This window comes from Vipera ursinii (assembly GCF_947247035.1).
Source record: "Vipera ursinii genome assembly, chromosome: 2".
Taxonomy (NCBI): domain Eukaryota; kingdom Metazoa; phylum Chordata; class Lepidosauria; order Squamata; family Viperidae; genus Vipera; species Vipera ursinii.
Window position 1 is genome coordinate 211,678,615 of NC_139513.1, and position 144,179 is coordinate 211,822,793.

General features: G+C 41.5%; 1 protein-coding gene across 1 annotated transcript; it reads left to right on the forward strand.

Moving 5' to 3' along the window:
- Nucleotides 1–13,079: 13,079 nt before the first annotated feature.
- LINGO2 (leucine rich repeat and Ig domain containing 2) lies at nt 13,080–14,933 on the forward strand (the record flags this gene model as incomplete). Its single annotated transcript, XM_083353156.1, has 1 exon — nt 13,080–14,933. Exon 1 carries the CDS (start codon nt 13,113–13,115, stop codon nt 14,931–14,933), a length of 1,821 nt encoding a protein of 606 aa, XP_083209282.1. The 5' UTR covers nt 13,080–13,112.
- Nucleotides 14,934–144,179: the final 129,246 nt, after the last annotated feature.

Sequence of the window (144,179 nt, forward strand, 5' to 3'; positions counted from 1 at the left end):
CACTTTTATCCTTTTTTTTTAGTCATCAAGTTTTTGACACCTTGCTAGGTGACTGGTGGTACTCAGATGTTGCCATATCCTAAAAGTGGTACAATGGGTGAAAAGGTGGAAAAGCCCTGCTCTAAGTAATGTTCTAGCAGATACAACTTACTGTATGTTATTTACAGAAAGTTTCAAAACACTGTTGAAAGTTGGGGTTGGTTCACAACATATGTTTTCTGTACAAAAGCTGCATTGTTTAGAAACATGAAAAAAAATCATAATTAGATATAAATAGCAACACGCCCCTAGGGGAAAATGTCAATTACCATAAATTATAATCATCCATGCTCAATATATTAAAATATATTGAGCCTAGAAGAAGTGCCGATCAGCTGGAATGTTGCAGCATCTCCAGGGTCTTGTGATTTACATTCAGATGCTTGGTAACTGATTCATATTTATGACGGTCAGTGTCCCAGGGTCATGTGAAGTGACCAAAACCTGCTGCAACCACCCAGCAGAAGGGGGGGGGAATAAAAACCAAACACCCCCCACCCCATCCCCACTGTCCATCCTCCACAGAAATGCTCACAACAATGAAAACCTCAGACAGGAGGAAAAGCGCCTCTGGGTGAGCAGGCAGGCGTCTTGCTCAGCTGTGGCTTGGGGGCCACTTTTTTCAGTCCTATTGTAACTTTGAATAGTCACTAAGCTAACTGTTGTAAGTCGAGGACTACTTGTGCTTCATCACTTTTTTCCCTTTTTTTTGGTCATCAAGTTTTTGACACCTTGCTAGGCAACTGGTGGTACTCGGATGTTGCCATATCCTAAAAGTGGTACAATGGGTGAAAAGGTTGAAAAGCCCTGATGTACACAGTATAAAATGGTAGTCTGGATGAACAAATGATGGGATTCCTCCATTTTTATAATCAACTTGGTCCTTATTGATGATTTCACACAAGACTTTATCAGCCAAAGACATTCTTGAATTGGAATAAGCTGAATCCATATACATCATACAGGGAGTCCTCAACTGAGCCCAAAATTTCTGTTGCTAAGCAAAGCAGTTGCGTGAGTTTTGCCCCATTTACAATCTTTCTTGCCATAGTTGTTAAGTGAACCACTGCAGAATCTGGCTTCCCCATTTACTTTGCTTGTAAGAAGGTGGCAAAAGGTGACCACGTGATCCCGGGACACTGCAACCATCTTAAATATGAGTCAGTTGCCAAGTGTCTGGATTTTGATCACTTGACCATGGGGATGCTTCAACGGTTGTAAGTGTGAAAAATGGTCATCAGTCACTTTTTTCTGGGCCACTGTAACTTTTAATGGTCACTAAATGAAATGTTGTAAGTAGAGGACTACCTGTAGATTATACTGTAAGAATATGAATAGGAGACATATTTACCTTTTGTCTATTTATTGAATAAACTATAATGAGCAAACTCGGGTAAGCAGGATTTCATAGACACTCATTGCTATATACTGCCCAGAGTCGTTGGATATAAGATGGGCAGGAAATAAATTTTCTTAATAAATATACTAGAGAGAGGGTTTTTTTGTCTCTATAACGTATGAGCTTTGCTGTTTTCACTCTTTTTCCACACTGCCAAGATCAGTCAGGGGAACATTACAAGTGACCCAATTCATCTTTCGATGAAGAAGTAGCTACTTTACTGATAATTATTCCAATTGTGACTTTGCTTTATTCTAGTTGCCACGCTCATGAGAAAAATGTCACTAGGATTCTGTGGCTGTTACATGAGGACTTTTGAAGTGCCAAATCATGCCATACTATAAGAAACAGTGTGATAAACTGATTAACAGAAGAGAGCTGGAGATTCCTTGCTAGTGTGAAATGTTCCAGTATACTCAGCTGATAATTAAGTAATCCTTGTAGACGATGCGTAGATTGGATATGAGACGAGAGAGGTCGTAGATGATTGATGATATGCGTGTCCGAAAGAAGTACATTGCTGTTCTTTAAAATGTGTACTCAGCAATAACTCTACCCCAGAGATATTTAGCAATTATTATGTCAGGTAATTTAGGTTAGTCATAAAGCAAACAGAAAGTACATTATTGAGCATTTCAGAAGGAAAAAAAATGAAAGGGGGGGTTTGGTTTTTGTTTTGTTTTTTCCTGTATAAGGGGCACACTTTCCAATGTAAAAAGAGATCAGGATTGACTGACTTAATTTGTGTATACCAAATGAGGTCAGATAAGCTCCCTCTGTTGCTTTGCTTAGTAAAAATAATAATTTAGGCAGTCCTTTGAGGCATAAGTGAAGTATTGGCTGCTAAACTGCCAGAGATTGGTACAGCTTGTTCTTGCGGCTTTCTTTGTTCTGCTCTTCGTGGTGATTTATATATTATTTTTAATTGAGGTTCTAATCCAATTATTGCTGTCCATGTGTGTTGTTAGCCTCCTGAAGAGCTGTTGGTGCAAAGGGATAATATAATTCCAAGAAATGATGACAGCATAAGAAACATGTCATAACTGCATCTAGGTGTGTTGAGGGTTAGCAAGCCAATTCGTTGCTTCCTCAGCTTTCAAGTGTCAACAGAGAATTCACAAATACCTTTATGTGTGTCAGTTAAGTTATTTGTGCAATTTCTGAAGGACGTTAGCAGCAGTACCCATGAGAAACTGACTCCATAACTTCATGCCTTTTTTCTATTACTGCCTTCCCTTGTCTGTTACCTGCCCCCTCTTGCTTGGAAGAGTCCTCATATGAGAGTGATGTAACTGCAATCCAAATGGCCATTCTGGCCAGTTTCTCATGATGCCTTATTCTAAAGACCCTTAGAGCAGGGCTTTTCAACCAGTGGTAAGGGTACCACCTGTGGTACATTGGCGCCTGGCAGGTGGTACGTGACCATCCTAGGAAAGTGGTAGCGGGGAAGGGGAATGAGCTGAACCGGTGGCAGCACCGCACAAGCCTGAGCGAGAGACGGCTGGAGCTGCAGGGCTGTCAGGGCTCAGCGGAAGCACCAGTATCAGCGCCAGGCTCCAGCTGCAGCTCAGCGCTGATCCTGGCGCTTCTGAGCCCAGAAGAAGCACCGATCAGCTGGAATGTTGCAGCCTCTCCAGGGTCTTGTGATTTACATTCAGATGCTTGGCAACTGATTCATATTTATGACGGTCACAGTGTCCCAGGGTCATGTGAAGTGACCAAAACCTGCTGCAACCACCCAGCAGATGGGGGGGGAATAAAACCAAACACCCCACCCTACTCCACCCCACCCCTGCTGCCAATCCTCAAAAGAAATGCTCACAACAATGAAAACCTCGGACAGGAGGAAGAGCGCCACTGGGTGGGCAGGCAGGTGTCTTGCTCGGCTGTGGCTTGGGGGGCATTTTTTCCAGTGCCATTGTAACTTCGAATAGTCACTAAGTGAACTGTTGTAAGTCGAGGACTCCCTGTACTTCATCACTTTTTTTCTTTCTTTCTTTCTTTTTGGTCATCAAGTTTTTGACACCTTGCTAGGCAACTGGTGGTACTCGGACGTTGCCATATCCTAAAAGTGGTACAATGGGTGAAAAGGTTGAAAAGCCCTGCCTTAGAGGACCACCCGTACTCCCTAAAGTTGCATCTGTTAATGCTTTGTTCTCTAAACTTGTCTCTGCAGTTTTCCAGAATTGCTTCACGCCATTGAGGATCCTCAAAGCAAAGCTTCAACAGGCAACTGTGCCAGACAGCCAAGTTGGCTTTCGGGCTTCTCAGTTTTCGAAACAGACATTTTCCCACCCAAAGCTTTTGTACTGTATGCAGATTCTCCAAAAATGAAGCATCGGAGCAGCTGGCTGCCCTCTTGTATCTGTTTCAGATGAGGATTTTGAGCCATTCTTCTGGTTTTCCAAACTACCACTTTCAATCCAGGCTTGTAGCATTTGTTTATCTTCAACACGGTCACAAGATCCACTAACTGGAGCTGGGCATGCAAAATAGCTTATTCTCCCCCCATAGTTCAATCTGAGCATCTCACAGGTAGCAAAGCTGCGGGCTGAGAAGTTGTAGGGTAGAGTCTGACTAGTACTTGGATAGGAATGGGCCAGGGAACACCAAAGTTGTAGGGTAAATGAGAAGCGGATGAGAATCAAAAATTGTTGCCAAGAAAACAACATGGAGGCGTGCCTGAAGTCATCAGGAATCAGCTTTCCAATTACAAAATTTTATGGCTGAGCCACCACCTGTATTGAAGAAGCAAAAGAGTACACATATAACCATTGTCTTCAGTTCCTTAAAGAATATTGTATTTTCCTATGCTCGCTTAAGGATTTGGCAAATGGTACCACCTGCGTGCCAACACATGGTCTACATCACCATTTCTTCTTCAAATCTAGAAGAATGCCCATCCCTATCAGATTTCTTTCTTACATTTAAAAGATGCACGATGGTTTTAAAAACATCTGTGGAGAGTAGCTTTCAATCAGGATAGCCAGTGTGGTATTGTGTTGAAGGTGCTGGACTAGGGGCAGGAAGACACAGGTTGTAGACCCTCCCCCCCTTAGGCATTGAAACCAACTGGATAATCTTAGGCTAGTTGTCCCTTCTGAGCTCTACTCAGCATCAGCCATTGTGAAAGACTGAATGAACAAAACTCTCGCCAGATCACGCACTATAAGAACTAGGTATGCACAGTTCAACAAGAAGTGGATCTTGTATTCCTGTGGGAGAAACAATAGGAATAGTAGCATCTATCAGAATACTAGACCAAGGCTTTTCAACCTTTTCACCCATTGTACCGCTTTTAGGATATGGCAACATCCGAGTACCACCAGTTGCCTAGCAAGGGGTCAAAAACTTGATGACCAAAAAAAAAAAAAAGGAAAAAAGTGATAAAGTACAGGTAGTCCTCGACTTACAACAGTTTGCTTAGTGACTGTTCAAAGTTACAATGGCACTGAAAAAGTGCCCCCCAAGCCACAGCCGAGCAAGACACCTGCCTGCCCGCCCGGCGGCGCTCTTCCTCCTGTCCGAGGTTTTCATTGTTGTGAGCATTTCTGTTGAGGATTGGCAGTGGAAGTGTGGTGGGGGGTGTTTGGTTTTTATTCCCCCCCCCTCTGCAGGGTGGTTGCAGCAGGTTTTTGTCACTTCACCTGACCCTGGGACACTGTGACCATCATAAATATAAATCAATTGCCAAGCTTCTGAATGTAAATCACAAGACCCTGGAGATGCTGCAACATTCCAGCTGATTGGCGCTTCGTCTGGGCTCAGAAGCACCAGGATCAGTGCTGAGCTCCAGCTGGAGCCTGGTGCTGATCCTGGCGCTTCCGCTGATCCCTGACAGCCCTGCAGCTCCAGCCGTCTCTCGCTCAGGCTTCTGCGGTGGTACCACTGGTTCAGCTCATTCCCCTCCCCCGCTACCACTTTTCTAGGATGGCACCTGCCAGGTGCCAATGTACCACAGGTGGTACCCGTACCACTGTTTGAAAAGCCCTGTACTAGAGCAATGTATAGAAAATGAACCTTGGAGCAATTTCACCTGGCAAGGTCTTACACTACGGCTTCTTAATTCTCCAGCTGCGAATATTGAGCTGTGCATAGTTTTATTATTTACTTTACTTTAGCTTAGTTTAGTTTATTATTTTCCTCTCTTCCTGTTGTTTGTTTAGAATACTTGCACAAAATGTTTGTAAGTGGACTGTTTGGCAGAAGTTCTAAAAGGCCTGTCTTAGCATTAGAAATAATTTATTACTTTTAATTTCCCCAACTTCTCCTACCCTATAAATTGACCTCTGTGTTCGATCCCAGCCTTTTCTTTTTCTAAATCACATCTATAAACTTTAAGTAATAAAGTCCTAGTAGCCTGTAACACAGCCAAGAGTATCTATCTCCCTGAAGATCTATTAAAACAGGAGGGCTTTTTCTGATGATAAGCAATCCAATGAGTAGGTTATTTAATTTGTTATTGCTGGGCTTTTGTAACCAAGGAAGGACAAAGAAGTGTTTGTGATGTTTCTTTGTGTGTTGATGTGTATTTTTATCACAAATCCCATATAGGAAGGAGATAGGACAATTTTAGTGAAGACTACAAAACGTCTTGGGTCTGTCCACTAAAAGCAGGCTCTTTTTTTTTGCAGATTGAATATTGTCATATCATCCCCACCAATGAAATTATATCTGACTGCATTGAGTCATGTTTTGTTTTCACTGATTCCTGAATCGGTACCTTGCAGTTCATCCATAGCTTATTTTTTTTTCCCTGATAGGTTATTTTTTCCCCCAGAGAACAGAAGCTTCTGTTTTTCTACAGGGTACTTAAGAATTCCTTTAGGGTTTTTGAGTGTGGTCCTTTTGAATTCACTTCCTTGTTGAGATTGATGTAGGAGGGGGGGTGTCTTCTCATAATGCAGTTTTCTATTTGACATCTTCAAATCATTCTTATGTGCACTGATTGAGCTTCCGCGTTTCATAATCTGAGAAAGTCAAAAAGAAACCAAGAGAAGCGCAGAAAGTTGTAGCTCCTTGGAGAGATCGTGGTTTAACACAACTCAAATGCATCTTTTTTTGCTTTCTTTTTTTTTCTTTTTTGCAAAAGCATAAGAGTATATGCTGATGAGAACCTCATTACAATTTTCTTCTCCCTTGAAAGTTATTTGGATATCCCTTCCCTTAAACCAGGGGTGTCAAACTCAATTTCATTGAGGGCCGCATCAGCATTGCGGTTGCCCTCAGGGGGCCGGGTGGGTATGGACTTGGTGGGTGTGGCCTACTGGGTGGGCGTGGCTAGAGTGTGTATGGCCTACTGGGTGGGTGTGGCCAGCTCTACATCGTTCGCATCAAGGGTGCCTATGGGGGCCTTGGCAGGAGTGGGACAGATCTGAGGGTCTCTGGCAGGAGGAGGGTCTCTGGGCCAGGGCCAAGGCAGTGGGGGCCATTCCCTCACTGTTTCCAGGATGGCTTTGCGGGCCGCATGAAACCACTTCGCGGGCCGGATCTGGCCCCCAGGCCTTGTGTTTGACATGTCTGCCTTAAACTGAATCAGAAACATAAGAGCAAAAAATAAAAAAAAATCACGAGATGTTTTTCACCGAGCGTGTCTTTTCTCATTTGTGGATTGTTTAGAATTGCTGAAAAGAAATCAAGAACAAGACAGGAAACGTTCAAACAAACTGAGCTTATATTTGTAATTGGTAAAAAAAAAAAGGAAAGACATTTTCAATTTATGATCAACTACGGTTGACTTCATCAATGTGTGCGGTGTGCAGCTTCGTAGGCAGCAGATGGAAGTGGTGTCCCTGTGCCTCTGAAACTTTTTTTCTTTTTTTCCCAGTCTAACCTCCAGGTGTGGAATTCAGTTCAAAACCTTTGTCACGTCAGCCAAGAGGAGTTGTTCCATTCAATCACTGCCCCGAAAAACATAACATGGGTGACTCCCAGTCACCCTCTCTCATCCCAACCCACCTCACATGGTTATTGTTGTGGGAAAATAGGAAAAGGAAGGTGTAGATCAGACATGTCAAACACAAGGCCCGGGGGCCGGATCCGGCCCACGAAGTGGTTTAATGCGGCCCGCGAAGCCATCCTGGAAACAGTGAGGGAACGGCCCCCACTGCCTTGGCCTTGGCCCAGAGACCCTCCTTCTGCCAGAGACCCTCAGATCTGTCCCACTCCTGCCCAGGCCCCCATAGGCACCCTTGATGCGAACGATGTAGAGCTGGCCACGCCCACCCAAGTAGGCCATACGCACTCTAGCCACGCCCACTCAGTAGGCCACGCCCACCCTGGCCATACCCACCCGGCCCCCTGAGGGCAACCGCAATGCTGATGCGGCCCTCACTGAAATTGAGTTTGACACCCCTGGTGTAGATAGATAGATAGATAGATAGATAGATAGATAGATAGATAGATAGATAGATAGATAGATGATAGATAGATAGATAGATAGATAGATAGATAGATAGATAGATAGATAGATAGATAGATAGAATTTTAGCTTAGTCTGATGCTTGATACGGGCGAAATAAATAAACCACTTTTGATTTAGTACAGTTGCCATAGTTTGAAACCACACAGGAATGGATGAAGGGGCTTGACTGATGCCTTTTATTCTTGTGTTTTTATTTTGCCATTTAGCAGAGAATAAAAAAGAATGACAGAGACCTGCAGTACTCCAAATGTAACGCTCAGTGTCTTTATTAAATCCTGCGCTCCAGTTCCAGCTGTTTCCCCACAGTGACTTGTAATTATAAAAAAACCTGGTGCTCATAAAGAAAATGTGTCAGCAATTCTTTAGATGTTTCTAGATCTTAACAATACCATTTCCTTCAACAAGCAAGAATGCAGATCGTAATCAGCATTCATGCGGAGGACAAAAGTAGAGAAATCAATCTAATTTATCTTGCTTCTTCCCTTTTCCCATTCTTTTTGAGAGAAAGAAAGGGGTTGAAAAACATCCACCAAATGCCCAAAAACAGAATAAGAAGAGCTCGGGGGAAATTGGTTTTAGGTAATCTTCAACTTACGATCATTATGCAGCAGTTGTTTGAAGCTACAGCAGTGATGGCGGAAGAGACTTACGACAAGTCCCTGAAGATTTAGCCATTGCTAAATAACAGTAAACATTGGTATCAAATAGCAGCCTTGCTCAAATTTGTGCCTTCCAAGTATGTTAGACGAAAGGTCTCTTCAAACTGGTTTGGGTTGTAATTGAATATAATTTTGTTTGGCTATCATGTTGGGGGGGCGGAATCTGTAGAGAAGGGTTTGTCACATCATAGTATAGTTTTACTACTCACGTACCTATTTGAGGACTATTAAAATTGGGGAGCCGAGAGTTAAATTATATGCGATTCAAGCTTCAGCCAGGGGGAACATTCTCCTGTTTTCAAAGAGGGAACAAAGCAGGGATGATGGGGGGGGAGGCATTGCAGGAGGAGTACATCACAGCCTTTTACATACGCTGGACAAAATGTAAACTAAGTTTGCTTTGGCTCTCTTTACCAGTCTTCAACTCCTTGTGAGTTGTTATGGGACTCTGGGACTGTTCAGCAATGTTCAGGAGCAAAAGGTCTAAGAAAGGAAGAGTGGACCTTGAAAATTCATCTCTCTCCCCCCCCTTTCCTTTGCCTCTCCTTTCTGTCCTTCTAGAATGTAGATGGTTTTGAGCTGATTGGAAGGGGACCATGGAGAAGATAGATAGATAGATAGATGATAGATGATAGATAGATAGATAGATAGATAGATAGATAGATAGATAGATAGATAGATAGATAGATAGATAAAGATGATAGGGAGAGGGAGAGGGAGATTAGATTGATGAGAGAAAAAAGAGGGAGAGATAATAGGGAGAGCAAAAGAGAGAGTAGATAGATAGATAGATAGATAGATAGATAGATAGATAGATAGATAGATAGATAGATAGATAGATAGATAGATAGATAGATAGATAGATAGATAGATAAAGATGATAGGGAGAGGAAGATTAGATAGATGAGAGAAAAAAGGGAGAGATAATAGGGAGAGCAAAAGAGATAGATAGATAGATAGATAGATAGATAGATAGATAGATAGATAGATAGATAGATAGATAGATAGATAAAGATGATAGGGAGAGGAAGATTAGATAGATGAGAGAAAAAAGAGGGAGAGATAATAGGGAGAGCAAAAGAGATAGATAGATAGATAGATAGATAGATAGATAGATAGATAGATAGATAGATAGATAGATAGATAAAGATGATAGGGAGAGGAAGATTAGATAGATGAGAGAAAAAAGAGGGAGAGATAATAGGGAGAGCAAAAGAGAGAGATGATAGATAGATAGATAGATAGGTAGGTAGGTAGGTAGGTAGGTAGGTAGGTAGGTAGGTAGATGATTAGAGAGATGATAGGAAGAGAGAGAGAGATGAGATGATAGACAAATGATAGGGAGAGAGAAAGAGATGAGAGAGAGACAGAGAGAAATATAGAAATTATAGAAATATAATTCAAATAAAAATTGAGGATGCTAATGACAGGTTTTTATGTAACAAATTTTTGTATTTCAGAGGCTCAAGGAACAAGTACCAAAAGAGATCTCAAGTGTTTTCAGAGAGCTCGAGTAAAACTTAACTAAACAGGGAAAGCCAGCATTGCTCGCTGTTTGCCAACATATAGCCCCTTCAACAGCATAAAGACCCATGGAAATAAAGTATCTTTAAATACTTAATAGTCTATAAATTACTTGAATCAATAATAGAATAAGTGGCATCCCTTATATATCGCCATGTTTTTCTTTAAAAAAAAAATACATTCTGTGCATACATGTCTGTTTTTCAATGGTGTTTGTCTTTTTGAACACTGCTTGCTTTACTAGACATTTATTATACAACTTTCAAAGTTAAAGGGGCAAAACTTAAAACATTAATATTAAACAAATGCACGTTGTACTCGGTCATTGGTGGCTTCCCAAGTTAAAACCGCTGAAATTTCTGAAATGTTTATTTATTGACTTATTAGATCTATTTGGAGGCCACAACTTCAAAGACTCTTAATGTCTTGAATTCATGAAAGCAGTAAAGCCAGCCCATAAAACTGCACAAATAAACCACCAATCAACATTCACAAATATGGCAAGGCCAATGGCTGGACAGAAAAAAGTTATGCCGATGACCTCCCTAAATATTAGCGGACAGGAGGGGAGGGACACTGGGATGTCTAACCACCAGGTCTTTCTGGAAAGGCATTCCCAACTTTTGACTAGGGCTATTTGATCAGTATGGATTAGAATGGTCAGGTTCTCCTGGAAGCAAATAGTCCTGGAGGTAAACAGGAGCTGACCTTCTATTGCAGGGGTGCCCAACCTTGGCAACTTTTAAGACTTGTGGATTTCGACTCCCAAAATTCCCCAGCCAGCCAGTCCAGAAATCTTAAAGGGTCTGGCTAGGGAATTCTGGGAGCTGAAGTCCAAAAGTTTTAAAGTTCCCACGGTTGGACATCCCTGTAAGAAAGGGCTTTATAGGGATGATCTGCATTTTCAATTGGATCAGAAGCCAATGGTTCTTTACCTTTTCCCCCCCCCCCCATTTTTAAAGGTTCTTAAAGCTCCAAAACGCTCCTCAATTGATTGCAAGCTCCTAAACTGAACCAGACACAGGCAATCTTAACCTTAAAATGGTGCGGGCTGCCCATCCTTTACAAGGTGGTACAGTGCCTAGAAAGGGACGCGGTGGCTCAGTGGGTTAGGACGCTGAGCTTGTCGATCAGAAGGTCGGCAGTTTGGCGGGTCGAATCCCGAGTGCCGCGTAACAGAGTGAGCGCCTGTTACTCGTTCCAGCTTCTGCCAACCTAGCAGTTCGAAAGCACGTAAAAATGCAAGTAGAAAAATAGGGACCACTACGGTGGGAAGGTAACAGCGTTCCATGCGCCTTTGGTGTTTAGTCATGCCGGCCACATGACCACAGAGATGTCCTCGGACAAGCGCTGGCTCTTCGGCTTTGAAACGGAGATGAGCACCGGCCCCTAGAGTTGGAAACAACTAGCACGCATGTGCAGGGGAACCTTTACCTTTACTTTACAGTGCCTAGAAGTGGCTGCCATTACATTCCTCCCCGTTTAAATTCAGTGGAATGACAGAAAGTAGCTTTTTTGTTGTTGTCGTTCACTTTTATTATGAACTCGGCACTAGTTAAAAGGCTTTTTAATTGTGCCTGCTGTTGAGCTTTTCATGGTTTTACATCAAAAATGAGCTCTTGGGCTGAAGAGAGAAGCAGACTATTTTCCTTTAAAACTGTTTACTTGCAACTTCATGTATTAGATGGAGGAGGGGGGGTCTTACAAATTCATCAAAAAAGTTGACAGTCCTAGCCTCCAAAACTGCATTCAGCAAACAATGATCAGAGAGGCAGTAAGTTCCCTTTGATCAGAATTCACCATAATTCGCCCTTATCGTAGGGGCTGATAGATTTTCAGGCATAACTTAATTCCTAATGAAGTAAAGTTAAGTTTAGTTTTGTTAAGGGAGCTTTTGACACAGCTGGGTATTGCAAGCTGTAGGGTTAGATCAGGAGTCTTCAAACTTGGCCCTTTTGTATGACTTGTGGACTTCAACTCCCAGAATTCCTCACCCAGGCAGGGAGGCTGAGGAATTCTGGGAGTTGAAGTCCACAAGTCATAAAAAGGGCCAAGTTTGAAGGCCCCTGGGTTAGATGGAGGAGCAGAGCAGAGCAGAAGAAGTAAATAGGTTCCAGCAGATTCTTTGCCCAGCAGAGTTGAAATCTCCTTTTGGGCTCCCTTAACACGCTAAAAAAAATGTTCCTGTTCCCAAGCTGTTGCTGAATTTCTTAGCACAACCTATTCACAACTTCTGTTGAAATGAAACCCAATCTCTTGCAGAATTGGTCAAGGTTGAAGCATGCTCAGTCCATTCTGGGAGACAGTTGGAAGCACTCCTTTGCACAGCACCATATTCTGGCGGGCACCGGCTTCTGTTGGCCGTTCACAAGAATGGACAGAAGCCTGTGTCTTGTGTGATGAGAACAAGTGAATGTGCATTTTTGAAGAAATGGGAGAAATGAGACAGAATACTAATTTTTAAGAAACCCAAGCGGTGTTTGGTAATGCTACAAAATCAGCTCTAGGGAATGCTACCTCCTTTCCCTGCCCCCCACATCTACAAAACGGTGCTAGTAATTGTACAACTTGCCCTAACATCTGACTGTAGCAATTGATAGGGTTCTCTTAAAAATTGAAATAGAAAATGCATACCTGACATATTAACCATGACAAATCAGTTGACAATAGTTCTCTTCTACCAAAAGAGTGCCTGGGGTTTAAGCATTATAATGTTCGGCTGAAGAGGCAGAATTGGCAGAAAAGCCATATTGAGGTCAGCATTGGGGAATCTGCAACTCTTCTGATGCTGCTTAACAGCACTAGAACAGCTCCAGGGACATGTAGTTCCACAACATCAGAAGACCCACAGGTTTTCTGTCTTTGATTTCAATGCATCCCTCAGTATTAGGCCAAAGGTCAGGTTTAGTTTAGTTGCAAATAGCTTTCACTGAAAATGAACGTGACCTTCCAGTTTTCTTAATTAATAGCTATTTTTCTCTCTCTCTCTCCCTCTCCCTCCCTTTGTCTCTCTTCCTTCTCTCCTTGGCAGGCCTGTGACGGAGGATTAGACAACATTAGTGGAGTCATGCTTCACACAGCCATATCTTGCTGGCAGCCATTTCTAAGTCTGGCTGTGCTGCTACTTTTCATAGGATCCACCCTAGGTTGCCCAGCTCGCTGTGAATGCTCAGCACAGAATAAGTCTGTCAGTTGTCATCGGAGGCGCCTGATTGCCATCCCTGAGGGCATCCCCATAGAGACTAAAATCTTGGATCTTAGCAAGAACAGGCTAAAAAGTGTAAATCCGGAGGAGTTCACAGCTTTCCCTTTGCTTGAAGAGATAGATCTGAGTGACAACATCGTGGCCAATGTTGAGCCTGGGGCCTTTAACAGCCTATTTAATTTGCGCTCTTTGCGACTGAAAGGGAATCGTCTGAAGCTGGTCCCTTTAGGGGTCTTCACTGGCTTGTCAAACTTAACAAAGCTGGATATTAGTGAGAACAAGATTGTCATCCTGCTGGATTACATGTTCCAGGATCTGCACAACCTCAAATCCCTTGAGGTTGGGGATAATGATCTGGTTTACATCTCCCACAGGGCCTTTAATGGATTGCTTAGTCTGGAGCACCTCACTCTGGAGAAATGCAACCTTACAGCTGTACCAACAGAGGCCCTTTCCTACCTTCACAACCTCATCAGCCTGCACCTGAGACATCTTAATATCAACCTGTTGCCTGCATATGCCTTTAAGAGATTGTTCCACCTGAAAAACCTAGAAATAGATTATTGGCCTATGCTTGACACAATCCCTCCCAACAGTCTTTATGGTCTGAACCTCACTTCTCTCTCCATTACCAATACCAATTTGTCCACCATCCCTTATGCTGCTCTGAAACACCTGGTTTACCTGACCCACCTGAACCTTTCCTACAATCCCATAAGCACAATCGAATCGGGCATGCTTGCAGATGTGTTGCGCCTGCAAGAGTTGCACATAGCGGGGGCTCAGCTGCACACCGTTGAACCTCATGCTTTCCAAGGCCTTCGATTCCTCCGCGTGTTGAACGTGTCCCAGAATCTGTTGGAAACTCTGGAGGAGAATGTGTTCCATTCCATCAAATCCCTGGAAGTTCTCAGTATAAGCAACAATCCCCTGGCTTGTGACTGCCGCTTGCTCTGGATCTTACAAAGGCAGCCCATGCTGCAGTTTGGTGGCCAGCAACCGATGTGTGCCGGCCCAGACAGTGTCAAAGAGAGGCCATTTAAAGACTTCCACAGCACGGCCCTTTCTTTCTACTTCACTTGCAAGAAGCCCAGGATCTATGAAAAGAAGCTGCAGTACTTGGTGGTTGAAGAAGGGCAGACCGTGCAGTTCTTGTGTCACGCAGAGGGCGATCCTCAGCCAACCATTGCCTGGTTGACACCACGACGCAGACTGGTCACCACAAAATCCAGCGGGAGAGTGACAGTGCTTGGAGGTGGTACACTTGAGATCCGGTTTGCTCAAGATCAAGATAGTGGGGTTTACGTTTGTGTGGCCAGCAACGCTGCTGGGAATGACACCTCCTCAGCCACCCTCACCGTCAAGGGGTTTGCCTCAGATCGTTTTCTTTATGCCAACAGGACTCCTATGTACATGACAGATTCCAATGACACCAGTTCCAATGGAACCAATGTGAATACATTTGCTCTGGACCTTAAGACAATACTGGTGTCGACGGCCATGGGCTGTTTCACATTCCTTGGGGTTGTTTTATTTTGTTTCTTACTACTTTTTGTGTGGAGCCGTGGGAAAGGCAAGCATAAAACCAGCATCGACCTCGAGTACGTCCCCCGCAAAAACAATGGCGCAGTGGTGGAAGGGGAGGTTTCAGGACCACGCAGGTTCAATATGAAAATGATTTGATGACTGTGCTCTAGCGTTATTAATTTTTGCCCCTTTCCTCCTTCTGTGGCATTCGAACCAATTTTCAACACGCTTGGCCAAAGTAAGAAGGCCAGGCTGGCAGCGGCTCCACTTGGCCGCCACCCGTGTCAAGCGGTAGATGGAAATCAAAAAGACTGTCTGAGGTTGTACAGCAGAGCCTCGTGTTTCGAGGCGGCGTGAGTGAGTGAGAGGGCTTTTTCCCTTTTTCTTTGTCCTTTTTTTGCAGAGTTTGGCAAACAGCGCTAGTTGTTTGCATTGCAAATTTTATGGCATTCTGGGGATTTCAGTAATGAACAGTCAGCTCATGGATACTTGTCGGAAACATTTTTACCACTACAAAGCAAACAAAAAAAACCTCCTACAGTATAGGATTTCATGTTTTAAATGTGTGAAAGAGAGAGAGAGAGAGAGAGATTTGTTTACAATCTACTCTGCAGTAAAAATTTGTATCTATAGCTCATTTGCTAAATCCTTGCATCCTTACTTTCTAGTTGGTTCAAGACCGCAAAAGTTAATGTATTGCCATAATATCTGTATCTATGTATGTATGTATTACAGCAATACATACATAGTTTAAAGCAATACAGATGAGAGATTTTGTTCCATCCACAGTGACTGACCCAAGCGTGATATCCCTCTTCCCAAATGTCTAGTCAAATTTTAAAATTGGACTTCTGAAGCAATTCGAGACGATAGCGTCTTGAGATTTGAATTTACACCCAAGACGCGAAGGGAATCTTCAAAGCAGGCAAAATTTGCGGGATGCCACGTTGGTTCACTTCATAGAAAGAAAAGGCACGGGCTTAATTTTAATACAAAATGGATTTTAAAAACATACCTGTGGGATCACACTAGAACAGTTGACTGTAAAAAAGATGGAGGTCTAACCTTGCCCGCTTTTGGAGACATAAAATCGGGCCGATCACACAGGAAAGGAGGGTCTCTTTTAGTTTTATCCCACCCTGCCAAATACACCTTCATCCTCCACCATCGCCACATCTGTTTCAGTTTCTGGTCTATCATTTTGTGTCCTAGGAAAATGAAACTAGGGTACTACATTCTGCCACTTGCTGAGGAAAAAGCTGTCGGTGCTGCGTTTAGGGAAACAATTTTTTTTTAAAAAAAAGACGTACAAAAGATTTGGGGGATAGAAATGGATCCTCCCTGATGCCAAGAAATTAAATTTGGTACAAGAAGAGGCGATGCCACTGACCCGTGTTGGTTTTCCTTCAGGCCACATTATTGCCAAACGGCGAGCCCCTGTCAGTTTTGTATTTATTAGTGGTAAAGGCTGAGGAACAGAGTTCTCCTGCTGTGTCTTCTTCATGCAAAGATGCCAGGACTACATGAACCAGTAAGAAAAACCAGAGAGGTACCATTTCTGTTTTCAATATAGTGAGAAAGCAAAGAACTGAGAGTAGGGAAGCAAGTCTCTCTTGGGTTACGTAAAACACAACCCTATGAGTTTTAAGAGCATTTTGCTTTTTTTTTACTTAATTCCTCCCAGCACATATACAGTATGACAATCATATGGCCAGTGCGAATAAGCATCTGCTAAGGAAAGTGACGCGGTGGCTCAGTGGGTTAGGACGCTGAGCTTGTTGATCGGAAGATCGGCAGTTTGGCGGGTCGAATCCCGAGTGCCGCGTAACAGAGTGAGTGCCTGTTACTCGTCCCAGCTTCTGCCAACCTAGCAGGTCGAAAGCACGTAAAAATGCAAGTAGAAAAATAGGGACCACCGAGCCCCAAAATAGACGAGAATTTTCTTCTAACACCTGAACACCATCCAGTTTCTCTTACTAAGAGGTTTAAAAATAAAATTAATTAATTAAACTAAGATGCATTGCACTGAATTATCTGCTGTGGGTCACAGAAGATTCAGAATTTTGTTCCAGAAAATAGAATTAGTGTATGTTGGACATTTGGACTTAGTTATCTGTATGGGAGCTCAAGTGAGTCAAATAAAAGTGCATATTTTCTTGCAATGGCAAATTGAAAAATTAAAACCAGAAATACAGAACAAGTGGTCTTTCACAGAAACAGAGGACCATTACTGTTTTTCTAAGTGACAATCATGTGAAGCGACTGGTATCAAGTTTAGGTGCTACTGCTATAAACAAAACTGCATATACTGTGTACTGTGTACTATATATATATATCCCATACAGTGTACTATGTACTATATATATATATATATATATCCCATACAGATAACTAAGTCCAAATGTCCAACATACACCCCATACGTGGTGGCTCAGTGGGTTAGGACGCTGAGCTTGTCGATCAGAAGGTCGGCAGTTTGGCGGGTCGAATCCCGAGTGCCGCGTAACAGAGTGAGCGCCTGTTACTCGTCCCAGCTTCTGCCAACCTAGAAGTTCGAAAGCACATAAAAAAATGCAAGTAGAAAAATAGGGACCACTACGGTGGGAAGGTAACAGCGTTCTGTGCCCCTTTGGCGTCTAGTCATGCCGGCCACATGACCACGGAGACGTCCTCGGACAAGCGCTGGCTCTTCGGCTTTGAAACAGAGATGAGCACTGGCCCCTAGAGTCGGAAACGACTAGCACGCATGTGCGGGGGAAACTTTACCTTTACCTTTACCTAAGGAAAGTGATGTATGTCTTTGGCATCCGTGCAGAGGTAGGGAAGCATCTGCCTTCAAGATATTGGGGTATCTCCCACAATTTCTTGCAGGGAACACACTAATTAGAATTGATGGAAGGCAGTCCAAAGACAGAAAGAACAAAGTTGCCCGTCCAATTATAAAACTCAGTGGAGTGTAATGGGAGTATAGAATGGGTTCTATTGTGTGTGTGTGGAGAGAGAGAGAGAGAGAAACAATTTTCCCAAGGAACAATCATCTCTGCTTTTTGATATTGTTGAAGAACATGGTTGCCATTGCTGAAAAGAATTGTTGAAGAACATGGTTGCCATTGCTGAAAAGAAGAAACGTTCAGGGTAAGCTGGTGGCTGGGAAATTAGACTATGCAGAAGGGGCCGTGTCCTCAGTGCCACTATACATTCCTCCGGGAAACTGCCACGTGTGGTACAGGTTTGTAATATTTTCTCTTCCCTGCCACAAGTTCAAGGGCAAACAAGCAAAGAAAAAAAAACCTACTGTGTGAACTAGCTTTAGAAAGGTGAAGGCTTAATTCCCTGAATTTGTATTAATTATTGTTAGAAAGTCATCATTCTTTGATTGTTCATGTTACCAGTTGCCAAATGCCTACTTACCTTTACTTGCCTTTTCTCCCAATGTGGAAGTCCATATGGGCAGGAATGAATTGGAATAATGTGTACAAGGCCAACTTTCTTGAGCTGTTTGTTTTTATTTATGTGTTAGCTGTTTATTTTTATTTATGATTTTTCCCTCTCAAGATAATAAAAAGCACTATGGGTTAATACTGGTATGACAAAATAGAGGTGTCGTGTTCTGTTGCTTGTTGAACCCCAACTCCCTGAATTCCTATGATCGCTATAATAATTTGGGGATTCTGGGAGTTGAGGTCCCAACAGGTTTATGACACCTTGGTTAGAGAAGGCTACTCTCATACATTCATATCTTTCAAGTCTTTATTCCAGCCTTTATTCCAATGTTAAAATATTTAATATTTAAAATATTAAGCTTCTGTGGTGAACTACAACACACAAGGAGCAGATGAGATTTTTAAAAGCCATGGGTAGGATTTAAAACACATCTATAAAAGATATGTATCCAAATGTTAGCTCTGATTTTTCCAGGAATGTAAATAATATATTGCCTACAGTTGAGATTCTGAAACAATTGCAGTGCATTTCCGCTCAATTTTATATGTGGTTTTTGTTTTTAATCCATTGGATTTAGAATGTAATAAAATCACATTATAGGTTGTGCTGTTTGTTTTCATACCAGTTTAGCAGCATTGGACAACTGGTTATCTTGTCAGTGGAAGACAAATTCAGCAATGCTTGATGTCTATTTTCAGATCAGTAAATATATCTTTGCTGCCATGATAAGTGTTACATCTGATACATTTACCTTTGCAAGGTACTGGCATATCTTTCCCAGAAGATTAATAATTATTTTCAGAGATAGCCAGGGTGTCCTGTTATAGCATACCTTTTGGTATGCCATAGGAGCACCTTGAATGCAGACATAATAATACCATTGACCCCTTTGATATGGCCCTCTAATCACACGGGAGGTAATCATGGTGATTATAAGTATATACTTCAAATCCTGCCACTAAACACACTTGCACCTCACCATCTACCTCTTAGAATTGAAGGTTTAGCCCCAATTTCATTGTCAATCTACAGCAGATCACTCAGCTGAGAGTGAGACAGAAAAAGTATAAAACAGTCACTTGTTTCTCTATCCAAAACACATTTTTTCCCCGAACTTGGCAGCCTTAAGAAGTGTGGGCTTCAACTTCCAAAATTCCCCAGCCAGCACTCTGGCTGAAGAATTCTGGAAGTTGAAGCCCATTCATCTTAAAGTTGCCAAGTTTGAAAAAGATTGATCTAAAAGATTTACAGCAGTCCAGTAAGAAGTTATATAAAAATGAATTGAGGACATCTTAAAACAGTTCCACTAAAGTCAAGGAGTATTTCCAAAGACAGCAAATTATTTTGGCACATACAGCAGAAAAAAACCACGGAACCATCTCACTTACCGTGTCCAACGTAACTAACTAACCTTGGCTGCCTGAGACACCTGACACATTCTGTCTCATAGCAATGCCAGAAATTCAAGTTGCTGGCTGGATGAGCATTTACTGATCTCTGAGCAACCTTGGACATTACAGAATTGCAAAAAAAAAGAGACAGGAAGATTATATATCTCACAGTTTATATTGCTGCGCTCCTTCTGTGAGCTCCGAAACGGAACATGCATTTCTGAACTCAGCATATGCCTACAAGGAAATATACAAGAAGTTGGCAATAAAATTAAATCCAAAACTCCTGAGATACAAATATTAGCATTTCCCTTCTGTTGTCCCAGAAAAATCTGCAACTGCTTTCAATGTTGCTCTACCAGGGCTTAGTTTTTCAAAGAAGTCCCATTCAGAAACAAATGATTGATGGAACAGAACAGTCACGATCCCAGATTACTTCAAAGCCTGATGAGCTTTTTAATAGGCTGTATTCATCCCAATATCAATAACATCAGAAAAGAAAATAGAGGATTCTGGAAGCTTACTTACTTTTTCTCCCTACTAGCTATATCTTTCTAGTCTTTATAAAAGACTGTGGAATTTCATTAACCCCCCAAAGCAGATCACATATGGCTTTCAAGAACGATATGAATTGTGTAAATCCATTCTACTTTCATGTATATGAGAGAAATAAACAAAAGAGAGAGAGGAAATAGGATTGCATAGCCCATTGAAGACATTTGCATTGATTTCTTCCTTGAAATTATCATTATCTATTACCAGTTGAATTATGAATAATTTTTTTTCTTATTCTTTTTTAATGACACTTTTTCTATTGCTAGCATAACCCTTTTAAGCAGAGGGTGTTTATTTCGGATGAAACTATTGTCAAGGCAAACTTAACTCCAAATAGCAGATATTTTTCTCTTCGCTTTTTAATGACAAATTCATAGACTGTTAGGATTCTGTCAATAATAATCAGTTTTACCTATATGGTAATTGCTAAACCAGACAAGATGAAGCTTATGTGGCATGAGAATTTCTGCTGCAACTTAAAACAGGGGTTAAAACATATTACAATGATGGTTGAAACATCGGATATTGTTTCCAATTTATTTTCGTAAACCTCCTTGAGAAATAAGAGAAGTGGGCCTATTTCCAAGCTTTGTTTTTTCCCCTTCTTTCCCAAAGTCTGTTCCTGTATTGTGTATTTTATGTTGATTCAGGAAATGTTCAGTTTAGTCAAGAAGCAACACCCGTGTGTTTGTTTTTGAAAGCAAGTTATAAAATACATCTTTGAACAATTGTTTGCTTTATTTTGTGGTACATGTTAATCTAAACAGTTGAGTCTTGTTCTTTATAGGCCAGTCAATGCACCAGAACAGTTGACCAGCTGAATAAATAGGTAATAGGTAAAGGTATATTTACACAAACACACACATGCATCAGCACACACAAAGGTACACAACCTCACATATGCATTTGTAGTACAGTCTCACACAAAATACCCTGTTCTCTCCCTGAACTCTGCATCAAAACGCAACACAAAATAACAGCCCTGTATTTCTTCCCTTGCGGATGGTATTCGAGCGTTCAGTGTTAAAAGTCTGGAAAATCTGCTTTCAGTGACAGATGGCAAAATGAGGAGTTGAAAAGAGGTGAAAAATGGACAAGGGATAAACAACACAGGAGAAAAAAAGAGAGACACTCCCCCCAAAATCCTAAACTTTTTGTTCTCTTCTTTCATTTTTTTCAGAATAGAGTACCATTTTTGTTGTTGTCATTAGCAGACAAGGTTATCAGTATCAAACTCTCTTCCTTCCAAATGAGATTGTCAATGAGGGGAGGCTGAAAGATAATGAGAAGAATTGGGAAGAATAGGCAAGATTTAGAGGAAGGCAATGCAGAAAGGTGGGAAAATTTAGGAGAGAAAGAAATGCAAGTTAGAAAGACAGTCACAGTCACAGAAGGCCTGAGTTGCAGGCTGCTGGACTAATATAACCCTTCTGATGGCACACTTTTTGTGTTCCTTCAAAGACCCTGACAGATCAGATGATTGCAATAGCACTAGCACTAGCACTTAGATTTATATACCACTTCATACTGCTTTACAGTCTTCTCTAAGCAGTTTACAGAGTCAGCATGTTGCCCCCAACAATCTGGGTCCTCATTTTATCAACCTCGGAAGGATGGAAGGAGCCAATCAGGATCGAACTGGTGGAATTAGCCTGCAATACTGCATTCTAACCACTGCACCACCACAGTTCTGTATCATGACTGGGGGTTTGGAAAATAAGGATTAAATTATTGCTTTTTTAAAAAATTCCTAGGTCAGGGATAGGCAACCTTGGCTCTTTTATGACGCGTGGACTTCAACTCCCAGAATTCCTGAGCCATTATGGCTCAGCTTGGAAACTCTTCCTTTTCCCTCAGCGTGGCTGGCTCAGGAATTCTGGGAGTTGAAGTCCACAAGTCATAAAAGCGCCAAGGTTGCCTACCCCTGTCCTAGATGATCTATTCCTAATCTGATCCTTCCACTCTTAGAAAGGTGTACTCATCCATTACTATTGAGTCTACCTACCTTACTGCTGCTCTTCTTTTCTGCTCCAAGAAATCTAACCTGTTTGGAGGAAGACTAATTCATTTTTGGATATGCTTCCTCAGGAAGGGGAGGGTCTTGGTAAATGACCATTTCCATTTCCTTGGAGGGTCTTGGTAAACAACCTGACCATTTCTTTTCCCAGCCTTAAGTTATACATTTGAATGAATTCCTGCCACTTCTGAATTGCCTGTACCATTCCCAGGTATAAACTTATAGGTAGACGTATCTCACTATAATCATTCACACTTTCACTGTGGCCATTGAATACTTTTGTGAACCTAAAGCTTGCAAAAGATGTCAAATCAATCATTATTTCACCCTAGCAGCCTCCAGGCTGACTGGTGGCCAAGTGTCTTTTGCCCTAGCCTGAATTAGGCTGAGAAACATCTCCCCAGTTAAAATAAAAAAATAACTCACTACCCCACATGCCTTCATAACTGTCCCATGTATTTGTCTCCATTTATCTGGTGGAAACATCCTGAGTGCTTGTAACCATGGTGCCAGGCCAGCATCACAAAGACTTTTGAGCAATTGCAGACTTGATGATATTATGCCAAACCTGAATTACAGAAGCCCTTCTAAGCATTTATAGAGCAGCTTCAGAAGACCAATTATAAACAATGTGCACCACAAAAATGCAGGACCTTGGATGTTCTAAGAGCATTAAAATAAACAGATGTTGATTGTTTGTGTAAATGCCAAAGGAAAGACATCCATATAGGAAGGTTTCTACTTTTCCAATAGGAAGTTCTTCTGAAAGACAAAAAAAAAACAGGATTGGAATTCCTCAGAGATGCCCACTCCTGAAGACCACGTGTGTCTATGGATTTCCATGTGAAGTGCCTATCTAAGAGGCTAAGAGTAGAGTTCTGCACACTTGGCTACTTGACGTGTGGTTGGAATAGAGAAAATTGTGTAAAGAAAGTGGTTCCTTCTCCTTCAGTGGCTAAGTGTCTATCTAGTCTCCATCCTAGTGGAATTTCTGGAGCCTGCAACTTTTTGTGGAGCGAGCAGTCATATTCTGTCAGAAGCTGAATGTCAGATTGGGTCTTTAGGCACAAGTAGCTGAATCTGAACAATATTTTGAAGTTGCGATAGTTACAACTTTTTTCCTTTTGATGCTCCTCCCCTCGACCCCCCCTCCCTCCCTGGGCTGGCATTGGATCCTCCCTAATTACACATGCATTGTCACAGATTTCATCAAAGCCTTTTTGGGCTGGAAATATTGCAAGAGAGTAATTATAGCAGGCGTGATTGATTGTACGCAGGGTTAAAGACCAGATAAATACTGTTGAGAATGTTCTATCATTATTTTAATGATAGAAGAATTAATTATACAACCGGTTGCTAAAGATGATAAGAGGGTATTTCAAAGTCACCTTGACAATTGGGAAGTCTTCAAACCATTAATTTTAATACCAATAAACCATTCGTGTAGTTTAGCAGCGGGAAATGGCAATAGATGTCTCTTATTTCTTTCTTTCTTTCTTTGTTCCCCTGATCAAATTTACTAGTTACAAAAGATTCTTTCTGTTACTGTTGTGATTGGCTGCTTCTTTACTTCACAACTACCCCTCCTCTCCTTCCCCCCAACATTTTGTTTAGATATAAAAATCTACGGATATATTTTTGCCAAGCTACATTATCTGCAGGAAAAGAGCTTACAGCAGTGATGGCAAACTTGGGAGCTTAATGTCAAAAATTTGGGAATTTGCTTAATTTGATTCTGCTGGCGTGTCTCTCAAACACAGCCTCAGCAGCAGTGTTGAGGTTAAGAGGCCTGAGGCTTGACTTCAGCCCTTACACATCCCTGCCACTGAAAAAGGTGGCTTTGCACCATTCCCCAAGGTCTGTGCCCCTTAGGCACAGCACAATTCTCCTGGCAGCCCAGCACTCCCTAGGATCTGCTGGGCACCGCTCAACTAGATGGTGTCTACTTTTTGTGGACAAGACTCCATGGCCTACCTAAGGCTGTTCCCAGGTTGTACAAGACCTTCATTTTTGAAGCGGCTTTGGAGAACGGTCTTCCACAGCCTCTGAAAGCCACACAAATGCACACCCTGTTCTCACACAATTTTTCAGAGTCCAGGCGAGAGCACACCCCACATTGTCATGAAGCCTCTTCAGCCTATGAAAATTGTGCTAGAATGAGGCATGCTTTCAAAAATAGTTGCTACATGTTGGTGTCAGCCAAAAGATCATGGTGTGTCACCTTTGACACAACTGTCAAGAGATTCACCATAACTGGATTATACTCCAATATGTCTCTCTCTGATCTGGTTTGGATCACTGCAGCCCATTACTTAGTTTTCTAGATTAAAAGAGGATTGGCAAAATTTAAAAAATCCACTGCGAAATATTTTGTTGAATGTTTGCCACTCACTTTGGTAACGCAGGTGGTAGATTACAAAAGGAACACTGATTGATGGGAACCAAAATGAGAGGCGCTTAAAGATAGAGAAAATGCTCACGAAACAGACAACCTATCTTTAGGAAGGAAAGAAATCTTTAATTCCTTTGATAACAAAGATAATTCCTTTGATTATTTTGCTTACGGGATGGATGACTCAGTGTTAAATCCGATGATATTTTTTATTTATTCAATTTCTATAGCCACCCATTTCAGGCAATGCTTCTGAGTGGTTGTGTTTTTAACTAGTTTAAAAGTTTTCTTATATGCCAATACATCTTTCCTGATGCTTTAGCCAACTTTAGTTTTGTTTGGTTTTTACCTTTAGCTTCCAGGGCCTGTTTCAAAATCTGAGAAAGACAGAATCAAAACTTAACAAAACAATATAATGTTGTAATGTTTGTCACTTAATGTTAAGTGATCTTTGCTTGGATGCTAGCTGGTTTATCACTATATAGGAGGCTATATAGTGTACACAAAGCAGTATTTTATAATAACCTTTCCTAATTCTGTTATTAGAAATTTACAGAAATAAAACTGATTTGAAGATCTATTTGTCAGGAGGCGATGTCTGTTACATCCAAATATCTGTTAAATATGGTTTATCCTTATTTGCATTAATTTAGCCGCTCGTGTCAACACAGGTCATTTGTGTCCCTATGTAATGGGATAATTGACAAAAATGACATTATATACATAGCCATATAATGATGCAAATATGTTCTGCAATTTGCATAAATTATCCAGATTACTTCATGTGCACATTTTTGTACATTACATTTAATTACTAAATTAAATTGGAGTCTGTTAAACCTTAATAATAAATGGATTTTGGACAAAGCAGGCACTACTAGAAGCTAATTCATCATGAAACCACTTCTCATTTGAGTTGCTTAGGACCAAGGATTTAAGTCAAAACAGATAACTTCCATCTTTAAATGAACCTCCCTTGTTTCATCCATCTCGTTATTACTGTACTAACAAGCACTATTTCTCCAAGGCAGCGTTTCTCAACCTTCGCAACTTTAAGATGAAGGGACTTCAACTCCTAGAATTTCCCAGCCAACCTTGCTTAAAGTCCAATCATCTTAAAGTCGCCAGGGTTGAAAAAAATTGCATTGGAGAATTAGTGCTTGTTACTACAGTAATACTGAGATGAATGGAACAAGGCTTCCAAATGCTGCTAAGAGATGCCAAGGACTGAATATGCTTTGCATCACTAGGCCATGGTCTGTTCTAGGACTCATAGTCTCTGTGTTGGGTACTTTGCATTTTTGTACAAACGTGGGTGATGCAAAGAAGTCCAGTATACTGCACAGAACAGCTAGCCACCTTTACATCCTTTCCCAGATTTCATGAGATCAACACTATTGTGAAACGGAGGCAGTGGGTTTATTTATTTTTATTGTGTTCATTGCACAGTTGTTGCAGCAAGATACAGGAAACTTTGGTATAGATGTTATAGATAAATCATGAATGCTCTTGTTATATACCATCACTCTAGTGCGCATGCCCAATACATATTCATGCATATAGAGTTACATACCTACACACTTTTGCACATATGAACTTCCTGTTCTCTTCTGTGGAAGAGGAAACTTTAAGCATGTGTCAGAAAATCACCAAGCAGTTCCATTGCGATTTCTCCTTTCCTAGAACAGAATAAGAAACTTTATACATTTCAGGCCTGAGTTGTTGGGCCATGGATAGATTTGGAAGTACATACTCAATGAGTATTGTGACATTTTACTGCACTGCCTAAAAGTGTTTCTTATTTAGCAATAGTATTTACTGAGACTGTGACTATTTTTGCAAAAGAAAACACATTATTCTACAAATGCATTACCTTCAAAATGTTATGCGTGTGATTGGCTTCAGGAAGCTCTCCGAATGACAGAAGAATTTTCCATGCCTTTCACTGCTACCTTTAACAGGATCATTGCCAAGAACTCCAATTGCTTGGCACCTTACATTGCTGACAGCTCTCAGTAATTTTGGGTTTTCCCACGCGCTCTTCCCCCCCCCCGTATAACACGAGCAGCTACTCTGATAAAGTGCCAGCATATAATAGGAATCTTTGAGGGTTGGGGGCTAGCTCATAGAAAAAAAAGTCCTTAGCAGAGTCAAATGTCAAAAAATGTTGATTGCATAATACGCATAATGGTAAAGAGAAGAGAAAACAATTCACGCTACTCCTACGAAAGACACTCTTCCCATTTTAGATCAACTGGTGCCAAATGAAGCTGCACTGGCAGTAAATGGTGCCAGATATATATGGCACGTTACACCACTACTACATGAGCATCATTGGTTACTGATATGTTTCCGGGTTCAGTTCAGGTTGCTGATTGTCACCTTTAAAGCTTTCAAGCTTCATGGCTTGGGATCAGGTTATATCAGGGGTGTCAAACTCAATTTCATTGAGGGCCGCATCAGCATTGCGGTTGCCCTCAGGGGGCCGGGTGGGTGTGGCCAGGGTGGGTGTGGCCTACTGGGTGGGTGTGGCTAGAGTGCATGTGGCCTACTGGGTGGGCGTGGCCAGCTCTACATGGTTCGCATCAAGGGTGCCTATGGGGGCCTGGGCAGGAGTGGGACAGATCTGAGTGTCTCTGGCAGAAGGAGGGTCTCTGGGCCAGGGCCAAGGCAGTGGGGGCCGTTCCCTCACTGTTTCCAGGATGGCTTCACGGGCCGCATGAAACCACTTCGCGGGCCGCATCCGGCCCCCAGGCCTTGTGTTTGACATGTCTGGGTTATATGATTATATTTCTTTTTTTCCAAGAGCTTCTACCTGTCCATTTTGATCTAACAAACTGGGCATGAGTGTCGACTCATAAAGATGAGAGGACGAGCCTTTTCTGCAGTTGTTCCTGCCCTGTGGAATGGCATCCTCTCAAAGATTAAAATGGCCCCAATTCTATTAGCCTTTCCTAAACCTCTAAAAAAAACAACTGGGTGTGTTCTTCAGCCTGGGGAGCTGAATGTGCTAAGGGCCCTGTTTCCTGGCTTTATTGTTCACTGGCCATGTATTTTGGCTGCTGTGTGTATTTATTTGGGATGTTTTAAAATAGTTTTTATTGTTTTAAAATGTTTCATTTTTTAAATTGTAGTAGTTTTTTGAATTGTAAGCCACCCAGAATCATTGATTGAGATGGGCAGCTATAGAAAAGGAGGGAGGGGGGAGGGAGGGAGGGAAGAAGGAAGGAAGGAAGGAAGGAAGGAAGGGAGGGAGGAAGGAAAGGAAGGAAGGAAGGAAGGAAGGAAGGAAGGAAGGAAGGAAGGAAGGAAGGAAGGAAGGAAGGAAGGAAGTCATCCGCATTTGTTTAATGTGTAAACTTAATAAAAGAATAGACACAATATTCTTGTGGCAAATGGATAAACTTTTTAAAGATAAATATATATTTCTATTTCTCTTTCTTGGTTACTTTCTTTCCCATTTATTTAGTATTCACCAAGGTGTTCATATCTCTTTATGAAACCACAATTCTGGTAACAAAGCAAACAAAATTTCTAAAACAAAACTTCCGGTAGAAATGAGTCAACTGATAAAAGCAGGTTTGACATTATTTAGGGGAAATCTTCATGTAAATTTTTCAAAGGACTCCATCAATGTTGCCAACTTAACATTTCTTTTTGTAAACTAGTTCATTGTCATTTTGAATTTTTAGTTAGATAAGCTATTACTGCTTCAATACAATCCCAAATAATAGATGTTGAATTACAAAGCACCTATCTATAACTTATAGATATATATTTGAAAATTTATAGGTCATCAACATGTCAGAAATGTTACGCAACATTTATATAAATTCAAGATAAAATGAAAAATAAGTACTGTAACTTGATAACCATTAAACTTTTCATTGTAAACAGCATATAGTTCAAATTGCTGAGTGTTTAGTAAACAAATGGAACCAAGCACAGTTACAAAAGCAATTTCTCTTAATGAGGGTAAGAGATCATCCCTTTAAATATCACAAAACCGTCACAATCCCACCACCTTCAAAAGTCTGGAAGATTTTGTTTCATCTGTCAATTTTGTGTCTTTCATTGAAAAAAATTCCAGTATAATTGCTTGCAACATAATAATCTTGAGCTTTCCTTTGTCCTACAAGGGAAGATTTTTGTTCTGGTATAAGATTTTAGGGAAATACTTTCTTACTAATTCTATCGTATTTCTTTTGACATAAATGGAGATAGCTTCATTTTTTAGATATGATCATCATGATATTTGTCAAACAGTGACCTAAATCCTGAATGAGATTAATTATGAGTGACGCCTATCTTTTAGTAGAAAGTGGGAGTAAATATTTTCAGTTATAGTCAAGACTATAACTACTAATGGCTCATAATTTTCATGAAATCTTTGTTCCCTCCAGAATATAAGAATAGTGTTTGATTAACATTAGAAGCACATTCATTACTTCAAGCACATTAGGGTGGCTGGTTTCAAATACAATCAATTTCACATTTTAAATACAGCCCATTATATCCTTAACTTAAATCAAATGTACCAGCACAAAAAGTTAATATTAAAAGTCCATGTTTGGCATTTAGATTTCAAAACTGAATTCACATATCACTGAAGAGAAAGTTCTAAGGCATTCATTGTAATAACTGGTTATTATAATTTATTTGTAATAGATAATCATGTTTGTCTGGGTAACATTGATTTTTGAGCGTTATAGAAACAGATAAGAAATCCCCATCTGTTTCAAAGTGTTTGCATTCACAAAAGAATATGTATGCCCAGAAGAACATATTTTAATTACAGTGTATGTTGTAGCCAGTATCAACCATTAAAATCCATCAGCAAACTATCAAATATATGCATGAAAAAGAGGTTTGATCATTTTTAGTTTTAATCTAATTGTCTATAAGAATTGGTCAAACTTTTAAAAGAAAAGAAACTGTCATGTTTCATTTGATTAAATAAACAAACTGGTATTTAACGAATTTACATTTTCGACAAGAAGTGAACAATCCTGATGAGAGATAAATGTAGATTATATAATGCCTATGAGGATTTTTTTAATGTTTTTTTCCTATGGAAGCAAAATGTAAATACTAAAACATTATTGGGAATAACTCAGCTATGCACTTTTAAGAGATAAGTCAAACATGCTTAATTCTGTCATGGGAATCAGTGGTTCATAAATATATTGAACTTTGACTGAATTGTGTTCTCTGTTGGGCATGAACATTTTGCTGGATTCGTGTTGTCCAATCCAACCAAAGCTTATTTATTTACAGTTCTCTGAAATCTGAAACTTTTGTTAGCCATTCTGGCATTACAAATCACTTTGAAGCTACATAGGGTGGGAGCTTGATAAAAGCTCTCTTTTTTCACAACAGGACTAAAATGGCTGACAAAAACATTTCAAAGGCTGAGAATATTAATAGACTAGTAACATTAACTCATATTTGCTGAGTTTTAAAGTGGGAAATGGTCACTTGCTTCCATTTCCAGTTGAATCAATAGACTTAGGCCATGATATGCTGAAGTTAACCAAGATCATTTTTTTCCTTTGATGTTTTTATCATTACATATATCATGTAAGTCAGAGCAAAACAGAAATAGTCCATTCCCTGAGATATTTGTTGGACATTGACAGAAGAATAATCAGGTCTGGGTAGCTTATTGGGGGCTTTGAGGAAGTTTGAGTAAAAAATTTTCCCCGTTTCCTTTTTTTAAAAAAACTTGATTAATTTAGTTTCACTTTGACCGTCAATTATCTAGTGGAGACACTCCGTCCATAGTGGATTCTGCTAATGTTTTAAGGGAAGATGGAAACAGTTTAAAGAATAAAATATATTTTGATATAAAACTTCTCACAACTTACTGCTAAGCTTGTAAGCTGCCCTGAGTCTTCGGAGAAGGGCGGGATATAAATGGAATTAAAATAAAAAATAAAATAAAACTTCAAGGTAGTTTTGGGATGAGTCTTAACAAATAAAGGGAAAAGACCTTAAAGAAAGAGTGACTATTCTCTTTTCGTTTTTATAACACATTTTCTGATCCCCGAGTTTTCTTTTCTCCTGCTTGGAAAGTTAGATAATTCATCCAAAAAGCCAAAACTGAAAATGTTTGTAATCGGGTTGAGGAATGCATAAAATTAGGTTGTGCTACACGTGGGTTTAGGACAGCAAGTTTCCCATCTTAGTATTGGAAAAGAAAAATAAAGAGTATATCCTGGATTTTTTTCAGGCAGAGGGAAATAATTATGTAAAATTAAAATGAAGTCATGTGTAACAAAAGGGAAAAAAATGTAGGGTCCGCCCAAAGTCCCATGCATGCTGCAAATTTTACTATTTAATGTTTTGCATACATATGCTTTTGTTCACGTATTAACAGTATACATACATCCTGTCCCTTGATATACATTGGAAAGTACAATTCAGCTGAGTGTAGAGGTTGCAGTCTCCCATTATTATTAAAGGACCACTTGGCTGGGTTATGGCCTGTGCTTCCTAGCATCTTAGGCATGAGATTGGCCCAAAAGCTACACAGTGCGAAATTTGGGTTCTATGGTTCAGAACTGAATTCCAGGCTATATTGACACTGAGTCAGATTGATGGTATTGGTTTGCACCTAAAGAGTCCTAAATAATTCAGAACCTTATCACATTTAAGATCTCCATTTAAATCATTCTACTTCAGGGTCAGTGAGGTACTGCTGTCTGTGTTATGGTTTGAAGATTTTGGCTTGGTAGCAGGCCAGAAAAAAAGTATTGTGGATTGATAACAGGAATGGTAGACTTCAAAAATATGTAGGTCCTGAGCCATATAGAGCTTTATAGGTAGTAATCAGTGGTGGGATTCAAATATGTGAACAACCGGTTCTCTGCATGGATGCCACTTCCGGAAGTCCATTCTGGGCCTGGGCAACAGAAAAATTAGCTATCGGTTCTGCCGAAGTGGTGCGAACCGGCTGAATCCCACCACTAGTAGTAAACATGACATTGAATCTATTTGGAAACCACTGACAACCAGTGTAGCTTTAACAGAGGTCTAACGTGGCAGTATCACCACCAACTCCTGAGTATGGGCACAGCTGCATTCTTCCATACCTAGTAGGATCTTGGTAGAGACCACAAAGATGTGGGTGAACACATTTTCTGGTCCTGCAAATATGTGAAAGGACCTACCTCAGTTACTACAAACTGCAGGGTCTTCGTTCTTTCCCTGTAGAGCTAGCAGAGCATTTTGGCAGTGAGGGTTTTTTGTGTCCGTAATTAAGAAGAAAGTGTGATAGAGTAACCAGCTACTGCCCGCCTGTGTCCTCCTATCAACGAAAAAGGGAACATGAATCTTCTGCCAAAGTGAGTAGGATGTGAGCTACTTAATACCTCGCCTGAATATCCAGGGGTTCATATTTTAATTGTAGGAGTTGGCTCGGTAATTGATACCTGAGGGATTCATTTAGCTAGCTAAGCTGGAAATGCTTATTTCCAGTGCCTCATTGCTTTGAAGGGGAGAGAACATATACGCTTTTATGCTCTTTTCCAAAAATGTATGGTTTGTTTTATTCCAGAAGCACAGAGGATTGCATAAGCTCTGTCTTAAAATAGATAAATACGATAATATTGCCAGGCTTGATCCCTAGCTGTGCACTAAGGCTATTAGCTCACTGACTAATAGGCTGCCCCCATTATGCAAAGTCTGCCTGTCACTAAAAAGCTAATATCTTTTCCTCCTTAAAAAAAAAGATAGCAATGTTTTGTAAATATTCAATTCATCTCCTTTAATGTTTCCTGGAGAATTCTTTTCTTTGAGTAGAAGAGCAAGCTGTGCCATCCAAAGAATTTGAGGAGAAGGAAACAGCCTTTTGATTTACAAGAGCAACTGTTTAATGTGCATTTTAGTGATTGCTTTGACTTTGCAGAAAATGTCTGTACATTTGAAAGAGCCTCTGAAGAATTTCCGTTCAGAAATAACATTTACCATAAACCACAAACAGCAAGAAGAGAAGCCAAGTTCCCAAATACCTCTGTTGCACAGATTCTTATCTATTCTTGTTTTGGAAGACTGTATAACATCCATGAAAATGTGGCAATTTCAGAAGGCTAGAGATCCTATCAGATGTGAAGTAATGCCATTCTTCTTTGGAATAATATATCTGGGCTGCAAAAATCCAAACAAACTCTAGGGGGACTGCAGTGTTAGTCCTCTGCTGCCATCTAGTTATCATCCTACAGTCTGGATACCAATCTGGTTTGCTTCCTAAAATGCATAGGTTTAATTATAAATAGAATTCACAAAAGAGGAAGAAAAGAACAGAGATGTTGGGGAAGATTTAAATCTGGTTCAGAACTAATCAACTTACTCCAGTCTGGGGTTTGTGAAATCTCTTTCTGACTGTCCATGCCTTGAACAAAAACCATGAAGACTTCCCAGTCAGGTGCAAAAGAGCCCTGTGAGAGCTGTCATGTTATCTATTTTAAACCCTAAATTCTGCACCTCATCTACGTGAAGCATAGTGTGATGTGAAACCTAATGGCTACCATGCTGGGAAGAAAAATGAAGCCAATGGCAGATATATATGATTGGCACACCTTTCTGCCATGGATCTGCTACTAGAGGTTGCATGCTTTGCAGAAATATCAGCAAACCTAATTAGCACTTTCTATGAAATTGGCTGAGATGAGCTCAGACTAGCAATAAACAATTAGCACCTGTATTTCCAAAACCTTCCAGGGACTATAAAAGTTATTTAGGTTGCAGTTCAAAGATTAAGTCTGGTAATGAATGCATTATTTCAAGCAGTGATGGTGGAGTTACAGCAAGTCCTTGGTTTAAGGATGGCCCATAATTAAGAACATAGCCCACTGTAACAAAATTTGAGTTAGATAGGCAATGATTCCAACTGAATGCATATTACATATTACTTATGCAGTATTATGCAATAATACTGTTCTGGCCTACATACACATTCGATAGGCTTTGGAAACAGAACACAGTTTTAAACTGGGGACTACCTGTACTTTACAAGACACTGTCTAAAATGCCTCTTGGCCATTCACACACACACATACACACACACAAACACAACCCCCCACCCAAGTCTCCTCCATCTGTAAAATGGATCTCATAAAATCAGATCAGCTAATTTACTTTTGCCCTAGGAGAGGAAGCAATTCCTTCCATTTCCCTTGCATTTCATTTCAGTGGTGCAATTCAATAATTATAAACTTAATGGTTCCATAACAGTTCCCTTCTTAACATGTTAAGATTCATTTATTTCAAAATGTTGGGAAGTCCTGCTCCTCCTGTTGAATGAGCCCCAATCTTCTGTTTCAAAGACCTATCATAAAGATACTATTTTGTCCATTGCACGTTCTTTCAACATCCATGGCACCATAATGACTCCTTCTATTGGGTGATTTCTCTGTATCATTTCATCTGGCGATTAAGACATTCAGGTTTTTTTCTGCCTGTGGAGTTCACCATCCTAGCTATGGAGTATGACACCCAAGTGAGGAGTCCCTTCCCGCTGTCAGAGGCAAATGCTTTAGGACAGACATGTCAAACACAAGGCCCAGGGGCCAGATCCGGCCCGTGAAGTGGTTTCATGTGGCTCGTGAAGCCATCCTGGAAACAGTGAGGGAATGGCTCCCACTGCCTTGGCCCTGGCCCAGAGACCCTCCTCCTGCCAGAGACCCTCAGATCTGTCCCACTCCTGCCCAGGCCCCCATAGGCACCCTTGATGCGAACGATGTAGAGCTGGACATGCCCACCCAGTAGGCCATACGCACTTTAGCCACGCCCACCCAGTAGGCCATGCCCACCCAGGCCACACCCACCCAGCCCCCTGAGGGCAACCGCAATGCTGATGCGGCCCTCAATGAAATTGAGTTTGACACCCCTGCTTTAGGAGCATGACTTTGCAATTTTCAGACACTTGCAGTAGCTTCTATGTTCCTCTTGAACATCTGGTGGTGAAACTGTTCCTCCATCATTGACAGATGCTGCTCATGTTTTTATCAAAATGGGCAAATGTTCATTGCTTGAAATTAAGTCAAATCTTCTGTTTAATAATTTTCCTGGTTGCCCAGAACAACGTGGATTTCCATGTAGGTGTGTGACTAGGCTAACAGAGAAAACAGTGGGATATTTATATTCTGCTTGCTGCTAAATTTCCTTGGTGATTTTTCATCATTGGTGGAGAACAGATAGGTGAGTTTTTGATCCTCTGCCCACTCATTTAAAAGAAATACCTTGTTTAATCCATTACCTTCCTAAACTAGCAACTTGCTGGCTTAAAGGGACTAGATTTAGCTCTTGGACGGATTCTTGCCAGGCTTGTGAATTTTTGTTGCAGGCTAATCATTTAGGTGGGCTCATTTACAAGGCTGGATTAAAGAGCTTGGACTTTTCTGTTCAATGGTGAAATTCAAAATGGTTGTGTGACTGCTTTAAAAAATAAGCACCAGCCCCACAAACATCTTACTTCACTCAAGAAATCTCATTTGATGTTTGTAGAATTGCTTTGGTACAATCATGGTCACTGTTTCCTACTTTCTATTTTTCATATCTTGGTGTCTTAGTCGGTTTACTTTATCATAAATTCAAATCAACCTACGTTTCCCTCACATTCAAAAACAGTGACTTTTGATAGTGCATTTCAACAGTAGCCCACTATGGAATTTGTATTGATTTCACAAAATGTTAGTAAAATGCAAGTATTATTAAGAATCTTAGAAAACAGTCAAATGTAGGAAGCTTCTCTCACACTACTCTTTTTAACTGATTTGCTTTGAAATTTTGCTTAAAGTCAACTTTGACTAATGCTATGCCATAAAACAAAAACAGCATTTTGTATTTTTCTGACTGAACTTAATTGTATGGTCGTATCAATTTCTTTCTGGAGTATCTGGGATGATTACAGGTAAACTAGAAAATTAAGAGTTCTAATGCAGAAAGCAAATTCTGTTTCCCTCATATTTAAGAGTTCCACACAATAAACCTTTTCCACACAAATCTTTTTGTTGACGCAATTTATATTTTTCTTACGGCTGCTAGTTTATACTGCCCAAAATATAATACCAGTGCAATTTTAGGAAGCTCCTAATTATTCCCTTCCCTTGATTTGATAGCAGTTTAATTAGAACAGATGTAGGCATGCTAGTTGTTGCGTCTACCGGGTGGAACAAGTGTGATGTAGTGGTGAAGATTTTGGAATAAGGTGAGGAGATCCAGGTTCAAGTCCATCCTCAGCCATGGATGTTCATTGGGGAACTTTGAGCCAGACAGTCTCTTCCAGGCCAAACTATTTTTCAGGGCAGTTGCTGTCGGGAGAAATAGTAGGAAGATGCATTTGTCTCACCATCTTGAGCTCTTGCATGAAAGGAGGGATAGAAATCCACAAAGCTAATTAATTAAAGCCTAATTACCAGGTTAATAATGCCTCAGATTACAATCCCAGATTTATAAAGAGCCATTTAAAGCCTAGACCTGATAAAGAACCTTTTGAATTTTGAGATATTGTTGGTTCTCTTGTTCCCCTCCCAATGGGGTTTGGACGCTGAGCTTGTCGATCAGAAGATCAGCAGTTTAGCGGGTCAAATCCCAAGTGCCGCGTAACAGAGTGAGTGCCTGTTGCTCATCCCAGCTTCTGCCAACCTAGCAGTTTGAAAGCACATAAAAATGCAAGTAGAAAAATAGGGACCACCACGGTGGGAAGGTAACAGCATTCTGTGCGCCTTTGGCGTCTAGTCATGCTGGCCACATGACCACGGAGATGTCATCAGACAAACGCTGGCTCTTTGGCTTTGAAACAGAGATGAGCACCGGCCCCTAGAGTTGGAAACAACTAGCACGCATGTGCAGGGGAACCTTTACCTTTACCTTTAGAGATGGAAAAGCTACAGGTCAATAGTAGAAAAGGATTTTGGCCTGGAGAAGGCAGGGGGGTCTCTGTCCCTGGGATCTGCAGACCAGCTGTGGGAAATGATACTCATCTGAACTATCATTATTTAGTGAAAAGATTCTACTTAGAGCAGGGGTCTCCAAACTTGGCAACTTTTAAGACTTGTGGACTTCAACTTTCCACAAGTCTTAAAGTTCCCACGTTTGGAGACCTCTGTACTGGAGGGACCAGTATAAATTGGAAAAAAAGGCAGAAGGGCTAATGCAAGTAGTACATAGTCTGGACATAATCCTTCTTGCTCAGATTGCTTCCTCCATCCACAAAGGCATAGAAAGGAGAGTTCTCAGTGAATAGCAAGAACTGCCAAAGGCTTGTGTTGATGGAAATGATTTCTCCACATGGAACAATTGTCAGGAGGCTGCAGTGAGTATATACACACCCCATTCTGCCTTTCTCTCTTATTCTTCTTTTCATTTGTATTTTGCACAGCCCTTCAATTGCCCAAAACTGGTGGCAAGGTTTCCTGCCATTTTGAGTTAGAAAATTCGTAAGACCTTTCATCTTCAAGTATTATGTAGAAAGCCAAAGAACGATTTAATTTTTTTTAAAAAAACACCTCCCTTTCAAAACCCAGTGGGTGGGTGTAGGAAACATATTTTTAAATCCTGGCCTCACCCAGATGTGTAATGCATCTTAGACCCACTTGCTATCCTTGCTGTACTCACTGGGACCTTTTCTCTCTCTGGAAAAGTCCTTGGCTATGTAAAGTGTTCCTACCTCTGCCTTAAATGGAAAAACAGGGAAATGGTGTTAATCCTACTTCATCAGGTATGTACCTAATAGGATTCTCCAAAAAAGGATGCCTGTTCAAATGTGCCACACCTAAAAGTAAGGGGTAAAAAAAACACAGGAGTAGTGAAGCTTGTACAATCTTGACTGAATCCCAGTTCAATTGGAAAAAAAATAGGGTGATAAAATTGTAATTTGGTGTTGTGGGTGGGGATCCTCTGTTTTAAAATTAATATTTTTTTAGAAAAACTATATGCACATTAAAAAAACCTAATGCCTTTGGAAAAAGTTATACCATGGCCGTTCTCCTGATATGCTATTTTTTAAAAAATTAACTTTTTTTAAATTGGAAAATAGTGAACCTTATCATTTTCCACAATACTTTTGAATGTTTATGTCCCAGTTCCAAGGTGGTGCACAAAAGAAAATTATAATAATAATGTAAATTATTAACATCACAGGCAATAAAATATGACAGACAATTTAAATCTCTTAAGGTTTTTTTCAGGTGATGCTTGATAAAATAGGATTACTATTTTGGGGCTGCAAAATCCTGGACTTTTCATGAGATGTTAGCAAAGCCATACAAAGAGTTCTAACATTTTGCTGACATCTAGTAAATCTCCAGATGGTTGCAGCCTAGATATTGGGGTCTTTAGGAGATAAAAGGCATGATAAAGGTTACTGGGAAGGGCACTGCCAGTTGTAAAAATTTGCTAAAAAATAACTTCTTTTAAATTAATGCCCAGACTTGTGTACTCTGAAGTCGTACAGCCTTGAAGCACATTCATCTGTTTCAGAGTTTATTAACCTTAGCAACTTTAACACATGTAGACTTCTGCTTGCTGGCTAGGGAATTATGGGAGTTGAAGTCCACACATCTTAACATTATCAAGGTTAAGGTCTGTCTGAACCAACTGGATGTAATACTTCATGTCTGTAGGTGTACAACCTAAAAAGTATTTGACCACATTATGAAACTATAGTAATTTCCCTATACCAGCCTCTCCATAATTCAGGGGCAAACCTTGATTAAAACACTGGTTTGCTTAAAAGTACATAGCTTTGCATCTTTAGATATGTGTGCAAGAATACTAGTTAGAGAGAGAGAGAGAGAGAGAGAGAGAGAGAGAGAGAGAGAGAGAGAGAGACAAAGGGGCACATCATTTGATACCAGCTTTCAGTAAATTTTGAAGATAATGCTCAATGAAAGATATATGATGTCCAAATTCTGCGTTCAGTCTGCAGTTCAGAGGCATTCTAGAACTGGCACAACTGGCCAATCTGCAACTTCAAAATGGCCTTCAAAGGAGGCGTGACAAGGAAAGGATGAACTTCACAGGGAAAGAGTTTGGCTAAATGAATTCCCTGTTATTGTTGGCAGTTAGAAGGTTAAAAGTTAAAAAGCAATCAGTAGAATCACGCTGCACTCAAATGTCAGGTGTTGTGAAATGTACTTTTTTTCTTCCAATTATTGTCTAAGGAGGAAAATATTTAGACAAAAATGAGCCGAGGAACTGAATAAACAATCAGCGTAACATACGTTAATACGACACCAAATTAATCATTGGAAGGAAGGGATATAAAGCACATTTTTTCTCACAGTATGTAAAAAAGTGAGCATGGAGACTGATTGATTTTTACTATTGTGAGGGAATGTTTCCTTCTTTCTCTCTCTCTTTCTCTCCCTCTCTCCATTTCTTTCACTAATTACCCTTTTTCAGTGTAAAAATATATATATTTTCCACAATTCCTCTGGGAAAGGATTCTTATTATTAACATTTTTGCCGTTTATATTGTTCTCCTTTTTTGCCATTTTTTTAAAAACAAACCCAGCCCTGCTATAATCTGAAATCTTTCACCTTCACCTTCAGCCACTGATATTTGCTTTTCACAAAAAATGTTTTAATTGTACCATTGTTCTGCTAAAGCCCTTTTGTCTATGTCCTTCAAAAATTGTTGGTTAAACAAAAAAAAGCTGAAAAGCACATTGTTGTTATTTATTTGTATGTTTGAATTGTCTTACCAGAAAACAAGGTTATGAATTTCATCAGTTGAAATGCAAAAATTAAAATAAAACAACCTTTGCTACAAAAATAAAGATTAATAAAAATGACATCCTTTTTCCTATGTGTCAGCTTGCCATTTTTTGAAAAGCAAAAAATAAAATAAAAATGTTTGTATAGTTGCTTCCTTACACCCTACCCCAATCTAGTTAATCTCCACGTTTTGGGGAAATTCCGTTCCAAGAATTCCCTATAGCTGAGAATTCTGCGCGCTATATATGCCTCTAATGCAGACATGTCAAACACAAGGCCCGGGGGCCGGATCCGGCCCACGAAGTGGTTTCATGTGGCCCGCGAAGCCATCCTGGAAACAGTGAGGGAACAGCCCCTACTGCCTTGGCCCTGGCCCAGAGACCCTCCTTCTGCCAGAAACCCTCAGATCTGTCCCACTCCTGCCCAGGCCCTCATAGGCACCCTTCATGCGAATGATGTAGAGCTGGCCATGCCCACCCAGTAGGCCATACACACTCTAGCCACGCCCACCCAGTAGGCCACGCCCACCCTGGCCATACCCACCCGGCCTCCTGAGGGCAACCGCAATGCTGATGCGGCCCTCAATGAAATTGAGTTTGACACCCCTGCTCTAATGAGTTCTCAGTTATCAGAATCCCGTAGGAGAGATCCTAAGCAAGGGAATCAAGTCAGCTGATGGAAACTTGCAGCCATCATCTCCCTGTCTTAGAGTGCTAGGATCCTTTGATAACTGAAAATCTGGGAGCAAGGGAAAGGAAGAAGAGACACAGCAACCCACCTTTTTAAGGTAGTAAAGCAGTGGTGGGATTCGTACCACTTCAGCAGAACTGGTAGCTAATTTTTTGTTGCCTAGGCCCAGAATGGACTTCAGGAAGCGGCACCCACACAGGGAACCGGTTGTTCACATATTTGAACCCTGCCACTGTAGTAAAGTAACAACAATTAAAGCAGTGTAAAGTGCTTGGAATTGGAGTACTGTGAAATGGCACGAGGGGAACCATTAGCCTCAACGTATTCAGGCCGCCATGTTTGGGAATACAAACATAGCTGCTTCCTGTGGCAATTTCCTGCCTGCATAAATTTTCTATTGGGACCAAGAAGAGCTACATGCACATGGAAGGGGAAGCAAGCAGGTTCATGGATCTATTATCCCCAGTCTATTAGCGGAGGCTGAATTTTGTCTCCAGTGTGTAGGTGCACACGTTTGTATAGGTGGATATATAGGTAGTCCTCAACGTATAACCACATTTGAGCCCAAAATTTCTATTGCTAAGGGAAACCCTTGTTAAGTGAGTTTGGCCCCATTTTACAAACTTTTAGGGCCTTGTTAAGTGAAACACTGCAGTTGTTAAGTTAGTCATATGGTAATTAAGTGAATCTGACTTCCCCGTTGACTTTGCTTGTCAGAAGGTTATAAAAGGAGATCATAAATATGAACTAGTTGTCAAGCAGCTGAATCTTGATCACATGACCATGGGGGATGCTGCAACATTCATAAGTGTGAAAATCTGTCAACAGCCACTTGTTTTCAGTGCTATTGTAACTACGAACAGTCATCGTATTGTTGATAAGTCAAGGACTACCCATAATAGGCACAATTGCATTATGTCTTAGTAAAATCCCCATCACACAGATGATTACCATGTGTTTGGTTAGAACAGGGGTCGGCAACCTGAAAAAGCAAAAGAGCCACTCGGAACCGGTTCCATCACACACACAAAAATGTGGGAGCCACCAAAAATGTTTTGCGCATGAGCAAAATGGGAGGCACCTGCGCGGTGACAGGTCTCCCTGGCAATGGGTGCCTTCAGCCCAGGCGCTGCCGGAGCCACCCCCGGGACCTCCAAACCACCACCCATTCGGAGAGGTGCGCATGCAGCTCTCCAAACCTTCCCACTCTCCAAACACTCTCCATTTGGGTGGCGGTAGGTCTGCAAGCTGCCGTAGTCTGTTTGCAGAGTTGCCGTCTTCAGAGTTGCTGCAAACAGGCCGCGGCAGCTTTGCAAACGGCCGGCACCACTGCCCATTCTGAGAGGTGCGTGCGCAGCTCTCCAAACCTTTGGAGAGGGGCGTGCACACCTCCACCCGAACGGGCGGTTGCATCACCCATTTGCAGACCTGCTGCCGCTGGTTTGGAAAGCTGCCGCAGCCAGTTTGCAGACCTGCTGCCTTCGGAGGAAGGCGGCAGCTCTGCAAACGGGCCATGGCAGCTTTCCCATAGGGCAGCACCACCACCCGTTCCGAGAGGTGCGCGCGCAGCTCTCCAAACCTTTGGAGAGGTGTGTGTGCACCTCCGGCCGAACGGGCGGCAGCGCCACCTGTTTGCAGACCTGCTGTCGCCGGTTTGGAAAGCTGCCGCGGCCAGTTTACAAACCTGCCTCCTTTGGAGGAAGGTGGCAGCTCTGCAAACAGGCCACGGCAGCTTTCCAAAAGGGCGGTGCCACTGCCCGTTTGGAGAGGTGTGTGCGCACCGGGTGACTGGGAGCTGCAGGAGATGGCTTAAAGAGCCTTATGCGGCTCCGGAGCCGCGGGTTGCCGACCTGTGGGCTAGAAAAAGAATGGGTAGCTAATGAGGTACAGTGTAGAGAGATAGTGGTATTTAACTGCCTCTCATCTGAGGCCTTTAACTTTTTCTATGGTTCCTCCTGACCTTTAGAATTTAAAAGTATAATAACTTTGATTTTTGTTCTTTAGAAGTTTTATTCCCAGCCTGTAAAAATGTGTCCTGCCCTGTAATCTTTAACTTGGCTCACTCTTTTTGAGTTACCTGTTGCAGATTTACACTATTTGCTATTTAGGTTTAATATATTTTTAGCCTTAGGGCACATAGTGATTAGATGGGCTTAGAAGTTGAAACTTCTCTTTCTGTCTCTTTCTTTTGCTACGTGTGTGTGTGTGTGTGTGTGTGTGTGTGTGTGTGTATGCGTATGCATGTATATAGATACGAGGGCAGTTCAGAAATAAACCTCCGTTTGGTTATCAGTGACAGAATTTTTATTATACACATTAGAAAAGTACCACATTGCATTACTTTTTGACATAATCGCCATTCAAATTTAGGCACTTGTCATAACATCTTGAAACAGACATGTCAAACACAAGGCCTGGGGGCCGTATCCGGCCCGCAAAGTGGGTTCATGTGGCCCATGAACCCTTTCCTGGAAACAGTGAGGGAACGGCCCCCGCTGTCTTGGCCCTGTCCCAGGCCAGCCAGGAGCCAATGTATAATTTTGTGGTGGCCATCTATGCTGAAACATATTCAGTCTTAGCTCCACAAGGCCGTCTGGAAACAGCAAGGGACCAGCCCCTGCCACATCGGCCCCGCCCACTGGGCGCGCGCTGGGGAGGCATCACCCTTTGTGAGGAATGAAGAAATGCACCATCGCCTGGAAGTGGCCAGCACATGGCCCTGCCTACTTCGGGCAGGCTAGGGGCTGGACAGTGTTGCACTTTTCAGATTCATGCCACCCGGCTCAGCCTCTCAGCACTGCGAGGAGAGCACCCCACTGAACAGGCTGGGGGCTGGGCAGGCTGGGGGCTGGGCAGCATTGCATAGGTAACATCAACTCTCCTGCTGCTCATGGCATCCCCTCCCCCAGAGCCCACCAAGCCAGATATGTGAAGTAGGTGAGGGCCATGTGCTGGCCACTTCCAGGTGATGGTGCATTTCTTCATTCCTCACAAAGGGTGACACTTCCCCAGCTGCGTTTCTTGCCTGTTTTTTCTCCCTCCGTCATCTCAAATATTTTCCCACCACAGGAAGGAAGGAAGGAAGGAAGGAAGGAAGGAAGGAAGGAAGGAAGGAAGGAAGGAAGGAAGGAAGGAAGGAAGGAAGGAAGGAAGGAAGGAAGGAAGGGTCTGAGGGAACTCCTGCCTTAGTCGTGCCCTGCTGCCCTTTCACCATCCCCTTGCCCCCTCCTCCTGGCCTATCCTAGGGAGTCTCCATCCTATTGCTAAGGAAGCTTTGGATACAAAGCCAGGTCTCCTCACATGGAGAGGGAGTGGACCTCCCTCTTGACTTTGCTCTCGTACCCATCATGAGCAACCTGGCTAAGGAGAGCAAGCACAGCAGCAGCCGTCTTGAGGAGGAGGTAAGTGTAGCTGGGCGCCCCCTTGGGAAAGTGGGGCTGGGCTTAATGCCGCGGGTGCTTGAGGGCTGGGCATTTGACCTGTGCACCACCATGCAGCCCCCCCCCGCATGGCCTGAGAGGAACAGTGAGGCTCCTCCAGTGGACCATGCCTTGGCACTTGCCCCAGTCCCATCTCCTTCTGCCAGAGACCTTGAGATCTGTCCCACTTCTGCCCAGGCCACCATAGGAACCCTTGACGCGAATGATGTAGAGTTGACCATGCCCACCCAGTAGGCCACACACACTCCAGCCATGCCCACCCAGTAGGCCGCGCCCACCCTGGTTACACCCACCTGGTCCCCCAAGGGCAACTGCAATGCTGATGCAGCCCTCAATGAAATTCAGTTTGACACCCCTGTCTTACAAGGTTTGAAATACCTTAGTAGTAGTCGCTCAGTGCCAAATCTGGGCTATGGTGTGGGGGGGGTGATCAAAAACATCCCAACGGAATTGCTTCAAAAGTTCTTGGGTGTGTCTAGCAGTGTGCAGGCAGGCATTATTGTGAATCAACACCACACTGGAAGTCAGCATGCCGCAACGCTTGTTATGAATGGCTCGTCTAAGTTTTCATAATGTTTCACAGTAGACTTCTGAATTGATGGTCGAACCACCCTCCATGAACTTCACTAGCAGTACTTTTTTGGCATCTTCACATTTGACAGGATTTTCTATGGCACCATTTCTGGTGTGTTGGTTCACGATAATGCTCGCCCGCACACCGCTAGACACACCCAAGAACTTTTGAAGCAGTTCCATTAGGGTGTTTTTCATCATCCCCCCAATAGCCCAAATTTGGTGTCCAGTGACTACTACTAAGGAATTTCAAACCTTGTAAGAGGTTATGACAAGTGCATCAATTGGAATGGCAATTATGTCAAAAAGTAATCTAATGTTGTAGTTTTCTAATGTGTATAGTAAAAGTTCTATATCTGCAAGTGTCAGTTATTGATAACCAAATGGACGTTTATTTCTGAATTGCCCTCATAGAAACACACACACACACACACACACACACATTGACTTACAATGGTTCATGTATACATTGTTCAATGTTACAACAGCAGTGAAAAAACTGACTTATGACCATTTTTCACATGACCCTTGAAGCATCCCCACAGACACGTATTCAAAATTCAGACATTTGGCAACTGACTTGTATTTATGACAGTTGTAATGAAAATATTCATACACATATTACATATCAGAAGTAGAGAAATAATCAGAGACATGCGGAACTACAGGTTGTCCTTGAGATACAAGTCACTTAACAACTGTTCAACGTTACAAAAGACACCCTCAAATTACTTACAACGCTGTTTCAAAGTTATAACGGTTGTAATTTCTATTGCAGTCATTCACTCTTACAATTGACCACAGGTACACTGCAGCACTTCCCCTCCTCTTCTCTCACATCCCTCTCTTGAGGGATATCTCTAGGGCAGATCAAAAAATGTCAATATGCTGCTTGCAACTATGTGATGAAACCTTTCTGCAATGCATGTAAATAGATAAGGGCTTTGTTCCATTTCAAGCATGATCTTGATTTTTTTAAAAATTGTTTTGGAGTTGACCTGCAGACATCTCTACCTTCAGCTTTCTCTTTCTTTGCCTCTTTCTCCTGTTCTTCTCATTCTTTCTATCTTTGCTATGATATAAATCCCATTGGTGCATCCGACTCTTTCTCATGTTTTCCTTGAAAACTTTTAATATGCGTTGCATGTGATCAAGAGGGCGAAGAATCCAATATGTCTATCTTCGTAGTCTTTGTTTTAGCTTGTGTTGGAACATGGGCACATTCAGATGCTGCCCCCCGAAAGTGAGGCCTATGTTTGGTTGTTCTAACAAACAAGCACAATATTAACAATGGCTGCCTTCCTGTTAAAACAAAGCAATATTGGAGTTTTGTTTCTGAAAATTCATCTCACCCTTCGCTGATTGAGAAAGTGATCAGCCGAGCGGCAGCTTCAAATTCTAAAGCCGAGAGCTTAATGCATTATTTAGATTTCCAATTAAACATCTGCATGGTAAATAGTGACAAGGTTCACCTCCCCCTCCCTCAGTGGTTTTATTATCTTTGCCATGCAACATGCATTATTAATGCAATCTTTTTATTTAACTGTCTCGCTTGATGGTAGCTGTTAGATACTGGGTTCGTTGCTTGATTGACGAGATGAAGTGAGTGAGTTCAGCAAGAATCATTCTTTATTTGGTTGCAGGAACTGAACTGGGAAACTGGCATCTATATGGAAACCCAAGAACTCAGTTGAAGGGACTCCAATACTACACTTATTCTTTTTAAGCTTGAGGCCTGCTTCGCGCAGCCTTTGAAGGACGGCTCTGAGCCTCCTTCCTAGCCCCTCAGTGGACTCACCGGTGATGAGCACGTCATCAAAATAGGGCAAACCCCCAGAATGCCCTTGAGCATCAGCTCCATAATGCCTTGAAAAATGCCGGGGGCTATGCTGACCCCAAATTGCAGGCATTTTACTTTAAACGCCCCCCCCCGTGGGTTACAATTGAATGTGCCATGGCTGTGGCCTCGTCAACAGGAAGCTGTTGGTAGGCCTGAGCCAAATCTAATTTTGCAAAAATTGTACCACCTTGCAAGGACGCCAGGACGTGGCTTACTACTGGTACCAGGTATGCATGCTGTTTGAGTGCACAATTAATTGTGCATTTGTAATCGGCACAGATTAGGACCTCCCCGTTGGCTTTTAGTGGCATTACGATTGGGGTCTCCCATTTACCCCTATCTACTGGCTGAAGTACTCCCTGTTCTACACGTTTATCTAACTCAGCGTCTATTTTGTGTTTAAGAGCAAATGGCACCGTATGAGGTTTAATCCTGACCGGCACTACAGTAGGATCTAGTTTAAATGTTATTGGCAGGCCTGAGTATGTCCCCAGAGCTGAGTCAAACACATCTGCGAATTCCTTGCATACTGTCGCTAGACTCACAACTTGTGTCTGGTTGATCCCAGTTACTTGGATGCCTAGTGCATCAAACCAGTCAAGTCCAATCAGGCTCGTTCACTGACCCCCTACTACGACAACGTCCAGGTGCCCAGAAAACCCCTTAAATTTAACAGCTAATGTGGCCTCACCCTTGACTGCAACTCTAGCATTCTGGAAGTTGGTTAGTACAATGTCAGATGGCCTCAGCTTGGCCCATCTCTTGCTGCGATTGCAGACAAAATTAAATGTCTCAAGTGAAATAATGGATACGGCTGATCCCATGTCCAGCTCCATCTTGCAGGGGACCCCTTGCAGCTCCACTTGGAGTCTAAACTTCAGCTTTATAGGACAGCGAGCTCCTGTGCGGCAAATGCTTCTGCAGCTGGAGCAAAACCCTACACTATACTGTCCCGGGGCCCCACTACCTCTCCTTGTCAGAATGTCCAACTGACGATTCGATTGCCAGTCCCTTTGGTGACCTCTGCAGACAGACGTGATGTGGCCGGTCTTTCCACAGGTCCAACACGTGGCTGTCCGGAACCTACAATCCATGTGTTAGTGGCAGCCGCCACATCCTGGGCAACTAAGGAAGGGATCTGCCTTGTAAGTTGCCCCTTGTTGCTTGTCGCTGTGATGCTGTTGGTTGTTGTGTCTTTGTAGCTTGTCGACTTCTGTGTTGTCTTCTGGGTCTTCCGCGTGTTCGGCATCCTCATGGTGGACGGCTTCCTCGTGCTGTGCTGATTTGGCAGGCCGCATGGCTCGTACGGCCCCGGCGGTGGCTTCGTCCACCATGATCTCTTTCAGTGTATCTGGAAACAACAGAGTCTCTTTAGTGAAGAGTTTTTGCTGTAACTCTCGATTCCGGAGACGGCGGACAAGCCGGTCTCGTAGCCTCTCCTCGATGTCGGAAAACTGGCACAGGTGTGCTGCCTGCCCGCTGTTTCACCTGGTTGCTGAACCCTCTGTTCGAATGTATGGCGCCAAGCGATTACCAACAGCTTGGGCTAGAAGTGGTCTCCGAGCCGTTTCTTCAAGTCTGTGAACATTATGGACTCCAATGGCATTTGCGCGAACAAGTTCTCCGCAATGTTGAACGTGGCTGGGCCGCACACACACAGGAGCGTCGCGGCCTTCAGGCCGTCCTCGGCAACTTGATTCGCACGTAGATAGTTCTCGACCCTGGATAGGTACGAAGACCATCTTTCCAGGTGAGTTATATCAAATTCTTCCAGCTTTCCGACTTTTGCCATTTCTGCTGGTCTTCGTGGCTGGGGCTCATTGTCTTCTTGTCCTGCTCCTCCGTTGCCCAGGGACTGGTCCTCTGGGCATGTGGCCGCTAGCGTGGCTTTGCTAGGCCGACTGTAGGGGGGAATTGCTTTTCCCGCCAGACGTGTTCAGCCTCTCTCTTAGTGACTCTTCAGCTCAGTTGGAGGAGCAGGATCCTACCCTTGTCTCCTGTGTTAGTTACTGGGTTTGTTGCTTGATTGACGAGACAAGGTGAGTGAGTTCAGCAAGAATCATTCTTTATTTGGTTGCCGGAACTGAACTGGGAAACAGGGCTGTGAATGCAGCAATTTATACCCTGGCCTCTAGGTGACGACCAATAGGTTTAAAGCAACCTATTGCCACCCTAGAGGCAGTCAATGACGGCACTGGAGATGGGTTGTCTGAGGAGCTGGGGGCCATTAGGCAGCTTCCCTGTTTTAGCAACCTTCCAGCAATTAACCCCACATGATATTCCTAAGCAAGACAAAGCCCAATACATTACAGTAGCCAAGCTGCTGTGCCCTGCTCCATAAAGCAGATCTTCAGCAACCCTGAAGCAGGTTTTGTTCCGGGTAAAAGGGCCTGACACTCAAATCTGCAGATAGGCATGCAACTGAATAGATGTTACACAACTCAGCAGATCTCAGACTAGCCACTATGTTTGGGAAATAAGGTGGTTTGTTGTTTTGTTTTTTTTGCCCCTGAGAACAGTCATGACATTTGTTGTGATTCAGCGTCAGCCTGTGATACCGGCAGCTGAGTCTGATGATTCTGAAGAGGAGGAGGAGGAGGGGTTTGGAGAGCCTTTGGTATCAGAAGGAGGCTCTGATGCACTGCAGGACTCTCAGCCTGGCCCCTCCCGTTATGTTCCTCATCAGACTCAGCTGTGTGAGCATGAGGTATTGGACGTAGATGATTCACAGCTGGATCTATTCAGGGACGCTAGGAGCAGGAGGCAATCCAGCAGAGTAGAACAAAGAAAGGCAATGAGGCAACTCGATGAGAGGAGGAGAAGGCAATGAGAAGCTATGCCTTGAGACTGCTGATAAAAGGGTAAGGTGTGGGAGGTGCTGGTTGCTGAAGGCAACCATTTGAAGATCTTCTGCTAGAGTCCTGGTCTGTTATTCCTGTTTAACTCTTATTTGAACTTTTGTTTTAACTCTTGTTTGAACTTTTGATTTCTTTGTAAATAAATTTGGTTGGGTTTTTCCAGCCTGTTGACTATAAAAAGGGGTTGTCCCTGACATTCAAACAGGGCTGGTCGTAGGCTGGAACAGAACAACACTTTTATGGATGTGGCTTTCCCCACCACTTTGTCTTTCTCCTCTTTGTCAAATTCTGGATTGTAAAGTTGGGGTCGTCTTATTTTGTTATTTTTTCAAACACCCTAGCACACTGATGGCAATTTGAACATTCCTCTAGAAAAGATAACCCCTGAATCCCCAAACTGTAAGACAGCAGATCATATTCCTTATTTGTAAATAATACTGTACCAGAAACTGCCTCACAATTTCTCAGCAGTTTTACCTTCTCATTAAAAGAGGCATCTTTTAGCCATTTCTTTTTTTGTTTAGAATTTCTTCAAAGTTTACTTTAGTGAGAGAGGGACAATGACAGACGGTGCTGCTGTCGATTGCATTGCTTTCTCACAAGCATCTTTTCCATCATTATGAAACCTCCTTAGTGGCTTATACTTCCAAGTCTGGAAAAGTCCAGTGAAACAAACCTTCATGCTACCTTTCCCTGGTATTTTACACACAGAATAACGAAGTTGGAAGCGACCTTTGAGGTTTCTAAGTCCAACCCCCTCCTCAAGTAGGAAACCCAGTGCTGGAATTCAGCTGGTTCACACCACTTCGGCAGAACCGGTAGCTAATTTCTTGTTGCCAAGGGCCAGAATGGACTTCCAGAAGCAGCATCCACACAGAGAACCAGTTGTTCACTTATTTGAATCCCACCACTGAGGAAACCCTATACCTGGACAGACAAATGGCTGTCCAGTCTCAACCCAAGTGTCAATAACTAAGGAGACAACAAATACAAGAAAATCACACTCCATTCATCCAAATTCTTTTTTAAAAAAACTTTAAAAACAGCTTCTCTTTCCTCAGGTAAGAATGGTAAGGGAAAAATGAAAGAGAATCTTCCTCTGTGGTACTACTTATAAAGATAAACAGATAGTAATGGCAATGTTATTTCTTCTCTCATTTTACAAAGTATTATCTTTTGTTTCCTCTTTCAACAAAGCAATCCTGTGTATAGCTAGACAGAGATAAGTCCCAGTGAGAGCAATGAATCTTTTGCCGTCTTTATTTATACCGTGTCTATCTCATTAACAGACAGTAAGAGATTTTGGAGAAGATTCAAAATGTGTATTTCTCTTGTCTTGACTTAAAGATGGCCCTTGTTGTACTCTCCTCAACATTAATTAAATTATTATTTTAAAAACAGGGTTTTTTTCAGCTACAGATCTCAAGTCAGCATTCACCTGTGTAAAGCACACTGTCGCAAGAAACTTAAAATTTCAACTAACCATTTTACCTCTCCTCATACCACCTTGGGTGATTGGGAAACCTACTCCAGTGTAGAAACTTCTTGCAACTGCAATTTTGTGATTACCTTCTAGAGCAGTCTGAAGATTCAGGGGTGCTTCTACCCCCACCCCCAAGTTTTCTTAATGCAGCCAATGAAGCCACTTCTAATTCCACCTGCTGAAAACAGTTTTCTGGAAAAGAAATAAAAACTGTGCTGTAAGCTTATTTTTGTGATTGAACCCAAGGAAGCCCTCCCCACACACATTCACACAACCAGTTCCACCTATATCATTCTGGCCCCATTCACTTTGCAGACTTCAGGTCTTCTGATGATTTTTCTGCAGTTCATGATCAACAGACACCATTTAATGCAATCAAACACAGCAAGCAGGTTCATGGATGATTGTCGTGTTTGTGTTAATTGTGTCCTGCCATCTTTGGTTTGGTCTTTCATCCAGCATTGGTCATCAATGTTAAAGTAGCAGGCAGTGCAGGTAGGTGCTACTCAAAGAACATGGCCACCACTGTTAAGTGGTTTTCATGCATTTTCTCTTGGTGCAATTCCTATCTGCTGCCAGACTGTACCATTGTTGAAGAGAAATGCCTAATGACCAATGGTGCATGTGCATCTCCATGACATGCAAAGGCATCAGCACTTTTGGTGGTTGGCCAGGCCTTTGCACCATATGGTGCTACTGGTTGGACCATCATTTTATATACATTTGATTTTAGGTGTGTTGACATACCCCGATCACAGAGCACTCCAGTTGTAATATATGTGAGTTTAAACACTGTTAAACGTAAGAAACGCAAGTGACAGCTCTTTTGACAGCTGACATGCAGTTTCCGATGACAGCTCCACACGTGGCTACAGATGACAGCTGAATCTGACAGCTGCGCACGCAGTCCGTGCAGATTGGATGAAACCGAAATGGCGGGAGAATCGAAGGAATGGGATTGGCTAGAGGCTCGCCGGCGCCTCTATATAAGGGGGGTTCAAACTTGCTTGTTTGTTCCTGTGAGGCAATAAACAGCTGATCAAGTTCAAGCCTGCTGTCCTCTTATTTTACCGGGAACCTGCTGCAGACAGCACATCTGGTGACGAAGGTGGTACTGCTTCATGGAGCTATATAACAGCGAAGTCACGAGCTGACAAGTCACTGAGCAAAGTCATTGGGGAAAGTAATTCCCGAAATAACCGTGAAGCAGTAATTACCGAGACAGCATAGCAGCAGTTGGACAGATCAAGGAGTTCGACCTCAAATACCCAGAGCGATGGGAATCGCACCTAGGACAGGTCGAAGGCTACCTCCTGTTCAACAGAATAACTGAAGACCGCATGAAGGCAGTGACTCTACTTTGCCTCAGCGGCTCAGCCGTATACGATGTCGCTGCCGGCCTCTGCAATCCGGACCCAGTCAGCGCCGTTCCATATGCGGAGCTGACGGATATGCTAACAAAGCATTTCGTACCTGCCCGATCGGAGCTAACTTATTGTATTCACTCTTGTGTACACTTTCTCATTAATGCTGCGGTCACTTTGCACATGGGATCCTACTTAATGGAAGAGGTTTGATTTCACTAGATCTTTGCTACTGACCTGGATGGTGGAGTTACTCAGACCAGTTTCTAGATACTCCAACTTATTGGTGTTGAGGCGCAAATTGAATTGGCCATGAATTTGCAGACCCCAGATGCCCAATTTTAAGCATGGATTTTGGCCACTGAATGTTGCCTTTTGCTGATCTTGCCTCTTGCTGCGTTATCCAGGGAAAGGTGAAACACTACTCCTATATTCCACTGAATTTCTCTGGGCCAAAATTGGGACCAGAATGGTTAGCACTGCTAGGTCCCCATCCATGCAAGCCTTGCCCCCATCAGCTTCTCTACTGTGATGTGTTGAATGTCAGGGAAAGGAGGTGGGTTCTGTGAACATCCACCCCAATAGAATCACCTGATCAAAGCCCCGCCTCTCTGTTACATGAGTAGCCCAGGAAGTGCACATTGAAAAGGGGCGAAGCTTCAATCGCGTAATTTCAACCACCATTTTGGCTTTCTTTAACTCCCCCTGTGGACACCTCTGGTTGCGCTTGTTGTTCAGGCATCATGCATGGAAGAACCCCACCAAGTATAAGTTCCAACATTTGAAAACATAATCTCAGTCTGTTAAGATGGGATCAACAAAACTCTTCCAGTATTTTGATCTACCTCGTATTCTATGATTTTGTTTTTTAAGTTCAATGTGTGTGGGGGGGTTAAAGTGAAGGAGGAATTATACAGACAGAAGTTGCAAGGAAAGAAAGCAGGAAAACCTGCCATTTGACCCCTTGATATCTTAAAAAAAATCTGCATTTCTACTTAAAACTCTCTTGCAGATCTAGGTATTTAGCCTATCCAATCCGGGCAGGAGGGTGGGGCCAACATCCCAGGGTCATAAGGAGCAAGCCCAGTATTTGCATAATTACAGAGCCTGCATATAATCAAGAACTGCACACTGTGCCTTCTCTTTAGCAGCAGTACCATCACAGCAATTTGTCCCCCCCAATGATCCCCTGTCGTGCCACCTTGTGATTCCTCCACTTTTTCCTTCCTATACTTATCAGACTTCATTATTTCAAAGAACCATTTAAACTTCAGCTGTGCCGACCAGGTTCCCCCCCTCCCCCCCACACACAGTGTTCTGAATGCTCACACTGAAGTTGATGGAAAAGAAATTGGCTGCAGATTGTTTTCCAAACAGAGAAGAAAGTGAAGAGGAAGTTCTCATAAGGTTCTTGCACTTTCCTTCCCGATCAGGCCGCAGAGAGGTATGTGCACATCCCATTTTTCATTACAGTATCATCTCTCTAGCAAGCAGAAAGCTCACCACTTCCCTTCTTTCAAAGAAAGAAAGAAAGAAAGAAAGAAAGAAAGAAAGAAAGAAAGAAAGAAAGAAAGAAAGAAAGAAAGAAAGAAAGAAAGAAAGAAAGAAAGAAAGAAAGAAAGTCACAGGAAAAAAATTTCAGAGAATTCCTTCCATGAGTCATTTTCAGAAGTTTGGCATATGGGAATTTGCAGATTGATGGGAGGAGTGAAATATGGAATCTGAAGATGGAAAAAAAACAACAACACCTAAAGATTGTGGGATTTTCCCACTAGAAAAGGGGACTTTCAGGAAATTACCAGGCAGATTTTGGCACATTTACCTTGATTACTCTATCTCTGGAACTTGCAAATCTCAAAACAGGCTGAACTTACCTGACACACTGAACTACATACTAGTCCACTAGATTTTAGCCCACTGTGATGCACAAACCCAGAACATTGGCTTAATTGAATATATTCTACTTAAGTGAACCATAGAGTGCGTGTGGCATTTAAAGCCCAGCCATGTTGTCATTACAATCTTTGATGGGAATTCAGAAGATAATAGAAGAGTTGGAGAGATTAAAAATAATTAGAGGTGTATCCGAGTGAGACCGCTGTCAAGTCAAGGTTGTAAAGCTGGATGATCAAAAGTGCTTTTATACACGCATCACAATTTCCGTCTTCACTTTTTCTGACCCACCCTTCCTAAGCCCCGTCTCCAGGCAAAACCCCTGGAAAGGCAGCCATGATTTTTCTGAATGTTGAAGGAGCAAAATACCTGTGATAAATCAACTACACTTAAGCTTTATCTAGAACCATCACCTCTGCTTTAATTAATTAGATAATCTTGGTAGAATAAACCTTGTTCCAGTGCAGTTTGGTCAAGGATCAAGGAGAGGGAGAGGAAGAAAGTTTGTTATCTTAAATTTGCCCTTTGTAGTGCAGTGGGACATGAATTTATAATGGAAGACTCCATGGTAAATGAAGAATATGTTTTCTCAGATGTATAATGCATGATTTTTAATTAGTTTGGCTGCTCTAATTGATTAACATTTTGCCTCTGCAGGGCTGTTACAAAAAAAATCAGCAATGCTCCACTTCACAATAGGGAGTCCTCACAGAGAACAGTCTTGCTCTCCCAATACTAATGCCATTGCATAATCTTATATGTGCTCAAATATTTACACCAATGTGACAATCCTCTGATTTTCTGTTTCAACTCTACAGGGAGCAGTATCAAATGTTCTGATAGTATAAACACCAGTTAACAAATCAAAAGTCTCTGTAAATGCTTAGCAAAATATAGAAGCATTTTATAAATGGTGTATTATGAGGGACATTTTCAGATGAAGTATAAACAATAATCTCTATCTTCTGATGTCTTCTTTCATTTCCATCCTTTTTGCTTTGCTTTTCTGTAATTCTACTTTTGGACTCTAAATCCCCTGGGCTAGAAAACATTCAGATTTGTTCTTTTCAAATTGTCAGGTACATCAATATGCTTGTGACATTCGTGTAGCTGTCATGTCTTCCTACCAGCTTGTCATATTTCCAGACTACCACGGTGTAATGGGCTTGGGACCCAGTTTGCAATGAGAAAAAGAAGCTGAAAGTAGATGTTATTTTTTTGTTTGGGGCGGGGGGGGGAATCTCATTGTATATAGAAGGAGTGTATATAGACAAAAATATAGGAGAAAATTTGGTTTTTAAAATACTGGTCAAGTAAAATGAAGCAGACAGAAATAACTCTACTCCTGTCCCTCTCTTCCATTTTATCACAGACTTCAGTTTCTGTTCCACTCCTAACCCAATTAGCCACTAACTCAGTCAAATCTCCTTTCTAGTAGTTCTTGGAAGCATGTACTCACATTAAATGTTTTTTTTTAAAAAAAATCCTTTGAGAAACAGAGTTTCTATTCACTTTCTCAAGGAAATACCAACTATCCTGTTAGCCTTCGCACCACAAAGTACTGGTAAGGCTTCATAACTCCTTCGCTAAGTCCTTCGCTATTAGTCAAGTAAGCAAGATGGCCATAAGTTGGATAATTGGCCAACAGTTGCTCAGGGCAACATACAGTGGTGAAAATATTGTACTACGTTTTAGTCTGCCCTTAGCCATGAAAGGTTTCTGGGTAGCCACTTTTGCCCACCATGTGTTTTGTTGTACCTATTGCATGTATGGACAAGAGAAGGAGTAGAATAGATTTGGGACAGGTGATCTCCAACCCGTCTCACCTGGGTTTGGCTACAGAAATCTAAAGGTAAAGGTAAAGGTTCCCCCGCACATGTGTGCTAGTTGTTTCCAACTCTAGGGGCCGGTGCTCATCTCCGTTTCAAAGCCGAAGAGCCAGCGCTTGTCCGAGGATGTCTCTGTGGTCATGTGGCCAGCATGACTAGACGCCAAAGGCGCACAGAACGCTGTTACCTTCCCACCGGAGTGGTCCCTATTTTTCTACTTGCATTTTTACGTGCTTTCGAACTGCTAGGTTGGCAGAAGCTGGGACGAGTAACAGGCGCTCACTCTGTTACGCGGCACTCGGGATTCGACCCGCCAAACTGCCAACCTTCTGATCGACAAGCTCAGCGTCCCAACCCACTGAGCCACCGCGTCCCTGTACAGAAATCTAACAATTACTATTTACATTATGGGGATGGATTTCACCCCAAATATTTTATTTGGAAGACATATTATATTCCACAAATTGTATTAGGTCAAGAACTTGGGTACTGAGCTGGAACGGAGCACTGAATATTCTAGCAGTGTTGATGTTTATGGGGATTTGGGTTTCTTCACTATTACCGTTTGAGATCTGTCAACTAAAAGAGGGCATCGCATCAGCAGAAAGAAATATTCAATTTTTAGAATCCTTACAAACTGGAGCAGCTGTTTAGCATATGTCCCTTATTAACCCCAAACTGTGATCTTATTAACCCAAAGCTTAATCTCTTATTTGTGGCACATCTATTAGACGTTATGTTGGATTGTTTCATCTTTGCCTGGAAGAAACTTTCACTACTGCATTAATGGTGACCTTTAAATTAGGCTCCAAGATTGCAAGGTGTACAGGACCAAAATCAGGACTATGTCTATCATAATTCTAAAGGGACAGCAACAGCAGCATCTCATTGATCCTTATGACCTTTCTATCTGTTCTCCATGACAATCACTGCTTGCCATGCATCAAATCCTAAGCTTGGTAAGCTCCCCTGCTTTCTCGAGTGTGGGATTAAAGCAAGATTTAACTTCCATTGTGGTAAACTATTAAGATGGGAGTATGTTGTTTTGTCTCTGGCAGCACAACAGACTTTGGCCAGCCCTGTCCACTACATCGCTAACATCAACAAGTTTCTGGTGGTGGTTGAATCCAAAGTATAAAGACAGCACCAGATCAAAAGGCTTGCTTCACTGTGGTTCCATGAAAGCTCTTAAAAGAATGTTTATTGTGAGCCACACACAACCTCTTCTCAGGACAACAAGTTGGATAAATCAAGTACTGATTGTGCTGACTGAAGTCATATTAAAAAACTGTCTAAGTGGGGATTTGTGAGTTCTTGATCCAGGTCCCCTTCGTGTCCATTCAGACTCAGCATAGCATCAATAGCCTTCCCTCGTCTTCCCTTAACACAAGAGATATTAAGTAGGCAAGACAATTTTATTAAAAGTACTCATGCTCTTCGTGGTGTCTCTGACAAAGGCAGGAATCTGTGTGTGTGTGTGTGTGTGTGTGATTGTTCATGCTGGGTGCTCATTACTTAATAAGGAGACTATGTTGTACATAGCTCTGAATTTTAATACCTCTTCCAAATATATGGAGCACACAGTTTGAAATGCAGCAACAGAGAGTCACAACATTGGACCATAAAAATGTAAATTGCTGCAGGGAAGGATCAAGCCAAGTGAAGGGATGGATGAAATCTGTAAAAAACCAGTTTGGAAGCTAGGTACAGGCTGAAAGTGGAAAATCAACAGGAGGCTTTACAGCCAGAGGACAGGGAGAAAAACGCAACCAGCCTCATAAAGAATGAAGGCAAAGTTTCCTGTCTCAATGGGATGCAAGGTCAAAACGGGCAAGGAATCTCCAAAGTTTATGAAAAGTTCCACGTTGATTCATACTGATAGGGGTGTATCTGAAGTATACCACTTCATGCAGCTGGTAAATTTGAAAAAAAGAGAAAAGCACATCAGAGCAAAAAAAGAGAGCTATCTTTAAAAAAAAATCTACAAATTCAGATTTGTACATCACAATGGCTTGTTGTTGTTGTTAGTTGCGAAGTCGTGTCCGACCCATCGCGACCCTATGGACAATGTTCCTCCAGGCCTTCCTGTCCTCTACCATCTTCTGGAGTCCATCTAGGCTCACACCTACTGCTTCAGTGACTCCATCCAGCCACCTCATTCTCTGTCGTCCCCTTCTTCTATTGCCCTCAATCTTTCCCAGCATTAGGCTCTTCTCCAGTGAGTCCTTCCTTCTCATTAGGTGGCCAAAGTATTTGAGTTTTAGCTTCAGGATCTGGCCTTCTAAAGAGCAGTCAGGGTTGATCTCCTCTAGGACTGACCGGTTTGATCGCCTTGCAGTCCAAGGGACTCGCAGGAGTCTTCTCCAGCACCATAGTTCAAAGGCCTCAATTCTTTGGCGCTCAGCCTTTCTGATGGTCCAACTTTCACTGCCATACATTGCAACTGGGAAGACCATAGCCTTGACTATACGCACTTTTGTTGGCAGGGTGATGTCTCTGCTTTTTAGTGTGCTGTCTAGATTTGCCATGGCTTTCCTCCCGAGGAGCAAGCGTCTTTTAATTTCTTGGCTACAGTCCCCATCTGCAGTGATCTTGGAGCCCAGGAAAATAAAATCTGTCACTACCTCCATTTCTTCCCCATCTATTTGCCAGGAGTTGAGAGGGCCGGATGCCATGATCTTGGTTTTCTTAATGTTTAGTTTCAACCCAAGTTTTGCACTCTCCTTCTTCACCTGCAACAAGAGACTCTTTAGTTCTTCTTCACTTTCTGCCATTAGAGTGGTATCATCTGCATATCTTAGGTTGTTGATGTTTCTTCCGGCAATCTTAATTCCAACATTTGATTCATCTAGCCCTGCCTTTCTCATGATGTGCTCTGCATATAAGTTAAATAGGCAAGGCGACAGTATACAGCCTTGCCGGACTCCTTTCCCAATTTTGAACCAATCAGTGGTTCCGTGTCCAGTTCTCACTGTTGCTTCTAGGCCCGCATATAGATTTCTCAAGAGACAAATAAGATGGTCTGGTATGCCCATCTCTTTAAGGACTTGCCACAGTTTGTTATGATTCACACAATCAAAGGCTTTAGCATAGTCAATGAAGCAGAAGTAGATGTTTTTCTGGAACTCTCTAGCTTTCTCCATGATCCAGCGTATGTTAGCAATTTGATCTCTAGTTCCTCTGCCTCTTCGAAATCCTGCCTGTACTTCTGGTAGTTCTCGATCCACATACTGCTGGAGTCTAGCTTGTAGAATTTTAAGCATAACTTTACTAGCGTGAGAAATGAGTGCAATGGTGCGATAGTTTGAACATTCTTTGGCACTGCCTTTCTTTGGAATTGGAATGTAAACTGATCTTTTCCAATCCTGTGGCCACTGTTGAGTTTTCCAAATTTGCTGGCAAATTGAGTGTAGCACTTTTACTGCATCTTTTAAGATTTTGAATAGCTCAGCTGGAATACTGTCACCTCCACTAGCTTTGTTGTTGCTCAGCTTTTCTAAGGCCCACTTCACTTCACATTCTAGGATGTCTGGCTCGAGGTCAGTGACCACCTCATTGTGATTATCAGGGACGTTAAGCTCATTCTTGTATAGTTCTTCTGTGTAATTTTGCCACCTCTTCTTAATCTCTTCTGCCTCTGTTAGGTCCCTGCCATTTTGGTCCTTTATCATGCCCATTTTTGCATGAAACGTTCCTTTCATCTCTCCAATTTTCTTGAAAAGATCTCTGGTCCTCCCTATTCTATTGTTTTCTTCTATTTCTTTGCATTGTTCATTTAAGAAGGCATTCTTATCTCTTCTAGCTATTCTTTGGAATTCTGCATTTAATTGGGCGTATCTTTCTTTTTCTCCCTTGCCTTTCGCTTCCCTCCTTTCCTCAGCTATTTGCAAAGCTTCCTCAGACAGCCATTTTGCTTTCTTGCATTTCTTTTTCTTTGGGATGGTTTTGGTTGCTACCTGTTGTACAACGTTGCGAACCTCTGTCCATAGTTCTTCAGGCACTCTGTCTATCAGATCTAATTCCTTAAATCTATTTGTCACCTCTACTGTATATTCAACAGGGATATGATTTAATTCATACCTGACTGGCCTAGCGCTTTTCCCTACTTTCTTTAATTTAAGCCTAAACTTTGCAACAAGAAGCTCATGGTCTGAGCCACAGTCAGCTCCTGGTCTTGTTTTTACTGACTGTATAGAGCTTCTCCATCTTTGGCTGCAGAGCATATAGTCAATCTGATTTCTGTGTTGACCGTCTGGTGATGTCCATGTGTAAAGCCGTCTCTTGGGTTGTTGGAAAAGAGTGTTTGCTATGACCATCGTATTCTCTTGACAAAATTCTATCAGCCTGTGCCCTGCTTCATTTTGTACTCCAAGGCCAAACTTGCCTCTTATTCCCGTTATCTTTTGGCTTCCTACTTTAGCATTCCAATCCCCCATGATGATAAGAACATCATTTTTGGGTGTTAGTTCTATAAGGTGCTGTAGGGCTTCATAGAACCGGTCAATTTCATCCTCTTCAGCACTGGTGGTTGGGGCATAGACTTGGACTACTGTGATATTGAATGGTTTGCCTTGGATTCGAACTGAGATCATTCTGTCATTTTGAGGATTGTATCCCAGTACTGCTTTTCCTATTTTTTTATTGACTATGAAGGCTACTCCATTTCTTCTGAGGGATTCTTGCCCGCAGTAGTATACCTGATGGTCATCTGAATTAAATTCACCCATTCCTGTCCATTTTAGTTCGCTGATACCTTAGATGTCGATGTTTAGTCTTGTCATCTCTTGTTTGACCACGTCCAGCTTTCCTTGATTCATGGATCTTACATTCCAGGTTCCTATGGAGAAAAAATCTTTACAGCATCGGACTTTCCTTTCACCACCAGACATATCCACAGCTGAGCGTCCTTTCGGCTTTGGCCCAGTCGCTTCATTCTTTCTGGCGCTACTAGTACTAGTCCTCTGCTCTTCCCCAGTAGCATATTGGACGCCTTCCGACCTGAGGGGCTCATCTTCCAGCGTCATATCGTTTTGCCTTTTAGTACTGTCCATAGGGTTTTCATGGCAAAGATACTGGAGTGGTTTGCCATTTCCTTCTCCAGTGGATCACGTTTTGTCAGAACTCTCTGCTATGACCTTTCCGTCTTGGGTGGCCCTGCACGGCATAGCTCATAGCTTCATTGAATTACGCAAGCCCCTTCGCCACGACAAGGCAGTAATCCATGAAGGGGCACAATGGCTACATGGTTGTATTTACACAATGCATAAAGCCAGAGATGAGTAAAGTTAGTTTCAAGATATTCTAAGTAGCTTGCAGTTGGAGTTAAAGAAAAAAAGAAGTGGAAAAAGGCAATCTCAGCCATGTGATCAAAACCCCACCTCTTTTTAATGTGTCATAGCTGCCATTTTAATTTTGTTTTCCAATTCCCCTCATGGAGAATTCTGCCTAAGCCTCTTTTTTTACAGCCAAGAACTTACTCTGATGCCACAGCTGAAGACTGGCAGCATGTTTTTCGAAACATAAAACGGCTATAGTGAAAGTACTAACATAGGGTTGACTTTTTTTTTTTCAAAATAGTTGAAAATAAAGGAGCTCCCTTCCCTCCCCCAAACCCTGATGACACACTCTAAAAATGTCTGCCTTGTAAAAACATGGCTCTATATTTTTACACATGTATCCTATCCTCCCTAAAATGTTCATTGCATCTACATTATTGGGCCTTCTGCATAAAATCCTCACATGGAACAAGACTAGATATATTGAAGGCCCTTAACACAGATTCCATACCACCCCAAAGTAGTTCTATATCTGTGTGAATACTCACACCTTTTTTTTTACTGGTTTCCAGCTGAGCTGATTTATTTCTATCACAGCTAGAAATCACAGTCACACAAAGACACACATTATACCTCCATCTGCAGCACTGAAACTCTTCACGGTCAGGACATGGTAGGCAGGAAGTCTTCCCTCTCCTGGGAACCTTATCCGCTGGCATCTAAATGCCCAAATTCACCCACCTAACTTGCAATAGGAAGAGGAGGGCAGCTTTATAGCTGATTTAGTTAGTTTACATTTAAATTTAGTAAACTGAAACCTGTTGAGGCATGCATGACTTAGGGCCAGCCAGAGTTTTGGAAAAGGATATGAAAGAAGTTGACCACTGACTTTGCAGAATCAAATTCGTGTAAATCACAAACACCCACCCACTCACCCCTGCTATTATAGTATGATGAACAGCAGCATAAGGCATTTGATAAAGTAGATCACAACCTACTACTTGATAAGATAGAAAAATATGGGTTAGATAGCATCACCACCAGATGGATTCGTAGCTGGTTGACCGGCTGTACTCAGCGTGTGGTCCTCAATGGAACTGCATCTACATGGAAGGAAGTGTGTAGTGGGGTGCCCCAGGGCTCTGTTCTGGGCCCAGTGCTCTTCAATATCTTCATTAACGATTTGGATGAGGGGATAGATGGGGAACTCATCAAATTTGCAGACGACACCAAGCTGGCAGGAATAGCCAATACTCCAGAAGGCTTAAGATACAGAAGGATCTGGACAGACTCGAACACTGGGCACTATCTAACAAAATGAAATTCAATGGTGAAAAAAGTAAGGTTCTACATTTAGGCAGGAAAAATCAAATGCACAGGTATATTATAGGTGGTACCTTGCTCAATAGTAGTAACTGTGAGAGGGATCTCAGAGTCCTAGTAGACAATCACTTCAATATGAGCCAGCAGTGTGCTGCAGCTGCCAAAAAAGCCAACACAGTGCTAGGCTGCATTAACAGAGGGATAGAATCAAGATCAAGTGAAGTACTAATACCACTTTACAATGCCTTGGTAAGGCCACACCTGGAATACTGCATCCAGTTTTGGTCACCACGATGTAAAAAAGATGTCGAGACTCTAGAAAGGGTACAGAGAAGAGCAACAAAGATGATTAGGGGACTGGAGGCTAAAACATATAGGAAACGGTTGCTGGAATTGGGTATGTGTAGTTTAAAGAAGAGAAGGGTGAGGGGTGACATGATAGCAGTGTTCCAATATCTCAGGGGCTGCCACAAAGAAGAGGGAGTCAAGCTATTCTCCAAAGCACCTGAAAGCAGGACAAGAAGCAACGGATGGAAACTATTATTATTATTATTATTATTATTATTATTATTATTATTATTATTATTATTAACAAACACAGTCTATTCAGAGAAAACAACATTTATTTAGGAAAGATACTTATATGAAAAGCGGAAGTTGCACATTAAAAAGTGTGTATGCAAGTCACTTATGTTATTAAGGCAAATGTAAACCATCATGAAAGCCAGGATAGAGTACAAAGAACGATTTATTAGTTTGTTGGTCACCATATTGCAAAAAAGATGTTGAGACTTTGGAAAAAGCGCAAAGAGGAGTGATTAAGGTGATTAAGGGCCTAGAGACAAAAGCATGTGAAGAATGTTTGCAGGAATTGGGTATGGCTAGTCCAGAGAAAAGAAGGAGTGTGTGTGTGGGGGGGGGGGGACAAATGATAGCAGTATTCCAGTATTTGGGGGGCTGTCACAAAGAGGAGGGAGTCAACCTATTTTCCAAAGCACCAGAAGGCAAGACAAGAAACAAGGGGTGGAAACTAATTAAGGAGAGAAGCAATCTGGAATTAAGATGAAACTTCCTAACAATTAACTAGCTTGCCTTCAGAAGTTGTGGGTGTTTCATCACTGGAGGTTTTTAAGAAAAGACTGGACAGCCACCCATCTGAAGTGGTAGAAGGTCTCCTGCTTGAACAGGGCTTGGACCAAAAGACCTCCAAGGTCCCTTCCAGCTATATTCTGATTAAGACCAGAGCTACCAGATTACAGTGAGCTAATGGTGTCTTGCACCCAGAAATGCCAAAAGCAACAGCCACAAGGTTACATGAATCTTATACCATAAACTGACTGAAGACTGCTTGAATATGTGCCCATACAAGCAACAGATCCAAAATAAAGAAGCATTTCTTTATAACTGATAAGGAAACAAGGTAGTCACAAGTACAGGGCATCCTCCATGGAGTGAAAATGTTGTAGACACATATAATGTTTGTGCAATCTATTGCAAATAAATGCCATAGCAGCTTTAATATACAACATAGACAAGGCTGTTGTTTCCACAAGCTGATCAGGCATTTTCAGCTACAAAAGATATGGTGAGATGGCAGCCTCTGTCTTTGAGTCTGCTTCCTCTCAAGGTGTGAACTCTGACTAATGAGTCACTAACTGGCACAGATTGGCCCAAGCATGAACATTCCCTTCTTAAGGATGTTACTTCAGAGGCACAGAGAAGGACATTTATGAACATGGAACTTAGAGTAACAATACCATATTTAGTACTCATGTCAGCCAATCCCAAAGATGCTTTTCCATGAGGCAACTGGACTTCCTTGTTTTTCTTTGAAGACATTTCACTTCTGATCCAAGAAGCTTCTTCAGTTCTGACTGGATGGTGGGGAATAGAAGGATTTATACTCCTTGCAGACAGCTGGTCATTTGCACTCTTTTAGAGGGTCGTTGGGGCCACCTGGAGGTTTATATGTGTTATCAGGGTCACCTGAGTAGGGCAAATAGGTATAGAGACTTCTATGTCAAAACTGAACAGCCCTCTCTCAACAGAGGGGGAGGGATACAACATCATCTATCTCCAGTCTGCAACACAGTCCTTTCAGCAGTTCCAAGAAGGCTCCACACCCATTTGCACTACTCAGGTGACCCTGAAGACACAGATAAGCTTCCAGGTGGCATCAATGATTCTCTAAAACAGACATGTCAAACTCACGATGTCACATGACATCGAGCAATATATCAGAGCTTTTTCTCCATTGCCGGCAATGGGGTGGGTGCGGTTTCCTGGTGACACGTCCAGTCCATGGGCCAGCAGTTTGACACCCCTGCTCTAAAAGAATGCAAATGACCAGCTGTCTGCAAGGAGTATAAATCCTACCATTCCCCACTATCCAGTCAGAAGTGAATAAGCTTCTTGGATGAGAAGCAAAAAGTCTTCAAAGAAAAACAAGAAAGTCTAGTTGCCTCATGAAAAAGCATCTTTGGGACAACTACTGTATGACCTGGATGACTGAGAATCCCCATTGACATATCAGTCAATGTGCAAAATGATTCAACCCAAGTTCTTATTTTAATTCATGAACTCGCTGTGCTACAAAGAAGATGTATATGATTGAATTTTACCCAAATGAAAATGTGTATCTTAAAAATGTGTAACTTAAAAAGGACTCTGCAAATTTACTATCAAACTAACCACACATGCTGGGAAAGTTTCAATGAAAAGTTCCACATTTCAAGAAAAGGACAAGTGGAGGTGGATTGTTATTACTGTGCTGATCTTTTTTTATTGATTTATTCCCTAAGAAAGCTTGCTAGGGTATTATTACCCAATAAGGACTAATAAGGTGGAAAGAAAGAGAAGAAGACAACCATTAATAAGGCGGAGGAAGTCATATTCGTGTACCACTGGGAGACCTGAAAGAACAGATTAGAGACAGATTGTCATGGAGAAATTTATCTAGGTGGTCACTAGGAGTCAAAACTGACTCAACTGATCAATCAATCAAAGACACAAATAATACAAGAGATTTATTGTGATTGTCACTTCTCCTGGGTAGGTAGAAGTTCAGAAATTGCCAACCCAGAAAATCCCATTTACTGGGTGAACTAGATAGAGGTCACAGATCAAAGTCTAGACCCAACCCAAGCCATCCTAGCAAGCCAGATATCATCAAAATGAAGCAAAATGCATTGTGATTTCATAACCTCTATCCCTTACATATTTGCGTACAATTTTCATTTTCATCAAAGTGACTAATGGGCACATACTCACTCTGTGTACCTGATGGGGTTTTCAATCATCATCAGATACCCCATGACCAATATTATCTGGGTATTTAGCACAACATCAACAAGCAATCCCATTGATATTCTCAATTATTAGTGTCTTTAGCTCAATTATTTCCATGCTTAAATCCCCCCCCCTTTTGCATGAACATTGTGTGTGATGTGAGGTGTCCTGTTACGACTTACAAGCAATCCTAATGAGAAGCCACAAAATCAATTTATTGAGGCAAAACTGCATTTTGCTTAGCAAAGTACTACAGTGATACTGCAGGAAAAGTCAAATCCCTTAAATGCAAACAATTGGGCTAATCACCCACTGATTATCTGGATGCCAAATTACTAACCTCAATTCTTGCATTGTGAATATAAGAAACTGGATGCTGTGGAGGCTTTTTCATTTAATTAGCTAAACCAATTTAACAGCGGTCAAGGCACAACTGCCAGATTTATAGCACAATGCAGTAACTGTCCTTGGGCCAGATTCAGGCATTTATTCATTTGTACCATTTTTAACCCACATAGACATCATGGAAAGCAATCCTAAAACTGAAATTATACAACTGATCAGAAGAAAGGCATCAAGGCAGCTCAGGTAGATTGGAGCAACAATTCCACAGTGGAGGACAGGAACTTCAGGATTCTCCAAGACACCACCCACCTGGGGAGAGGAGGACCCATCCTCCTCCTACACTGCTCTTTCCTACTCAGCCCTTTCCTGCCCAACTAGGATCATCATTAATCCTCAGTCCATTTACCAGATCATATTCTAAGAGAATCCTCAGAATAACTCAACAGAAGTTGGCCACAGCAGTTGAGTATATTTAGACTCTAAGAGCCATGGTGGTGCAGTAGTTAGAATGCAGTATTTTAGTCTAACTCACTTCTCACTGCCAGCAGTTCCATCCTGATCAGTGCAAGGTTGACTCAGCCTTCCATCCTTCTGAGGTTGGTAAAATGAGGACCCAGATTGTTGGGGGTAATATGCTGGCTCTGTAAACCACTTAGAGAGGGTTGGTAAAGCATTGTGAAGTGGTATATAAATCTAAGTGCTACTGCTATATGGCACAGTTACCACAGGCTGATTACGACTAAACATGCCAGAAGATACTTAACCTGGACTATCCAAACTTCGGTGCCTTCCAGATGTATGGATTTCAACTCCTAGGATTTATCACTTTGGGAGACTAAAATTGGAGAATATAGAAACATTGGATGTATTTATTCATAACAGAAGACTCAAGAAGGAGTGGTTCTCTTATAAACAACATATTATATCCTTGGTGGAGCAGTGGGCTAATGCCTCCTTAAGTAACACCAGCTGCCTGCAATTAGTGCAGGTTCACATCCCACCAGGCTCAAGGTTGACTCAGCCTTCCATCCTTCCGAGGTAGGTAAAATGAGGACCCAGATTGTTGGGGGCAATTAAGCTGACTTTGTAATAATGCCGCTTGGGGTGTGTTGTGAAAGCCCTAATAAGCAGGCATATACATAGAATGAAGGCTACTGCTAAGCTTGTAAGCCGCCCTGAGTCTTCGGAGAAGGGTGGGATATAAATGGAATTAAAATAAAAATAAATAAAAATAAATAAAAATTATATGACAAGATAAACTAAGACACTTAGAATATGATTTTTGAAGAAAAAGAAGCTGTTTAAAAATAAATAATCATTCCTAATGGTTTGCAATAATTGCAGATGTCAGTATAGTGCATTAAGTACGTTTAAGTATTTAAAATGTTTAAGTAGCACTTAGCACCTTGAGAAAAGGGGGAGAGAAGAAAGAGAGGGGGCTACTGGAATGCTTTTTTTCCTGTAATCCTTTTATAAACATTGTATTTTTATTTCATCCTTTGCTCTTGTGTAAAATTTAGGGATGTATTTGCATTATTTTGCTTTCTCTTTGCTTTTGTTTTTTTAGTGTTTGTTTTGTTTATTTAATTAAAAATGTTTGGGGAAAACTCCTAGGATCTATCTACTTATTTCATCAGATTTATATTCCTGATTCTAAAGGGACTCTTGGTGGTTCACAATTTAAAATAACAAAATATAAAATCTCCCTATTAAATATACAAGAAACATGAGATAGAGATGGGGGGAGGGGGGAATGTCTGGATCCCCATCAGAGCAAGAGCCATATAAATCCCTGGTCTTGGCTTGGTCTTGTGCAGCCAGAATTAGTCCCTCAGTCTCTTTCTTCAACTTTCCTGCTCTTAGCCATTGCCAGGTCTTGCTATTATCTGATTTCCCAGCTATTTTTTAAATGTACTGGCCATGTAGTGCTTTGTCTTCCCATGCCTCCATTCTGTTCTTTGTTTGGTCTTTCTTGTAGGCCAGTTTGGTCTCTCCAGTAGTCAGTAAGCCTTCCTGATATACTAACTTCAGTGTATCTTTATCATTGTCCTTCAGATATTCTTCCAAAGCCATTTTTTCTTCTTCAACCATCTGATGTACTTGCAACATTCCACGCCCATCTATTTGCCTTGCTAGATAGAGTCTGTCATTGTTACTGCGTAGATGAAAGGCATGATTCATTGTCATTATTTTTCTGGTCTTCCTATCCATTGCTTTTAGTTCTGCTTGAGTCCACTCCACTATTCCAGCTGTGTATCTAATGACTGGAATTGCCCATAATTATTGCCTATTCTTATTCTTATTATTGTTGTTATTATTGTTGTTGTTGTTGTTGCTGCTGCTGTTGTTGTTAAGAATTATTGGCGGGTGGCGCTTCAGTGGCGTGGATGGATGGGATCGACCACCAGCCTTCCAATTTCGTTAAACCCGTGGAGCAGCTGACGATCAGCTGTTCTGCGGCTTTAAAACCCTTCTCCTTGGGCGAAGAGGGGAAGGGGAGACTCTGGGTAGGGGTAGAGCTCCCCTAGAGCCTCAGAATGTTTGTTCTGGGGCTTGAAGGGTGAGAGCTCCCCCGAAGCCCGGAAATACTCCGGATCGGAGGACTTTTCTGCTTTTAAGCAGAACAAGATGCTGAATCCACTCCTGCTGGATTTGTTTGTTATCTTGAGTAATTTATGCAGGCGCAGCGGATGTGGGAGCAATATAAACAGCAAGTATAAGACTTTAACTGTGGAACTTCAACATTTTTCCTGTTTCAATGATCGTTTTAAAAAAGAAGGGGAAGATGGCACCTGAGTGATTCTTGTAACAAGAATTGAAAGCGTCTGGCTGGTGTGTTTTTTTCTCAAAGTGAAAGTGATTGTTTGGATATTGAGGAGGAATATGCAAAGTGGATTCTCAGAACTTTAAGATTTTGTTAAACTTTGGAGCTGTTTAAAAGTGATTACAAGACTTGGATATTTAACAGTTAAACTACAATAGCAAGTGGGGCGGAAAAGTGAAAGTGTGTAATGAAAGTTAATTAGGTGTTAAAATGGCTTCCAAACTGCCTAGAATTCCCATCTCTAAAAGTCCGGTGGCATCGCCTGTTCAGCAATCTGGAATTCAATCTTTGATGTTACCTGCTGCAGCTGCTGCAGCTGCACTGACTTCTTTAAAAGATGCTTTAAAACTTCAGTCTGAAAAAATATCTGAGCAGGTGGCAGAACTTATTGAAGAAAAAAATAAGGAAATACGGGAGGATATTTTGATGGCATTTCAGGGCTCTCAGGTTGTATTGAGAGTCTGGATGAACGTGTGGAAGAAGTGAAACAAAATAATCTGATGCTGGAGGCTAAAATGTTTGAAGTTGAGAATAAAATGGATAAAATTGATGATGAAATGGTGATGACACAATATAGAGACATGGAGTTTGCCCAGAGGATAAGAGGTTTAAAAGAAAATCCACAGGAAAATCTGGAGGAGATGTTGGTGGATGCTCTGGCGCCTATTTTGGGAACTCAACCGGAAGATTTTTTTGTGGAGATAGATAAAGTATTCCATGTTAATTCTTGGATTGCTAGGCAAAGGAAACTGCCAAGAGATGTGGTTGTGTATTTTACAAAGAGAAAGATCAGAAATGAGATCATTCAAGCTTTTTACAATAATAGATTTAAAGTGGCTAATCAAGAGGTTTTGATTCTGAAAGAGATTCCCCCAAGAATTTTGAGAAAAAGGAAAGATTTTGTTTTTCTGGCAGATGAATTAAAAAAACAACAGCTTCAGTTCAGATGGGTGATACCAATGGGGATTGTGGTGAATTATGCTGGAGTAAGATATCGTCTTAATACAGTCCTGAAGGCACGTGATTTTTATTCTAATGTATTGAAAGCTGGTTCACCGCCATCTTCAGAAGTTAAAGGAGGGAAAGAAGAAGTTAAAGGAGGAAAAGAAGAAGGAGAGTGACAGGTACAAGAAGTAAAGCAAATTTCGGAAACTGTGCAACCCCTGGTTTTATTAGAAGAATCTAAGACTCAAAGAGTGACACGGGCTGCATCTAGATGTAAGAAACAACAACAGAAACAGTGTTCTATAACTACAAGTCAGGAATCTACTTCTAGTGAAGCAGTGGGAGGAGCTAGGCCAAAGAGGCAGATGCTTATGGATCTGCAAGAAACGCTCCGAAAGCTTCAAGTCACAAAAGATGGCGACAAATTTTCTAACCTGGAATGTTAATGGATTAAATTCACCACAAAAGAGAAAGAAAGTATTTCAGTATTTGAAACAATTTAAAAATGATGTTATATGTTTGCAAGAAATGCATATTTGCGCATCTGATCAAAAATATTTGGTAAATTCTAGACTGGGTATACAATTTATTGCATCTGCTCCAGAGAAGAAAAATGGAGTAGTTATCTATGTAAAGAAATACTTAACAGCTAATTTAATTGAAGCAGATAAGGAAGATATATTATAATTGAACTATTAATAGAAGGGAAGAAAACACTTTTAATTGGACTATATGCACCTAATCAACAGCAAGGAGAATTTTATAAACTGTTACATAATAAAATAATTCAACGGGATTATAAATCATGTATTTTAATGGGAGATTGGAATGGAGTGTTGAATACTCAGAAAGATAAAAAAGGATCTTTTAAAAATACTCCAAGCCATGCTAGATTGCCAAAATCTTTTTTGATTTGAAAGATGACTTGGAATTGCGAGATGTCTGGAGAGAACTAAATTTGGAAGAAAAGGATTTTACTTTTTTTTCTGATAGACATCAATCTTTTTCTAGGATTGATTTTATATTAATTACTAATGATTATTTTTCTAGGATTAAGAAGATTAAGATATGCCCAAGAACTCTATCAGATCATAGTCCAGTTTGGATGAAATTGGATAAGGGCATGGGGGAAAGAAGATCATGGAGATTAAATGAAAATTTGTTTAGATATGAAGAAAATGTGGTAGAATGTAAAACGCATATGCAAGAATTTTTTATTATGAATATGCATAAGGGTACTCCCATTGAAATGGTTTGGGATGCAAGTAAAGCTTATATGAAAGGAGTGCTAATATATTTGAATAATAAACATAGATATAGATTGGAATATAAGCGTAAAGAAATAGAGGAGGAAATAAAGTTGAAAGAGAAAGCTCTTATTCTGAACCCATCTGATAAGAGGTTGAAAGAAGTAATTAACTTGTTAAGAGGACAGTTTGATATGTTAATGGCAGATCAAGTGGCAACTAATTTACAATATGCCAAACATAATACTTTTAATAATGCTAATAAGCTGGGTAGGTGGTTAGCTTATTTATTAAGGAAAAAACAAAGATCACGTAATATTGATAAGATAGAATATAAGGGTAAAGAGGTGTTTCAGCAAAATCTTATTTAAAAAGCTTTTGCTGAATTTTATTCTAAATTATATGCTAGGGATATAAAGCAAAGTTTAGATATGGATAGTTACTTACAGGATGTGAATATCCCAATACTTACACAAGAGCAACGGGAAGGGATGAATCAATTTATAACTGCTGAAGAAATTATTTTAGCAATTAAACAATTAAAAGTGGGTAAGGCACCCGGTACAGAAGGTTTATCAGCTATTTATTATAAAAATTTACAATCAGAAATGGTGGAGCCTTTAAAAGAATTATTTAGAACAATTCAATCTGGAGGAGAAGTGCCTCTATCATGGAAAACAGCATTTATAACTTTGATCCTGAAGGAAGATCAAGATCTTGTTCAACTTAAAAATTATAGGTCTATATCACTTTAAATAATGATTATAAAATATTTGCAAAGATTTTAGCAAATAGATTAATGAAGGTTATGCAGCAAATGATTCATAGTGATCAAACAGGATTTATAAGTGGTAGACAAATGAAAAATAATGTGAGACATATTGTAAATTTATTAGAATTTTTGGAAAGAAATAATCAAGTCCCCGCAGCGCTGATCTTTTTGGATGCCAAAAAGGCCTTTGATCAATTGAATTGGCAATTTTTATTTAAAGTTTTGGAGAAGATGGAGTTTGGTGATAAGTTTTTACAACCTATTAGGGCAAAAACAAACAGCTCAAATAATAATTAATAGTAGTTTAACAGAAGCTTGTAAAATTGAAAAGGGTACAAGACAGGGTTGTCCGCTGTCGCCATTATTGTTTGTTTTAACATTGGAAATATTGTTGATCAAGATACGTGATTCAAAGAAAATAAAGGGAATTAAAATTAAAGATCAAGATTATAGATTGAAAGCGTTTGCAGATGACTTGGTAATTACATTAAGTCAACCAACTCAATCGGTTATAGATTTAATGGAAATAATTTTACAATATGGACAAGTTTCTGGATTTAAGGTAAATAGGCAAAAAACTAAAATATTGTCTAAAAATATGACTAAAGAACAAAAGGAAGTTTTAGGGAAACTAACGGGATTTGAAATAGTTAAGAAGATCAAATACTTGTGGGTATATCTTTCAGCTTCAAATGCGAAATTATATAAAAATAATTATGAATTGTTATGGTTAAAAATACAAAAAGAATTAGATAGTTGGAAAAAATTACAATTGTCCTTATTGGGAAGAATTGCAGCTGTGAAAATGAATGTTTTACCTAAATTCTTATTCTTGTTTCAAATGATACCTATACTTAAAAAAGACTCAAATTTGGAGAAATGGCAGAGAGGTATTAATAAATTTATTTGGGCAGGGAAGAGACCGAGAGTTAAACTTAAGATAATGCAAGATGTACGTGAAAGAGGTGGTCTTAAAATGCCCAATTTTAAATTATACTATGAGGCTGCAGCATTATCATCAATTAGTAATTGGTTTAATTTAACACAAGGGAGATTACTGAATATTGAAGAATATGATTTGTTATATGGTTGGCATGCTTATTTATTGTATGACAAAAAAGTGGATAATGCTTTTAAGACACATATATTAAGATATGCCCTGTTGCGAGTTTGGAAAAAATATCATTATAAGTTGAATTTTAAAATTCCAATTTGGGCAATACCTAAACATGTGATAGAAAATATAAATGTGGGATTGAAGCATGATGTGATTACATATAAAGAAATTTTTAGATTGGAAAGAAATGTATGGCAATTAAAGCCATTTAATATTTTAAAAGAAGAAAAGATAGTACAAACTTGGTTTCAGTATGGGCAGTTACAAGCAAGATGGTAACAGGATCAGAAAATTGGTATTTCCATAGTAGATGAAAATTTGGTTAAACAAATTAGAGATCAAAGTCCTGCACATATAAGAAGGATATATAATGCATTGATAGAAATAGATTCAGAAACGGAACTTGTTAAAGATTGTATGATAAAATGGGCCCAGAATATTCAAGAACCAATAACGATGGATACTTGGGAAACAATATGGGTCAGAAATGTAAAATTTACACAGGCACAAAACTTAAGAGAGAATTTTTATAAGATGTTTTACAGATGGCATTTAGATCCTAAGAAATTGGCATGTATGTATCCAAATTATCAGCCTAATTGCTGGAGGTGTGGTTGTGATGATGCAACGTATTATCATATATGGTGGACTTGTAAAAAGGTTAAAGCTTTTTGGATTAAAATTTGGTGGAATATGCAGAAGATATTTAAGAAAAAGATAAAGTTTTCTCCACAATTATTTTTGTTATAGACTGTACTGCTATAGAAACTAAATTGATGTTGAATTTAATAACGGCAGCAAGACTTTTGGTAGCGCATTATTGAAAGAAGGAGGATTTGCCTACTATAGAAGAATGGACTTTAAAAGTTTCGAACCTGGCAGAAATGGCAAAAATTTCAGCATATTTGAAAGACTATTCGCAACAAAGATATATCTTGGAATGGAGAAGATGGATTGATTACATTCAGAATAAATATGGGACTAAAAAGTTTCATTTAGCATTTGAATAAGTATTAGATTTATAAGATTGATTATTATTTAGTTATTTTTAAGGAGAGTTAAAGTGTGATAGGATTTAAAGTGTTATTATAGTTAGTTAGCATATTATAGTTTAAGATTGTTAGGGTCAATACCCTGTATTATGCTCTGGGAAGTCGGGGAGGAGGGGGAGGGAGGGGAAATTGGGTGGGGGTGGGGGAGGGATGGGTTTTATGTTTAAAATGTATCTGTAAAACTCTTTAATAATAATAAAAAAGAATTATTGGCAATGGCTTTGCTGACCAGAGAATTCTGTAAGACCTCTGGAGGGCATTCAGGGTGGGAAAAACTGATCTAATTAACAAAAATCTAATGTTACTTTGAGACTCCCACACTGAGTCACCATTTACAGAGATGTCGACCATTGTATACCGGATCCAGTGAGTAGCAGTGAGATCTTGGTTTCAGTTCTCTGCCCATACCAGTCCACTGCTTCATTCTCCTAATAGTAGGTTTGGCCTACTTAGAAGTTTGATTAGTAACTGGTGATAAACATTTTTGCTGGAAACCATGGAGAATGGGTGCCGGTAAGTGCCAAGCATATGTGATTAGATGGATAAAATCATCTGTCGTTTTTTGGTTGCTTCCTAACATAGTCAATTTATTGTAAGCAGATTCATACAATTCATTAAGGAGTAGGATCAGCATCCCTCTCCTCTGCTTACATTTTAGCATGCTAAACATTTACAGAATACCATGACATGTATTCTGCCTTCAAATTTGATTTGAAGGCTTACGTATACACACAACTCTTACAACAAAGGAAAGAGTTGGAAGACCTTTATGCCATACAGGACAGAGAACCAGGAAATGGACAGGAACCAAAGAATCCATGCCCGAAATCACAAAGTGATTTGAAGGAATCTATTCATTCATTCATTCATTCATTCATTCATTCATTCATTCATTCATTTGATTTATATGTCCACTCATCTGATCCCTTCTGTGGGTGGCATAGAAGAATTAAAAACACAAAAAGCCAGAACATGGAACCCTGGCGCCCAAGGATAAGCAATAAACTTATACAAAACATACAGAATTCAAACTGAAGTGGCATGGGATAATTTAAGACAAATTCCCACTTACAAAGTGAGAATTTACAAAGGGCAGCTGAAATCTCTGTTTCAGTTAAAGCTGTTTTTTTTAACTCAACCTGTGCCTAAAAATATTTATATGAAATTAGAACAATTTATGGTCAAGAGGTATGTACAGATCCAGAAATTCCACTATGTTCAACTGAACTGACTCCTAGAAAAGTTATTAAAAGTTTTCTGTCTGCTAGTGTGATTCTGTGCATCTTTTGTCAACTATTAAGCTCAATAGGCTTATTCTCAGGTAAATATATATAGACTTGCAATCTTCACACTCTATTAGATGAGGATAGGAATAAGCAACCAAACAAGGATTTGCCCTATTCTAACAAATCTACATATCTTTTATACATTCAAGCTGTCAAGCTGCAATAGTCAAGCCTCATAAACCTAATTTTGCTATTTACTGATGTCTAGATTTACAGTTATAGTTAATTGGAGTGGTTGATGAGCAACTTTTCAAAGGCGGGGTGGGTGGGTGGGAGGGAAGAAAAGTAGTTTGTTTGCGTGGATCAAGGAAGTGTCTTCTGTGTTAGCAAGTTCCTGCCAAATCTGTGGAACAGATGTTATATAAGGCAACACAATCCATTAAAGACTTTTATGACACCTGCCTGTTGGGTATATTGTATGAATAAGGACATTGCTTTATTGTGCTCTCCAACCTAGGGTGTTTTCTCTTAGTAGGATGGAGAGTAGGGCTTGCAACAAACCCAAGAAACACTTTATTTATTTATATGACTTATATGGCTGCCCATCTCATACATGATTCTGGGTTGCAAGACAAGGATTAAAAAACACCAAAAAAAAATCCCCAGAAAACATAACCTCTGGCATCCAAGGATAAGCAATAAACTCATTCACACATACACATAAAAAGCACAGGAAGAACAGCAGAGCTCAACTGATCTCCTGCCCCAACTGCCTGGGGAAACAGCCAGGTCTTCAGTGCCTTGCTGAAAGCCAGCAGGATAGGTGGCATCCAGAACTCAATGGGGATATCGATCCATAGGACAGGCGTTGCCACAAATGAACTTGGTCATTTGAACAACTTTGTATGCATTTCCTACCCAGTGGTTGCACTGTGTCACACGGCTTACAACCAATTATTATTCCTTTTGTCAGCCCTATCAGTAAACCATTAACACTGATGCTGGATTAAATTAATCAGAAAGGTGATCTCTCATGTGTTCATCCATAAATATTCAGTCTCTGAGACTCGGCATTACTGAATAGATGGGGCATTATTGAAAGGTACAATAAAATTTAGTCCTCAACCTATGACTGCGATTCGGACCAGAATTTCTGTTGCTAAGTGGGGCGATTGCTAGGTAAGTCCTGCCCATGTTTATGACCTTCCCTCCCCCCAATGGCTCTTCTGATAAATTTTTATTTATCTACAGAGTTAAAATACAGAATAGAGAAAAGAAGAAAGAAAGAAAAAAGAAAAAAAACATCATCGAGAAACAAAATTAAAAGATGCTTGCTCCTGGGGAGGAAAGCTATGGCAAATCTAGACAGCACACTAAAAAGCAGAGACATCACCCTGCCAACAAAAGTGTGTATAGTCAAGGCTATGGTTTTCCCAGTTGCAATGTATGGCTGCGAAAGTTGGACCGTAAAAAAGGTTGAGTGCCAAAGAATTGAGGCCTTTGAACTATGGTGCTGGAGAAGATTCCTGCAGTTCCTTGACTGCAAGGCGATCAAACCGGTCAATCCTAGAGGAGATCAACCCTGACTGCTCTTTAGAAGGCCAGATCCTGAAGTTGAAACTCAAATACTTTGGCCCCCTAATGAGAAGGAAGGACTCACTGGAGAAGAGCCTAATGCTGGGAAAGGTTGAGGGCAAGAGAAGAAGGGGACGACAGAGAATGAGGTGGCTGGATGGAGTCACTGAAGCAGTAGGTGTGAGCTTAAATGGACTCCAGAAGATGGTAGAGGACAGGAAGGCCTGGAGGAACGTTGTCCATGGGGTCGCAAGGAGTCGGACACGACTTCACAAATAACAACAACAACAAGCAAAATAATCAATCAACAGTAATAAAAACTGTGTTCAGCATATAATAAATATCCAATATATCATTAACATTCAATGTAAAATATCCACTGTTCATGGTTCTTAAGTGAATCACTGCAGTTGTTAATCCATCCTTAAGTGAATTCATCCTTAAGTGAATCTATCTTCTCCCATGGACTTTGCTTGTGGGAAGATGGCTGGGAAGGTGCAAATGACAATCACATGACATCTAGGATACTGCAGTCATAAATACATGGCAGTTGCTAAGTGGTTGCCAAAGGAAAATGAGTAGATGGATTTCCTGTCCCTGTATTCTTGGCCATTACAAGAGCTCACATGAGGGAGCTGATTCACGACGATGAGAAAACACACAGCACGGTTTCATTGTCTTTTGTTCAGTAATTGGACAAAAAAATCAGTTTATTTCATAAACAAAACAAAGATGGAACAAGGAGACAGAAGATATGTTTCTGCTGGAGATAAATCCACTCTATAAATGCACTCTCTCTTTTTTTTGTCTCTTGTGTTCTTCTTCCAGTCACACACAAAACCTGTAGAAACTTTATAATTGAGATCTTGTACAGTAAGTGCTGTTATAGAGCTTCATATTGTAAAAGCGCCACCTTATAAGGATGTATGCATGTAGTAGCAAATCTGCACAGCCTGTTTACACTTCCTGTCTTCCTACATACATATCAGGAAATAGAAGAAAAAATGGAAGTGGGCCACACCACTGTATATAACTCAATTCCCAACATCATTTAGATTTTATGTTCCCTAGAACGTTTAATAGAGGATTAAGCTGTTTTCAATAAGTGCACCGAAACTCCGTCAACTTATTATAATTATTCAGTAGGATGAAGGCCACATTTGGGGGATCTATTTCAAAATTGATATTTGATCTAATTGAATTTAAATATAATTAATCTGGATTACATTTTACATGGTTATTCCCTCATAGATCTCCTAATTTCTCCCTTCCATTCTATTAAAAATATAGTTCAATGTCAACTTGTAAAAGTTTTTTGGGGGAATCACACTGAAGGTTTTGGGATCAAAGTTTGTGCCTTGGAGAGACATATGCAATGTGCTTTTCATGGACTGCTGAATCCTTTTACCTCTCGGCAACTGGATGGCCTTTAAAAAATGAAGAAATCCATCAATCTCACACATTCAACAGGATTTCTCTTTCCTCAGAAAAGCTCATAGGATTCCTTTGATGGTCAGCATGAAATGTTTCCTGGAAAATATACAAAGCAGGTGAGCCTGACTGGGCCATGCCTGTCAAGATGTGTGAAATTCAAGAAGTGGAATTCTGAAACGGCTCCAGATTCCAATGCACCAGAATTAATATAAAAATGTGAAGTGGATAATTACAATGAGATTAGTTTACAGTACTTCAGTATAGGTCTGCCCAATCCATAGTACAACATCCAAAATGCCACCAGGTGACAGCAAAGAGAAATTTAAAAAACAGTCAACTTCTTGATGCCATCTAATGGTCATCTGGATTTATTGGGGTATAGCCAGATATCCATTTCAAAGGGCTTCTTTCAGTCTATGAGCAGCACAAAAGCATCCCAGCATAAATTTTCACTGCCCTCATTACCATATGTGACCTTTTATAGCACAACATCCAGATAACCTACTGTAAGCTCGCTACTGAAATTCAATAATTTGATCAACAGCAGAACTATTTACCTCTCAAATATATTTTCATCAGAATTCAGCAGCTAGTTTCCATTTCGGTACCTTTAATGGCTGTTTCCCTCTATCACCCCCCCTCCCCCTCCCTTGATTTAATGACTATGAGAGGTCCTTCTGAAATTTGGGGTCCTTGTGTCCCTTGTTGGTCCTGGCTATTTTGATGTCAAGAGTTTGCAGTCCATGACATCATCAAGCAGGGAAAACTATTGCCCCAGGGGTCAGCCAATCAGTCATCTGTACCAGCTGCTTCTTCAGCAAAATTAAACACAAAGCTGATTTTTTTTTCCCTCCTGGAAAGTTGTACCACAAGACAGAAGCTGAGAGTGCATGAATTCATTCTGCAAGCTATGCAAGCGGGTGTGCGGCCAAAATTATTTCTAACAGAATTGTTAAGTTGGCCACAGATGTAGGTCACACTGATGAATAATCTGATGAAATTGGCGGTGCCCAGGATAATTGCCTTCCCCTGCCCACTCTGAATTGTCTCTGCTGTTCCAAAGGTTATGCTGCAAATGCAGTAATTAGCAGAGACCACAAAATTATCCTCAAAAGCAAGGACGAGGCATAGAAGAGAGAGAGAGAAAAAATTAAGGGCAGAGAAGGTCTTGGAGAATTCATGTTAGTGAATGCAATGCAAGGAAGCAGTCTGACAGCAGTCTGAAAGCAAAAAGAACCAGCTTATTGTGCCTCAAACAGCAAAGTATCTTGGGGTTTACAGAGGGATGTTTAATTTAAATCAAACCAAGAGGTTGAACTCTCCAATTACATTCACAGTTATCCTTGAGAAATTCAAAATGTTGGATCTAATCATCTACATTCTTTTTAATACCTGTAGTAACTTCGACTTTGGAGCAGTGCAATCTTTTGGATGTCTACTGTTCTCAAAAGTAATTCTCACTGAGGTCAGTGGCACTTACTCTCTGGTAATTGTGTATAACACTCCAGCCTTAAAGGGTTTGCTTAAAAAAAAAAAAAGCTCGGAATCCATTGAGTAAGGCCGGGTTTCAGTGCCACATCTCCTTTTAAAACATCTGAACTTCAATCTCCAGGCCTTCATCTTCCTCAAGCTTGATTTATCCTTTGTAATTATAGGTGACCACACAACCTTTGAAGGGCAATTCTAAGTTCCAGTGTATAATTTCCGTTCACATTTAGAGTAGTTATGCTAATTATGAAGGGCACTTAAATGCTTCTCTCCTGGAGTGAATTGTATGAGCAGTCAGGATGAAATGATTTGTTTAAATAATTCTTTTGCAGTAAAAGAAAGAAAGAAAGAAAGAAAATTAAGTAGATTTTTATTTGCCTATTGCATATTTATTTCATCCCGACAAACCCTTTCTTCTTTTTATTATATCTTTTTTTTTAAAAAAATACCTTTGTATTTTTTTGTATTTTTTTGTATTCAGAACTATCTGAAGCATCAGATCGTATGTAGAGGAGATGTTATAAGCAAGCAAAACAAATGAAGCCATTAATAGGGACAAACTGAGATCAAAAGCACTCATATCCTTTTCAGGCTCTGTTCCTTTGTTCAAACAGAAATCTTTAAAAAAAATAAAGCATAGATTATCATGCTACATTGTCAGAGGTATCTACAAGATGTTTCCAAAGAGTTGCAATGGTGACCACAATAAGTCCACTCAAAGCTTCACCTGTTTTTTTTATGTGTTTCACATTTTAAAAGGAGGGGCAGTTTTGATCACTTGTCTTAACGATATAATAGCAATAGCACTTAGGTTTACATAACACTTCACTGTACTTTACAGCCCTCTCTGAGCGATTTTACAGTCAGCCTATTGCCCCCAACAATCTGGGTCCTCATTTTACTGACTTCAGAAGGATGGAAGGTTGAGTCAACCTCTCAGAATCGAACTGCTGGCAGTGGGCAAAGTCAGTGTGCAATACTGCATTCTAACCACTGCACCACCAAGGCTCCTAAGATTGTTCTTTAAGGAGATAAAATATAAGTTAAGAATCATATCATATAAAATTTGTTTAGCTGGGTTGAAATGTATTTTTTTTAAAAAAACATTACATTTTCTCAAAAAAAACCCTAACAAATCTAGAATAAAAGAAAATATAAAGGCAAACCCATATACTTCTTAAGTGCCAAAAAATAAAAAGATTCAGTCCTATTTTTGTACAGAGCAAAACTAGCTGCAAAGGAAATTGCCAAGTGTACTAATGGCAGCTTCATATCCACTTCAGGTTTCGTTGAAAGATTTTCATCAAGATCATTAAGCAGCAGCAAAGGGAGAACTGTCACATGATTGGCTACTGTAGAATCAGTTGTAATCTTTTAAGCTGCTATTTGAAATACTCTGAAAATGAGGGAAGGGGATTCCCGCTCTTTTATGACTCGTGGTCTTCAACTCCCAGAATTCCTGAGCCAGCATGGCTCAGCTTGGAAACCTCTCCCTTTCCCCTCAGCATGTCTGGCTCAGGAATTCTGGGAGTTGAAGTCCACGAGTCATAAAAGAGCCAAGGTTGCCTACCCCTGCACTAACCAATGGTCACTGAACAGCATTTCCCAACATCCTTCAGATTAGGTACAGTCTCACTCACCCACCCCAGATTAATTTTTTCTTTGTTCTTGCAGAAGGAACCAGAATGAGACTTCCATTTTTCTTGGTGGCAAAGTACAAGGGAAGGTATATTATACAGCTTTTAGAGTGGATAAAAATGACAAAGATTTTCAGGAGAATTGGTGCAGTTATATTTGATGAAAGCAGCCACTTTACAAAACTCTGAGATGACATGAATGGCATTTTTCAAAAGAATTGCTGAGCACCAGGTTGTGACCTACACAACGGGGGGGGGGGGAAAGCAGTCAAAGCAAGGGGGGAAAAACCCATTAGTTTGTGTCTAGAAAAACAGCTGTTTTGATTTCCTAAATTTATAGCAGGAAATAAGGTGCTTTTGTGCCTCTTTCCAAAGTTAAGATACGATGAAAAATCAGCACAATGCCAACATTCCAGCCCCCTAATTGTTTGAAGGGAGGCTAGGACTCAGTGGTAGGCAACTTTGGCTCTTTTATGACTCGTGGACTTCAACTCCCAGAAATCCTGAGCCATCATGGCTAGCTCAGGAATTCTGGGAGTTGAAGTCCATGAGTCATAAAAGAGCCAAGGTTGCCTACCCCTGGCCGCTAGGTAAATCCCCATGACAGTTAAGTCTACAATAAAGTATGGGGGGGGGGTAGAGAGTAGGACTCTGTTCCTGTAATCTACAGGATAAGTAGAGAATTCACCCATTCCACCAGCCAAGTCACCCTGAATGTCCAATTTCGTTAGATCAAGTTGGCCTTCTGATTGGCTTTCAAACTGACATACATGTGGAGTTTTTGGTGCTCTCTGAACTCTGCTGTTGTGGTTTTTTTAATTTCATAATTTAAACCACAACCGCAAGTTTTCTTGCAAGCTTCCCATGTAGGCATTAAACCAGATCTGAATCAGCTTAGCTTTGCAAGATCAGTCAAAGTCACTATGTGCTTCTTACAGTGTGTGTGAGTTTGTGTGTGTGTGTTTTCCATGGGGATTACAAACCACGTAGATTCATTCATACACAAAACACCTATAACACCAAGCTAAATTCAAGGTTCTTATACTGCAAGGTAGCTTACATTGCAATCTCTTTTGTGGTTCCTTACATTCCAACTTCTAATGAATTGCTTGGTAATAAACACTGTTATTTCTGCCTCTTGGTGCAGCAGTCAAGGAGCACAGATGAAAGGACTGTTCCAGGCAATCTTTCTTAACATATTTGGGTTAGGGAAAGCACTATAGGCTCAAAGAGTGCTGGAAGTACAGGCCTCAATCTGAAATCTGTAGCATTTCTCAATTAACTATGCTGAGACACAGTATTCGTTCTTCCATTCTCTCCTTCTTTCAAACTGTGACTAATTTTATGGAGCACTCCTTGACTTGCATGAATAGAAGGCAAATTACTGATAGTATCCTGGGTCAGTTTCTCTTAGCAACCACACAAAATAAACACAGGCCTCTCGTTGCTTATCTCTCCAGAGCTGAACTGTTACTGATTCTGGTCCTGACTCTCAAAAATTATGTGCAAATCAAGAAAAATATTTTGATTCATTTTGGGAGACAATTGGGGATCTTAGTTAAGGATTTCCTATTTTCCCAAAGTCTTACATTTATATTTATTTTCATATATAAAGCAAACGTTTGTGTTGCTGACACAACCCCAGAGTGCTTGTGGAGTACAAATAGGCTGCTGTGTGTAGTAGGTCATTGGCCGCTGGCTGCTAATTAAATATTTCTGAGCCAAATAGAAAGTCCAGTATTGACCCAATGTGTGCTGTTACATCAGCCATAAAGCACTATGCAGTGCATATTGTGCTGCCACCATGTGGTTGTTTGGGGAACTACAACATTATGTTAATTTGGGGAACTACAACATTATGTTAATTTGTTCAGCCAACCCCTCCCATTTCTGACGTACTTCCTCCTTCTTCTTAACTCCGTTCTTTCACTTCCCACCATACATGCGGACAGTAGGACCATTACTGTCTTTTGACCTTGAAATACCATCCATTTCATCATTCTACTACATCTTGTTTGCTGTAATCTTCTCTGCATGCAAATAAAGGTCCTTGTGGATGATAAAAAGGTAATTTCATGAGTTCCGCTATCTGGCAAAGGCTGTCAGCAGTGATAGTATCCACTTATACAGGCCAGGCACAGGGGTCTCAGCAAGGGGATACATCATTAAACAACAGTTGGAGTCAGAATACAATGACTTTCCCAGTACCAGCCACCCCATATTCTTAGATTTTAGGAGAAAGCAGCCATCTCCTTATCCCAAAATTAATATAAGAAAATCTGTAAGGTGTGACTTGGAGATAAAGTGTCAGTTTTACAGGATTAGCTCCTGAAGGTATCATTGGGTAGTTTTTGTTCAGTCTCTTGACTCTTAAATTAAGAAATGCTCTTTGACATTTCTATGGACTAAGAGTCGATAATATTCGGCTCCATTTCTCCCTGTTACAGATAGTCCTCAACGTATGACCCAACTGAGCCCAAAATTTCTGCTGTTAAGTGAGATAATTGTTAAGTGAGTTTTGCTCCATTTTACAACTTTTCTTGTCCCAGTTGTTTTTAGTGAATCACTGTAGCTGATACGTTAGTAACCCGGTTGTTAAATGTATCTGGCTCTCCTATTGACTTTGCTTGTGAGAAGGTCACAAAAGGCAATCACATGATCTTGGGATACAGCAATGGTCATAAATACGAACCAGTTGCCAAGCATCTGACTTTTGACCACATGATCATGGAAATGCTGCAAAGATCATAACTGGGAAGAACGGTAATAAGTCACATTTTTCAGGGCCATTGTAACTTTGAACTATCACTAAACAAACTGTTGTAAGTTGAGGACTACCTGTATTAGAACCAGGTAGGCCATTGAATTGGTAGACCTGCTTGGGTAGTACAGCAAGCTAAATTAGCACCAATAAATTGAAGCCAATAAAATATAGGCTTTATTCTTGTCCCAAATTTGGGTCTGATGAAGAGCCGATGAAGAACACCAGACACAAAGTGCAGGTTTTGTTTCCTTTTATTGAAGCACTTCAGCAAAATGGGTCCCAGCCAGCAAAATGCCAGGACCCAGAACAAAGGATTAAGAGAGTTTTATACAATTTCACTAAAGCAGAAGGCAGGACAAGGCGGGATATATAAGAAATATCATCTAGTTAGTAAACATTTTAGTAATAATCTAATACCGTAATTTGGTTCTATTGGTCTTTAGCCATCCCTATTCCTAAGCCTTGGCTAATGAATGCTCCAGGCATTATCTAAGACACATTCTATTTGCTCTAGGCCATCACTATGTCTAACTTCTAGCTGAGGTATGCAGGATGTCTATCTCTTCGTTACTGTTATCAGTGGTCTAATCACCTAGAATGTTACACTTCCATATTCTTTGTGAATAAACACTCTTACCAGACAGACACCACAAATACAGGCTTCCCAATTTTCTTTCAAGTGTATGCCATAGCCTTGCTTTGTTTTAGCAGACAGCCCCTCATTATCCATTACAAATGAAGGCAAATATACGTATCCCAGGATAATGTTGCTCCAGAATCCTCTCCAGATTCTGGTGAGAGAGAAGTTCCCTGAGAATGGGCTCCTGCATGAGTCCAAAAACTTGGAAGATTAAAACTTTTGTCCCAGTGACTGACTCAGATTGGATCCTGCTTTATCAATTGATGGTCCCCAGTATTATGTTGTGGGCTCTGATGAACAGGAACGAGGACACGCAGATGAGTACAGACAAACTCATACTTTATTTAAGCAGAAACTGTACTGAGAGATTGGAGTCAACCGTTAGTTCTCCAGCAACGCACGTGGTGATATTCCAAAAGCCCAGTACATAACACCCCTCCCTCCTAAGATCAGACTATAATACCCTTGACAATAGTCAAGTCTTATTAATCACTCCCAACAACCAAAATAGTAAAATAATAAATAACAATAATAATTGTAATGTTTTGTTTTTCCAAGATAATTAGAATGATATCACGCGACCTTTACAGACGTGCCTTGTAGAGTGGACTACAAAGAGATTAAAGAATAGCTTGTCAATGCAATAAACTACAAAGAGATAAAATAATGTCTAAGTGAACATGCTTGACAGCAGTTACATTTTACCCCCAATTTCTGTAGGTAGCGGTACAGTGTTATACATTACACATCACTTTATTTTACAACATAGTCTGTAAGATATGCTGAGGGTTTATGTGGTCTGGATGAACACCTTGGGGTTCCAGTCACTTTGTGGTCTACCAGCTTACCCGGTAGGCTGGGTAGACCCATGTCCCCTGGTGCTCCTGTGTCCAGGGGAGTTGAATTGCTCTGGCTGGCCTCTCCAGGTGGGCCCACCCCAGGGTCTGACTGTCTAGCAGAGTAGGCACAATGGTTGCTGAGATTCGGCTGGTTTGCCTGGTCAGGGGTTCCATGTTCTGAGCTGCCATGTTCCTCTTCTGCATCAAGTTCCACTGAGGAAGGAAAACCCTGGTGGTACTGGTGTAAGCTGGCTTGGATGCCAGCTTGAGGACCTCAGGAGGGACTTGTGCCATAGTCCTCACGTAGTGACCGTTCTGGGAATCTTTTCCTAAGTTGGTCAATATGTCTTCTGACCAGTTGCCCTCCCTCCAACCCCACTTTATAAGATAGGGGTCTGGATTCTTTGATCACCTGACCAGGAATGAAGCTCAGCAGGACTTTTTCCTGTAGCTGTGCAGGGTGTAGTGTGTTGACAGAGCAAGAACTCTGCCAGTCTATGATGCCAGTCACCTGTGATGATGCGCTTGAGCGCCTCCTTTGTTATCCTCACCATGCGTTCAGCTTGTCCATTCGTAGAGGGGTGAAATGGTGCAGACGTAGCGTGTCTGATGAGGTTAGCTCTGAGAAAAGCCTGAAACTCAGCAGCAGTGAATTGAGCCCCATTATCAGAAACCAAAACATCAGGCAACCCATGTGTTGCAAAGAGTTTTTTCAGCACCTGGATGGTCCTAGCAGTAGTCATATTAGGGACTGGAACTACTTCCAGCCATTTTGAGTGGCTATCCACTACTACCACAAAAAGCTGCCCTTAAAAAGGCCCAGCATAGTCTATATGAACCCTAGACCAGGGGGTATGTGTTTCTTCCCACCTATGAACTGGGGCCTGAGACATTTCAGGCCTAGACCTCTGACAGGTATAGCAACCATGGACTTGATCCTCTACAGCCTTGTCCAGGCCAGGCCACCAAAGGTAGCTTCTAGCTAAGGCTTTCATCCATACAATGCCTGGATGGCCTTCATGTAAGGAATGTAAGACTCTGTCCCTCAATGATGTGGGGATAATGACTCTGTAGCCCCATAATATGCAGCCCTTATGTGTAGACAATTCAGGTCTTCTGACAAAATAACTTTGGAAATTAGGGCCTGGACTTTTTTCCAACCAGCCTGTGTGTACCCATGACAATACTCTGCTCAGAATTTTATCTGTAGCAGTCTCAGCAGCAATATCCCCATCATGGAGGGGAAACTCAGGCAAATCCTGAATAGACAATATTTTAGCAGCAGGAGCTAGATCAGGATCCATTAGTGGCAGTGGTAGTCTGCTGAGGCCATCTGTATGGCCCATTTCCTTCCCAGGTTTGTGAACTAACTTAAATTTGTATGCAGCCAAAAATATAGACCATCTCAGCATTCTTGAAGATAGTATGTGGGGAGTTTGCTTTTCTGTGGTGAATAGGCCCAAAAGGGGTTTGTGGTCAGTGAAGACAGTGAAATCCCTGCCATATAAATAATCATGAATTTTTTTTACTCCAGCCACTATGGCTAAGGCTTCTTTATCAATTTGTGCATAATTACGCTCAGCAGCAGATAAAGTTCTAGAATAGAATGCAATAGGAACTTGTTTCCCATTCTTCTCTATGTGGCTTAAGACTGCCCCCACCCCGTAGGGAGATGCATCACATGCAAAACATACGGGTTTAGACTCAATGTAATGAGTTACAGTGGACTTTTCTGAAAGAAGGGCCTTTAGATCCTGAAAACTTTTTTCATGTAATTCAGTCCACTTCCAAGGGGCTTTTTAAACAAGTAGTCTGTGGAGGGGCTCAGCTATTGCAGCCTTATGAGGTAGAAATGTGTGATAAAAATTCAGGAGGCCCAAAAATACTTGCAGCTCTGCTTTTGATTTTGGCCTAGGAGCCATTTTGATGGTCTTAACTTTTGACTCAGCGGGGTGAATCCCACTAGCATTGATACAGAAACCTAAGAATTCCATTGAAGAAACCCCAATACTACATTTGTTTTTCTTTAACTTGAGGCCCGCATCATGAAGCCTTTGTAACACAGCTCTAAGCCTGTTGGCCAATACTTCTGGGGATTCCCCGGCAATGAGAACATCATCAAAATAAGGACAGACACCCTGAATTCCTTTAAGTGTGCATTCCATAATCCATTGGAAAATGCCCCGTGCAACGCTAACTCCAAACTGCAAGCATTTGACTTTGAATGCCCCTCTATGAGTCACTATTGTTTGAGCTGCGGCTGTGGCCTTGTCTACCGGCAGCTGCTGATACACCTGTGCTAAATCAAGTTTAGCAAAAATGGATCCCCCTTGCAAAGAGGCTAGAATATGGCTGACTATCGAAACGGGGTATGCATGTTGATTTAAGGATTTATTTAATATGCATTTGTAGTCTGCGCAAATGCGAACCTCCCCATTGGGCTTTAGTGGGGTGACAATAGGAGTTTCCCACTCTCCCCCCATCAACAGGCTGCAATACACCCTGCTGTACTAACTTATCGATTTCAGGATCGATTTTGTGTTTTAAGGCGAAAGGAACTCTGCGAGGCTTGACCCTTATCGGAACAATGTTAGGATCTAATTTAAAGGAAATGGGTGACCCAGTATAAGTTCCTAGTGTTGACTCAAAAACATCCACAAATTCCTCACAAACAGCCTTGAGGTCTGCTGTCTGTGTCCGGTTAATGCCTGTTATTTGAATGCCCAAAGCCTCAAACCAATCAAGTCCTATAAGACTTGTTCTTGGGCCCTCTACTACTATGACATCCAGGTGCCCCAAAAACCCTTTAAATTTCACCAATAAGGTGGCTTTACCATTAACTTTAACCCGAGCATTCTGAAAATCTGTTAAAATAATATCTGACGGTCTTAGTTTAGCCCACTGGTTGCTGCATCTGGACACAAGGTTGAATGTGTCCTGTGAAATAATTGAGACCCCCGAGCCAGAGTCCAATTCCATTTTGCATGGAATTCCTTGTAGCTCTACCGAGAGCTTAAGTTTAGGCTTAAGGGGACGATGAGCCCCGGTGCGACAAACGCTTCTCCGGCTCTTGAAGAACCCCACACTGACTGTACCCAGGGCCCCAGTACCTTTCCTAGTCAGTTCCTCCGACTGGTGCTTGGGTGGCCTGTCTCTCTGGCGAGCTCTGCACACTACTGCGATGTGCCCGGTCCTTCTGCAAGCTCTACATGTGGCCGAACGGAATCTGCAATTTGCACAGGAGTGGTTGCCTCTGCACCCCTTTCATCTAGGTAAGAGAACTGCCTTGTAATTGTTTTCTCTTTGCTGATTGCTGTGGTTTTGCGCACTTGGCTGTCTCTGGAGCTTGTTTATTTTGAGTTCTTCTTCTTCTGACGATTCTCTGCCGCATATGGCGACCTCATGGTGTACGGAATCTTCTCTCTTTGGAGATTTGGTGGGCTGTACTGTTTGTACTGCACCTTTGGCTGTTTCGTCAGCCATGACCTCATCTTGTGCTTCAGCGAATGTGAGATTTGGTCTGGCAAACAATCTCTGCTGCAGGGTACTGTCTCTCAGTCCGCAGACAAGTCAGTCTCTCAGACGCTCCTCTAAATTCGAAAATTTGCAGAGACGTGCGGCCTGTCTTAGGCCTGCAATAAACTCGGATGCTGTCTCACCAGGAAGCTGTACTCGTTGGTCAAATAAATGGAATAAAAAAAAAATTTAAACCGCCATGCCATCTCTGACATTTTTGGCTGGAAATGCCTGGTCAGCTTCTTCTTAAGGTCAGCAAACGATACTGCTTCAATGGGCATTGGCGCGAAGAGGTTTTCTGCTAGATTGAAAGTCGTGGGCCCACACATGCACAGCAACGTTGCAGCTTTTAGGCCCTCCTCTGCTATCTGTTTAGCTCGTAGGTAATTTTCTACTTGTGAGAGGTAAGACAGCCAATCTTCTGGATGTTTAATATCGAACTCTCTGAGTTTGCCGACCTTTGGCATCTTTCCTCAATTCCTGCGCTGCTGATGGATCCTGCTTCTAGACTCAGGGAGTGTGTCCTCTGAGCATGCAGCCACTAGTGTAGTTTACTAGCTGGCTAGAGAGAGGGGGGGGAATATGCCTCTTCCCTCCAGTGAGTAATGCCGTCCCCTCGTGACTTCAGCCCTCAGGCGGTGAAGCAGGATCCCACCCTCGTCGCCACTATTATGTCATGGGCTCTGATGAGCAGGAACGAAGACATGCAGATGAGTACAGACAAACTCATACCGTGTTTTCCGGTGTATAAGACGACTTTTGTACCCATGAAAATCTTCTCAAAAGTTGGGGGGTCGTCTTAGACGCCGGGTCGTCTTATACGCCGGAAAAAAAACATAAATCAGTCGAGCGTCCCCGTTCTTGCAAAGCAACTTCAAGCCTCCTTAGTCCAGTCCCCCCTCCATCGTGACTCTCCCTTCCCACCCCCAAGAGGCTCTAAGCCCCTTCCCCTCCCCCTTGCAAACGCCAGACCCCGGGAGTGGCAGGAAGCCCCTCCCCCTCACCCAAGCGGCATCTGAGCATAAGCAGAGCGTGCCCTGCTACCCGCTATCTCTCCCGGCAGACGCCTGCATCCGGCCTCACAACCAGCCGCAGAAGCCCGCGCCCGGCTTTCCTTCCCCCCACCCGTACCCGGCTACCTGTTCCTGGGCCCCGGCCCTAGCCACGGGCCAGCTCGCCAGCGACCAGGCTGACAGACTCCCGGCCGCCAGACGCTGCACTTTGGGAGACGCTGCCCGGTGGATCGGGGAGGGAGCGCCCGCCCGCCGCCAGGCTGTTCCAAGTTTGGGGAACTTCCGGGGACTTCCATCGGGCCAGGGAAGAGCGTGCCTGCCAGCCCGTTCCAGGAACTTCTGGGGACTTCCGGCGGGCCTGGCGCCCCTCTCGCCCGCAGACCACGCAGCGGCCCTCGCCAGCCGGCCTCGGCATGGCCGCCCCAAGCCCGCCTCTCCAGCGCGTCTTCCGAGCCCACCTGGCTGACCGTCTCCTGGGCGGGGCTTGGCTCCAGACGCGGGGCTGCTCCGTCTGCAAATGTGCTCTCAAATGGGTGGGTGGAAGGAAAAGCCCCTTTGGGCTTCAAAAGGGAGGCTTTGCACCATCTGCATCAGATGGGGCTGAATCAGGCTTGTGTCGGACACTTGGCAACTGGCATGTAAGTATTTTCCGGTGTATAAGACGAAAAACCTTGAAAATCTTCTTAAAAGTCGGGGGTCGTCTTATACGCCAGATCGTCTTATACGCTGGAAAATACAGTACTTTATTTAAGCAGAAACTGTACTGAGAGATTGGATTCACCCTGCTTCAATATATAGCCAGGCCCTATGGTATTAACCAATCGGATTGAAGCCATGCTTGCCGCCCAAAGTTGACCAATTGCAGGACCGGAGACGTCCTGTCTGAGTTGCTGGAGAACTGTTAGTTCTCCAGCAACACACATGGTGATATTCCAAAAGCCCAGTACATAACACCCAGGACAAGGATTTTGCTATGTATTCTATCCTAGATGGGATTCTTTTTCCTCTGACAATACAGATACAAAACTTGGGAACATTCCTGCATTCATTTTTGTAATTGGAGGTTCAAATTGTCTGAGCCACACAGAGTGGCAAATTCTACTGCAAACACTCCTGGGCAGAGAGAATCAGTCCAATAATCCATCTACTGGTATTGTCAGTCCTGATTATAAGTACTGTCTCCAATATGGGTCTTCTCTTGAAGATCACGTGGCAGCTGCAGCTTGTTCAGAACACACATATCAAATCTGAAGGCAAAACATACTTTGGAACACCACCAGGCCAGAAATACAGCACCTGACTACAATTCCTTGTCTTTTCTTAGCGTGGGATGGCAACTACGGATGGCAGATGTACAATTGCAAGCTGCACTGGCTGCCGTTTTGTTTCTGGGTGCAAGTCAAGATGTTGGCAATTACCTTTAAAGCCCTTCATGGCATGAGTTCAGGCTATTTGCAGGATTGCCTCATCCCACTGGCCTAGCCCTTCCATGCGAGCAAAGGAGGCATGCTGAAGGCCACATCATCCAGGGTATTCCAGGGGGTGGGTGGTCCAGGAGAAGAGCCTTTGCTCCTGCCCTTTGGAGCATCTTGCCCCAAGGAGTAAGGTTGGCTCTAACCCTCCTGATGTTCTGCAAAGAGCTTAAAGACCAGGCTCTGCCAGCCGGGTTGGAGCTCCAATTAAGGGGTGGGGTCTCTACATTGGGTGTGGTTGATAGACTACTAACATATCCCACCTCCCCCCTTTGTTTTCCTTCTTCCCCATCTTTTAGTTAAGGTTGTACATTTTGTCTTTTTTATTATATAACTACTATTGTGTATAGCTTTTGTAAAATGTTATCTTTTTAATATTGTAAACCACCCACAGTTACCTTGCGGTAAGACGGGTGGTCGATAAATTTAATAAAATAAAAAAGAAATAAAACAAATAAAGAAATGGACAGAAAAGATACAGCCTCTTCACCAACTCACAGACAAAGTGCTACAGTCCTGTGCTATGGGTTCCACAGAACCTTTTGCCCTCAAAGCTGTAGCGATACACAGCCCTGCTATAGAATATATTGGCCAAATTGTTGTCAGAAACATTATTTCAAAACCATGTGGCAATATTGCTAAATAACAACACTGGCTTCCAACAGAAGTCTGAATTTAATTTGTTAGTGAAGGCATTTAAATTCCTGTGTGGTTCGGGAAGGTTGGTGTTTTTGAGGAAACATCACGGTTTGTAATATCTCATTGAATATTAAGGTCTGCCAAGAAGACATTGCTCTGTGCAGCAGTGTCCATTGTGGGGATCACAAAGGAGATCACAAAGATAAAAGGAACATCGTGATATTGTGACACATGCTCCAGAGAGGTGGAGCTTCTGATATAACACAGATTTCATCACTGTGACGAAAGTGGCAAGGACCTGCAGATGCTCCTATCTTTGTATCTTCTGAGAGGAGCAACATATATATGTAATAGAAATGAACGACAGAGTTCTTGGTTGTGATGCTCAAGGTTGTGAAATGCTCCTTTTCCCAAGAACAACATATAGGATGCAAGTGAAGTTTTCATTCAAACTCCGGAGTGTGGTCTTAGCCAACCTTCAATTTACATTTCCCTGAAGGGGGGGGAGGTCTATTGTGTTGATATGGCCGGGTTTTTATTGTTGTTGTCCTATTTCTGGTTTTTGCATTGTTTGCCCTGAGATTCATTGGTATAGGATCAGTGGCGGGATTCAGCTGGTTCGTACCAGTTCAGCAGAATCAGTAGCTAATTTTTTGTTGCTCAGGCTCAGAATGGACTTCCGGAAGTGGCATCCACACAGAGAACCGGTTGTTCACTTATTTGAATCCCACCACTGTATAGGATGGGTTATAAATAATAGGCAGAGACAATTTTTTGTGCAACATCCATATAACCAGGCACCTAGCAAATTGTTTTTTAAAAATGTAGACTCTGTACAGATGATGACCACGCTCTGTGTGAACATAATATTCTTGGAATGACTCAGCTATGATTTGTAGGTTCATATGGAAATGAAATTCCTAAAATAAATCCCACAGACCTATATTTGTGTATTAACAACCTAGTCTATATCTTCTCTATCTTACTAAACATTGTTACATGAACATCTCAGTTGACCAAAAACATGAGTCCAGAGGTCAATATTGGTTTCCTCTTTACCATTGTATGTATTTTATTTCATTCGTGGCCTCCAGAAGTGGTGGGTGCTCCAACACTGGAGGTTTTTAAGAAGAGATTGGACAACCATTTGTCTAAAATGGTATAGGTTTCATGCTTGAGCAGGAGGTTGGACCACGATATATGAATACAAATAAATCTGGCAAACTTAAATCACGGGACTATGTCCTGGGAAATCCAAAGGCATCTTGGCGTACTTTTATCTACTTTTTCAAGGTATAAATCCACATGACAAGATAAAGGAAAGTACATTTACTTGGAAATAATGTAAGCCTAATTACTTGTGGCTTTAATAAAATAGTTATTCGGGATTGTTGTAATTGCTGCACCTTTGCCAGTGCAAGGGGGGAAATAACTCATTTTGAAACTGCCAGCAAGGGGTGAGCGATAACGATGAATGCTCTTCATGCTAAGATTCTTTGGGCTAGAAATTTGTGAAAGACATCCTTTTTCATCCAAGGAAGAATTATGTGATTAGAGCAGCTTGTGGCATTGCCCATTAAGTTGATGGCATTTGTGAACATCCTGAGAATGTGGCCTGCAAGGAATTTTTCCTGCCTCAAGAAATCCACTTTAACACAAATAACAGGATAATATTCATCCATTCCTTAGAGAATCCCAGTGCTGGATTCTTAAAAAAAATAAAAACAAAAAAAACCACCTAATATTCTGTCAGGCATGCCCAGGAGGCAGGGAACAGCACTTTTTCCTATCTTTACTGTCACAATTTTGTCCCCAAAGAATCTCTTGCATGACAAATCATGGAAGAGAAATATTTTAGACCACCTGAAGCACTGATCTAAGATTTCCCCACAGGTATGGGCACGGTGGAAGACTGGGAAATTGGTTAAATTTCAGAAGTGAGAACTGGTCCACTTTATGGTTGCTGGATCATTGATGCAAAAGTTCAAGGCTTTTGGACTGCTGTTCCAAATATTTGGCCTTCTTTTATTCCCATTTAAGGAATGTTGATGCTTTTTTGATAATATAGACTAGAGTAGTGCTGGAAGGGACCTTGGAGGTCTTCTAGTCCAGCCCCCTGCCCAAGCAGGACAACCTATACCATCTCAGGCAGGTGACGGAGCACCCACCATTTCTGGAGGCAAGCTGTTCCACTGGTTGATTATCCTCACTGTCAGAAAGTTTCTCCTTAATTCCAGATTGCTTCTCTCTTTGATCAGTTTCCAACCATTATTTCTTGTCCTGCCCTCTGGTGCTCTGGTGAACAATGTGACCCGCTCTTCCTTGTGGCAGCCCCTCAGATACTGGAATACTGCTATCATGTCTCCCCTATTTCTTCTTTTCTGTAGACTAGCCAAGTCCCGCAGCCATTCTTCGTATTTTTTAGTCTCCAGGCCTTTGATCATCTTAGTTGCTCTTCTCTGAATTTTTTTCCAAATTCTCAACATCGTTTTTGTGATATGGTGACCAAAATTGGCTGCAGTATTCCAGGTGTGGTCTTACTAGGGTTTTATAAAGCGATACTAATATTTCGCGTGATCTTGATTCTATGCCTCTGTTTATACAACCCAGGATTATATTAGCTTTTTGGGTTGCTGCTGCACACTGCTGGCTGATAGTCAAATGATCGTCCACTAGGACTCCAAGGTCCCTCTCACAGTGATTGCTTTTAAGCCAGGTCTCACCCAATCTGTACTTGTATCTTTGATTTCTCCTGCCTAAATGTAAAACTTTGCTTTTCTCCACATTAAAACTCATTTTGTTGGATAGGGCCCATTGTTCAAGTTTGTCTATATTTTTTTGGATCCTGAGTTTGTATTCTGGGGTGTTGGCTACTCCTGTCAGTTTGGTGTCATCTGCAAATTTGATGAGTTCCCCTTCAATTCCCTCATCTAAGTCATTTATGAAAATGTTGAAGAGTACTGGGGCTAAGATGGAACCTTGTGGTACCCCACTGCTTGCTTCTCTCCATGTGGATGTAGTGCCATTGAGTACTATTCATTGGGTAAAGTTTGCTAGTCAGCTACAGATCCATCTGGTGGTGATGTTGTCTATCCCACCTTTTTCTAGCTTACCAAGGAGTAGGTTGTAGTCTAATTTATCAAATGCCTTACTGAAATCTAAGTATACTATGTCCACAGCATTTCAGTGGTCTACTAGTTTAGTCACTTTATCGAAGAATGAAATAAGATTGGTTTGGCATGATCTGTTTTTAGCAAACCCGTGCTGGCTACTAGTTATGACTTTGTTTGCTTCTAGTTGTTCACAGATCTGTTTTTTTTATTATTATCTTTTCTAGGATCTTCCCCGGTATTGATGTTAATCTGATTGGTCTGTAGTTTCCTGGGTCCATTTTTTCCCCTTTCTTGAAGATGGGAACCACATCAGGCCTTTTCCAGTCCTCAGGTACTTCCCCAGTGCTCCAGGATTTATGAAAGATATGGTGCAGTGGTTCTGAGATAACATCTGCCAGCTCTTTCAGAACTCTGAGATGTAATCTGTTAGATCCCGGTGATTTATATTCGTCAAAGTCGGATAGGTGTTCTCTTACCATTTTCTTGCTTATTTTAATTTTTGTTTCTAGTATGTCTTTTGCAGTGGGTTTTTTTTAATATGTTGGGCTATAGTTTCTTTTTATGTGAAGACTAATGCAAAGTATCAGTTAAGCAGCTCTGCTTTCTCCCTGTTGCCTGTTATTTCCTTACCATCTTCTCTCTTTAGTGGACCTACAGTTTCCTTGACTTTTTTCTTGCTGTTAATATGTTGGAAGAAACTTTTTTTATTGTCCTTGATTTCTGTTGCTAGTCTCTGTTCATTCTGAGCCTTTGCTTTCCTGATTTCATCTTTGCATGTTCTGGTTGTCTGCTGATAATCAGCCTTAGTTACGTGCCCCTCTTTCCATTTTTTGAATTGAAACATCTTCAAGGAAAAGCAAAGAAAGCCCAGTTGCCTCTTGAAAAAGCACCTTTGGGACATTAGAAGGACTGGTTTTTCAACTGTAATATTTCTCCAATAAATCTTTATTTTCAAGAATATATACTAGCAATAAAATAGAATTAAGGGTGATGGGCTTGTCAAATTTTGTCAAAGAAACCTATGATGAGTCATGGGGTCTACAGACTATAGTGAACATAGGTTTGAAGGGGCTGAACTGCAGCCAATTGCTGGAATTGGGAAATAAATAATGCAAATCTAAGCTGTAGATAGACAGGGAAAGAAAGAAGCAGACAGGTTACAAGGTCCCGATTTATGAAGACTTAATGAATACTTTTGTGAAAACAGTCCAAAATAATAATAACAACAAAAAGATACTCAAAAAGCCAGACAATATTTGCCAGACAGAGAAGACAAAAAGAAGGATATGTCTTCCTTCTTCTGGTTATCGGGTAATTGTCAAGGTATAAATCACCTTAGTAGACGGCGAAGGACCGTGCTTCAGAGGGATGCATGATGTGCATGAAGGAAGGAAATAAAACACGATGCATAATCTTACTAAATACCTTTTAATTACAAAAACTAAATATATATTATAAAGAGAGCTAGCTGACTACATCCTAACATAACAGACAGTAACAGCAAAGTGAAGGACAATAAAAGAATAACTGTGAGAAACTTTTTCTAGGCATGCGCACAAAACAGTCTGAAACCATAACATATGGGATTCATATGGTTACCAGATAAGCTATCACCACAGGTGTAGAGAGCAGGGGAAATGTACAGTTAGAAATGAACTTTTCTGACGAACAAAAGAAAAACGTGCAGTGACAGTAATCCTATGAAAGTTTAATCCCCTTACCTTTCAGGAGATCTGCTGCAAAGTATTGTTTTTTTCTACTACCATTGGCAACTGGAATCCAATGATATTGAGTTACATCACTGAAAGAAAACAACAAAGATTCCTTCTTCTCCCTTGTAATCCACTTCGGCAGTGTTTCCCAACCACAGCAGCTTGAAGATAGGTGGACCTCAACTCCCAGAATTCCCCCACCAGCTAGGCTGGTGGGGGAATTCTGGGAGTTGAAGTCCACCCATCTTCAAGCTGCCAAGATTGAGAAACATTGCATTGCAGCTTTCTGGTTTCTGCACAGTCAAGGATCAGGCTTGCTTAGCAGAAAAGTAAGAGTTTAACTGCACTGATAGAAGAGGATATTTGCACTTTAAGGTTGAACTGTGTGGTCCCTTGGTGCTCTCTGAGCTTGCTGGTTTTCTTGCAGACATTTCGTCAACAAACTAAATAACACCATCAGTCCATTTACCTGCACTTTTTGTGACCAAGGCAACTGTTTTCTGATTGATTTGTCACTGGGAAATTTTAGTTAAACACAATTGGATGAAAATTTAATACATTTGGCACATTTGAAACTTCTGTTAAAGTTGTAAACCTCTCTGGTATGAAAATTAATTGGGCTTACATCAAAAAGAAATGCATGGGATTATGCTAAAAGTGTCCACGGTCACATTAATCATAACTGAAATTACCTCCCATGGATTGAAAATACAATTAAGAACTCTGACTCAGTTTGGACTCAGTCCAGAATGACTCCTTACCTATGGAACACAGCAGAGAAAGTGGATTTTAGGAAATATGTATTTGCAAACCTCTGTTCAGAAAGATGCATTCCCTGGTTCACTTCTTATTTCTTGCACAATTCACTGAATGATGCACAGTGACCTGTAACTTAATCTACTGTAGAATGCAATGGAGGTTTAAAATGTGTTTTTTATAAGGCCCCATGGTTAGATGTGCAAAATTCAATTTACTGCTTTACACTAGCTGTGAGATTAATTGCAAGCTAGGCCTTTGCCTTGTGTCCGGGCTCAAATCAAAGAAAGCAATAAGTATAAAGTAAAATGAGATAAGGTTGACTCTAGATTCAGCAGCTACAAGGAAACAAGTCTGAATTCCAATATTTGGTGGCAGTGCAGGATCCCATTACTGGTTATTTTCCTGTTTACAAATCACAATGCTTTTATTGCACTTACTAGTATTAGAAACCTTGCAGTTTCAGTCCTTCTCAGATTCTAGATCTGAGGTATAATTGAATATAATAGGCCTCTTACCCATTTTACATAAAGATGAGATTCACATTGGGAAAGAATTTTAAGTGGCTTTACTTAAATTACAATGAGATTTTTTTTTTAAAAAAGAGGTTTCTAAGTACCTTCTGGATTAGGGAGCTGTCAGGAATGAGTTGTAGTTAATTAGGATTTTTTTAGGATGAAATTGATGGCTTCTCTATGCACTCACCTGCCTTCACTATCACATCTGAGTTGCACAACCTCATACAGCAAAAGGCAAGGGAATAGTTGGATTAGACAATGAAATAAATCCTACCAAAATAAACAGCAGAAATTAAAAGTAAGATTGCTTTGTTCAGTTCACACGCCATCTTTCTTCCAGGAGCTCAAGGTAGCATACAGAGACCAATTAATTGGGGGAAAATATATATACTGTAATTACTAGGTCTGATGGTTGTGAGTATTCTCCATCATCAGAAAAAATACAGGTGGCTGCTATTTGTTGAGAAGGCATAATAAGAGACAACACTTAATCTTGTTATTGGGATTTCTTGATCCATCTTGTGAATTTAGCTGCCATATTCCAACTTCTTAAATCTAGACAGGATTATACAGTATATAGTAAGGTAAAGGTAAAGGTTCCCCCGCACATGTGTGCTAGTCGTTTCTGACTCTAGGGGCCGGTGCTCATCTCCGTTTCAAAGCTGAAGAGCCAGCGCTTGTCCGAGGACGTCTCCGTGGTCATGTGGCCGGCATGACTAGATGCCAAAGGCGCACGGAACGCTGTTACCTTCCCACCGGAGTGGTCCCTATTTTTCTACTTGCATTTTTACATGCTTTCGAACTGCTAGGTTGACAGAAGCTGGGACGAGTAACAGGCGCTCACTCTGTTACGCGGCACTCGGGATTCGACCCGCCAAACTGCCGACCTTCTGATCGACAAGCTCAGCGTCCTAACCCACTGAGCCACCACGTCCCTTTATACAGTATATACCACTTACTAATTAGGCAATGTTGGAGTCATCTAACAACACTAATGGGGGGGAGGGAAATGGATGGTTCTTTGGCTCACCCATTTGGGTGACAAAAATCTCTTTGCACACAAGATGAGCAGGAATAAGGCGCTATCCACCCCCTTGTTCTATTTGCCATGTAGGGTTGTCGTGCCTCTTGAAAGATTTTCTCAGAGTCTGAACTTGGTGTTTTTATTCCTGTGTTTCTTTGGGGCCCAGAATGGCAGGTTTTTTTAAAAAAAAATACTAGGTGAAATGAGCAAAAGATTCTGTCTAATTGAAAATGAAAAAGGGTACTGGTCTCATATTCCCTTTGTTCTTAGCCAATAAATATATATATATCTTTTTTTCAAGCTTTGATGTTTACAAAGCAACAATCTCTTCCACAGGTAGAAAAACGTGTGTCTTGGGAGTCCCCACTTCTTTCTCTAAATCCTTGGTGAGGCAGATGTGATGGAGAATAATGGGGGAAAAGTCCAGAATATTTATTTCCGGGCAATAACTCTTGTTTGGTTTTCAAAAATACTCTGCTAATGGCAATGGATTATCTTTCAGATTGCAGGGATGGGGAATAGGCTGTGGGTAGAAGGGAGAGGCTTACAATAGAAATCTGACAATGTAGCTGATACTTGCTAAAGCGTTCTTTTTTTCTTTCTCATTAACAATCCAGCAAAGAGAAAAGAAATCCGTTTGCAGTCTAATTCACGTAGTCCTCAACTTACGACCACAATGGAACCCAAAATTTCTGTTGCTAAATGAGATAGTTGTTAAGTGAATGTTGCCCCATTTTACGTCCTTACGTATAGCATTGCAGTTGTTCAGTTAGTACAGGGGTAGGCAACCTTGGCTCTTTTATGACGTGTGGACTTCAACTCCCAGAATTCCTGAGCCAGACATGGCTCAGCTTGGAAACCTCTCTCTTTCCCCTCAGCATAGCTGGTTCAGGAATTCTGGGAGTTGAAGTCTACGTGTCATAAAAGAGCCAAGGTTGCCTACCTCTGAGTTAGTAACACAATTGTTAAGTGAATCTGGCTTCCCCATTGACTTCTCTTGTCAGAAGGCTGCAAAAGGTGATCACATGACCTCTGGACACTGCAACTGTCATAAGTATCAGTCAGCTGTCAAGCATCTGAATTTTGATCACATGGCCACAGGAATGCGGCAACAGCCATAAGTGTTAAAAAATGGTAATAAGTCACTTTTTTTCAGTGCCGTTGTAACTTTGAACAGCCACTAAATGAACTGTTGTAAGTCAAGGAGTATCTGTACAATTATCTTCTATCTTAAATCAGTTGTACACAAAAAGAAAAAGATAAACAAAATGTTGTGCTCTATTGAATTACTGGTTGTGTTGCAGCTGTTAAAACTTTTTTTAAAAAAATATAATTTACATACAAGCACAGCTCATATTTGTCTAATTAACAAACATTTGCATGCTATACAAATCTAAATTTGAGAAATGTGAGAATTCAGTTCAGTTCAGAAAAGTTATGTATCCATAGAATTCAAATCACTTCTTTTTTTTAACTGAAGATTGGTCAAGATGAACTTTTCTTGTGTATAGATGTTGTTTTTCCATTCAGCTGGAAAGCACAGTGGAATTCAAGTGGGAATAAATTTGTGGACCCAAGCCAATGTATATTCGGTCTATAGCTGTGCAAAATATTTGATCTATCTTAAATGAGGTGTCTGCCTGCTATTTCTCTCTCCTGCCTGTCTCTCTTCAAGCCTCTAAAGATACTCTACATGTTTCCTAAACAATTATGAACTTACTATTAAAGCTGAAAAGGAAAATGTCCCTAGGCTGGGGACAATTTGCATAATCTCTGGTGTGCAGGTGCGCATATTACACCTGCTAGGAACTCTTGGCAAGTCTAATATGTCTATATACAAAGCCCCATTAAAATATTACTGTGTATACAAAATATGTTCTTTCCCGAGAAAGCTGGGGAAAAGCCAAGTGAAGATATTGTAGAAAGAGATAGAAGCATATTCGTCCACTTACACAATTATTATATAGACAAGAAAACCTTAGTAACAGAAGATGCCTCTACAGCAGGAGTATCAAACTGCTGGCCCGCAGGCCAGATGCATCATAGCCAGCAATGGCAAAAAAGTTGCAACATGTCGTGACACGTCACGTGACGTTGTGAGTTTGACACCCCTGCTCTACAGGTAATCCTTGGTTTATGACCCTAACTAAGCCCAACAATTCCATTGCTAAGTGAGAAAGTTGTTAAGTGAGTTTTGTCCCATTTTACGACCTTCCTTGCCACAGTTGTGAAGTGAATCACTGAACCTCTTAAGTTAGCAACATGGATGTTAAATGGGCCTTGCTTCCCCATTGGCTTCGCTTGTTCGAATGGGGTCACATGACCCCAGGACACTGCAACTGTCATAGATGGTCATAAGTCACTTTTTTCAGTGGTGGTGTAACTTTACTAAATGAATAGTTGTAAAGGTGAATGTTTGTTCTCCAAGCTTGTGGCTTGATTTCTGAACGTTTAGTCACCAAGCTAGGTTAACATCTTCAGTGGCATGCACGGGATGTCAGTGTTGTTTTGTTTATAAGGGCTTCAGGTGTGGGTGTGTCAAGTGAGGGTCTTGTGATGGGTCTTATGATGGGTCAAGTGTGAGTCATCAGTAAGAATCTTGTGATGGATCTTGTGATGGGGAGGTTACTTCAGCGAGGGTCATTGGTAGGTGAACTGCTGGTGGGGGGGGGGCTTGCATGGGTTGGTTGAGGGCCGGTGCAGTCCCTGGTTGGCTTTGTGGTTGATTTGGATTCTGAGGGGTTTGTAGGCTGGTTGTAGGTTGATGTGTCTGTTGGTGGAATTGCTTGTGGAGTGCCAGGCTTGAGGACTCCCTGTAACTCACCTGAGTTTGTTCATTGCTCCATTTTGGGCAGAGATGGAAATCTTTTTATCAGTGAAGAATTCCCTTCAATTTGTCTCAATTCCCACTTAATACAGTACTTTTCAAAAACACGTGAAGGCATAGTGACTGTTAAGCTGGTATCTATAACAGAAAGGAGTCTGCTAACAGTGTGCCACCTTTACTGGGGGGAACCTTTTGAGTTTGTGTTCACCACTGGCAACTAATTCCTGCAGTTTTTCTTGGCAAACTTTTCTTCCCAGGGCTGAGTATGTGTTACTATCTTAAAATCACCCATCACATTTCATGCCTAAAGTTGAACGAAAATTCAGTCTCCTGGTTTCTAGCCTGGTACCCTAACTTAACACACAAAACGTGTTCTCACCAGCAAGATTTAGCTGAAAATATGTGTCCATCTCCTCATTCTCCTTTCTTTCATTAAGCTCATTTAAGTGCATTGTTATTGTGGCATAGAACTGTCAAAATGAAAAGAATAAGGGATTGATTTACCTTTTCTCTCTTCGCAAACTTCCCTTCTTTTTTTGTAGGTCCTAGTGTACGGGTCGGCAACCCGCGGCTCCGGAGCCGCATGCGGCTCTTTGAGCTGTCTCCTGCGGCTACCAGTCGCCTGGTGCGTGCGCACCTCTCCGAATGGGTGGAGGTGCGTGCGCAGCTCTCCAAACCTTCATGGCGGCGCTCGGCCCAGAGAAGCGGGAACTGGAGGGGCCACGATTTCCCCTCCAGAGGAAGAAGGCGCTGTATGCGGCCGGCCCCGCGGGGAAGGGGGAGCGGCAGCGGGGGGGACGGAAAAGTCGCAGAAACGGCAGGAGAGATGCTGACTGGTGGCGGCCTCGGAGGAGGGGGGGAGGGAGGGAAGGGTGACCGGGTGGGGGAGGGGGGTGAGCCAGAATGAAAAGGGAAACTCATCCCGCAGAGCGGTTGTGAAAAGAGGGAGGAGATAAGCCAGCCCAGTACCTGGATCCGCTTCCTGTGTCTCCTCCGCTCTGCCATGATGTCCCCGTTTGGTCTCCTGGTGACGTGGGGCTGAGCCGGAAAAGGGGGAGGGGGAGACCAAGGGAGGGAGGGACGGAGGGAGGGAGGGAAGAAGGAAGAGAGAGAGAGAGAGACGGAGCCAGCGTCAGCCAGCGGGCTCACGAAGGGCAACAACCTCGCGAGAGGCCGCGCGCAAGCCATTAGGTAACGCGTGCGAGCCCTTGGGGAGGCGGGGCGGGAGCGCAGTCCGGCTGCTGGGCTTCCTTTCCCTCTTCTCCGCATCGCTGCAAGGAATTGCATTGTTTGGGGACGGCGACGCTCGCCCATTCAGACGCTGTCCAAACGCTGGTCATTTGCTGCGGGGCTCCCGCTTGGAAGGGAAGGGAAGGGAAGATTTACACGTGTAAATCTCAAAACGACCCCGGCAAGCTTTGCGCAAAGCCGCCAGGCAGACCCGCGAGCTGGGGCTTAGACCCAGCAGCTGGAGGGGAAGAAAAAGACGGCGCCGTCTGAGGAGTCTCTTCTTCGGCTATCTTGCTCTGCCCGTCTCCCGCTTGAAAGAACCTCCTTAGCAGATCGGTGCAGTGAAGAGGCCGGGCTTCCTTCGGGGGGCCTTTCATTCCTTTTTTTTTTAATTGAAAAGTTTTACAATACATTTTATCTTTAACAATCCCCCCCTCCCTCGACCCACCCCTACCTAACCCTCCCTATCCCTCCCCCCCATTCCCCCCTCCCCCCCCGACTTACCAGAGCTAAGTACAAGGTATAAAAACAAAGAACAATCATAAACAACCATATGCTAACAACAATAAACTATTAAGTCTATCGCCCTCTAGCTCATATGAAATGACTACAAGCAATACTAATATTACATAAAAAAGGGAAAAAAAGAAAAGAAAACTTATTCAAATGCTAGGTGAAACTTTTTAGTTCCATATTTGTTCTGGATATAATCAATCCACTTTTTCCACTCCATAATATAACGTTCTTGCAAATGATCTTTCAAATAAGCCAAAATCTTTGCCATTTCCGCCAGGTCAGAAACTTTTAGAGTCCATTCTTCTATAGTCGGCAGTTCCTCCTTCTTCCAATATTGACCTATTAAGAGTCTTGCTGCTGTGATTAAATTCAACATCAACTTAATGTCCACAACAGTAGCATCTGTAATTATGCCCAATAAAAACAATTGTGGACAAAACTTTATCCTTTGCTTGAAGATCTTCTGCGTATTCCACCAAATTTTTATCCAAAAAGCCTTAACCTTTTTGCAGGTCCACCATATATGAAAATACGTTGCATCTTCGCCACCACATCTCCAACATTTAGGTTGATAGTTCGGATACATACTTGCAAGCTTTTTAGGATCTAAATGCCATCTATAAAACATTTTATAAAAGTTCTCTCTTAGGTTTTGGGCTTGCGTAAATTTTACATTCCTCACCCAGATCTTTTCCCACGTGTCCATTGTAATAACTTCTTGAATATTCTGAGCCCATTTTATCATACAGGCCTTTCATTCCTGTACAAGGGGGAAGGGGAACTCTCTATGCTTTTGTGTGCGTGTGTGTGTGTGTGTGGCCCATCTGCAAAGCTGCCGAGGAAGGAGAAGCGGGATACTGGTTGGGTGGGGGAGTGGCAAAAGCGGGGGGGGGGAGAGAGAGAGAAACGGCTCCGCCTTTGGTTCCCCCTCCTAAAGCACAGGGGGGCTAGAGAAAGTTTGGAGTTGGGTAAGGAAGTGCAAAATTCAGGAAGGAAAGCGGGGCGGCGGGCGAACGGGAGAACCGGGAGCATTGGGAGGGGCAGAGGGGAGCGATTGCTGTCTCGTTACTAAAACGAGGGCCGGCCACTCCGCTGGGGCGAGCGTGCCTGTCCTGCTCCCTTTCTCTTCCAAGCAGCGCTGCTCAGCGGACACGGCGACGACGACCTCGGAGTCACAGCCTAGGAATGCTAAGAATGCGGGGCGGCCACCGGCAGTGGAAGGCAGGAAACATTGGGGCTTGAGATCTCGCTTCCCCCCCCTTCCTCCCTCTCTCGTGCTTTACATACACACACACACACACGCACACAAAAGCACAGAGAGTTCCCCTTCCCCCTTGTACAGGAATGAAAGGCCCCCCAAAGGAAGCCCGGAGACCTGCATTGATGAACATTGACGAACACGGCAGCTGTGCAAACGGGATAGTGGTGGTTTGGAGAGTGCGCGCGCACCTCTCCCAAGGATGGCGGCGGCTTTCTGACACCTCCGGCTGGAATCGCGCCCGTTAGCAGCAGCGCCAGGAGCGTCTGCCGGGGCAAACGAGGGGAAGGGCGGCTCCCCCAGCCTCGCAGATCCTCGGGAGCGGCAAGGACCGGGTTTCTGCTCAGAGGGAGGGGGGAGCGCAGCTCGCACGGTCCGGCTTCGTCCTCCGGCCTGGCCCAAACGCCGCCTCTCTCGCCCCCTGCGCCGGGGCCAGGGGCCAGGCTGGGCATGCGAGGCGTTGTTCCCCTCCTGCAGGGTAGCTGCGGAGCAGACAAAGAAGGGAGGGACATGCTCCCTCCTTCTGCCCCCTTCCGGAAAAGTGGGCAGGGGGCGGGCTTCCTGGCCGGGCTTCTTTGGGATGCTGACGCCTGAACAAAGGGCGGGAGCCGCCCAAGGTGGGCTGCAGCAACTCGCTTCTCTGCCCCCCCTCCAGGCAAGCGGGGCTTCGTCCCCCGCCTCTCCGGACCTGCCCGCGGCGCTCTGACCCTCCCACTTTTAAAAGCCGCTATTCTTAGGACAAAAGCCCCCATCGCCCCCTCCCCTCTGCGCACGCCGCCCTGGCCCCATTTGACAAACGCAGCAGGTCTCCGGACGGGACGGCGCGCACCTCTCCAAAGGGGAGACCCGTCGCCGCGCAGGTGCCTCCCATTTTACGCATGCGCAAAATGTTTTTTGCGCATGCGCGTGAGTGGACGCACGCGCACACACTTTTTGCGGCTCCCACTTTTTTGTTTGTGTGACAAAACCGGTTCTGAGTGGCTCTTTTCCTTTTTCCAGTTGCCAACCCCTGTCCTAGTGGATTGAATCACTGAGTTGGCTTTGAAGCGAAAAAGGGCAGACCTGCTAGTTCTTCAACTCAGCTTACACTTCTATTTTCCCTGTCTTTGCAAACCCTTCCTCCTCTGGAAAGCCCTTGTTGAAAGAAAAATCTTCAGCTCCAATCCAAGCTGGGAATAAACAAAATGGAGACTGCTTGGGAAAGATGTTTCTGTTTATATTGAAGAACAGAACCAATAGCGTGTGGTTCTGGGAAAGCTGATAAAATGGAGTTGGGATAGGTGGGCTTTTATACCTTCTTTGGGCTTTGTCTTTGAGGTTCTTCCTGTTCATGTGGCTTTGTCTTTGAGGTTCTTCCTGTTCCTCTGCCATGTACTTTGACCTGAGCTTGAGTGTGCCCTTTTGGTATTCTAATGGCGGTAGATTAATCCTATTATGTCCTAAAGCAGGCCTTTTTAACCAGTGGTACGTGTACCACCTATGGTACATTGGCACCTGGCAGGTGGTACGCGACCATCCTAGAAAAGTGGTAGCAGGGGAGGGGAATGAGCTGAACCAGTGGCAGCACTGCACACAACCTGAGCGACAGATGGCTGGAGCTGCAGGGCTGTCAGGGCTCAGTGGAAGAGCCAGGATCAGCACCAGGCACCAGCTGGAGCTCGATGCTGATCCTGGTGCTTCTGCTGAGCCCAGAAGTGCCGATCAGCTGGAATGTTGCAGCATCTCCAGGGTCTTGTGATTTACATTCAGATGCTTGGCAACTGATTCATATTTATGATGGTCACAGTGTCCCAGGGTTATGTGACGTGACCAAAACCTGCTGCAACCACCCAGCAGAGGGGGGGGATAAAAACCAACCCCCCTACCGCACCCCTGCTGCCAATCCTCAACAGAAATGCTCACAACAATGAAAACCTTGGAGAGGAGGAAGAGCACCACCAGGCAAGCAGGCAGGTGTCTTGCTCGGCTGTGGCTTGGGGGGCACTTTTTTCAATGCCATTGTAACTTCGAACAGTCACTAAGCGAACTGTTGTAAGTTGAGGACTACCTGTACTTCATCCTTTTTTTTTGGTCATCAAGTTTTTGACACCTTGCTAGGCGACTGGTGGTACTCGGATGTTGCCATATCCTAAAAGTGGTACAATGGGTGAAAAGGTTGAAAAGCCCTGTCCTAAAGGTCATATTCCTGTCCTTGGGAATCTTTGTTTTTCTAATCCCATCAACTCAAACTTTCTCTGGGGCTGTGGCCAAAGGCATTTTGCTTATGATCAGGTGGCCCCAAATCTGCATTTCTAAAAGCTGGCCTCTGCCTGGGGGAAGGAGACTGGGGGTTGGTTTCTGTCTAAGATTTTTCTATTATTCCTTTGAGGAAATATAATATTCTGTCTTTTTTTAATATTCCCTGAAATATTTCCTTCTCTGGTGAGGGGGGAGGGATGCTGACTTCCTACACTTCTTTCGGTTACTGCAACAAGTAGCAAACCTTCTTTTCCAGGCTTGTTTTACTGGGGTGCCTGGATGGAGAGCTGGGGCCTAGGCTGAAATTCACAATGGATCTTCCTGATTCTATTGTGTCATGGCCATAATGGGTTCAAACCAGTTTCAGAACTATTTTCAAAAGAATTACGTTATTGTCACAACTGAAGGAAACCCTCCCTTTTCTCCAAATCATCCTCCAATCTGGGAAACTCTCGGTGGTTAGTAAAATACCCAATGAAAGTGTCTAACTTGCTCTAGGTCAGGGGTAGGCAACCTCGGCTCTTTTATGACTCATGGACTTCAACTCCCAGAATTGCTGACTCAGGAATTCTGGGAGTTGAAGTCCATGAGTCATAAAAGAGCCGAGGTTGCCTACCCCTGCTCTAGGTAGATGTGTGGGAACAGAACTAGGAAGGCGGAACGTGTGGAAGGCAAGGTATGTTCTCAAGTTTTGTTTGTAGTAAGGTCCAGCGTTGGCAATATCTCAGTCGTTCCTTTAATGTGGCCTTCCCAACCTAGTACAATGCATTTTCACTGAATTTCTGTCCCAGAATTCCAGCCAATATGTAACAGTCATGTCATGGTTTTCATTTCAGCTTTTTTTTTTAGTCTTCAGGTACAGTGATTGCTTTGCTCTGTGGTCTATTTCTGCTGAAAATTAGTCTCTTTCCAAAAGCATTGACACTTTCACCCTTCTGGTTTAACACAATAAATAACGAAGTGGCCTCCTCTAAGCCTAAGAAATGTCTTAGGAAATGAACCATCCTGGGTATTGCTGTGTTAACTTTTGAGGGCAGTGGTCCTGATGACTCATTTAGTTAATTGAAATCTGCATTTCCCCCCCCCCCCACACACACACAGAGTGCCTGAAGATTGTTCTATATCATCTGCAGGAGCTCACTGGAGCTACACAATCCGTATTGGCCTTTAAAGTGAAACAGTGAAGAAGCTATCTCATTATGTTGTTTGAACTCCCAAAGAAATCGTGCTTTTGCATGGGTTTGTAAAGAATACAAGAGGCAAAGAATGAATGTGAAAAGCCATTTTCCTGAAGAACCTTTTGATCTTTGGCAACAGCAAGGAGGCTATCTCTGAGGCATTAGGAACATGAATTTGAGGTTTCCTAAGTCAACCTTGGAGCCTTGGTGGAGCAGTGGGCAAATGCCTCCTTAAGTAACACCAGCTGCCTGCAATTAGTGCAGGTTCGCATCCCACCAGGCTCAAGGTTGACTCAGCCTTCCATCCTTCCGAGGTAGGTAAAATGAGGACCCAGATTGTTGGGGGCAATTAAGCCGACTTTGTAATAATGCCGCTTGGGGGTGTGTGTGAAAGCCCTAATAAGCAGGCATATACATAGAATGAAGGCTACTGCTAAGCTTGTAAGCCACCCTGAGTCTTCGGAGAAGGGCGGGATATAAATGGAATTTTAAAAAAAAACCTTGGCTAAGTGTGGTATTAATCATTCCTCAGAAAGTTCTGTATCGCTGCCGACATAGGCATCCATAGAAACTTCTAGCTTTTATCAGATTTTGTGCTTTCCCCCCTTGGCAGCTTGAACTAAAGGGTTGGGTTTGCACCACAACTGCTATGGGCATTCTGCCCTCCTCTGGAATTGTGCTCACCTGCCCAGGAAAAAGGGAGAGGAAAACTGGATTCCTAGAATGTCCTTTGGAGGACTAGAAAATATAGCAGACAGTAAAGTTGCCACTTTATTACCCTCTAATAAAGAGTGCCTTGTGATTGTCCATGCCCCAAATGGTAGACATATTTTAAGTAGGCAAGCCAGACCCACCACAGCAGGCATTTTCAGATGATGCTCACGATATTAGGAAATTCAAGGGCACAGTATGCCCTTGAATTTCCTAGTGTGCTCCTGGGGTCTATTCAGATGTAGAACAGGGTAAAATGTTTAGGTCCCATGATACGCATAAAGGTAAAGGTAAAGGTTCCCCCACACATGCGTGCTAGTCGTTTTCCAACTCTAGGGGACGGTGCTCATCTCCGTTTCAAAGCCGAAGAGCCAGCATTTGTCCGAGGATGTCTCCGTGGTCATGTGGCTGGCATGACTAGATGCCAAAGGCGCACAGAACGCTGTTACCTTCCCACCGTAGTGGTCCCTATTTTTCTACTTGCATTTTTTACGTGCTTTCTAACTGCTAGGTTGGCAGAAGCTGGGATGAGTAACAGGCACTCACTCTGTTATGCAGTACTCAGGATTCGACCCGCCAAACTGCCGACCTTCTGATCGACAAGCTCGGCGTCCTAACCCACTGAGCCACCGCATGTGATACGCATAGTATGGTGGAAATACTGGCACTGCAGTTTAAAAGAAGTTAATAAATACAGGATTCTTGGTTCAGGGTCTTCTGAGGAAAGAACATTTTTTCAAAATTAGTGTTCTTTTCATAGTTATACAAGTGCTAATAAAAATATTAGATAAAACACTTTTAAACATTGTAAAACAACAAAGGTGACTATTTTGCTAATATATAACAAGAGATATTAATGGAATGGAAGGTCTCTAAAGGAGATCACATGACCCTCGGACATAGCAACAGTCATAAATACAAACCAGTTGCCAAGCATCCGAATTCTGATCACATCATGGGGATGCTGGAAAGGTTGTAACTGTGAAAAGGGGTCATAAGTCACTTTTTTCAGTGCTGTTGTAACTTTGCATGGTCATTAAGTGAACTGTTATAAATCAAGGACTACTTGTACCTGTATGTACTTCCTTTAGCAACCATATTGATGTTGCTCACCAAAGTCCTTTTCTGTTCTCCCCCCCCCCAAATATTTAATTGATAATCTTAGTATTTCTTCTTATTCTTCCATTTGTGAAGTAACCAGGACTGAACTTATTTTTCAAGAACAGCCAAGGTCAACCAACTGTTAATGAATATATCCTAATAAATTGGTCACTTAGGCTGCTCCATCACTGAGAATGATGAATGTTCATTCCCTGATATAAGGGCATTTAAGAAGAGCTGGACCTAATGCAGACGCTTGCTGTTGCAGTTCTTATACTGCTATAAGTCTATCATTATTTTATTAGCATATGCAATGCCACAGAGATGCTAGTCAAAACTTGTAGTACAGTCTCTTCTGAGATTTAGAGTAATTTTACAAGACTTTTTTTTACAAAGCTGAGTAATCATAGTTTGCTTGCCAGACTGTAGGATCAGATACAATATGCTTCCCTTTATGCAGACAGGAGGGTCAGAGACAATTCATACCCCCTCAAGTGAAATATGGCTATTTGCACACACAGAATCAGATTACACCAACCTCTCTTTCTACTCAAAATAAAAAAGGGTTGGTCCTTATAAAACAAAGGGAAAACTCTAATGAAGTCTCTGGATCTACTCATAGATCCACAGTCTACGATTACAGCTCAGAATTTCCAGGAACCTGGGGGAAAGTAGCTAGATTAATGAACTTTTGTTTCAGGAAACTCATTTGTTTCTGGAAAAATAGATGAAAAGCCTAGGCAGGGCTTTGTACTGTGTTTACAATTTCTGTTACGTCTTATATTTTTCTTAATACAAATTAAGGAACTGTTCGCAATCCCAATCTTTATTCCATATTCCTGGCCGACTGCAAAAAGATCTTTCTTCTTCTTTAAAATTTTTCTTGTAATGTGTCTTTCCAGGATCTTCCCAGAGAATCTGAAAAAGAATAATCCATCTTTAGCAGAGCACGTCCACCTTATGCTCTTTCTGGAACTTTATATTTTTCCTTTGGATTTTCTTTAAGTGATTTGTGAGAGGCTGGCTGTAATCTAGCAGTTTTCTCACTTATCTCTTTGAACACTGAGCATTTACATTTTAATACTTTAAATTGAAAGGGGAGGGGTTACATTTTATATTTCCTTTAAAGTTCAGCTTGGTTTATCTCCTATGAGATTGGCATACCTGCCAAAGACTGGATTCTCTGGGCATTGCATCTCTACACTATAAGACCATAAGATTACATTATACATTGATTTACTTTTTATATTTTGAAGTTTTACTCCTCAGAAAGGATAGGTGTGGATGCCAGACTGGGATACCAGAATGTCAACCCGGTTTCTGGCTGAAATTCTGGGTGAATGGTGACAAACTACAGAGCAAATTAGACCAGGCTATGAAGACCCACGGGGTTTTTGGGAAAGAGGTTTGGAGACTTCCAGCCTCCCACTTCATTGACTCACTACAAAGGACCATGTAAAGTTTTTCATCACGTGACCCAAATTCTGGGCAGATGCTTGACAGTCAGTATTCCACTTTTGCAGATATGGACAGCTGTTGCATTGTTTGTTCGTTTGTTTGAAGAAATACCTGCTTGACTTGTTCAATACAACTGCTCTATATCTCTGGAGGATGAGTTATAAATTTTGGTTATAAGACAGACAATTGCTGTAGGTACACTTTCCTTCTAGCATCTCAGAATAGTGACAACGGAGAAGGAAGTTTGTTTTTTTATTTGATTTGTATCTTGCCTTTATTATTTTTACAAATAATGCAAATAATCCTATGAAGTGGGTTGACTGAGAGAAAGTGACTGCTCCAAAGTCACTCAACCAGCTTTCGTGGTTAAGGAGGGACTTGAACTCCCGACCTCCTGTTTTCTAGCCTGATCCCTTAACCACTAACTAGATCCAGTGACTTTTCTTCACTTCCATAGACCATCCAATCTTCCGCATTTCACTATTGCTCTGATGGAGCTGACTTATGGGTTTAAGAACAGAGAAGGTGATTAAATAAATGAACCAACAAAACTCAAGAAGATGTTTGAAGAAAAGAGAGTGTTCAAGACCAGGTTACAGCAAAAGGCAACCACATTTAAAATTAATCTTAAATTAATTTTGAATTAAGCATGTAATTTCCACATCAAGATTTTGCTATTGGAAGTGGAATAAAGGATCTGTACAGAAGCCTGAAATCTGAAGTGTAACAAGCAATGTAACATAGGATAGCCAAGAAGCTATAACTAGCCTCACCTTTCTAAAGGTGAAGATCCCTTAGGCACTTGTCTGAGCATTGTATTTTTTCAATAAGAAGGTCTTCTGTCTGGTTTAAAACAAGGTCAATCTGGTTCTGATCGGTTCTACATGTTATTGGCTTCCTCTTCTACAACTCAGTCTCTCAATTCTGTCTCCTGGCTCAACTCTTGATTTCTGTATCCCAGCCAACATTGCACTGCTGCTTTATCTCAGACTTGACAAGCACTAATTCATTTTGTGCCTGAAGAAAGATCTGAGCACATATAGTGCTTGGTTATTTATTATCTTAAAGCCCCAGTCTTGGATGGCATAAGCCTGAGAGCTCCATCATTCTTTTAAAAAAAATCAGTGTTCATTGAAGCCTTTCCTGGACTATTGCAATGAGACATGCCAAGCAATAACAGATCTATAGAATGAAATAACCAATCAGATAAATTTCTCTTCCTTCAAAGAGAGGTTTTGCTGAAAATCTATGCAGGCCAAACACATGCATTACGGGTTTTGATGTACCTCATTAGTAACTGCTGAAGGCCTTCTGCTTTCTCTCTGTGGCATGAACTGCATTGAACTGAAGGCTTCTGACTAGAGAAAATTCACTACTAGTGAAGTGTTTGCTTTCTAGTGGGACTTACTTGCTGCCTTTGTCTTTATTATTAATGTAAACTCCTACTGAAGAATGCATCTTTTATTAATAATTAAAAATCTGAGGATAACTTTGGCAGCTCTCCATTCATGGCAAGTCCTAGAAATGATTTTAGAAGAAAATGAAAGCACACTTTCACACACACAAATGCACTTTGGCAATTATGTTTTTGGTGGTGGTGGGGTGAAAAAATTGGATTTATGTAAAAGTAACACAATCCCTGATCTGTTTTGGAATATAACTTAAGTCATTCTGGGGGCTATTTCTATTTTTTTCTTTTTATGAGCCTTTAATCCCTTTATTTAGGGGGGAATCAGGGTGACTGAATGGAGCTGAGCATTTACTGGCTGGATGCCCTTCCTGACACCTACACAGAGGTCACAGCAGATATTTTCTCTTTGCACCCTGATAGAGAAACTTCTGCCACTGCCTAGGATTGAACTCTCAAACTTCCAAGTGGGAGGAGGACATCTTCACCTCTAAGCCACCATGCCGCTAACTCTGGGGGCCACTTCTATATTTTGCAGTTAATGTATGGAAGATAATTCTGAATCTTTTACACGGCTATGTTCTCATGTAATTCTACATGTACATTTTTTGTTCTGAATGCTTAGCTCAACTACAGCCTTTTTTCTCATGAAAGCAGTCTGCATTTCTCATTTCTTAGAACATTGAGAAGAACTCTTTAAGTAGACTAAGCTCAACTTTTCTTCTGAATGGGTCAATGTGCCATCATTCTTTCCTGTTGGAGCAAAAAATTTGGAGAACTCCAACATATCAGAGGCCACCAGGCCAGGAAAGAGTGATGTACATTAGTTTCAATTCCTGATTTATACTTCAGTTGTTTATTTACTTCTTTATCATTCTATTTATTGGATCACTCTCTTGCCAAGTGACTCTACTTAAATTGATAACTCAGAGATGCTATTTAGGAAGCATGGCTAATTGCCTTCAAGCACTTTTTTTCCACGTTTATTTAAAAATAATAACATGTGGGCCACTCTAGATAAGATATGACCAATATAGTTGATCAAATATGACCAATATAGTTGATCAAGTAGCTTTAACTTTCCAATACTTTTCCTCACCATGCCAAAGACAACATTTGCTTTAGATACTGAATCAAGTTGAAATTATGGTGCCTGTAGGAGCATTAGCTCTTCTTCTTGCAGTTTGTCAAATCTAAAGTCACAACCACAATTTGCACAGAAAAGAATATATGTAAGTATCATCTGGATTTTTCAAAATCATAGCTGTCTCCTTTTTTTTCCAGCTCAGATACTTTCCATTCAGTGCTCGTTTTTTAATTGTTATCCAAGACATCTATTAATATTCATAATGCTTTATTTTATAATTTGTTGCTTCTTTTGTCTAGTCTTAATATAAATATTTAATTACAGTGGGCATCCATGATAGCAGTGCTGGTACTTTGATTATTTTTAACATTTTATGTTCTAGTTACTGACTGTAAATTTTACAGTTTTGTAATTTTATGCTGCTCTCTGGCCAAAATAAAGTAATAAGAGATGAAGAAGCCAAAGTACTCTGCAACATTGGTATTCAGACAGAAAATCACCTGCCACATAACACCCCAGATATAAAAATTGTCAATAAGATATTCAAAAAAGTCTGGATACTGGATGTGGCAGTACCTGAAGACAGGAGAATAGAAGAAAAGCACTGAAGAAAATTACAAAATACGACTTCCCGTTTGCCCTCGTGGTCACCATGGATGCTGGAAGGCGAGCTCCATCTTCCACGTTCGGTTTCACTCTGCTGGGGGACCCTGGAAAGGGTCAAAAGTCACCCTGTAGGGATGATGAGCAAGGAGGGGACCCCTCTTGATCGTGGGAGGGTGGCAGCCCTTCCGCTCAATCCGGGGCAGCCCTCCAAACCGGCGGAGGAAAGACCGGCCATAGTAATATGGCTCATCACTAGGGTGCAGACAGCCAAAGTCAAACTCACCACCAAGCACTTCGAAAGCAACGCAGATGAAACTGGGTGAGATCCGATCTTCTCTTTATCCTGAGTATTTTCTCTTCCTGTAAAAGCTGCCCAAAGTATCTTTCTCCTTGTGAGGAGAGAGGGAAGGGAATTTCTATCCCAACCTCTAAGAATAGTGGTGACTGACTACCCAGAGGAATAGGTAGAACAACTTTAATCTAATTGGATTTATATATGTTCCTGAAACTTGGGGAACAAAAATTTTCTTATTTTTATTAGACACTTTTGCTTTTATCTACAAAAAAAGAAATAAAATTGGAAAAAGGATTATAAAAATTTTGGACTTAAAAAACTTTAAACGGCATTGGTGACATCCTGTGGCCTGGTATGGTATTACAACTTGTAATTTCTTAAAAGAGACTTGGCTTGAAGCCCAGACCTTAGATAAGACTCATTTGACCTTGGCCCCACCTGTGAGAAACTCAGCTATAAAGAGAACATCTGGGCGGTATAACTGGCCTACTTGAACTATAAATGTAAATCTTTACTGGCTTTCAGAGTTATATGTGGGGAATTGCCTTCCTCTTTATTTGAGGAACATTGGTTACTATATGAGATGATGAGATACCTTGTACCAGGGCTTTTTTTGTCATAGAACGCTCAGAACGGAGTTCCGGCACCTTTTTTGGATGGAACCTTGTAGGATAGGCAAGGCAGGTTGTATGACATGTGTAAGTTCCGGCACCTTTTTCTTTTACAAAAAAAGCACTGCCTTGGACTATAAAATCTTGCCTGACAAACGACTTCTACTATAAAGACTATCTATAAATACCTAGTTATAAAATTATTTTTAAAGTCTGATTTAACACATTATTAAAAGAATATGGATGAAGACCAAGAAAAGATCCTTTCCATGTTGAAAGCAATACATGAAACCATTCTTTCAGCTTGTGATAAAATAAGACCTAACATAAAAGAACAAGATGCCAGCTTAGATACACAAACCCAAACTTTGACTACAACCAAAGAACTAACAATGCAGAAGATAACAGAGGAAGTGGAACAATCAAATATTAAGATAGAGGACTCAATTGACCAAGAAATACAGTTAATGGAAAATCCAGAAAAGGGAGTGATAACACTGAAAATGGAAAAGACTTTCTATATAAATCAGAAGAAATTTGAGAAAGAAGAAGAACAGATTGAATGGAAGATAAACATATCAGGGCAATCATGGGGAATTGGAATAATAGGGAGACTACTTAATGAATACAAATGGGCTAGTTCTTCCAAAAAATGGCAAGTAAATGGTCTCCTTTATTTCAAATAACATAGAGGGAGATCTATTTGATGATCTAAAAGCATTGATATGGAAGGCTAGTTGGGAAAGGAAGAAAGCCAGAATAAGGCTGAAGAAAATTGGGGTTTTGATTTATTAGAGGGGATTTCATATTATTAATTAGAGGGTTAAAGGGAGAAGTTGAGATAAGGGGAATTTTGGACATAAAATTTAAAATATTTGGAAATTAGTTGAATTTTTTTTATCTGATTAATATTTAAAAATTAGACCTAAAAGGAAAAAAAATAATTATGAATATGTTTGATCTATTGATTAACCCAGGCAATATATATAATGGTTTTGGTTTATTAAAGGGGATGTTGTATTATTAAGTAGATAATTTAATATGGTGGGAAATAAATAACTTTTAGGAAATAGAACAAGACTATATTCAAATAGATAAAATGTGTATTTTGAATATTAGATTCTGTTATGAATTGAGATAAGGGAAATTTTGGTTACCTAAAGCCTGAAAATTATAAATATCAAATGTTAAATTGCCATATTGATGGGAAACTAAAAATTGGGAAAAATTAACAACAGGATATGGATTGTTTATGAAGATTGAATGTAAAAAGTAATTAAGATATGTATAAGCTAAAAATTTATTGATAAATGTAATAATAATGTTTTTACTGAGTTGGTATAATAAGAACTGTATTAGCTTAAATATGGGACAGTAGATGTTAAGGGGAAAAGAGAAAAAATATTTGATGTTGTAACTTGAGATTTGTACTAAAGATTTTTATATGTTATCGAACTATTGATTAACCCATCCACCTCATTGCTTTTTAAATACTTAAATGTAAAATTGGAAAATTAATAAAATATTATTTAAAAAAAAGAAAATTACAAAATACGAACACCTATAAATACTGTAGGTCTATAAATAGAAGTAGAAAAACTATCGCAAAAGAAAGCAAAGATAGTACCAATAGAGATAGGCACTTTGGATACAATCCCAAAGCTTCTGAATCACCACTTGAACACCATTGGCATTGACAAAATCACCATCAATCAATTGCAAAAGGCAGCTTTACTTGGAAAGCTTACATGCTACAACCATACCTTTAACACCATTAAAGAACAACATCTGTCTATCCGAGATCCTTGGGAAAGGCTCAATAGGGTGGTAAAAATACTGAATCCAATCTGAATATCTGGCTCCTCTGGATTCCTTATAATAACCAGTTTGTGATCACCATCCTACCATGTAGCCACCAATTTTATAAATTCACGGTACAGTGTATGTATTCTTTCATCTGACTTATTCACCATAGGCAGTTGCAGGGAGCTAAAAGAATCAAAATGGCAGCCATGGCTGAGTGATCAAAGCCTTATCCCTTTTTATGTGCCAGGTTACATGGGCATGCTACCATCTTGACTTTTTTGACTCACCACCCCCCCCAAAAAAAAAACCACCAGGGTATTTACCATCAGGGTATTCCACTGGCATATTTACACTCAAAGATAAGCCTTCTTTAAGTTTCTGATAGGATGGGATACAAATTGTGTGCTGTTATATACTGCCTATCCATCCTGCTTGTTTCTTCCTGCCAATGATCAGAACTGGGAAATCTAGATGATTCCTTCTATATTGTAGCTCATTCATCGTGACATGCAAATCAGGAACAAGTTTATTCATTACGCACCCTGCAACACTCTAACAGAAACAGCCAAAGCACTCCAAACACTAAGGAGTTTGGCTTTTCATTCATTACTCCTCAGCTTACTAGACTCAGCCATCAATCAAAGACTAGCCTCACCAGCTGTATACATAAGAATAACAGGGATAATCTCCCAATAGTTGGCTGCAGATGTTCCTGCTAAATACAACATGAGGTCCAGTGGTGTGATTCAAATATGTGAACAACTGGTGCTCTGTGTGGATGGTGCTTCCAGAAGTCCGTTCTGGGCCTGGGCAACAAAAAATTAGCGAACTGGCTGAATCCCACCACTGATGGGGTCTATGGCTGTAGATATTCCTACAAAGACTTTATAGTTCACATTGTCACAAAGGGTAGCGTGTTTTTTCCATAGAGAAATGCTAGCAGAGATGGTCAAAGAAAGACTGCACTATATCTTGAAACATTGTGCTAAGCAGAACTGCTGCAGAGTATTCCTTGTAATATATATTATCATAAAACTGAGCACTGAACCTAGAGCACAGCAATCACTTTCTATAAAAATTTAATGACAAGAACACTATTACTTTAAGCCTTCTCCAAAGAGTCAACTGTACCTTTAGTTATGAATTCAAAGGAGAAGAAAGTGCAGATTAATTTTCCAAGTAAATATCACTATCCCATGGTGGTGCAGTGGTTAGAATGCAGCATTGCAGGCCAATTCTGCCAACTGCCAGAAGTTCGATCCTGACCAGCTCAAGGTTGACTCAGCCTTTCATCCTTCTAAGGTCAGAAAAATGAGGACCCAGATTGTTGGAGGCAACATGCTGACTCTATAAACCGCTTAGAGAGGGCTGTAAAACACTGTGAAGTGGTATATAAGTCTAAGTGCTATTGCTATCCCTCCTATTTGAGTTGCATATAGATGTTGTGTATGTGTTTAGAAATAGGAACAGCGATGATATTCTGTACAGAAAGTGAATTAACTAACATTTTTTTCCTAAAACATAGTGGTGGGATCTGGCTGAGATGCTGATGTTGGTGTATTTGCCATGGGCCCTATCATGCACTGTTTAGGGGTGAACAATTTTGGAGATGTAGCTTTAGCTTCAAAATCTCATCCTACTTTCTCTAGTGATAACTTACTCCTGTTCAATATAAAATTATGCTTATAATATATCCCCACCATTACGGCATGGTCCATCTGCAGTCAAAATTAACAGGCTAAAAAGTCCCAGCAATTAAACTCATGTGAAAGCAATACAATCGATATTTAGAGTCGCAGTAAATGGAACACTTATACAACTGCTATAAAATCTGAAACCTATAAACTCTATATAATCAAGTAGTTGCATTGTATGTCCATTGAATGTCAGGGTCCTCTGGGGCAGAAGGTTTAGTTAATGTGGGATATTTACTCCTTGATGTATCCCTATGAGGGCATAGGTGGAACTGTTCCTTCAAGCTATGCAATTGTTTTTCTTCCTTTTGAGTTGCTTATCTTTATCTAGCCTCCTATGGAAGTTTCTCATTTGGGACTCCTACTTTTTAAGAGCGTCTACTTTTCATTTTTCAAAAGCAGCCCTCATGTTTTTGTTTGCTCTTTTAGGTTGTAATACAGGTAGTTCCCGACTTACAACCACCATTTAGCCAAAAATTTCTGTTGCTAAGCGAAACAGTTGTTAAAGTGAGTTGTGCCCCATTTGATGACATTTCTTGACATCGTTGTTAAAGTGAGTCACTGCAGCTATTAAATTTGGTTGTAAGGTAAATCTGGCTTCCCCACTGACTTTGTCAGAAGGTGACAAAAGATCACAAAAGGTGATCACATGATCCTGGGACCCTGCAATTATCATAAATGTGAGCCAGTTGACAATCATCTGAATTTTGATCACATGACCATGGGGAAGCTGTGACAGTCGTAAGTGTGAAAAATGCTCATAAGTCACTTTTTCCAGCGCCGTTGTAACTTTGAATGGTCACTAAATGAACTGTTGTAAGTTGAGAACTGCCGGTAGTCCCTTTAAGTGCTCTAATTCTTCTAAATCACAGGATTCAATTAATGGGAATTCACACTTTTCACCAAATGGTTTAATAATAATGAATAATTATTGAAAGTTTCAGGAAGACCAAATATTTCACATGTATACCGATTTCCTGAAATCTAATAGATGTTTTCCAAGCAAAAGTGCAACCTAAGATTGAAGTAACCAGGAGTTTGCAAATTTGTTTGTTTATAGGTCTGATTTATAGAGCCATACAGCCAGTGCTTTTTTGTAAAAAAAAAAAAAGGTGCCGGAACTCACACGTCATACAACCCGCCTTGCCTACCCTACAAGGTTCCATCCAAAAAGGGTGCCGGAACTCCGTTCTGGGCGTTCTATGACAAAAAAAGTCCTGCATACAGCAGTGAATCTGGACAGCATACGGTACAAAAATTAAAACCACACCGCAACTTATACCCAGTGGTGGGATTCAAATGTGTGAACAACCGGTTCTCTGTTTAGGATGCCGCTTCTGGAAGTCCATTGTGGGCCGGGGCAACAAAAAATTAGCTACCGGTTCTGCCAAACTGGTGTGAACTGGCTGAAGCCCACCACTGCCAATAACCCATAATGCCCTGATTAAAACAACTCCCAAACCAAAATCCACCTCACCAGCAGAACTCACCTAACCTCCTGCCCCAAAAGTCAAGACACCCTTGCAAGGAAACATATTATCTCTACATATTAGCTTTGTTTGGCTGCTTTGTTCTTGAAAGGCTGGCCGGTGCTTTTCTTTGTGAGCATTCTTGCATCATCCCATCATTCCTATAACTGTATCATGATATCACGATTAAGAACAATAAGATTAAGAACCCGAATGCAGAAATGCTGTGCATCAAGTTTAGCTGTTGGGAAGTCGATTGAGGTTTTCCAGGGTAGAATTCAACAAGGGTTTTGAGGGTTTTCAGTGCATTTTTATAGCAAGCCTCTTCCTTGGCAGTAGCTTTTGAAACTGCTTCTGAAACTGCCAAACATGACTCAAACATTCACAAATACATGTGGCGAAACACATGAAGAGCAGAAGGTTCACCGTCTCTACTGTGTACTGGGTTTCTTGCAAGTAGGAGGCGAGACGACAGGGTTCAAACAGGAACATTGCTTTATTGTAGAACACGAACTGAACTAGTAACCAAGGCTTCTACGCAGCTACTTATACGGCTGGCCACTAGGCAGCAGCCAATAGGTTTAAAGGAGCCTATTCCCGCCCCAGAGCCAACCAATGATCTTCCTGGAAACTGCATGTCTGGGCAGCCAGTGACCGTTACACAGACTCCCTGATTAAGCAATCTCAAGCAGCATTCAAAGACACGTGGAAACAGCTCAAGTAAATAGGCCCAATACATTATAATTACTTCATCCTTTTTTAGGCGTGAAACCTGGGGAAGTTGGAAAAGGCATTGGCCAAATTGGCAAGCATTCCCTGTCCGATTATTATCTGCAAGCTCAAGACTCACCACTCTTGAATGTTTTGATCATTCTTGTAGCATCTTGAAGTCTGAAGAGATCCGCAAATATCAAAACACTTGCGATTAATCCACTTAAAAGTGGGAATGCAGGGCCTATTCAGAGGTGGAGTGGAACACAAAAGATTAAACTGATGCTTCTGCTGTTTGGTTGGAGTTTTCCTGTGTTGAAAAACTTACAGGCAGTTAACTCATGGAATTTTTAAACATCCAGATCTAAACTACGCTAGTTATTAGACTAAACTAAGATACCAAATGTTATTCTGTATATAAAACACTTGGTTTGTAACTAAATTCTTATTGTTAAAAGTTGTTTTTCTCATTTAAATAGACATTTGGAAAAAGGAAAAGAACACTTGATTTTAGAGGTAGCTTGGTCTTTTCTTGAATGATTTTTTTTAATGTTACCAAATATTGTTTCAGGATGCAGTCGAAACAAATAAGGAATCATCTATTCTTTCTTTCTTTCTTTCTTTCTTTCTTTCTTTCTTTCTTTCTTTCTTTCTTTCTTTCTTTCTTTCTTTCTTTCTTTCAAGCAGAATTGAATTTGAAAAAGAGAAAAAGGCCCATATGGCTAGACATCTTTTCAGAAACTGAATGAAATAATGAAGCTGTGGTTTTTTAAAAACAAAAAACAAAACAGAGGGGAAATTGCTTATCGTGTACTCCAGTCTTACCGGTAGGTATAATCAAGAACTATTTGCCATTTTCGAAGGAGAAAAGCCAACATTTACTATATATTCCACTGGTATATAAATAAGAGGTGGTGCAGAAGCAGCTATACAACTATGACATTGTATCAAGTCTACCCCCAGGACTTCCGAAAAGTCCAGGATTTTGAAGACCCCAGAGTCCTGCATTCTGCTTCTGCTCACGTTTGGATGATCAAAGTTCCTACTTTTGCTAGGACAATTCTGGGTCGGAGGGAAGCATTGTGGGTACTATGCCTACTCTCCATATCCTGGTAAATATTCTACTTTCAATAGCACATCCTGAGAAGTAAACGGCAGCGCAAGTGAGAGAAAGGCTCACATTGTAAGGAGCTACAGCATGTGTACAAGACGCAGCATGCAAAATAGCTTCAGTGGTTACCACCCATTCTGCCAATGGAAGGTCATGAGCCAGAGTAGGTAGAAGCAGTGTAGAAAGCTACAGAAGTGACATCAACAAGTCATCCAAGGTTTGTTCGCCGTGCTCTTGGTGCCATACAAGGACACGGCAGCAGTTTAAAATCTGCTGCCTTCATAATTTTTGTCCCATTTCACTTTTTAATATTTTTTTCCTGTGGCTTTATATATTAAATGCTTCGCTGTTATTGTAGACTATTCACCAAATATGGCTGGAGGGTTATCATAAAATATTTGCGGGAAATAAATAACCTTCGATGAGACACAGAGAGGAGCTTATTCCCTACCAGTGCTGGCAGGATGGCCCAAAGTCATTTAGAGCTTGAAAAGTAATCACTACCACTGTAAATCATCTCTGGAAACATATTAATAACCAGTGCAGCTGTTGTAAAATGATTACAAAGTGCTTCCATGTGGGATACTCCATTAACAGCCCAAAGTTTGATAAAGAAAATATTGAACATCGATTAAATAAGCATGACATGGGGTGATTGAATACCAGGAAAAAGATGGCAAGGTTTTACAGGCCCCAAAACTGGTTATTAAAATTAATGATGTAAGCTGCCCAGGGTTGTTTTGAAATGCAATGAGGATCAAATAAATTTAATAATAATAATCCATGAAAGGGTCAAGCACAAATTGTGAAGCATCTTGCCAAAAGCTCACGATATATTATTGAAACTTGTGCTCTGTACGAAGATAAACACATGGAAGGGGAGGGGGGTGTCCCTTAGAATTACTGCTAATATATTTTATTTGTTGATTAGATGTACAGGTGAGCTTCAACTTACAACAGTTTGTTTAGTGACTGTTCAACCTTACAATGGCATTGAAAAAGTGACTTCTGTTTTTCACACTTATAACGGTTACGGCATCCCCATGGTCATGTGATCAAAATTCAGCCACTTGGCAACCAACTCATTAGGATGGTTGTCACCTTTTATGACCTTCTGACAAACAAAATCAAGGGTAAAGCCAGATTCACTTAACAACCATGTTACTAACTTAATAACTGCAGTGATTCACTTAACACCTGTGACATGAAAGATTGTAAAATGGGACAACTGTCTCACTTAGCAACAGCAATTTTGAGCTCTATTGTGGTCATATACTATCTGTATATCCTTTCTCTCCTTTGGGTGCTGAAGTAGTGGCATGTACTCCTTCCTCTTCCTGTTTAATAGGGAGCCTGTTCAAGCTTCCTACACAGATGGCCACTTTAAGGCTGTGATTGTATGATGTGCTATTCAAAGAATAAAGGGATACTTACTCTAATTGCACATGACAGACAGTAAGACATAGGCCCCAACCAAAGACCTAGACCAGGGGTCTTCAAACGTGGCCCTTTTATGACTTGTGGACTTCAACTCCCAGAATTCCTCAGCCAGGGAATTTCAAAGAAAGGGAGGGAGGGAGGGAGGGAGGGAGGGAGGGAGGGAGGAAGGAAGGAAGGAAGGAAGGAAGGAGAATGTTCCATTTGTTATTTTTTATTATTGGTTACTCAGCAGGTGTTAGCACTATGCACAGTTGATGGGAAATCTTCAGGGCTGCAAACAGAATTAAAAGTCCTGAAAGAAGATGTTTTTGCATTGTTGTAAAGGAAACATTATGGATGTGCTGATGAAGTCACCAGGAGTCAAACTCAACTTGATGGAGACTTTCCTATATATTGATTGTTTTGAAAATGATTCACTGTCCTTTGAAATCATGACAAGATATTACTATTACTGGATCCCATGTTGTCATCTTATTTCCTTTCAAACATTACAGTATGAACCTGGTAAAAGAATTATAAAACATGTTTCAGAAAATAATCTTTTTGAACTAGCAATAAAATAGTGGAATGACTTGCTTCTAGAAAATGTGGATGCTCCATCACTGGAGGCTTTTAAGAAGAGAAGCCACTTGTCTGGAATGGTATAGGCCAGGGGTAGACAACCTCGGCTCTTTTATGACTCATGGACTTCAACTCCCAGAATTCCTGAGTCAGCATAGCTGACTCAGGAATTCTGGGAGTTGAAGTCCATGAGTCATAAAAGAGCAGAGGTTGCCTACCCCTGGTATAGGCTTTCCTGCTTGAGCAGGGGGTTGGACTAGAAGACCTCCAAGGTTCCTTCCAACTCTGCTATTCTGTGCTTTCCCTGAGTCCAGAAAGCAAGGAATCTGTGTGATCACTCCCAGCCTTTTCAGATTATCTTCCCTCTGTGAATGCATATTCTCTGCACAGTCCTTTGAAGCAGTTCTTCTCTTCTTGCCTATGAGGTAAAATAGGCCATGTCCATTTCCCAGCATGTTACAAAGAGCAAAGGATTCTATCCTTGTTTTTCAATGATCGGGTGGATTATTAAATTATGAGTTTATCCCGTAATTCATGAACTCTTCACCACATTCCTGTAGCTAGAGAATAAGAGAGTCAACAACATGCTGACTCTAGCAGTGGGAATATGCGCTCTGGTCCATCCAACACAATAGTTCTATCACCCTGGGAATTTAAAGTCTCTTGGGAAAAGACATAAAAACGTGTTCTTTATGTTCTCTCATGGATATTTAAGAGGTTTTAAAAAGAGGGAGATAATAAAGCAAATTAAAAGCATGGATGAGTTCACAGACTTCTTGGTTTGCATTAAGCTGAATGCTTTCATGTGCTAAGCTATCTGTCCGCATTGTTGTCAATGAATTCAGTAGAATTCAATGAATTCAGTAGAATTCATTGACAGAATGTCAAGAAATAAGTCTTTATATATATATTTTTCCTACCCCTCTCCCATTTGCTATCCACCTTCGTTTTTTGTTCTTGTTTGTGTCTTTCAGTTTCCAAGGTCATTCACACAGAGCCGGTTGCTGGCTGACACATTGAGTTTTTCTTCTTTCCCTCATACAGGCATCCATAATTCTTTTTATCGTTCATTTGAAATGCAACTTTCTTATCGGTGTGAAGCCAAAAGGGCCATTCAGGTATTCTGGACTTATGGGGTAACAGCTCCATCTTCAGGCTTCTGTCAGCAAAGCTGGACCTTTCTGCCATTCATATCTCAAAACGCATCAATGCTGTAGCAGCTGATCTTTTCCTGTTATATATTCTTTTGTAGAGAAACCACAGCTATTTATGTCTCATCCCACCAATACGGTCTATTGCCTTCCTTTGCTTTGCTTTTTTAAAAATGTACTTGATCCCCAAATTATTATGAGCACTCCCAGGGGTACACTGAAAATTTAAATAAGGCGACTTCCTGCCCTCTTATTATATAAAAGAGATGTCAAGGCTATCTATGTCAAGAAACACATTACAACATACATCCTTGTGGATTGTTCCTCAGCTGTATGCAGTGATCTGCTGAGTTAAAAATATCTAGGCTCTTCAACGTAGTTATTATTTGTACAAAGTTTAAGTAGTGATAACATTGGCCGTAAATAAATAAATAAATAAATAAATAAATAAATAAATAAATAAATAAATAAATAGTGGGCTGACAGGAATGAAAATATATGAGATTGTGATTTACAACTGAACAAGGATTTGTGTTAATTAAAGCAATGGTGGACAGCAATTTAGAACATAGAATAGTAGAGTTGGAGATCATCTAGTCCAACCCCCTGCTCAGGCAGGAGACCCTATACAGGTAGTCCTTGACATACGACCACAACTGAGCCCAAAATTTATATTGCTAAGTGAGAAATTTGTTGAGTGAGTTTTTGCGACTTTTCTTGCCACATTTGTTAACTGAATCACTACAGTTGTTAAATTAGTAACACGGTTGTTAAATGAATCTGGTTTCCTCATTGACTTTGCTTGTTAGAAGGTTGAGAAAGGTGATCACATGACCCCAGGACACTGCAACCATCATAACTGTGAGTCAGTTATCAAGCGTCCAAATATAAATCACATGACTAGGGGGATGCTGCAATGATCATAAGTGCGAAAATTGGTCACAGGTCACTTTTTCCAGTGCTACTGTAACTTCAAACAGTCACTAAATGAATTGTTGTGAGTTGAGGACTACCTGTACCATTTCAGACAAATGGCTGCCCAGTCTCTTCTTGAAAGCCTCCAGTGATAGAACACGCACAACTTCTGAAGGCAAGCTGTTCCACCAGTTGATTGTTCTTACTGTTAGGAAATTTCTCCGTGGTTCTAGGTTGCTTTTCTCCTTGATTAGTTTCCATCTGTTGTTTCCTGTCTTGACTTCTGGTGCTTTGGAAAATAGCTTGTAACCTTTTTTCTCAGCTATCTTTGGACATTACACCCCAGGACTGCACCGATGTTGAAGTCAGATGTGCAGATCCCACTTCACACACATTCTTGCTCTCTTTCACTCATACCTTTCATTCAACATGATCCTTTCTCCTTCTTCTTCCTCTTCTTCCTCCTTCAGTTCAGCTCATCATTCCAAAAAATTGGTCTGGTTTCTAAATTGCTAGCTCAGGAATAATGGACCAGTCTCCCCACGGCTTTGCATGATGCTCTTTTTAGGGCTGAACTCAGGAGCATCTTATGGTTGAACATCCTTCTTCAACATTCCAATCCTCGGAAATGTTGGAATAAAATTCCTATTATCACTAGACAGTGTCCCCATGATGGTTAGGGACAGACAACGGGCAAGGCACTTTGAAAAGTGCAAAGCTGAATGAATCTACCTTTATATCGGGTTCTTGGATTCCCCTCACCTTTCCTGCTAAGCCAACAAGGAAGAAACATAAAAGTTTTCTTTTCGTTCTGATTAACACTTTCTCATGTTCTGTGACTGTTTCAAATAAACCAACTTCAAAACAAGGTGGAAGATGAACTATTTAAATTAAGCACTGTGACGAAATCAGTGTTAAAGTAGAAGTTAAAAGGTTTCCCTGTCTAGTCACTTCTGATTTTAAGGGGCAGTGCTCATCCCTGTTTCTTAGCTGAGGGAGCCAACATTGTCCAGGCGATATGCATGACTATACACACTGAGGCTCAGGGAATGCTGTTATCTTCCCACTGAAGTGGTACCTATTTATCTACTAGCGTTTGAATGCTTTCGACTCTGCTAGGTGGGAAAGTAATGGGAGCTTACCTCATTGCTCAGTGCTCAGGTCTCGAATGTGGACTGTCAGCTTTCCAGCTGACAAGCTCTGTGTCTTTCTCCACTGAGCCATGGTGCCCCAACAAAATCAGTGTTTGTTTTTTATAACATTGCTTCTGAATTTGCTGCCTCTTTAAAGAAATTATTTTGTTTCTTAATATACCCAATATCATCAGGAGAAATTGCAGGTAATCCCCGAGTCACGAGCGTTCAAAGTTACGTGATGAGCGCCCCCTAGTGCTTATGAGCAAGTTCCAAAATGACGAATATTGCAGCACCACAGCACGCATTTGCCCTTACGAGCGAACGCAGTGGCTCTGCAATGTTTGCCCTGCTTATTCCCTCCCTCCCCACCCCTGCCCCGGATCTCCCTAGGCACCAGGCTTTCAATACTCACCCTGCAAAGATCAAGATCCTTCGCTTTCGTGGCTACTCCAGGCCTTCAGTGCATTCACAGAGAATGGAGGCCTAAAGTAATGCAAGATCACGCAAGATCAGTGGGGAGAGATCTCACGCTACTGATCTCGCATGATCACATGGTATTTTAGGCCTTTATTCTCTGCAACAGAGAATGGAACCGAAGCCAAGAGATGCTTCCACGTGCCTCCGGAGGCTGGATCGAGGTGTCGGAGGCCTTTTCCAGACCGCTGCTGCCTGGATTGGAGGCCAGGGAATGCTTCTGTGCATCCTCCATGGCCCGATCTGGGCTCCAGAAGCTTTTTCCAGGCTGCTGCCACTCAGATCTGAGGCCAGGGAACACTTCCATTCCCCTCCCACAGCCCGATCTGGGCTCCGTATGCCTTTTCCAGGCCGCTACCACCCGGGTCTGAGGCTTGGGAACACTTTCATGCCTCCTCCCCCACGGTCCGATCTGGGCTCCAGAGGCCTTTTCCAGGCTGCTGCTGCCCAGATCTGAGGCTGGGGAAAAGGCCTCCAGAGCCCAGATCAGTCCATGGGGGGAAGGGGGGGCTGAAGAAGCATTCCCCCATCCTCAGATTTGGGCTGCAGCAGGAACCGTGCCAGAGAGGAGAACGATCTTTTCCAAGTGAGTCCGGTGCAGCAGGAAGGGAGGGGTATCTTAGTGAATCAGGGAAGCCTTGGGGGCCTGTTCCATTACACTCGTAACTCAAGGACTACCTGTATATCTTTCTCTACTTTTGAATCAACTAGGTCTTTCCGTAACACCATCTTTTGTTCGTTCTTCTTCAAGGGGCTTTCAAGGGTTGTTGGTCAATAAGCTACCACTTGCAAAAATTTCAAGAATTTCTGAGTCAAATAACATGCAATAAGCCATTTTCATCCATTTTAACTATAATTCTGAGGGCACATACAGTATACATGAGAACTTTATTTTAGTTCAAAACCAGTTCTGGACTTTCATTTGTCCATGACCTGAGTTGTGTCTGAAAGAAAAAAAAGCAGAATTCGTCTATAGGATTTTATACAGGCAGCCCTCAATTTGCAACCATTTGTTTAGCGAATGCTTGAAGTTGCAACAGGACTGTAAAGTGACTTACAGCCAAGATTCATGCTTACAACCGTCACAGCATCCCCATAGTCATTTGATCACCATTCAGGCACTTGGCATCCAATATGTTTTTTATAATAGTTGCAGCACCATCTGGGTTCCTGTGTCCATCATTTGTGACCTTTCCAGCTGGCTTCTGACAAGCAAAATTTGCGAAGGAAATCAGATTCACTTAAGGGCCATGTGATTGATTTTAACAATTGCAGTGATTCGCTTAACACTCATGGTTGTGAAATTGGGCAAGACCCACTTAAACAGGCGATTTGCTTAACAACAGAAATTCTGATCCCAATTGTGGTTGTAAGCTGAGGATGACCCATACACTGAATTCTTGGACTGACTGTAGATCACCCTTCCATGGGTATCTTATAAATTGTGCCTCAGGATTACTACAGTTTCCTGTTATAGCATGACTTGGGAGGAGGGGGGAGAGTTTGTCGCATTCAGGTACATCCAGGTGTTACCAAACTGGCAAGTTCTACTTTAGAATTTCAACCTGCCTCCACTGATTCTGAACGGCTTGCATGTCATTCATGATCAGACCGCTGCTGGAACGGTTACAGTTGGTGCCGCACAAGCACGCCTGCACAATCAAATTTTTCTCCTTTCCTTCCTCCTCCTGCGCTTGCCAAAGATGTCCTTGGAGAGTTGGAGGGGAAATTGGAATAGAGGCAGCTTGCAGAAACAGGGGTTACTGTGCCAAGGATTGTTAGGCTGTTTGCACAAGCATCCTTGGCTTCCACTGCATTAGATATTGCCTGGTAATCTGTACATTATACACTTATGACTAGTTATCGCTTGTGGCTGAGTCCTTTTTTTTCTGAGCTGCCTTTTCAAATACAGAATTACTGGGAATAATCTTTTAAATTACCCTGTCAGATGGGGGATAAACCTCCGAGTCTCAGCCCACAAGCTGAGCATGGGTAGGCTCGTAATATCCTTATTCTAATACGCGAAATCACTGGGAGTTCTTAAGCAAATCCTACAGCTAATTACTTCCCCATAGGAGCTGTGTACAACTCCAAATATTTGTTCACATTCATTAAATATTCCAGTAAAAACCTTGTGTTTGAGCTTTGTACAATGTCGTGCAGTTTGGTAATCTATTGCTGGCAAGAACGAGCCCCTTCTAATCAAGTTGCTCTCACTGCGTGATGAAATGTGGTTTTAGATAAGTGGGCTTTTCTGCTACTTAATATGATTCTAAATGGCTGGAACCAGGAACTTGGCCACCTTTTTAAAAAAATAAAATAAAAAATGCTTCTCAGCTTGGCCAATCATCCCTTTAAATGACATTTAAAGAGTATATTTGCTCTCCCCACCAAAATACTCCCTCAACTCCAGAGCAAAACCGCTTTCTGTTTATAATACTGGCTACTACTGTTAGATGCCTCTCCTCAAGGAACAAGGCATATAGCTTTTTACAAAGATGATAATGATCTTCTACCATCTACCCCAATGTAGACTGCTTGGTTTCTTATTGCTTTTTTTAAAGGAATGGTGGTTCATCTCTTTTTTTCAATGTGTGTCTTTAACAGCTGGTAAACATTTTCACATTTTAATATGATTTTTATTATTTTTGGGAAAGGCTTTCTCTGATTTTAGTCAATGCTACCTTTCTGGAAAGGTGGCTCAGCAGTTAAAAGCCTGGGCTTGGCGGCTGGAAAGCTGGCAGCCCAAGTTTGAGGGCGGAGCGCCACATGCTGGGGTGAGCTCCCATCCTCACCCTGGTTCCTGCCAACCTAGCAGTTCAAAAGCATGCAAATGCAAGTAGATAAATAGGTACCACTTTGGTGGGAAGGTGCTCTGTGACATCATGCTGGCCATATGACTGCAGAAATGTCTTCAGACAGAACTGGCTCAATGGTCTTGAAATGGAGACAAGCACCGCCCCCCATAGTTGGCAATGACAAACAGAGTAAAATCTACAGGGACTCCCTTTTAAAAAAAAAACCATTCTGGAAAAGTAGTCTATAAATAAGTACTTATAAGGAGGTGGTGGTGGAGGAGGAGGAGGAGGAAGAGGAGGAGGAGGAGGAGAGAGAGAAAAGTGCAAATTTCATCCAAAAGAAGTGTGTGTGTGTGTGTGTGTGTGAGAGAGAGAGAGAGAGAGAGAGAACAACATAAGAAAATGGTGTGAACAAACTACTTATAGACTCTTATCCCCTCTTCTTTTTCATCCCTCATAGTCTGAAGAAGAATGATTATTTTCAAGTACAATAGTGAATATGTGGGAATCTTCACCCACTTCAGAAACTTCACATCCTATGATTTTCACAAGTCATGTTATTCTTGCTTTAAAAGACATTCAGCCATACTTGATGTTTGCCCATATATTCCCCAAGTAAAATACAATGCAGGTACATGACCTTGTCACTATGATCTCTTTGTCCCATTATTATTTCTGGGAAAATCTGAGTTGCTGCATAAATAATTTGACTCAAAACAATATTTAGATCTTGAGAAAATTTGGAAAATTGAGACTCTGTCCTCTGACAATGTAGCTTAGCAAAAGACACCGTAATATTGTATTCAGCTTTTGGTTATAAAAAAGTTGAGATTCTAGACAGAGTGCAGAGAAGAGCAAAAAAAGATGATTAGGAGACTAGAGGCTAAAACAGATGAAGAACGGTTGCAGGAATTTGATATCTCTAGTTTAATGAAAAGGAGTACTAGGGGCAGGGCTTTTTTTCTCATAGAACGCTCAGAACGGAGTTCCGGCACCTTTTTTGGATGGAACCTTGTAGGGTAGGCAAGGCAGGTTGTATGACATGTGTGAGTTCCGGCACCTTTTTCTTTTTCAAAAAAAGCACTGACTAGGGGTGACATGATAGCAGTGTTCCAACATGTCAAGGGTTGCCACAAAGAGAGAGTCAAGCTATTCTTCAAAGCACCTGAAGGCAGGACAAGAAGCAATAGATGGAAACTAACCAAAGAGAAGCAACCAAGAACTAAGGAGACATTTCCTGACAGTGAGAACAATAAACCAATTGGAATAGCTTATCTTCAGTGGTTGTGGGTGCTTCATCATTGGAGGCATTTAAAAAGAGACTGGACAGCCATTTGCCTGAAATGGTATAGAGTCTCCTGTTTGAGCAAGGTTTGGACTAGAAAACCGCCAAGGTCCCTTCCAACTCTGTTATTCTGTATGGGTAGATTGAAAAATGCATACTGCACTCCCATTTGTACACAAAGAAACTCGAAACTAAATCCTGAATAATTGACATGCAACTTATTTGCTCAGCATCTCAATATCAATCTACTAAATAAATCAAGAACATGAAACATTTCTTTAAGGATACAACTTAGAGATCAGGGGACAGCAAAACAGGGTGAGCACCTACTTCAAGATTGGGAGGAAAACGCCAACCACAAAGAAGGAAAGGAGAGATTAGGTATCTGATCATCCTAATATACGGCAGATGTGCAATGAGTATGGCAGATGTGACTTGTATGTTGGATTCGAGAGAGATTCAAAAGCTTTTCTGCCCTACAAGGAAAGGGAGGGAGTGTTATTTTGGAGGGATGGAGCTGTAGAAGAAAACATGGAATGTCACAAATAGTTGTCTTCATTTCAACCTTATTTATTTATTTATTTATTTATTTATTTATTTTATTACATTTATATACCGCCCTTTTCCGGAGGACTCAGGGCGGTTTACAGGGTAATTAAAAACCAAAATACAAAAGTTAAAAAAACCAAATTTTAAAAAAATTAAATTTATCCCTGTATAAGTAAAACCCCAATTAAAATAAATTAATCCTCAGCCTGGGCCAGAGAGCTCGAAGAGCCAGTTCTTCAGGTCCCGGCGGAATGAACGGAGGTCGGGGGCAGTCCTCAGCTCCACTGGCAGCTGGTTCCAAAGGGCAGGCGCCCCCACTGAGAAGGCCCTATCCCTGGGTGTCGTCCGCCGGCAATCTCTCACCGGCGGCACCCTGAGATGACCCTCCCTGTGGGAGCGCACTGGACGAAGGGAACTTGATGCCGGCAGCAGGTGTTCCCTCAGATATCCCGGACCCAAGCCATGTAGGGCTTTATAGGTCATCACCAGCACCTTGAATTTCACCCGGAGGGCAACCGGAAGCCAATGCAGCTCGCGGAGTAGAGGTGTTACATGGGAGTATCAAGAAACCCCCATCACAACTCGCGCGGCCGCATTCTGCACCAGCTGAAGCCTCCGAGTGGTCCTCAAGGGCAGCCCCATGTAGAGAGCGTTGCAGTAGTCCAAACGGGAGGTCACGAGCGCATGAGTTACTGTGCTTAGGGCATCTCGGTCCAGATAGGGTCGCAACTGGCGCACCAGGCGAACCTGGGCAAAAGCCCCCCTGGTCACGGCTCCTATATGGTCTTCAAAATTGAGTCGTGAATCCAGGAGGACGCCCAAGTTGCGAGCCCTATCAACGGGTGGTAACACCTCACCCCCCATCGTTAGAGATGGAATAATCTGGTTAACCCGAGATGCCGATATGCACAGCCACTCAGTCTTGGCGGGATTGAGACGAAGCCTGTTTCTCCCCATCCAGACCTGGACCGCCTCCAGGCACCGGGACATCACGGCGAGGGCATCGCTGGGTTGGTTCGGGGTGGAAAGGAAAAGTTGGGTATCATCAGCGTACTGATGATACCCCACCCCGAAACCACGAATGATCTCACCCAGCGGCTTCATATAGATGTTGAACAGGAGGGGCGAGAGAACCGACCCCTGAGGCCTCGGGGTGGATCTCTGCCCTCCCGTCAACACCGACTGCGAGCGGCCCAGGAGATAGGAGGAGAACCACTGTAAAACGGTGCCTCCCACTCCCAACCCCCTGAGACGCCGCAGCAGGATACCATGGTCGATGGTATCAAAAGCCACTGAGAGATCTAATAGGACCAGGACAGAGGAGCAACCCCTGTCCCTAGCCCTCCAGAGATCATTCACCAGCGCGACCAATGCCGTCTCCATGCTGTATCCGGGCCTGAAACCCGATTGGTACAGGTCCAGATAATCAGTTTCCTCCAGGAACAGTTTCCACCACACTCTCAACAACCTTTGCCAAAAAGCGAAGGTTGGAGACTGGACGATAGTTATTTAAAACAGCTGGGTCCAAGGCAGGCTTCTTGAGGAGGGGTCTCACCACCGCCTCCTTCAAGGCGGCAGGGAAGACACCCTCCTTCAAAGAAGCAGTTATTACTGCATGGAACCAGCCTCGTGTCCCCTCCCGGGCCGCATAAGCTAGCCAGGAGGGGCACGGATCCAACAAACAGGTGGTGGTGCTCAGCCTCCCCATGATCCTGTCCACATCATCAGGGGAAACAGGGTCAAACTCAGTCCAGATAACATGCTCAAGACTGTCTGATTCCTCCACATCAGACTCTGCCCAGTCAGAGTCCAGACCGGTCCGGATCTGAGTGATTTTGTCCGCCAGATGATGACTAAACTCCTCGGCTCGTCCCCGCAAGGGATCCTCCCTCACCTCCTGATTAAGGAGGGAGCGAGTTACCCTAAACAGGGCAGCCGGGCGATTATCTGCGGACGCGATAAGGGCAGCAAAGTAGTTAGACTTCGCCGTCCTTATCGCCGCAAGATAAGACCTTATAAAGGTTCTTAACTGCAATCGGTCAGATTTGGATCGGCTGGACCTCCAACCGCTCTCTAGACCTCGTCTCCGACGCTTCATCTCCCAGAGCTCCGCAGAGAACCATGGAGCCCAACGGGATCTGCGCCAGGCCAGAGGTCGCAAGGGTACAACGCAGTCAAGTGCCCCGGCGGCCGCCCTTTCCACCAGAACATCGACTGGGCTGTGGGTAAGGGTGATGGGTATAGGCCCAAGCGCCCTCTGGAACCGTTCCAGGTCCATTAGGCGCCTGGGGCGGAACCACCTGGTCGGTTCCGCAGCCCAGCCGCGGGGGGTGGCATAACGGAAAACCAGCCGCAGGAGGTAATGATCTGACCATGACAGGGGGGCGATGGTTGGTGAACCCCCTCCCAGATCATCCAACCTTGGAGTTCAGCAGCCAGCAACGGTACTGAATATGTTGGTATGCTTGAAAGAACCTCAGGCTTGCCCTGCTGAATGTTTTTTATGCTGCATTCTTTAAGCTGGGAAACTTTACATATTTGCTTACTTCCTTTTGCTAGCAATCATATTAAGAAACCGTTGCTTACCTTGACTCATTAATCAAAGGGCCAGCTAGCCATTAAATTCAAGAAAATAAAACCATAAATAAAGTAACATCTGGCAGGTTTTAATTTAGAAGGGAGGCTAGCAGGAAATACTAGATGATAGGGTGGACTGGTAATATAAGATGCATGTAGCTCTCATTTAGCCACTGACTCGCTTAGTGACCGCTTGCACTTACAAGCGAAAAAACTGACTTTGCCACCCATCCTCGCATTTTCAACCTTGGAAGATCTATAAAGCAAAGGAAAACTGAAGTAAGATTGTACGTATTGTTGCAGTTTCACTAAGTGACTGCTTAACACTTAACAACTGAGTCGCCAGTCCCAATTGTGGGTGTTAAACAAGGACTATTTATACAACTTAGAATAACACAGTAGTGATCCATTTCCATATTGTTGCAGAAAGAAGAAGAAGATATAACTGATAGTTGAGTTATAATATAGAGTTGTTAGATTGGAATTATGGAATCCAGGGGTCAGATCTCTCCTTAGCAATTGGAAAGGTCACCAATTTTTCAGCCTAATCTCCTTCCAGAAGGGTGAAATTAAGGAGGAGGAGGAGGAGGAGACAGAGAGCAGCCCTCAGGGTGGGATCATAATGCATGCAATAAAATTACTATGGTCAAAATAATTCTAAAACAGTTAAAAGAGAAATTTCCAAAGGAGTGAATTTCATATCAGAATATTTGCACGGCACATTTCATTACATGCACTCACATTCTCAGCATATTTATTTATTTGTCCACATACATGCATATGTATGTGCAATTATCATGGTGTATTTGGCATTTAAATTTATTAGCTGGAAGAAATTACACAGAACCATCTGCTATCCTGTACTAACTTCTTATAACTGATAAAGCAAAAGGCCCAGGAGGATTAGATGAAGTAAAAGCAATTCTCTTAAAATAATTGAACATAATTATGCATTTAACAGTTTAATGTAATATTATTCAACAGATGTGCAAATAATAGTAGAAATATTCACGACAAACCATATGTTGGAAGTAAAATAACACTGTAGGACACCAATAGAATATGAAATAAGACTGACTTGGAAATATAATCAGAGCTTATTAAAATATACTGCTATAAAATAATATATATACGAAATTTTTGAACAATAGAGGTAGCAAATATGCACACATACACACGTTTATTAAGTATATGATGTGTGTGTGTATATGTGTGTGTGTGTATAGATAGATAGATAGATAGATAGATAGATAGATAGATAGATAGATAGATAGATATGGTAAAGGTAAAGGTTCCCCTGCACATGCGTGCTAGTCGTTTCCAACTCTAGGGGCCGGTGCTCATCTCCGTTTCAAAGCCAAAGAGCCAGCGCTTGTCCGAGGACGTCTCCGTGGTCATGTGGCCGGCATGACTAGACACCAAAGGCGCACAGAACGCTGTTACCTTCCCACCGTAGTGGTCCCTATTTTTCTACTTGCATTTTTTTTATGTGCTTTCGAACTGCTAGGTTGGCAGAAGCTGGGACGAGTAACAGGCGCTCACTCTGTTACGCGGCACTCGGGATTCGACCCGCCAAACTGCCGACCTTCTGATCGACAAGCTCAGCGTCCTAACCCACTGAGCCACCACGTATGGGGTGTATGTTGGACATTTGGACTTAGTTATCTGTATGGGATATATATATATATATAGTACATAGTACACTGTATGGGATATATATATATAGTACACAGTACACAGTACACAGTATATGCAGTTTTGTTTATAGCAGTAGCACCTAAACTTGATACCAGTCGCTTCACATGATTGTCACTTAGAAAAACAGTAATGGTCCTCTGTTTCTGTGAAAGACCACTTGTTCTGTATTTCTGGTTTTAATTTTTCAATTTGCCATTGCAAGAAAATATGCACTTTTATTTGACTCACTTGAGCTCCCATACAGATAACTAAGTCCAAATGTCCAACATACACTAATTCTATTTTCTGGAACAAAATTCTGAATCTTCTGTGACCCACAGCAGATAATTCAGTGCAATGCATCTTAGTTTAATTAATTAATTTTATTTTTAAACCTCTTAGTAAGAGAAACTGGATGGTGTTCAGGTGTTAGAAGAAAATTCTCGTCTATTTTGGGGCTCGGTAAATGAGCATAGGACAGCCTGCATGGAGGTAGAATTCATTTGACAGCAGACACATGATTCAACTTAAAAAAATAAATAAGTATTTGATTAATTTTTTAGTTTTACAATCCTAGATACTTAATAAACAATGTGTTGTCTGGGTCCATTAATAATTCAGTGGTACATATTAACTTCTTCAATCTAGGGCCAATATTACACCATTCAATGCCTCCTCTCTTATTCCAGCAGTGCACATTTTCCCACACATTTTTCCAATACAATTCTTATTGTTGTTAATACATATACAATTGAATAACAACATCTTTTTTACATTTTCCTAATAATATCAATAATGTCACGTTAAAATATCTTTTCTAATCAAAATATATCTTAGTTGCATTTGCACTTAATATCTATTTGTTCAATTAATATCCTGTTTTTCCCGCTTTTAAAAAAAACGTTTAATTTCTCATCAGTGTTCAAAATGTCTCTATCACTTATAATTTCTCATAATTATATTTGGGTAACCAAAAGCTTCCCTTATTCAAACCCTCTTAGCATTTTCATATTTCCCTTCTCATACCAAAATATAACATCTGTTCTGAACCAGCCCTCTTCTCGCAACCCCTATTCAAAAAGAAGAGTCTGGAGAGCGTCCAAGGCTAAAAGGCTTCTGCCAAGATTTAATTACGCAGTTAACAAAAACACTAGAGCTTGTCTTCTCAAGCGGAAAAGTTGCTTTCAGCAACCAGCCCCTCCCCAAACACTCCTTTTATAGAGAGCTCAGGGCGTGGTCTCCCTGTGCCTCCTCCCGAGGAGTCTCACAGCCTTTCTTTGTTTGTTCCTGCTCGACTGCCTCCTGCATCGGGCGTCCTTGAACAGGGCCAGCTGTGGGTCATCTTCCTCCGCACTCTCGGGCTCACGCAGCTGAGAAGAGGTCCCCGGCTGAGGACTCTGCAAAGCCTCCAAATCATCATCAGCCGGTTCGTTTCCCTCCTCCCCCACATCTGAGTCCTCCGATACATCGGAGCCGGCTGTCGGACCCACAGGCTGGCCCTGAGTCACAACAACATCATAGTTACAAATCCTATCTTTATAGTTATAATAATACTTCTATTTCTAATAATTATCCATTCTCAGCCATGTTCAAACATCTGATTAATAGTATAGTATCTCATCTAATGGGTCAAAACCTCTATTTTCTTCTGTCTTACTCCAGCTTTCTTCCTTTGCGAACTAACTTTCCAAGTCAATGCATTTGAATCATCAAGTAATTCTTCCTCTATTTTTGTGTATATTGTTTGGAATAAGAAAGAGAATTTGATTAAAGTAGTTTTGGAAGGATGATATTCATTAAACAGCCTCCCTCCTCCAATTTCCCACCATTCTCCTAACAAGTCCATCTTCCATTCAGTCAGCTCTTCTTTCTTATCCTCAAGTGTATTCTGAGATCTTGACAGATAAGATATCTTTTCCATTTCCGATATTATCACTACTTCTTCTAATTCTTCATTTGTCTGAGTCTGTCTATTTGTTCCTTTCTTTATGTCCTCCATCTTTGGATCTGCTTCCTCTGATTTTCCTTCTATTTTCTGGGTTGCTAGTTCCTTCTTTGTAGTCATTTTCTGAATTTGTAGATTTAGATTAAAAAAATGTTGTTTTATCTCCTTTGTGTTACTTTTAGTCTCATCATGAGCTAAGACAATTGTCTCTTGTATTGATTTTAACAGAAAGAATTTCTTTCTGAAATTCATCAACATTTTCTTGTTGGTATATCAAGCTGGGGACTTTGGGGACAGGTGTTAGGGATGATTTTTTACCATTTGAAGCTAAATAATGGAACATCCATTTTGTTTTTGTATGTAGTCTTTATTGTCTAATCTATATAGGTATTTAAAAAGTTTCAGTCAATTATCATTTGAATTCCAAATTATCCAGCCGGCCTATCAGTCCATTCTTAAGTCTCCCCTCAGCAAATATAAGAAAAGTTCAAATTTTCCAATTTTTTTCTATGAAAAACATACTGGAGAGAAAAGAGCAACTAAAAATTGTTAATTAAAAATTAAACTTAAGGGGAATAAAGCTATAGAAATAAAATTAACATAAGGTTTAAAATTGGAAAAGGTGAAATCGATGGAATTTATTAAGAATTTCCTGGTAAAAGATTATGGACGGAAATAAATGATTTGTTTTGAAAATTGAAAAATGAACTGGTGCTGACATCTAGTGGTGGATGAAAATACTGCCCTAAATGTACAGCTCAGGAAAAAAACATTATTGTGACCTTCAAAGAATTAAACAAAGAACAGCTGCAATAATAATAATAACAAAGAAAATACTGTGGATTATCTACAAAGTGAGAACTACAAAACCTAGAAAAAACTGACCTTGCCAGACTTTAAATACTTTTTAAATTGTGACTTTAAACTGATTGGCAGAGAAAGGATTTTTGGTCATTATGGAATATCAGAGGGCTGCAAAAGGAATGTACCAAGAAGGAATAAAGACTTTCCAGGAGGAAATGTATGATATTCTGCAACAATTACAAATGACATTAATCTCAAACCATAAGGAAATTAAAAATGAATTTGAAAAATTAACTGAAGGCATTTCTCATTTAATGTCACAACAAATAAATGACCAGAACATAAAAAGAGAGAGAGATCATGTAAAACTGATAACTTAAAATAAACAAATGGAAAGAAATTTAGAGATGGAGACTCAAGTGGAGAAGAACTTACAAAAAACACTGGATAAGGAAAAGAAAACTTGGACTCTAAGACCACAAAATAAATTTGAGAATAAGAAAACAGATTTGATAAGATGGACTGCAGAGTTGTTGGGAGTACTACAAGAAATGGAGAGACAAGAGATCACAAGAGAAATCTTCAATGAATATATTATATTATATATTTATATTTATTAAACTTATATACCACCCTTCTCCCATAGGACCCAGAGCGGTTCACAAGGCAATTAAAACAACATTACAACACAAAAATTAATAGCAATTAAAATAGATTAAATTTTCCTTGATTAAAATCTAAAGCCGTATATCTCTGATTAAAAACCCAATTACAATGTTAAAAAAATTAAAAAATCCTCAGTCCTGGCCGGAAAGCTCAAAGAGCCAGGTCTTCAGGTCCCGGCGGAATGAACGGAGGTCGGGGACAGTCCTCAGCTCCACGGGTAGCTGGTTCCAGAGGGCAGGTGCGCCCACTGAGAAGGCACTACCCCTGGGTGTTACCTGCCGGCAATCTTTTACTGGCGGCACCCTGAGAAGACCCTCCCTGTGGGAGCGCACTGGACGAAGGGAACTTGATGCTGGCAGCAGGTGTTCCCTCAGATATCCCGGACCCAAGCCATTTAGGGCTTTATAGGTCATTACCAGCACCTTGAATCTCACCCGGAGGGCAACCGGAAGCCAATGCAGCTCACGGAATAGAGGTGTTACATGGGAGTATCAAGAAACCCCCATCACAACTCGCGCGGCTGCATTCTGCACCACCTGAAGCCTCCGAGTGGTCCTCAAGGGCAGCCCCATGTAGAGAGCGTTGCAGTAGTCTAAACGGGAGGTCACGAGCGCATGAGTGACTGTGCATAGGGCATCTCGGTCCAGGTAGGGTCGCAACTGGCACACCAGGCGAACCTGGGCAAAAGCCCCCCTGGTCACGGCTCCTATATGATCTTCAAGGCTGAGCTGCGAATCCAGGAGGGCACCCAAGTTGTGAGCCCTATCGACGGGGGGTAACACCTCACCCCCCATCATTAAAGATGGAATAGAATGGTTCACTCGAGATGCCTGTACGCACAGCCACTCAGTCTTGGCAGGATTGAGTCTGAGCCTGTTTCTCCCCATCCAAACCCGAACCACCTCCAGGCAACGGGACATCACGTCGAGGGCATCACTGAGTTGGTTTGGGGTGGAAAGAAAAAGTTGGGTATCATCGGCGTACTGATGATACCCCACCCCAAAACCACGAATGATCTCACCCAGCGGCTTCATATAGATATTGAACAGGAGGGGAGAGAGGACCGACCCCTGAGGAACTCCACAAAAGAGAGACCTCGGGGCGGACCTCTGCCCTCCCGTCAACACCAACTGCGAATGGCCCAAGAGGTAGGAGGAGAACCACTGCAAAACAGTGCTCCCCACTCCCAACCCCCTGAGACGTCGCAGCAGGATACCATGGTCTATGGTATCAAAAGCCGCTGAGAGATCTAATAGGACTAGGACAGAGGAACAACCCCTGTCCCGAGCCCGCCAGAGATCATTCATCAGCGCGACCAATGCCGTCTCCGTGCTGTACCTGGGCCTGAAACCCGATTGGTACGGGTCAAGATAATCAGTTTCCTCCAGGAACAGAGGAAGCTGATGCGCCACCACACTCTCAACAATCTTCGCTAAAAAGCGAAGATTGGAGACTGGACGATAGTTATTCAAAATAGCTATATCCAGGGCAAGCTTCTTGAGAAGGGGTCTCACCACCAAAATCTTTGTACAAAAATCTTTGTACAAATCTTTGGACAAAATCTTTGTACAAAGACATGATGTTTGATTCCCTTTTAATATTTACAACAACACTTAAAAGATTACAGAAAGACTTTTTGACTCAACAGATTATATTGATTGGGAAAGAGGTTCTGCAAAAGGAGAGGGCTAAATTAGATGATGGGGTGCATCAGAGGGAATATTTAAAAATTAAACACTTGTTTGAATACGGTTGAAGAAATAGAAAGATTTTAATCTAAGACGGATGAACTCCCTAAGCAAGACAATATTATTTCTCTTCTTTTTCTTTTAGTTCCTTTTCAAATATGAAAAATATAAACATGTTTGGGATGGTTATTATAAAGGAATGTTTTAGATATCTAAATGTAATTGATCTTAAGAAAATTCTAATAGATAACTAAAAATGTTTTGAAATAGACTTAAAAGATTTGATAATTAGATTTATTAAATTGAACATCTAAAGACTCAATGTAGGTTTAATTATGGATAAAAAGAACAGAAGAAAAAAATTGGGAATAGTTTAAGAGAGATAAGTATTTTAAGTAGTATATTTCTTATTCTTTTCTATTTTTTCTTTCTTCTCTTTTCTCTTTTCTTATTTTTCATTTGTCTCTTTTTTACTTACTTTCTAAGGCATGAGTATAGATTTAAATACTTAAATATAATTAACTTTGAGAAAATGTTAACCAGTAAAAATGTTTTTAACATTATAGGGGAAACAAATTTAAATAAGAACTGCAAACAGGATTTATGATGAGGCAATCAAGATGACTAGATAGAAAAGAAGCATAACATTTGTATTTAAAAGAAGCATAACATCTTTGTATTTAAATTGTTACTTATTAAATTAATAAGAATTGTATTGATTTAAGGTTGGCAAAGAGAATATTATTTGAAGAAGAGAAAATCAAGTAAAGCTACTATCTGGACTTTGGAATAATAAAAACTGACTATTAGTGATTACTTTGTAAATGTATGCCCAGACAACATGCTGTTTACTAAATATTAAGGTGTTTATGTTAAAAAACCAATAAAATATTAAAAACAATAACAACAAAGGATTATAATCTAAAGTATTCCATCAACTCAATCAATAATGCATGTTTTTTCTATAGGGAAATAGCTCCATGACATAGCTCTAAAAGTCAGTTAATATTTATATTTGTAGTCCAGGCAGGCCAGTTTCAAAATAGTTTATTGTCTCTGTCACACAAATAAGCAGCCCAAGAGGTTTTTTTTCCTTTTTCCCAGCTGCAGTCTTCAAAAGTGAAAGTTTCTGAAAACAAGAGTCTTATCTGAGTCTTCCAGCTAAGTTTCCTTTAGACATAATAAATTGTAGTGCTATAGTTCACCACTAGATGTCATTGATGCTGTCTTCCAGCTTTTTACATCCAAACTTATATTACAAGCTTTTTAAGTCTCTTTTTAAAAAAATCTCAAAAGCACTTTTAGTCCCCAAATTTCAAAGTTGTATATGTGTATTGATTCCAAATTAATCTTGTAATTTTCCCTGTTATTCCCAAGCAATTCTCCTTCCCTCTCTCATTGGGTAAGATTCTTTGCTTTTGGAGTTTTTTTCCCAGGAAATAGTCTTAAAGTCATAAAGAGAGGATAGGGTCTCACCCAGTGCCATCCACATTGCTCGAAAATTGCCGGTTAATGCTTATTTTCTTTGGTTGTCAGCAGCTTCTGACTGGCCACACGAATGTAGCCAGTCTTTCCCCTGCCAGTTTGGAGGGCTTCCTCAGATCAAATGGGAGGGCTGCAACCCTCCCACAATCAATGAGGGTCCCCTTCTTCTCTGTTGCCTCTTCGGGGCAACTTTCGACCCTTTTTAGGGTCCCCAGTGGGTCAAAAATCAAATGCGGAAGACAGAGCCCCGTCTTCCTGTGCCTGTTATTCCACGACATCAAATCACAAGTCACAATTCAACTCTTGAAGATGGCCACATTTTGAACATAAGTTTGGAAATATTTATAAGGATCTAGGTTTTGTTAATTGTTTCAGTTGTGATTTGCCTTGGGGGTTGTGCTGAGCCCAGGAGAAATCACCATCTTTTTTCATCTATTCTTTTTGCCATCTCAGCCCTGCAGAGTAAAATAATCGTACCTTTTGTGTGTTTTCGGGGGTGTGGGTGATGAATCTGGATCTGAGAGATCTTTAGTGTGCATAAAGAATTTCCATTTCCTGAGGGGATTTTGATTGGATTATGATTTGTTTCTGTTGCAAATGTTGGCTTGTTTCCTTATGCCAGGCACACTTAATCTATTTCAGCAGAAATGTCAATATGTGGAAAAGGTTCAAATAGTTTCTTTGTAGCTTTATCTAGAGTTCACTGATGGGTCAGGGTTGGTTGAACTCCGTGTGTACTTTGGTTAGCACAGATGTCATGGAGATTTTTACCTTCCAACACAGAATAAGAACAGTAAGGAATTATTCAACTTGCTCCATCAATTTGTCCACTTTTGAAGAAGATTTCTATTCCAGCCAATTTTCCTATTCAGGTTTTATTTAAAAATCCAT